Source organism: Homalodisca vitripennis, chromosome 3 (assembly GCF_021130785.1).
Source record: "Homalodisca vitripennis isolate AUS2020 chromosome 3, UT_GWSS_2.1, whole genome shotgun sequence".
NCBI lineage: Eukaryota > Metazoa > Arthropoda > Insecta > Hemiptera > Cicadellidae > Homalodisca > Homalodisca vitripennis.
Window position 1 is genome coordinate 195,114,034 of NC_060209.1, and position 144,179 is coordinate 195,258,212.

Consider the following 144,179-nt stretch of genomic DNA (forward strand, 5'->3'; position numbering starts at 1 on the left):
TATTATTTAACTATTTTGAAGTTTGTAAATATTTAATGATCGATGGTTTTATACTTACTGTTTGATGTTTTTTTTGAAGTGAAAACTTCTATAGGCGCGTTGAGCGTTTTGGTAGAGGGTAAAATCCTCGGTTCGCGTCACCGACATGCTAAAGTGGTTTCCATGGAAACGTTAATAATCTTTGGAAAATTTGTTTATTCTATTTTAGTCACTTTGTGCTATTTATGATATATTAAAGGCCTAATACTAAATCTACGCAATGTAATATGCTAATGATAATAGTATATCTATAGCTATGGAGAGCCAGACTAGCGCACGCGCAGTAGCCTGTGTACACGTATACACTAATACATCGACTATTTCTGACTGTATTATGTGCGCGTTGGACGCTTTTTGGATAAGTATAATTTTGTGAGTCACGTCAACAATACGTTATAGTAGCAGTACATCTGTAATTGTAAATGTGACGCGTTGTACATTAAGTATTAGAGTGTAGAATACATAAGTAAAGTTAAATTGACCACGTGGGAAGTTCAACTTGTGTGTACTGGATTTTGTTTATTTAAGTGAATTTTTAATTTGACTATTATTATAATTATTTAATTGAAGGATTACTGTTTATTTATTGAATTTAAATTCATTGACTTCAGTATAAAAGTGAGTATGAAACATATTAATATTTTTATACAGATAAATGAATAATGAAAACAACGAATATATTTTTAAACATTGATATTAAGCGGAGACTTTAATATTAACTTCGCAGATGACAAAAATTTATCATTAATTGAATTTTTGAATGAAACATTAGGTTTGACTATGTCTAATGATCGAAAAGTCAGTACAACAAAGTATAAAACGACTATCGATGCTGTTTTTATACGATATTTAGATAAATTTCAATCAAACATTTTTATTTCTTATTTCAGTTACCATAAACCTATTGTATCTTTTTTAGAATACAATGAAATGATTGAACGAACAGATAATCTAAGTATTGTCGAAATTAATGATGACAATGATGTAAATAATGAAAATAATGTTCAAACTTGAATTCATTGAAATTCGTGTAAATATAAATACTATGTATAATTAAGATAATTGTATATTAATTATTTTTTCAACCACTTTGTATTTATATTTTGTTCATGATTTGTTTAACCCATCATATGTAACTAATAAATAAAACATAAAAAATTTTTTGTTTGAAGGTTATTTTTGACGATGGAAGGATTGTGAAGGAAACAGGATTTTTCCGGACATTTGCCATCGTTAAGTGAAACAAGAAAACAGTAACGAAAGTGTTACACAAGTGTTACTGTTTTCTTGTTTCACTTAACGATGGCAAATGTCCGGAAAAATCCTGTTTCCTTCATAAAAAATTTCATATAATTTTTTTTTCAACCACTTTGTATTTATATTTTGTTCATGATTTGTTTAACCCATCATATGTAACTAATAAATAAAACATAAAAAATTTCATATAATTTTTGCATATAGTTTTAATTACTCTCAACTTAATAGTTCCGTTTTCACTTCTATCGGCAGTCCCACGACTGCTAACACAACGTCTAAGAGGTTTCAGTATGAGAATAAAATACGCGATGTTGTCCTAGGAGCTTAATTTGAATAAATTAAAGTATTCAAAATTATCAGGTTAGATACTTTAGAACCCTGGTATTTATTTGTTTTAATCTCTTGTAAATTTGGTAAAATCTCAGCGCACTCTTGCGTTGTAGCACCCTCCCTACCACACCGGAACTTTCATTATTTAAACACGGCTATAGAACTTAACTCAATGACCAAAATGCGAATGTATCAGGTAGGAAGATATCTCGAGAAAGGTTTCACCTTGACACTTGAAGTTTTGAAAGGAACTAAGTTCATTTCTACATTGACAAGAATGTGTTCTATGATGGAGCATGTACATACATGGAATTTGGCTGAGCGTTTTTGAAGTTTATCACTCAGCATACACGATTTATGTTTTGTCTAGCGGGGGATGAAAAATGTCTTTTCTGTGTGCTTTCGTCTGTCCACAAAACATCTAGAGATTGGGGTGAGCTACAGATTAGAGATTGTGCCTGCAACCTAAGCGATGTTCATTACTCGAAATATAACAAGGCGTATTTTAACTTTATAACAAAGAAATAAAACTGCAACCAAGCACAAAGATAATGTTTTAACAGCGTCTGGTTATTAAGTATGATATGTATGCATAAGTGGCAACATTAGCCTACGAATTAGTTAACTATTAGCTGTGAATTTGTAATTTTCAATCATTACTCTTTCTGAGTTGCATAAAAATAAGTCCTTGATAGACACCCATTAATTTCCAATGCAATGTTGTCTATCTGTAGAGATGTGTGTATTTTGCAAGTTTGCACACTTCAAATTAGCAACATAATGTTTTAAATTAAACAGATAATCAGCTGAAACTTACGATGCTGATTCTGAAATAAACTTTTTGTTTATATTTCTACATCAGCAAGCACACATACGTAATCACATTTAATATAATACACACTATTACAGTCCAGTCACCTTCTTTTAACATCGACTTTCCACTCTATTATTGTTTACTTTTTACTTTATAAATAAAAATGCCATATGTTAAAATCTCACTGATTGTAATCATTATTTATTTTGCTATTTCCTTGTAAGCTTCATAGTTACTTTTTGAGATCAATGTAAAAAGTTGGCTAACGCTCAGCCAAATCCCATGGAGTGATATGCACCGTCATGGAACTCAGTGTTGTCTATATAGAAATAAAGCTTCATGCAAAATTTTAAACCTCCTGTATAGGTCAGTTCGTTTTCTAGATATCTTTTGGATATACAGACAGATTTTTTCCAGCCTCTCTTCGCTAACGCACAGCCAATTACTGTAGATCTAAACAAATATGTGTATATGAAATTTATGTGTAGCATATAACATTCATGCACTCGTACTATAACACAACGCATTACATAGCCAAGAACGTAGCCAGGAAATAATTTGGGGGGGGGGGGGTTAAGACGAGTGATATTTTTCCGTAGTAAGGCAAGTGCTCATTCCACATATTGTTTCTTACAAAGTTCTTGACCCGTTTCAATGTTGAGAACTATCTTTCAGTAGTACATGACTTCAATAGTGAATTATTTAAATAATATTAATCGTATCCTAAAAAAGTAATGGAAGAAAATTAAAAATTTCGGGGTGGAGGGTCCGGACCCCTAGGATTCCCTTGCTAGCTACGCCCTTGGACATAGTAAAGTTCATACACAGTATCATGTTCTTTCCCTAGCCATCACAGGCAAAACAATAAATTTCACCATAACATTTAAGATAATTTAACAACAGTCTCATAGTCACATGGCATACTCAAAAACTGAACACTAGCTTGTATACAAATTCGGTCTTAAACGGAAAACAAATGTCCAGTTATGACTGTTCAAAGTAACATTTTAGTGGAAAAAACAATGTTTTTTGTAGTAATCAATATTACAACTGGAAGGTATTTTTTATTAATTATTTGCTTTATACGTTTAAACGCGAAATAAAAAACGATGCATTTTAATCTAACTCCCGCGTTTATAGCTCTGCTGGTTAGTTTAATGTTAACGTTCAAACTTCGGTATCTAAACTTTGACCCAAGGGGTGAGGCCAGGGTGACCAGGCGACCGGCTTTAGGAGGACATGTCCTCCTTTTTAATGTCTGCCCTCCTGTTCTCTCGGCTTTTGAAAATTATATAAAATGTGCTTTTTGGCGGACGCTGAAATGTTCTAAAATAGTAGTATCGCATTAAAAATTCAGAATACTAAACTTCCGAAGCTCCGAAGATTAACAATGACAAGTTATTGCAGCGCACACGTAATGCCATGGCATGTGAACTGCTGTTAGATTCAGTTGTATGTTGAGTGTTGTCTATAGTGTCACTGACTCACTGTTGTTTCTATCCGCTCAGCTGCACTGGCGCTAATACCCCTTGATCTCCTATTTATGTATTATGAGTTCATTTTGTTATAATACTTACATAATTTTCTGTTATAGTGATAATGTCTTATATATGTTAGTATAGCTTACTAAACTAATAATATAATTACGGCCAATTGTTTTACAACACTTAATGTTAATATAATTATTCTAAAAATTAAAGAGAAAAATTCTAACAAAAAGTAATTCAATCTTATGCCACATACAAAACAATAGCCTCAAATAATACTTTTACCCATCAATATATTCTTTAATAATATTACAAGTTATACAATTAAAAAATTATACAGTATGTCAAAACAAATCCAATTTATGTTTTTTATTTGCATTATAATACAGTAGTCTACTTATTTAAAACGTACATTTTTGTAAATAAATAAAATGAATGTTTTCGCAAAGTTTATAAAAATATTGAATTTTGTCGTCCTTTTTGTTTTAATTTCCTCCTTTTCAACCCCAAAAGTCCACATTTTAGGAATTTACGTATGGTCACCCTGCTCCCGACAGTTTTTCTATTCAAGTTTCCGACTTGATTTGCGTTCGGTATGGTGACTGAAGAGGTCGTGGTTTTAGCTTGTACCCGCTTTGTCTTCCTAAACCATGGGACAAGTATACCCAGAAAGAGGCGATGGTGGGACCGAAATGTCATTGAAAAAGGTTCACTCTATGGTAAAATCTTTTTTATTTCGATTTCTATGGTGTGGAAGGGTTACATCCCACAATAATGGACGGGAATGGAATTCTTCGATCAGTTCCATCATCAAGTCTTGATTCCACTTGGTCATTCTGACTAATAAAACTAGTAAATTCGACAAAGTCCGATTTCAATGTGAATTACTCACCAGTCAATAGATCACGATGTGTGTCAATACTCAATCAATATTGACAACTGTCATTTGCGATAGCGTTGCGCAGGACAGTTGCGTGTTGTAACCGGTTTCTTACAGACACGTCCTGACATGCAGACTTGAGATAAATACTCGTATGTTGTCTACGTGTTTCCCGTTCGTTTGGAAAACATGAAACATTGTATTTTGTCTCCAGACACACAGACATGTCGGCAGATACAAAAGGAAACACCGTGGAGACGTTCTACCGACAATGTTTCCCAGACAGTCTCTAAGTGTAGACGAGGCTTTACTCTACCTTTCTGTTACCGGCGCTCAGGGACGTAGCCAGCGAGCGGGCCCAAGGGGTGCGGAACCTCCCCCCAATTTTTTTTTATTTTTTCAATCACATTTTTTAGTAAACAATTATTATTATTTAAATAATTCAGTACTGCTGACATGTACTGCTAAAAGTTCGTTCTCAAAAAGAAATAGCTCAAGAGCTTTTTAAGGAACAAAATGGGACCTTACTCACTGTCCACTACAGAAAATATCAATTGTTTGGACCCCTCCCCCTCAACATGTTTTCCTGGCTACGTTCTTGCCAGCGCTATGAGACGCCCATTTTGCCCATCTGGTCAGTGATTGTGGACTAAGTGATGGCGAAAACCCAAAGATGAAAGGAACCAAAATCAGTCTCGCAACAAAAATTACAAATACCCGAATTTTTAATGTCAACCAAAAGCTGACCAGTACAACCACAATAACGAGTGTTAATTAAGGGGAGACGTACGCCCATAAGCCGCCTATGTTAAATTGTATAACTTTATGTTCCTTTTCTGAAGGAACTGCTTTACATATCTCAATGAAACTTTTACCACTTATACAATACATTACTATAAACAACCCCTACCACTTTTAAACTTTTGTATACAAAAATAAATTTTTTATGGCATTTCTAAATTTCTAAATTTTGTAATATATTTTTTTACTATAAAATAATTTTTTTTACCCATTTACAAACTTAGAGTTTCAAATTTGCTAGGGGTTGTGTGTATATGTACATACATCATACATGAAAAATTCCATAAAGACTGGGCAAATGGTTCCTGAGAAAAAGGAACATTTGTATGAAAAATGTCAACTTTCGGGAAATCGCAAAAACATTAGCCTACTATAAAAATTACTTACTCTCAGAACATTCCGGCTTCATAATCTGGCTCTTTTTCATTTTCCTCATCCAGCAGCTTCTTTCTTATCGTTCTAGTCCTCTTCCTGGCTTGTTTTGTCTCTTCTTTAGCTGCTATTTCAGATTTTTGGATTCGGTTTATATCAACAGCGCGGAGAGTTTTTGCACAGTTTTTACCTACTTTGATACCAATGCCCTCCAAAACCTGAAGTCTCCCTTTATTTCCCTCATTGAATTTTACCACAGCATCTAGTGTTCCAAATTTTAAGGAACAATTTCCATACTTTACTAATCACAATTCACAATACTGAGTTGTTTGTAAACAAAACAAAATACAAAAATAACCAAATGAAAACTGTCAAATAAACAAAGTAATAACAGGTTAGCCAACACATCAATATGATAAACATTAGCAGTACAGTTGTGTGTTGTGTGCACTTGCACTAACTGGATTATTCAACCTCACATGGCAACTATTACAGTGCTATTTTATTCCTGCTGACAGCGATCAGTCATTTTATAAAAATTTTTATTGTTACCAAGCAACGCCCAAATATGCATGTATTATATATCACTGGACTTGGAAAACTCCATACTTTAAGAAAAAAATATATACACATTTTAATTTTTTTTACGATTTAGGCGTACATCTCCACTTAAACATTACTTCTTTGTTTCAAGTTTGTTTTTGAAGGTGGATGGATTGTGAAGGAAACAGGATTTTTTTCCGGAAATTTGCCATCGATTACTGAAACAAAAATAAGTAACACCACGTTTCAAGATCTGCAATTTGGTCTCTTCTTCAGGTGAATAACTAGATCCTAGGTTGTTGGTCGGTTAATGCAGATCTATTATGATCTGTATTCTGTACTTCAATTTTAATAATTACTTTTGTTTTTTTTTTATTAATTGCATGTTTTACAGTTGGTGAAGTTGACACACAAGATGGTGGTTGTATGATTCCTGACTTAGGCGTGTCACAACGGTCTGGCATGAATTGTTTTTTTAACATAGGTTGTAATTACGTGTTAGGTTAGTTATATTCACCCGATGAAGAGATCAGATTGCAGATCTCGAAACGTAGTGTTACTGATTTTTTAAAATCACAGAACGTTTTATTTCCTGTTTATTTCATAAAAATTAAGCTTGTTGTCTCCTCTAATTTAGGTGAATAGAGCGAAGTATTTTCAAACAATAACTTCCAGTTTTTATATCAGTAATAACGTAAACGTGGTACCGGTTTTTTACGCTTTTAACCAAACTGTAACATTAAAAATTCATAACTTGAAGACCGGTGATTCGAATAATACAAAATTGTTATGTAAAATACAAAGCGATTGTACTTTAGTAGGAAGATTAAGAATTATATGAAAAATGTTGTTACTAACTTTAATTCTTGACCAGGTGGTTAAAGAATCAGCATTTGTTTTAAAGAGCTAAGTCATTATCTTAGACATGTAATGTTTTTTGTTAGTCACAGTTCAAAATGTTTAATTTTTAACAAAAAATTAATGCAGACTTCCAGGGCGGCTTTTCTTCAACCAAAAAAATCTCAAAACGGGCATTTTTTGTAAATTACAGATGAGTGTCCTAAATCAGTTCTGAAAATTCACGTTAATATCATATCCAAAATTCAAAATTTTCTTTTCAGCTAGAATGTTGAGGATGGTTTGTTTTGTCAAAACACGTACTGTGAGCAAATTATGTATTACTTTAAATTGTAATCTACTGAGCATTTTAACCAAAATCAAATTTCCCGTTTTCGGATCGACGCCACGAACAGTTGCGCTATTTATGTGGCCTTTCACAGACTACTTTTAGAAGGATGTTTTTTATGTTGGGCGTCAAAATGCAAAACTGAAAATTATAGACTTAACAGGCTATAATACCAGATATCAGAAGTATGCGGTAAGCCAATCAATGTGCTTAAAGCTTTTATTTCGTACTTTTATTCCAATTTTAGTCGACCCGCGTCATTCTCTATTGGTCAGGAATCGTCACCGTTTATGTTATCAGACATGACGATCATTGATGTGTAGCATGTCTAATGGAACTTTCTCCCTCTAGGTGAGGTGGCGCGAATATTTTTAGATATCATACTGGTCGACTAAGAGATAACAGGATTATGCCCATTTGCCATCGTTAAGATAATTAAAGAAACGATGGCCCCCTAAATCAGTTTCAAGTCGATAATCAAGGTAACCTTTGAATCGTTATACTATTGCGGTATAATGAGTTCCGAAACACTCCGTACTCCTAAAGAACGTAACACTAGGGCATGGTCACTGCCGGAACCTGAATGGCGCGGCGAGGGGAGGATAGTCTATAGAGAGGTCCATAGTCTGTACCGCGTGGAGGGCGGCTGGGCTGTAGGACAATTTGGCGTCCAGTCTGTCAGGGCAGTGTTTTGATTCAATGTAACCCCTCGGGGGGGGGGGGGCAGGTGTTACCCCACGGGGTCCACACAAAGATTATGCTGATAAGGTCCATTGTAGTTGACTTGTACGCCCATATCCGGATCCACATAATCCCGGTTTGTATTTTTTTACACTAACAAAACATAATTTTATAGGAGTAAATAACTGATATAATGTAGTCACTGCTACCTCCAAAATCAGGTGGATGTTTTAATCTCTCTTAATAACTGATTCTGCGTGACATAAGTATAATATGATAAAAAACTATTAGAGCATAATACGAAAATTGTTTTTAGTATTGTTAATTCATTCGTTGACAAATCCACAATAGCACAGGTGTGTTTCTATTCTGAAATTTTAAATAATAATTTTGCTGCATTATATTTTCTCCAACTTACAGATGGAAGTATTTGTTTTTTCCCCTAATGACCAGTGAATTTCTGGTCATTGCTCTCGGCACTAAAAAGAGTAACAGTAAAAGTTCTCCTTTCTCTTATCGCCTGTAACTTTTAATGACGAATTCGTAAAATTGTTCTCTTTGGCAATTTTTGTTACTCGCCACCAGGGCCTGGGCCCTGACTCGCCACAAGCTCCACCATTCCTTTCCAGTGAACAAAATGTTATCATTTATTCCATAATAACTGATAACATTTATACCCGAAATACATTTATACCCTAGTACTAGATATTTAGACTGGACTAAATTTGTACCCTTTAGGTTATTATACAATTTTACAAAACCCAACAACATTATTGCAATACTACGGGTTTTATTTCTTAGCGTATTATAAAATATTTGATTTCTACTAGCCACAAAAGATAAAAACCTTATTTTCTCAAATTATTTATTGAATTTGATTTATTATAGTGTTTTCTAATTAATCACATTATACCAAATAAAGTTAGGTTAGCAGTTTATAAATATTTTTACAAATTCATGTGTTTTTGATCACAAAAACCAAAACTTCTTGTATGACTTTCAGTTTTTGCTCTAAAACTAATTCATTTAACCAGACTCATACATCATACATTTTCTAAAATTAGATTAAATGTTTTACCTTCAGGCTATCTTGGAATTTGAAATTTATATACAGACCTATTAATCCAGGTTATTTCCCTCCCTTTTTACATGAAAATGCGCCGTAAGTCGGAGGGTTGAGTATCAAGCTAAAAAAATATATAATTTATCGTTTTAAATGTTTAACATTTTTTTACCATTACATCTCACCTGTTCCATTCCTCATACTATGAGGAAAGCTTTTGTTACAATCCTTTACTTCAAGTGGTACTACTAATAGGGTCTAATCTCTGGTACAGGGAGTAGGGACTGAGGAAACTTCTAACACACCTTGTTTGTGTATCAAGCTATACTTAGATAAATTTTCTCAAGTGTATGTTGGTGAATTCTCTCAAATAGTTGTTTAGATGATCTGCAAGAAAGGAATGTTTCGCTTGTATCAGTTTCAAAATGTTAAAAAGCCGGTGTCCCGTTTCAAGAGACATCAGTACAGTCAGTATGTGAGGAGTGCTACAGGGATCTTACTTGAGTACAATGTTATTTCCTGAGGGAAAGCTCTGAGCAACTCACTTTTTAAATTGCAACATTCCACATTTTGTGATGTGTTTTTAAAAATGTGGAAAACAAGAATACTTGTAATTATTTGAATTCGTATACTTTATGCGTTTAAGACGTATTTGAAGTAAAATACTGTATTGGCACAATAAAATAACAATCATGAAACTAAGTAAAAAAAATTAAGGTAACATTATAAGTCCATCCTCTTTATTAGAGGTAAAGTTTATTTTATTGTAAACTACCTACTTTATCTAGATCACCTTTATATAGATATCTTAAAGGAAATTATCTTAGAGGGAATTATCTCAAATACTGGACCAAATTATCTACCTTTATGTCTTCTTTAGCAAGAATATTGATTTGTGGACAACACCAAAATCTCCAATATGTAAAAACTAGGATGAGAGGAACCAGAAATACTCAAGTTTTGTTTGGCTGTAAATCCTCCTCATAAGAGCATTGCTCAACTTTAAACTGTCATTACTTATTTATGAAAAGTTCAGGGTGAGCTCATTATCATATATCTTCACTTTATTTTATCACCAAACTTTCTTGTTCGTTTTAATAAATGTGAATATCAGGGTAGTAACAAGTCAAGAAAAAACAAATAATGGATTTTCCAAATATGCTTTTAATAAAGTAAAAAAGTAGTTAAAAAGTAATACATTTACATAAATACACTTATATACAGTGAACTGTTTCTATGGCTTCATTTAAATAAATGCAATGGTGCTTGGACCACTGACCACAAATCTCCATCGACTAGAACACCTACAGGAAAACTAAAAAGCTATCACAACTAAATAAACTGAATTTATAATGAGGTATAAATGTTTACAAAACACTAGAGACACGTGGCTGAGGTACATGATGTCACAGGTATCAAAACTTTTACAAGTTCCTGAAAGTAACAGGTGTCAACTTTCACAAGTACCGAAAGTAACAGGTATCAAATGTCACAGGTATCAACTTTTAAAATTTCAGTAAGTAACAGGTATCAACTTTCATAAGTACCGAAAGTAACAGGTATCAAATGTCACAGGTATCGACTTTTACAAGTATCGAAAGTAACAGGTATCAAATGTCACAGGTATCAACTTTTACAAGTTCCGAAAGCAACAGGTATCAACTTTCATAAATACCGAAAGTAACAGGTATCGACTTTTACAAGTTCCGAAAGTAACAGGTATCAACTTTTTCAAATACCGAAAGTAACAGGTATCAAATGTCACAGGTATCAACTTTTACAAGTTCCGAAAGTAACAGGTATCAAATGTAACAGGTATCAACTTTCATAAGTACCGAAAGTAACAGGTATCAAATGTCACAGGTATCGACTTTTACAAGTATCGAAAGTAACAGGTATCAACTTTTTCAAATACTGAAAGTAACAGGTATCAAATGTCACAGGTATCAACTTTTACAAGTGCCGAAAGTAACAGGTATCAAATGTCACATGTTTGTAATATCACTGTGCCTCATTAGCCACGGAATCACTCGCTCAGCCTAACTAAAGCAGTGAAATGTCTACAATCTACGTCTGCAAAGTTTAAAAGCTAAAGTCAAAGTCTTTACTGAGATCAACTAGTCTAAAATTGGTCTTGTTTTATAATCAAATGAAAATATTTTCTTCGCTTTTAAAAATTTGAGAATTCCTTGCACACTATATTAACTGATTCGAAGTTAACAATTAACAAGTTATTAAAATACATACAACATTCCAAGATCAAAAAATCTCATTTCAATTCAGCAAACTCCAAGTGTCAGGCAAAATTATTTAAAAAAGCAAAATACTTGATGAAACGGTAAATCGTCGAAAACAAATTCTGTTAAAAACAGTCACTCTTAAAACTTGTGTAAAAATTGCTTATTTTGTATATAAAAATATAAGAGAGTAAAAACCATAAAATATTATATCAATACTTCACTGAGATCAACAATAACAAAAATACATCTTATGAAATAAACTTAAAAATACAACTAACTAACCAAATTATTTGGTTTTTCATTTGGTTTAAATATAACAATCAACTGTCAATTAACATAAATAAAACTATATACATGCGAGCAGGGAGGGCTTTAATGTTAGGACTACTGATGTTAAGAGATAAGAAAAAGTTTTCATAAAAATGAAAAAAATGTTTAAATAAAAATGGACATAACGTCCAGAGGTATATTACTGTAAACATAAAACTACTGTAAATATAAAAAAAAACTATTTAAATTTTAATACTACAAAATGCTGTATTTTTAATGCAAAATTTATTTTAACAAATAACAACATGGCGGACTTGCATATGCTTTTATGCATTTAAGGCGACATTCAACAACATGAGATAGGCTCAGAACAAAACCATATAAGGCACGTAAAATGCTAACATTTTTTATTCGCAAAATGCTAACATTTTTTATTCTACGATTAAGTTACTTTTTTAACTAGGGAACAAAGTAATATGTTTCAACAATATCTCATTGATAAATAACACTCGTAAGAAATACAGGCACTTCAATTTCAAAAGGCACACAATCGAATATACTTTAAAGTTGTTTATAAAACTATCTTTAAAATATTAAAACCCATTCTAGCACACACAACGCAGAATTACTTATTATTTGAACACACCATTGAGCAATGAATTTTAAATGATAACAAGAATCGATAAAATATAACTTTGGTATTGGATTACTGCTTCAAATGAAAATTAAAGTTTTAAATTTTGTTATTTACTATGATTAATAAGCAAAAATGTTTGAGGTACAAAATCTGTTATGTAAATATTATTTATGCCATAGACAAGAACAATGATTTAAAATAACTTTTAATTTAAATATATATAAAATCAACAAAATTACAGTATGTAGTACTAATTAATATATTAGAGCTAGTTATGCTGCTGTTTATCATTTTAAGACAATAAATATATAATATATCATTAATTGGTTTCTAATCTATTGGCAACCAATGGTTTTATCGGTTGCCACTGAATTGAAATTACACAACCACAAACTGAAGAACAAGGTCAAAATGGCACAAATCTTTGTTTATTGACAAAAACACCCAATATCAGAAAATACAGGGAATAACACATTTTTTATTGCGTATTAAATTAGTTAAAAAAACAAAGCATACAGTTTATTTTTTCCATTGCTCATCTATTCACAACAAATGTTATTATTTCATGTATAAAATAAATTAAATTTAATGTTATTAAAATGTTTTATAAATACTGATACATCTGATTTGATGGCATGTCATAGCACATTTCAAAACAAATATAAAACCGTACAAAAAATGTTTTAGTTTGACAGTGAAGATGATTATTTTAGTTCACTGTTTATGCATAAAATGGCGTACTAGAAAAAAGGTTATTACTAATAAAAACACAATTTAGCATACATGAAGCAACTTAACCAGACAATAAAAATACTTAACATCAACACAAAGATAAGAACCATACAGTGATTTAAAATTAAAAATACAGCAGAGAATGACAATGTGTAGTGTGTAAACGGTAAAGTACAGAGGACATGGAAGTCTGCTAGTCTGGATGTGGTGTACAGTCCCCATCGTGTGGTAAGCCCTCCTGCTCTCTTCTTCAGAAGAATATCTCCTGGACATCGGTTGGGGTCTCAGGGTGTCGGGGGTCGTCCTCGGGGGCGGGTGCGTGCTTGGCGGGGGCGGTGGGGGCCGGCGGGGGGCGGGGGGTGGTGGGGACCTGGGCCTCGACGAGGGACTCGATGAAGACAACAGCAGTCTCCACGTCCTCGACCCGACACCGTGTGAGGCCGCAGACCGAGGCCGCCGAGGCCGCACCAACCTTGAGGCCGCGGGCAGCAGCTACCAGACACCCCGAGGCTATCAGGGCCGGGGACTTCCGGAACAGTGCAGGCTCTGGAACACCAGAAACTGGTCAGAGGACACTGGGACAGACCTTACCCATGCAATACTACAACTAATACTCAACTAGAATATAGAACAGGACCTACATTGTAAATGTTTCAAACTTTAAACCAGCATAGCTTTCTAAAGAGTGAACCCTTTGAGGTCGAATTTACGGCATTGTACTCTACCAATAAAGACCTTTAATTTGATGTACTACTCGACCTATGGTCTTATTTAAGATTTCCTTCCGACTCCTTGCGGGCCATCCCTCTAAAATGACAAAAATATGGTAGTTACTTCAAAAAGGGGATTTACAGGTTCAGTAATGATGTACCAAGTTTTATTGCTTCACGTGTAATCATTCGGGAATTATCAAGGCCGTGCAGGACTTTTTTTAAACCTGTATATATAAGCATTGGTGTCGTAAAGAGATCAGCATGGAAGTAATGTAGTTTAATTCTATCGCAAAATTACGATTCACCTGGCGGTACAACAATATGACTGACACCTTTCACAAAAGTCGCAATGCTTCAACCCGTAACCAATGCTACAACAGAATGCGGAGGCTGGCTGACCCTCCCCCCCCCCCCTCGCTAAGGAAGACGCGGTCCCGCTATGAAATATTAATTAATGAGAGCAATCAATATTTGACGAGCGAGTAGTGGAGTGGTGCGTGCCCCCCCCCCCCCCACCAACCCCTCATCTCCGCGGTGCCCAGGTGTGTACCCTACAGGGTGTTCCACTATAGTGCGATGTAGGGTAGCCTGCAGCTGTGTACAGTAGACAATCCAGCACATAACCTACATCTGCCACCCCCTCCCCCCACCAACACACCCTTCCACGCCGTGCCTGTACTAATATCGACTTTAGTTTTCAAATGACGAAATGAAAGGAATGTGTCAGTTCAATAACATTTCGTAATTTTCCCTTGAAATGTTGCCGATGGAAACTCATTTAAAAGTGATACAATAGGATCTGCGTTTGGAAAATTTTTTGCGTTAAATTTGAAGCTCCCTAAGATAACTTTCCTGAATACGGAAAAAAGTAGATAAGTTCTTTTATTACTCCAAGTAAATTACAAGATTTTAAGAAGGAAATTTAGGTTATTTTGTAAAACAGCGTATATACTTATAAAAAGTAATTTTGTTAGGAAACAATATTTAAAAACGTTTCATTTCTTAAATTATATTCCATACAAAAATAATTACATTGGGTCATAAATATATGAAAAAACGCCAACTCATGTAAATATTCTAAAATCTTATCATTTTTATCTTCAGCAGTTTTTATTTGGGCCTGATTACAAAATTAATTGCACCACTTGTCTTAAATTACAATCGATAAACATCTTAAAAACAACGATTACAATAGAGAATACAATAGAATACGTTATACATTACACTGAATTTAACAAATACAGTACACCAGATAGTGACTTAGCTATGTTCTTATTTAAAACCCAATCGAACAAGATCTGTGTTTTTATTGGTAGTATTTTAAGTATTGGTAGGATATAACGAATCACCTTTCTGATGCAGTTAAATTTCAAAATTTATTTTTCAGGTACCATTATTTCTTTTTGATACCATTAAATCCACGTAAATATAGGGTTACAAGTAATGGGCTAGTCTACCATCTATCTACACACTGTACAGCAGTCACCCAGGCTGGATTTTTAATTGCCTCATACGAAGTGAGGAATGGCCCATTAGTATCATTTTCTTGGGCGAGTCTATGAACTCTATAAATAAGACCATTAACGAAGAAGAATACGTCTGTCTGTGTTAATTGATCTAGTGTCGTGGTGACTAATCGGGGAATGCAGTCTTCAGCGCCTTCATTGTAACTCTAGGCAATATGACAACTGGTGTGCGTTGCGGACCTAGTCTGCAGTTTAATTGAAGGCGTTCAGTTAAACAAATAAATAACGTTATATTGTGCAGACTTGTTTTCCTATAAATATTGAGTGTTTAAACTGACAATATACTGAGCAGAAACAATACATTTATTAACTGAATGGAAAAAACACAAACTATGAAAATTAGCAGCATTTCGCAAATTAGTATGGTTTATCATTTTAAAAATTCTGTAAAACTTGTACAATGAATAATGTTCACATCACAAGGGAATTAATCGTATTCTCGTGCAGATGGAATAAGGGAACGAACACATTCCTCTCGCCTTACGAACCATTTATTTCTGAGCACGAAATGGTTCAGTGTTATTTTCTGAAGGGTTGAGATCATTTCAGGTTTGCAACAAAATTGCTGTGTACACCGATCCAAACGTCTTTGTTGTACCAGACCATGGAATGACACACCTACCACCACAAAAACGTTCAGTACAATAGCTACACACCGCACTCCACAATATTAGTATAACCCGATATTTCCTCTCCTTCAGTTCCTTTTCCGGCGAAGTCTCCGCCCTGTAGCGGTTATGAACCCTTCGCCGCCTCGAAGTCTGGAGTAAAAAATGCGGCCCTTGGACCGACTACCTGCCCAGCGCCTGTCAGGGCCCTTTAAACTTTAAAGGGCATTGTTGTGGGTGGGAGGGTCGAGTTCCGAGAAAGGAGCATTACGCAAAGACGCCTGAGCGGCCAGTTTTAAAGAAACCATTTTCTTTAGTTGTCACTGGATTTGACCGAATCTATGCGATCCTTCGTCTTTTGTGCGGGACTGGTGAAGGAGTAGTGGATCTGCAGGTGTCCTCAGTTCAGAATAAACCTGCCCCTATCCTTATACAGTGTAACTTTCCTTTTCTTCAAGGATCACCATTGTTATTAAGTTGTTTCAGTATGCACCTTGGACTCCATAATATGAGTGTTTCAATGTGGATCTTGGATCCCATAATATAAGTGGTCCAATAAGCACCTTATACCCCATAATATAAGTGTTTCAGTATGACCTTGGACTCCATAATATGAGTGTTTCAATATGCACCTTGGACCCTATAATATGAGTGTTTCAATATGACCTTGGACTCCATAATATGAGTGTTTCAATATGCACCTTGGACCCTATAATATGAGTGTTTCAATATGACCTTGGACTCCATAATATGAGTGTTTCAATATGCACCTTGGATCCCATAATATGAGTGGTCCAATAAGCACCTTAGACCCCATAATATGAGTGTTTCAGTATGACCTTGGACCCCATAATATGAGTGTTTCAATATGCATCTTGGATTCCATAATATGAGTGGTCCAATAAGCACCTTAGAACCCATAATATGAGTGTTTCAGTATGACCTTGGACCCCATAAAATGAGTGTTTCAATATGCATCTTGGGTCCCATAATATGAGTGGTCCAATAAGCACCTTAAACCCCAAAATATAAGTGTTTCAGTATGACCTTGGACTCCATAATATGAGTGTTTCAATATGCATCTTGGATCCCATAATATGAGTGGTCCAATAAGCACCTTAGAACCCATAATATGAGTGTTTCAATATGCCCCTTGGACCCCATAATATGAATGTAAAGGAGTCACTGATCAGTAAAAGGCCATGAAAGCAATTGCTCAAAATATCGCTCACTGATGACTAATATAAACTCCAGGGTAATTAATTGTATTAGTTGGGCCCAAAATCGTAAAATTGTAGTCAAAATATAGTGTCTTCGACTAGCTGCACCCCTTCTAGCATTAAGCCTTCATTGTTTATTCTGACCCACCAGACTCAGCTGATAATTTGAATAATGAATATATCACTATTAATAGTTGTGAGCTATTTTACAGTAAATGTATTACTTACAAAAACAACTACATTCAACATTGTGGAAAAAATGTTAAATTCTATTTTAAAATAAAAATATACTTTATAGATCCATTAAAGACTGCTTGTAACCATCCCATTTTCATTCACATGCCCCATTTCTGTCGAAATTTTTCAAAAAGAAGCGTAGATATAACTAAGAACGTGACGTGGGATTCTAAAATTTTACAAAAAGAATCAAAGTGCACGTATATTTCAGACCAGTTTCAAACCTTTTCGAACCCACTGTATTATCCAGTTTTGGACAGTTCCGATACAAAAAACGTGCGTTTTTACAAAAAGCGGGTCGCTATTGTGAGTTGGAGGCAGATGTGAGCGAGCCATTGATCCTGAGATGACCTCCACTCGCCGTAACGGAGACGTAGTACACACCTGCCGGTGCGTCTCGGGCATTTAAAAATGGCCGCCGCCAGGCCGCACCACGTGGTCTTATCGCTCCTTATCACCGCACACCGGACCGCCTGATAACCGGTTCTCACGGGCTAATCTGCTCCTGAGGGTCTTGGCCGCGCATTTCAATCACAGAAAACAGTTAGTTTCTAACTCTCGATACTTTCAGTGTAGTAAACATTCCACAATTCCAACCAATCGAATCCACTATCTCAATAGCAGATAACCGAATAACGGCACCACGTGGTCTTATCGCTCCTTATCACCGCACACCGGACCGCCTGATAACCGGTTCTCACGGGCTAATCTGCTCCTGAGGGTCTTGGCCGCGCATTTCAATCACAGAAAACAGTTAGTTTCTAACTCTCGATACTTTCAGTGTAGTAAACATTCCACAATTCCAACCAATCGAACCCACTATCTCAATAGCAGATAACCGAATAACGGCACCACGTGGTCTTATCGCTCCTTATCACCGCACACCGGACCGCCTGATAACCGGTTCTCACGGGCTAATCTGCTCCTGAGGGTCTTGGCCGCGCATTTCAATCACAGAACACAGTTAGTTTCTAACTCTCGATACTTTCAGTGTAGTAAACATTCCACAATTCCAACCTATCGAACCCACTATCTCAATAGCAGATAACCGAATAACGGCACCACGTGGTCTTATCGCTCCTTATCACCGCACACCGGACCGCCTGATAACCGGTTCTGACGGGCTAATCTGCTCCTGAGGGTCTTGGCCGCGCATTTCAATCACAGAACACAGTTAGTTTCTAACTCTCGATACTTTCAGTGTAGTAAACATTCCACAATTCCAACCAATCGAATCCACTATCTCAATAGCAGATAACCGAATAACGGCACCACGTGGTCTTATCGCTCCTTATCACCGCACACCGGACCGCCTGATAACCGGTTCTCACGGGCTAATCTGCTCCTGAGGGTCTTGGCCGCGCATTTCAATCACAGAACACAGTTAGTTTCTAACTCTCGATACTTTCAGTGTAGTAAACATTCCACAATTCCAACCAATCGAATCCACTATCTCAATAGCAAATAACCGAATAACGGTTAACAGCTATTCGGTTTTTTAATAAGAACGGCTTTAAAGCAAGTCAGCGTCTTTTCAAGCAGATTGGCAGGTTTGTTTGTGCCTTTCGATGTAGGCTATCAATCCACTCAACTTATATAGCCGCAGTTCACACATTGATGGAGGCATGGAATAAATAGACTATCACTAATGGGGCAATAACGATCTTTCAGCAGTTCTACATGTTGAATATTCCAAGTGAATAAGGGTAAAATACTGCTGAAGAAGAAAGTCGAGAATATCACAGTACAATATAGACAATTACTAGGTACATCTACTGTTGTTTTATTACGTAAGTACTTAAGCCATTCAAGATCATTGAAATTGTCCACAATTGATTTCATATTTAGTATAACCGATCTCAAGAGACAAATTTATAATTACTTTGGTGGGACAAAAGAAAGTACGGGACTTTGCAGTTCTATTTTAATGGTATGATTGACAAAATCTCACACCCACAAAATGTTGGTTTCTCTAATAATTTCCCATTCAGCATTCTTTCCACGTCATCCTGCAACCGATCTTCAATTAATATTCCCTTTGGAATTTTTCTTCATTAAATTATCTTCTTTGGCAACCTGCGTTCCTTTCCCCCCTTGTGCCCAAACCACCCCATACCTTCTAAAATCGTTCTTCCCCGAAACAGGGTTTTTACAAAACACCATAATAGATTATTTTCCACAAATCGCAATGCTCAAATGCTCGTGGGGTGTTACACAAGATATAACAGACCAGAGTGTTGACCCGGCACGTGTACTGAGTGGTAGTGGTAGTGGTAGTAGTGGTAGTGTGGGGCGATAATGGAGTATTCAAGGTTAGAACATGAGCGGTGCCTGTACGCTGTGCTGCAGATGTTGCCCCCATGCATTACCATAGAGCAGCTGACAACTACAGTACACCTGGTTGACGTCACTACACTAGCCACTGCCTCTGTATTTCGTCACCGCTCCACACTCTCGTTACTGTATTACATGCTTTATACGCTCTCGCTTTCATTTTGTTTTACGCAGTAAATTGTCATACTTAAATTGCTTTTCCTATCCGATTAGTCCGTTACCATAACGATTTGTCGTGGTTTTCTTTCTAAATTAGTGTTTATTTATTTTAAATAAACTGTACCTAGTTCATAAAACAAATATAACACAGTATTAATTTTTTTTTTAAAAATTACTACGTATTTTCTATCAATAAATATTAATTCCCAAAATTTGCCGGCATACAAATATTTTTAAATTTACCCATTTATTTTTAGATAGTTTTTTTTGTAGTTTCATTACAATTCAAATAAAACAAATTGTATAATTATTAGAATAATGAAACGTGAACTAAAACCTTTTTTTTATTATTTTATTTCAGACACGTGTTTTCGGTATAAGCAATCTTCAGTGTGAACATTAACCTCTAACTAAATAATAAACAAACAACTAAATATACACCTGTGGACCATTTAAACAGATGTTAAATTTATATGACACAGTTGTAATATTGTGATTAGTATTCTGTGTTTAATATTTTTTCAAAGATAGGATTTGTCTTATTTTTTAGATTGCTATTTATTATGTTGTGAAGGTTTTTGTTATAATTTAGATAAATAAGTAATTCTTCTTTCGTGTTTAATTTTTGTCTCTGTAACATAACAGAACAGCTATGTATACTTTTTATAACAACTATTTTTCTTCATCGTAAATTATAAGTTCCTCCTAAAATCGTCAAACAATCTTGTGAAATAAAAATAAAAATATACTATATGAAAAATGAATATAAACATTCTTTTTTTATGTCTCAGTGACATTTTTGAATAGAAAACACACACCAATGTGGGTATTTTACATAACATTACTCAGTACCAAATAAAAAGCTAAAACACGACAGGACCAGGCCAGCCCGTGATACGGCGGCGCGGCGGAGGCAGGTGTGTGCGTAGGGCCGCGAGCAGCTTGCCTTGATTTCATCCAACACCTGGCCAGATTTAAAGGGCTCCCCTCCCGGGACAATATTGTCTACTCACACTCCGTCAGCTCACATCCTGGATATCTGAGGACATCCTGGCTCCACAACACATTGCGCACCGTTCTGACCAACTATCGACCTATCGCATTCATCACGATTTCTATGAAAAAACAAAAAAAAACGTTCCATTTGTCCTAATACATACATGCCCTATATTTTTCGTTATTCTTCCCTAAGGCATACTTCTTCATTTCTCAATTAAAACTGTTAAAACACTTATAATTTAGTAGAAAATTAAAAAAAGTCAATACGGACAAAAACTACATTGGCACATTTAAACTAAAGATATTCTAGATTTACACCCGGATTGCAGTAGCGGCTAAATATGATTGATTGAATTTATTTCCAAAATGTACATACAGAGTAATTAAAATACATTAAAAATATCTTTTAAGGAAATTATCCCCACAGGCTGATTGATGCCAACCTGTGGGGATAATTTGCTAGAAAAATATTTTTTATAAAAAAGTGTTATAATAAAATATTATTTTATAAAAGAGAGGAACCACCAGAGAGGGATGAAGTAAATAAGGAAATGTCACGTAGTGTGCTGTTCAAACAAATTAAAATCTCCATTAGCAAACGTGTCTGCATAATTATTAATATGGAGGCTAATCACATCCGTGGGATAATAACTAGGAATAAAAAATATCAAAAGGCCAACCAATGCCAACAATCCTTTAATACGTAGGGTAAATAATCTCTTGGTACGAAGCGAAGAAGGTGCTACAACAAGGAGTTACTACTAAAACATAAAACTATATCACCTTCAAAACGCAAGATATTGTGAACAATATCAGAAAGAGTTGAGCTATCAGGAGGATTCGGGTATTCAACAATATCCATCTTCGGATTACGATAAAATGTACTGTTCCAACCAATATCGTATAAACGTAACGACGCAGCCCCAAGGATCTAGAACCAGAAGTACAGAACCTGCAACCGCGATAAACGAAAGGAGAAGTCCATGTTTGTCTTGAGGAGGAAAGTAAAAGTGGAACAGTCCGTGGTGTGATCATTTCCAATTTGAGGTTGAGCCGAGATCGAGAGGGCACGCGCACACCGGGTGGGTCTAACTGTTCAACAAACCCAACAGATGCCGCGCTCTGCGTGCCCAGTCTGTTTGACCTACTCTGGTACTACAAGGGTTTACTGAATTCTCCCCCACCCCAACCCCAAGGGATTTTTTGTACGAGGAAATGTTTAAGAGTTCTCCAATTCCAGTATTTTAGCTCACTTTCTTAATTTGGAAACGCAATAATAGTAATAATAGTAGAAATTGTCATCTTTAACAGAAAGAGCGTGTCTGGATCTTATAAAAGTATGCAGATTGTTACAGGATTCCAGATTGGCTTCTCTGCTTTCCTCGAGCATTCTTTGAATCTACTATCTCTTTTTCTGCTTTGTATACTTGATGGAAGTCACCAGGTTTTAATATAAAAAGACAGTCTTTATTCTTCCACATTTTATTTATTACAAAAGCGCTTTCGCCGGTTAAGGCATCATCTATTTACCGTAAAAGTTATCTAACAATAGAGAATTACAAAGAAAATGCTCTTTTAATCTTGCGTGGATTTCCAGTTCAGCAAATTGTTGGAGAGGTTAGTCATTTTGATTTTTCTGAAAACTTTTAAAGTGAATAAATGGAAATAGGTGTATATTATGTAACTCTACTATAAATCAAGCGCTTTTGATAAATAGTCGCTATGAAAACTACTCTGATTCTTTAGTTATGAATAATTGAATAATACTTATGAACGCTATCCGAAAAACACTGAGTTAAAAAGATACGTCAAAATTTAGCTTCTAATTTTAACAGCACATTCCTAGAGCCAAACTTAATCATTACACGAAACATTTTGCACAATACTGGAAATTACAAGCTGTTTGAAGTACTATTAATATTTTGAAGGAAACAGGATTTTCCGGAAATTTGCCATTGTTCAGTGATACAAAAAATCAGTAACACTAAGTTTCGAGATCTGCAATCTGATCTCTTCCTCAGGTAAACAACTAACCCAACACATAATTACAAACTAGATTAAAACAAACTAATCATACCAGAGCGCTGTGTGTTAACTTCACTAACTCTAAAACATGGACTTAATAAAAAACAAAACACAACACTAATTATTAAAACTGAACTACAGAATTAGATAACAATAGGTCTGCATTCGCCGACTAACCACATACAACTGGCCAGATTGAAGAAAGAGATAAGATTGCATATCTCGAAACGTAGTGTTACTGATTTCTTGTATCACTGAACAATGGCAAATTTCCGGAACAATCCTGTTTCCTTCACAATCCTCCCATCGACAAAAACAGAACTTCAAACAAAGAATTTTTATTACTGGATGTGCAAAGGCACATTTTGAAAGCAAAAGAGTAGCAAGAAAGCAGCAGGAAGTTGCAGGCTCCTGGGACCTCTGGGAGACGGAATAATTCCGCCCTTAGGACTTCCTCCAGTACAGGTGACAATAAACCTTTCACTTTATTACTCTAAGGACCGGTCCCTTCGTTTGACACGCCTGATTAAATTATTCGCTGGGCCTGCTGTAATAGGCGTCTTCGCAGACGGGTTTACTGCCCATCCGCAGACTGTGAATAGTGATGTTATGGTCAATTGTGGCAAGGTGTTGAAGCTTGTTCTAATTGAATTGCTCTTGTTATCTGATCTTAACGTGTGACTGTTTTAAAGGCGTCTCCTTGACGTTTTACAACCCTGATGAGAATGGTAATGGCCATTCATACTAATTTGTTTTTTGTTTTTGTTCTTTTTGCTACCACTGTCACAATCTAATTGCCCAAAGCAACATCACAATTATATAAGATAAATTAATTTTCTTCTTTTTCGATGTTACCTTTACCAATAGCCTGTAACCTTATTGCATCATAGTAATTTGCTATAATTGATTCTTTCACTTCCATATTTTATATTAATTTGTCAGTAGATTTATGGTACAAAACACACCACCCATGAACCCCTTATGTGTTATTACAAAATTTTGATCACCATCAGTGACATTTTCTTCTTTTTTATTTCTAGATATTCGCTAGTACTTCACAAACTAAAAATTGTTGAACACTGAGTCTTCATTTATGTACTTTTTCTAACACCATTTGACTCCGAGAGCAAGTCAGCTGCTGGCTCGAACAGTTCCTTCAAAGGCGATCAGATAAATGCATAGGTACTGTCTGAATGTATGAGTGTAGCCTACTTCCCTGGAGGTTTTGCTGCTATGATGACGATCTCGAAGTGGAGATCGCCGCCAATTCTTTCACAGAAATATTAGTACAGAAATGTCTGTACGAATGAAATCTACGATTCTATTCCCAGATTGGACAGTTTTCAAGGACGCTACTTGATGTATTGTATAGTATTTACTCTGCCATCCACAATTCTTTGTGGTACACATTTACAAGTCTACTAGTTTGAGGTTAGATCTCACGTATTGTAAAACGCTGAAACAGGAGCTCACGGAAGGACAGGCGCGTGCAGGAGCTAAGGTGGCGCAAGACCGAGTGAGAGATGAGCAAGGCAAACATCGGTTACAGGTTGGTTACAGGTGCGGTATCAACAGATAAACAAACACGGGTCACGTCAGTTAAGTAGTCAGAAGTCTGACTTATCGTATCTCCAAGGTCGCCGCGCCTTCCCGCGCGCGCGGGCCTCGGGGCGGTGGTCCTCCAAGGATTGGGAATTGCTACAACTTTGCCTCATCGAAGCAATGAGATCACTTTATCTATTCAGCATGTGCAATTAAAGGGTTGAGTTGTAGCGTGGTTTCCACCACAACCTATTACAATTTCCCGTCCCATTTCACTTTTATCCACTCTTGCTGAAGCATTTAAAAAAGTCCAATTTCCAACAAGAAGAATATTCCAGTCTTTGTTTATCCGAATCGTGATAACTGACAGATGCTATTTTGGAAATAGATAACTAATATCAACACAGATATAATTATCAGGAGCCTATCTTTTCTACTGTTCGATTTAAGATAAGAATTGCCAATGGTAGGGGATTTCCCAGTCCAATAATGAGGCAAAATGTGTACGTATCTAAATATAGAAGCACAGTCAAAGGACTAAATATATCTCTTTGTTCTAAAATCAGTTTATCCCTCCATTATCCAGCACAGCCATGCACGTTTCACCCTAATACTTTCTCCCAATCATCAGATTTCTATATACCCCAGGCAGATGACGTGTTGTCCTTGGAAGTTCTGAAAATTACCATGGAAATCGGGCCAATCCTAGGTTTACTGACGGACTGTTTTAGTTTTCAATTCCAAATTTCCAAGATTTCCCGCCCAAGAGTGCTTGAAACAAAGTTCTGCACCACAGGAATTTCAGTGCAGAAGTCGGTGAAACAAAACATCCTATAACACATTTTATCCTCAAAATCCAAACTGACAAATACTAGATCACCACAGCGGGATAAATCTTACTGTAAGTTTGGTTGCAGTGTATTCTGCCACTTATGGAAATCTGGTATATATATATATTATAAGGACCCATCTCCATGGCCCTTTTGCATAATGCAACAGAACCCTATGCTAATTAGTTAGTGAACTTTACCGAATGTCTGCTTTGGCATGATTTTTTGTGTGCTGAGGGGGATAAATTTAAACAAGAAATGCCTATTGAACCGTTTCATAATATAATAAATATATACTTCAGTATCTATACATAGCCTACTTAGGACCTAGACGTGCGGCTATAGTTTTTTTTCCAAAGAACCGTAGAAGGCAATTCGGGTAAAACCTTAATGACGTGTCACTTTCTTGGGAAGTAAAAACTCTACATTGAAACTTTTAGTTTGTTTAAGACAGCAAATGCCGAGCTCAAATGATATGCTGGACACGGAGAAATAGTAGGTGCTGGAGATACTGGCCGCTCTATCCTGAAACTCTCCGACAAATCATATCCATGGATACACAATATGGACATTAGGTGAGAGACCATAACTTCAGCTACTCGGAGAAACCCATTGGTTCTGTTTCACTTCTTGCACTAAGATTGGTGCTGGCGAATAAGAAGACCTGGTTTTCGTTAAAAATGGTAAAGCCTTAATGGAAATTTAGGAGTTAATTTTTATTTATAATTGACTTCCTAATCGTGGCAGCAACGAACACACATTTTTGTAGAATAACCTTGGAGGCGTTGCTCCGAAAGGAAGCATTTCCAGACAAACAATTGCTGGAAAAGTCTTATTTTTAACTCTACTCCTGACCAGAGGCGCTCCTGAGGGGTTTCCCACAAGATTAGGAACACCCTGTGTAGTAAGTCTCCAGCGGTGGAGAGGGGTATGGAAGGGGTAAGACGCCCCCCACCCCTCTACTATCCACACGCACGCAAGATACGCTGAGTACTCCACGTCTACCGTCTACCATATGTCGTCCATTATGAGTAATTGTCTCAGGGGTCTCAAGTTATTCCGGCACCGAGCGGCAGGTGGCAACGGTCGGTAGCCTAGGCCACGGTTCGCGGTCATGGCTGCGGCAGATCTTATCGGTCAACGGTCAGCCGTCAGCCGACAAGGGTTGTAGCACTTCGGGAGGATTGTTATTGTTACACAAACCGGTAACACGTACAATAACCTTTGAAATCTAAAGTGGCCAACAATGGAGTTATTATATAACTCTATTATAGAAGAATTATAGAATTCTGACGTAACCTTCCAATATGCTAATATTCCATCATGTTTTAGTCTTATCGCTGATCATGAGTGAATTTCCTACAATTCATTGTTCTAACGTTCATCATTTGTCAACGCCTTCAAAAATTTTGCGTGTATTAATATTTCAATTTGTGACAACTATATGATAGGATAACAGGATTTCGGACATTTTCAACACTTCCAAACCTTCCATCGCCCCTCCCCCCCCCCCCCAAAAAAAAAACTATATGATATTACATTCTTCCAGCTTCTTCTTATTGGAATCAAATGCTTAATTTATGGACGAACACTCCAATAATTAAAAAATTTTAATTTATTTTTTGAGGCCTTTCGTGTTTAATAATGAATAATGTTTTATTTCAGTTAGCTATATGGGTCTGATGATGTGTTCATTGATGACAAAAAGGTCCACACACAAACATTTCTTAATTATTGGAATGTATGTTCATAAATTAGGTATATGCTATTAGCTATAATTTGTAGAGTGTAGACAAATTAAAATATTTGCGGACACATATTTATGTAATTCCATGAAAACTCTACTGGAATTTAAAGACTATAATCTAATTCAAAATAATACAAAAATTACTACTTCTAGTAAAATAAAATTACACACAATAATTACTTGTACAGTACAAGATTGTCATCACTTTTATAACTGGTAGTCAATTGAGTTTAATAAAGCAATAAACTGGGATGTATATAGCCCCTAGTGCACAACGCCCCAGGGATCGTAAAGGCATAAAAGCATCCCAGATAGGGTCATCTGTCTGGGGTCTCTCAAATGGTACACCGGGCCAAAACTATAAAACATCAGCTGTTTTGTTGCAGTGTGGACTACAAGGAAGAGGAGGGGTTGCCAAATTGAGACAGTGACTGCTTCATTACTACTTATCAAGAATTTTATCTTCCCTCGGACGATTTAGATCTTTTTGTATATTTCTTATATTATAAAATTGCGTCTAATACAGTTAGAGCTACAATGGGGGAAGTCTAAAACGAGAAACATTTTGTTCTGTACGTAATAAAACATTTCGGTAAAGGAAATCGATCAAAACTCGACGTTACGCTCCTAACAACAGGTAGCCCGATGGTTGCCCTTGAATAAACATGGCCCACAGTTGAGCGCTAGCGGGGGAGGGGGGCAACAGGTGGGGGTGGCATGTGTTCCCGCCCCCTCTAATTATTTCAGTTATCTTACGGCATCTTAAGGTCGGCTACCCGCGAGCGTGCGGCGCGTGCCAGTCGTGCTGCCTTGACCCTACCTCCCTCGCTTCGACTCACCAGGGCCAACTGTTCTTCCTCAGTCAGAGACCTCAGTTTCTGGGAGCAACATGGTTTTTTCTGGAGGAAACTGTTCTTCCTCAGTCCGAGAACTAAGTGTTCAGTATCAGTTTCTCGGAACAAAGTAGTTTTTTCTGGAGGAAACTGTTCTTCCTCAGTCCGAGAACTAAGTGTTCAGTATCAGTTTCTCGGAACAAAGTAGTTTTTTCTGGAGGAAACTGTTCTTCCTCAGTCCGAGAACTAAGTGTTCAGTATCAGTTTCTCGGAACAAAGTAGTTTTTTCTGGAGGAAACTGTTCTTCCTCAGTCCGAGAACTAAGTGTTCAGTATCAGTTTCTCGGAACAAAGTAGTTTTTTCTGGAGGAAACTGTTCTTCCTCAGTCCGAGAACTAAGTGTTCAGTATCAGTTTCTCGGAACAAAGTAGTTTTTTCTGGAGGAAACTGTTCTTCCTCAGTCCGAGAACTAAGTGTTCAGTATCAGTTTCTCGGAACAAAGTAGTTTTTTCTGGAGGAAACTGTTCTTCCTCAGTCCGAGAACTAAGTGTTCAGTATCAGTTTCTCGGAGTAACATGGTTTTTCCTGGAAGATAAAAGTATTTATCCATTTAACATTTACGCAGTTCAGAGTCCAAGACACCACAGGAAGCTCTGATAAACTTGTCCAATATACAGTGTAAAAATGTCCGTACGGGCTTGATAATCCCCGAAAGATTACATACAAAACAATAAAACCTGGTACATCATTACTAAACCTATATATCTACGTTTTGAAATAACTACCATCCTTTGTCATATCAGGGAGATGGCTCGCAAGGAGTCAGAAGGAAACCTTAAATGAGAGCATAGGACGAGTAGTACATCAAATTAAAGGTCTTTATTAGTAGAGTACAATGCCGCAAATCCGACCTCAAAAAGTCCACTCATTAAAAAAATTACACTGGTTTAAAGTTTGAAACATTTACAATGAAGGTTCTGTTCTGGATGGTTTAATATTCTTGTCTTAGCTTAAGTTGTGAAAGTTAAGCTTAATACATGAATACTGGACTTAAGAAATTGTTTTCTAGGTAGTACTCTTCACATCCAATGGAGGACGGTCTGTATACAAGGAGTTTGGCAAAAAATTAACGTAACCTTAGCTCAAAATGTACATAATTATACTGGGGTTGTTTAGCAGAGATAAATGATAAAGGGAAAAACCTGGTATCAGTTATTACAATAGAAAGTTTTTATTTTTAGGTTGGGCTTTGGACTTTACTTGATGCACATCTCATATTACACTTTAAAGAATAGCATGTATGTAAATAAAGAATGTTGATATTATACAATAGAGTACGTTTCACCCTCAAACTTTATGCGATGTTGGTGAATTAATTTAGATTTAAAATAATACTAATTATTGTAAGTTTGGCCTTCACACAAAACGGATTTCAATACCCCTACAGAAATAAAACGCCTTTACAACAATATAATACTTTAAACAGTTAATGTGGAATAAACTAACTCCAATCTTTTAATAAGTATTATCTTATTTTATAAAATTCTAACTGAGATAGGTAACGATTATAATAACAAGTGCTACTAAACTTAGTTACCAGTTGCAGGGCGGAGAAGGACATTGTTTATCTGCCAGTGCCGCTACTTATCTTATCTAAGGTGTAGTCTCGATTTATTTTTGCCTTAGATTAATTGTTCAGTGGTCAGTCTACCAAGAGTAACTGTGTAGTTATGTTGGCGAGCGTATTGTGTGTTCCAAACACTATTTCTTGTTAGACTCTATAATTATCGTAAGATTTTTCAAAATTTACAAATTCTTCTTTTGAAAAAGTGGTCACATTTTTATTGAAACTGCATGATGTTATACAACACTAACAAGAATTAGTAGCTGGAAATGTTAATTCTAGATTCACACCACAATTATGAAAACATGTGCTAATCACTCATTAAAAAATGGAGTTGAACAATCGGCCCTACAGGTAAATTGTAATAATTGTGTTATAGTTATGTAATTTATTACATATATTACGTTTCGTCATGTAAAATACAAGTTATTGCTGAGGTGCATTTTCGGTTAACTAACTTCGGCTGCACCCCCGTATACGGTACTGTAGATGACGATATTTCTAAAATTCCAGTTGTGCTTACCATAAGGAACGAGTGAAAATTCTAGCAATAAATAAATTAAATAAGGTAATACAGATTTACAGTAAGATGGGGATTCTGTCACGACATTCATCCCGACACCAGTTCTGCAATAGTCATTCTGAGGATTGTTAATGCTCGTTTTCGCAAAATAAGTTACAATTAAACAAAACAATGCCAGAAATTTCCAAAAATAAAATTTCTAACACAAACCTAAGATACCTGTGAACATTACATATCGATTGCAGTCTCTTTACGAAAGATTTTGGCCGATCAAGAAAAAATAAACTGCTTCATTTGTTTACTTTACCCGAGATCAAACTAATTTTCCTGGTTTAACTAAACTCTGATTGAGCCTCAAAAATTAAATCTCAATCTGAAAGAGGAGAATTCCATTCTGAATACTTAAGTGAAATTACATCGTCAAGTACGTGTAGTAACTTATACACTTGGATTTATTAACGCTCAGAATCGTATTGTTGGAAAACCAACAAACCAGTTCTGAAGGTTATCTATTGATTTTATTCTATTTTTAGCCTGACTACTGTCAGGTCTAATATGACACTGTATATTTGTGTGGAAGAAAGGAAGAAAAAGGAAGCAGGATCTAAAATTGATCCCTGTGGAACACCGTGGTGTCTCTCAAGCATGGAATGGAAAACCAACTAAACAGTTTTAATTGTATTCATTATAAAGCGGAATTCAATTGTAAAGGACTAATTGAAAGCGGGAATTATTGGATTTCAGTATTCCTTTTGTGCTCTAGTCTGATTATCTTAACAATTTTTTAGATAATGTTTCGTTTTTGGCGATTTTGACTGAAAGTTTTCAAATTTTCAATGTAATTAATTTACTGTTGAAACATTGATAATATTCCACGTTAACTCAGTAATACCTCAAACGGAACAACTCGATGACTGTTATCTGTAATTAATAATATTATACATGAGATACTAATAGTAACAACTGATAATAATAACAGAGTATTCTAAATTAAAGATGAGTTTAAAATTTCCGACCGAGAATTACAGTCGCCCTTACTTTTGCACAGGTCTCTCTTTCATTAAAGCAACGAACTTTTCTTCGTCAAGTTGTTCTTTTTCGATTTGGACCAGAAACATCTGAAAGGAAGACATAAAGAAGGACAACTTTCTCCCGAGAATCTGAATAAAACTCTAATAAACCGGCGGGCGGCAATAAAAAATCGGAGGCAGAAAGTCGCGACCAAATTAACATCGGTGTAACGACCATATCGACAATCGGCGGACGCGAAATTCAAATGCGAAATTAATTACAGAGTCCATTAAAACGACACAAATATCCGAGTCGGACATTTGTTATCGGTGTGCCAATTTATCAGAAATGGTTAGTGCCAATTAACTAGCACCCCGTGGACGTGGCTTGGATCTCAACACTGGACCGGACTTGGACCATCTGATAGCAGTAATGGGTAACCCATCACTTCCTGACAGCGGTCCAGCGACGGTGCACCTGACCGCAACGACAGGAAGACTATTGTAAAACTAATTAATATCTGAGTAATTAGTGATACATTCAATTTGTAAGGTTTTGGAAACTGCAGCCACCCTTTGGTCCTGAGGATTTTGGTACTTTAGCAAATAAAATTTATTTATAATTGAATATTAATTTAGATCTTCACTTTATCGGTACATTTTCTGGGTGGAACCCCCTAACACCATAGCCTTATACTTTGGATCCTCGCAGCCGGATATTTGATCATTCGTGCCGGATATTTGATTTGTTAGTCAGTTAGTCACTACAATTAATTGATAATTGAGTATTATTAATTGAGATCTTCACTTTATCGGCACATTTTCCGAGTGGAACCCCTTAACACTATAGCCTTATAGTTTGGTTCTCGCAGCCCGGATATTTGATCATTTCGGGCTGGATATTTGATTTGTTAGTCAGTACAATTAATTGATAATTGAGTATTAATTGTGAACTTCGTGTTATTGACAAAACGATAAGTTTTCAATTTTCGCTCAATGTTGACAGTAATTATGAATTATTTTATTACTTTAAGGGCGAAATACTCTTAGGTTATCATTTCCAGAGATTATGAATTTACTAGTTATTTATAGGAACACTTGTTTTTGTTGCAATACAGAAATCTAAACTAAAATTGAAACGTTTCTCCATTTACGGTCCAGTTCATAACAAGAAGAATATAATTTATTTTACACGGGCGCATGTCTCTACTTTGACATACCATGGAGGGCGGGAATGTAAATTCGCCAGTTTTATTTGTCAAAGTAATATTTGTAACCACCATTGTTAGGTTTGTAACAGAAAGTATAATTTAGTTCTTTTTGTACTAGTGCAGTATTGTTTTAGATTCTTTCTTTAGTAATACTTAAGTTACTGTAGGGTTTCTATCACAATTGGAATTAGAATTGCTGGATGGGCAATGTCTATTCTTATTGACGTTATTCGAACAGATAATTTAATTACACCAAGGAGAGGAAGTACTTTCACCTTAATATTAAAATAAAGTATTCATGGTACTTGAGATTCTTTCAGTACTATTCAGGACGGAAATAAATAAGTCTTAAAGGTTTATTTATGATCGGAATGCATTATCTTTCAGAATCAGCAATAAATAACGAAACTATCATCTCTAACTTTGACAAAAACATACAATTGCTAAAAAAATTCTATTATTTAAAATTATTTATTATACTCTGGAAGCTTTCGGAAGAATATAGTTGGATACGAAGTATTAAAACTTGGGTGTAATTAAAAAGTAATAAATTACTCGGAACGAATAGACACGCCGTTTTGTCTATCTGGACAAGTGATCTAACAAATTAATTACAACTATCCGAAAAATGGCAGCTATCCGTCCGCGTCAGATACTTTACAGCGGGTAACTAATGATTAAACATGGGGTCAAGCCGCGCGCAACTCCTGGGCTAATGAAGACATCTGGACAAATTTACATCCGCGGCTGGACACTGGACAGAGCAGGGAAAGATGTTCATTAATAATTCACAGGCTGTAAGTTAGGATCGGAACACGAGAGAGCGGGGTGTAATACGTGGTCGCTAATCTCGCGAGATACCGCGAGCGGGGTCAAAAGTTAGATAACGCGAGTCAGCTGTGTCGAGATGATCGTATTTCAGAGAAGCCGAGTCACCTGGACAAAGCGCGCCAAGATATTGCTACCAGATAAGGCGGTCCACTCTCCAGGGTGTCCAGGCACTGTAAACTGGTCAGGTTGTTTAGATGGAAGTGGGTCAAAGGAAGGAGGATGCTGAGTCCATAAACCTTGTTTATAACTAGCTGTAACCAGAAGCTTAATCCGCATTCGGCATGAATTTAGTTTTGCAATGGTAATTATGCTACTCAGTTGACGTACTTTGAAAGCACTACAAGTAAGTAAAACGCTATCGACGAAATAAATTGCCGCGAGAGCGCAATGCAACTACGATGGTTTACTCATTTTCTGAAGAGACGTCGACATTTTGGTTTTGTTCGAATGCAACATTTTAGTGTGAAAACCGTTTCACTTGGTGATTTATTTAGTGGAACTGAATGATTACGTGCAGTATTCATGTAAAATTGAATTTGTCCAATTGATTTCAGCTGAATTGGTTCATTTTTACTGAAAAGATATCAGGATTTCGGACATTTACTATCGTTATAGGTTATAAAAGGTATAACACAACGTTTCGAGGATTGGAATCTATCCTCTTCGTCAGGTGGAGAATAGATTGTAGATAGAATGTAGGTACGTTTCCCACTGTAGGTTAGTATCCCACTGTAGCCTGTACTAGTGTGATATGTGATTGTGATCCTCGTACTTGTGATTTGTGCTCGGGACTTGCATCATGTGCAGTGAGAACGCTTGGAGTGGACCCCAAGCAGTTATTGGGTATGTTTGAACCCTTTTCTTTCCCTTATTTTCTACCTTCTGTTCGTTATTTTTTATGTATTAATAGCTCCCCCACCTGACAAAGAGGATAGATTCCAATCCTCGAAACGTTGTGTTACACCTTCTATAACCTACAACGATGGCATATGTCCGAAATCCTGATATCCGATATTCAAACCTTCCATCGTTAATAACAAACATAAAACGAAGAAGTCATTGTTACTGTTAGTTTTAATTATGTGGCCTACAAATCACTGTAATTTTAGTTTTATAATTGCACACACTATAAATATCAATTCAGGTTTGACGTTGAAACAATTTTGTAAAATATGTAATAAAATAATCCTCAACGCCAAATCTGGCACAATATTGGACATTAGTGATATTAAGATCATACTTTAACTCAAAAAAGAGTTGCCAGTAAGCAACTTTTATTAGATGATCAGAGACTTGAAAATTAATGCAAGGAACAAAATACACGACGTATAAATATTTTGGAAAGCTGTTTTATGCAACGAAATCAAATTCTAAGAATTGGATAAGGCATTCTGGGTAGTTGGAATAATTTGGTATAATTTGGGGAAGGTGAGGCTGGATATCAATCATTCCCCAGAGATAAGAGCGTATGGCGATATCTGGGAAATATCACCGGTCCGATGCAGGTGCCTTGCAGGACCCCGTGCCGGGCCTCTGCGATCACTTGCCAACTCTTCTAATAACTTAATTCGGGCAGATTCCACCCAGCTGCTGACCTCGTCCGAGTGAGGATCTCTAATTTCCACTGGTCTAATCGGGAACGATAATTCAGCGATCCTTATTAATTATATCGCCCATTCCCAACGTGTATCCGGCATTTGTCAACAGAGATCTCCAATTAAAATGTTGATTTTATATATTTTTGCGGTATTAAGCCATTATAATTATTATAACCAAAGACCACGTATAAATTAAACTTCGCAGCGGCATTTGGAGATTATCATATTAATTTGAAGTTAAATTAAAACTTGTCATACGGCAATTTCTCAATTCTAGACGGACTTAACTGGCAGATTAAAGATAGATCTGAAACCCCAAATTTGGTACAGGCATCTGCCGGTTTCGGTTTCCTCGTTCGCGGCATTTTGTCGATGCGGTCCCGAACCTGTTTTTACATGCTTATTAATCGTGGTGGCATAATATTGGGGACCACCCGCCGGCTCTTGTCTGTGTCTTGTCCCGCAATTCGGTTTAATGAGCGAGGAAAGTCGGTTGTCGCAATTTTCTGCAACATGTGCAGCGTAATAAAATATAACGAGTGTTGTACATAATGCATGTAGGAGGACGCACGCACGCCATGTGCTAGGTGCGCGTCCCCCTCACAAGTAAATACGGGGAACAAACGAAGAAGAGTCATAAGTTGAGTGTCTTGTCACACAAAGGTATATATAAAGACACAGGACGAAATAATTCATAAAGTTTCAGCAAAATGGATGCTGGTAATGATGTAGCGCCTTTTGTCTATTTATATGCAGACTCTGGTATAAGCCGATGAAGAAATTGTGTCTTGAGCTTATCTTCACAGAACAGGTGTTTAGTACAATTCCTTACGTTTTCTCTGTTGGTACTTGAAATAGACTTGAAAAAATAACGGGACCCCAACTATTTCAATAATTTTAGTCAAATTTCAAAATTTACATAATTTAGGGGATGCATTTAGCAAGTATAAATATTTTTTGTAGCTGCAGATGTGAATACTGTATTAATAAAAGCAAAGCTAATTAAAATACTTTGAATTTCGAACAGAAAAGAAATTGAGAGCTTGAATGAACACAGGATTTCGGACATTTGCCATGGTTATAAAAGGATAACACAACGTTTCGACGATTGGAATTTATCCTCTTCGTCAGGTGGAGGATAGATTGTGGATAGGTGGGGATGGATCCTCGTCTCTCACCTGACGAAGAGGACAGACTCCAATCCTCGAAACGTTGTATTATACCTTTTATAACCTATAGCGGAAGCAAATGTCCGAAATCCTGTTATCCTTTCAAACCTTCCATCGTCAATAACAAACTTTAAACAAAGAATTGAATTACCAATTGAGCTGTAAACGTTGTACTAGTTACTGACTGTGATGTACCTGTGGACGACCTAGTTGTGACGCATTCAAATTATTTGAATTTAAAATTATTTTGTGACGCATTGGGCTATTTTACACTGTGACAAATTATTTTAATGTTAAGTGGGAAATACTATTACACGGTTATGCATACTTTTACAAATACTTCAAGAAAATATTACTTGAAATAGTGACTGAGCAGAGTCAACATTAGATACGTTAGCGACAAAACGGTTAATTGATTTCGGATTAAGCGCGTGGTTGCAGTTGCTCTGCAAGTTGGGCAAGCCTTAAGGTCATCAGCCGTGGATTTTTGGCGTGGCTTAGCGCCGCTTATCTGCCCATAAATCAGTCCTGGCTCCCGGGCAAACAGTGTGCAAGTGTCGCAACTCGCTACCGCAGTCGGGTTCAAGGGCAAGTGCGTCGACACATCTCGCATCGCCCTTGAACCTTGAACTGGATGTAACTACATGTAACTCAATTCATTTATTGTCAAAAAAAAAACAAAATGCATGGACAATCATCAAAATACATGTATATATGATGTGGTATATAAAAGTAATAAATCAATACAGAGTTACCCATGAAATATAAAATTAAAGGTAAACAAATTATGGACTCTCTTCTAGGGTATTCTCGAACACTGTAGTATTATTTTAAAATAAGGAACTTTTAAAGTTTATTCAGGAATTTCAGCAACACTTCAAGTAAAGAGGCAAAGAGTTAAAAAGACGAATGCAGGCATAAAAGCGCTGATTTTCAAATAATTTTCTTTCGTGACGAGGTAAGATAAGGTCATTTCTAATTCTTAAATGGTAATTATAATTGACATTGTTGGTGACTGTGTAATTTTGTGGATACTTGTTTGTGAAAGGAAAAACATTGAAAAATGCAAATAGACGGGAAAGTCTGAATATTGTTTTGGGGAAAGACATTTTTACAGGACTGCGCACGACTTAATTTGAAAATGATCCTTATAGCTTTTTTGCTGGCTATAAAAGCACCCATAATAGGTGAGTGAGTAAAACAATTTTCTCACCAGCTAAACGAGAAAGTCTGTACATTAAAAACAAGCAGCTACTTAATATTTTGAAACTTTGTCAATATGATCAATAAAGTTTAATTTAGGATCAACTAAAATTCTCAGATAATATTCACGTTTTGGAAAGGAAAGATTTCAGAATCACCTATAACAATATTTGAACTTATAAAAGACTTTCTTAAACCAAAATCAAGAAGATTTGTTTTAGTACTATTTACAAACAAAGAAAATTTGTACAAAATGGTCGAATTAGCGCTTGCCATCTGGCGATTGTAGATAAAATAATAAGATGAAAATGACTGTTTCTTGAATTTTCATCTGAATTTCAACACTACCTAGTGACGTGATGCTCGGTAAATTTAGTGGTACTTTTAGTCCCAGGATGATAGGATGTACTTTAATGCAAATCACTATTATGTAAGTTTGAGAGCTGCCTAGTACGACTAAAGAAATCTGCAAAATCTTCGAATTTTAAGTAGTGGGTCTCAGACGAATTGGTTCAACAATTTTCTCAAAATAGATAAACAACGCCTTGGCTTAAATTTTTACCCGCCTCTGAGGACTAAATTCCAAACTATGTGTTTTTACAAAATGGTTTACTTAGAGCTTGCCATCTGGCCAGTGTGGAGAAAATAAAAAGAAAGGTGAGAAAGATTTTTTTCAATTTTCAACAGAACTTCCAGACGGCTTAGTGCCTTGACTGATACGTTTGGTCACGAATATACATTCCTATTCCGAACTTGTGAAATGATTTAAAGCGGTATATGGTGGGATTCCTTTAATGCAAATCACTATGATCTAAGTGTGAGAGCTGCCAAGTACGACTGAAGGAATCTTCAGCTAAATGTTCTCCATTCTCAGACGAGTTTCCCGACCCAGACAGTTACTGTAGTTGCAGCCGCCCGGCAGGTCCGGTGTTGCAACCAGTGCAGACCAGACCAGACGAGCTAAGACAAATAGCTCCTGGCCGCCACCTCGACCCCAACCTTTTCATGTGTGAAAACCAGACCGGGAGGGTAGGAAGTACGAGTAGATCTGCTCTGCTCGCCAAATTATTCTTTTGTGTGAGACCGGTCTAGCTGTCTAGACTCCACGGTGCAGACGGTGTTGCAGCAGGATTACATCTTGAGCACCCCCTTCCCTGTGCTATCGCTTACACCAGACATCTCGCCGTTCACACGTCTGGCGCAACTGTCGGCTCACCGGCGATGAGGAAATCTGAACCTCGAGCAAATTATTTTAATTTAAAGTTCCCCAATACCAAGAATCCGGATATTGCGATCATCCAAAAACTCGAGTTTCAAAGAAATATCAATAACTTTGTGGGGAGGTTGCGTAAACTCAAATTTCTCAACAATCTTCATTATAAAAAAAAAACCAAAACAAAAAAAACGAAAAACGAAACAAAAAAATTTAAAACAAAACAAAAAATGAAAAAAAAACAAAACAAAAAACGGACCGTGTTGAAACCGACAGGTTTCAGTTTACGGAGAAGTAGTGAAAGTTCAATTAAAAAATCTAAACCGCCATAATTACAAAATGACAAGTTTTTAAAGACCTAAAACTGTTGACGTTACCTGCCTCTATATTTTAGAGACCTGTCCTTTTTTTAATCTAAATGCAATGCCTTAAGAGGTAGTGACATACACTCTTATGTAACTAGAGGCAGGAACAACTACCGAACTGGGGCACACAGGACGGTACTGTTTGAACGTTTGCCTTCCCAGGCAGGAGTTCTCTTTCTCGACAGATTACCAAATTCGCTAAAAAAAATGCCCCAATGTCGAAGGCAATTAAAGCTCGTCTGAAGTCAACTTTAGTCGCAAACAGTTTTTACAACACGGACGAGTGGACGAGTTTATGGCGTTCAATTGAGAGACCCTCGATTGGCAGACTGACTAGGGACTAGAGTGGGACAATTCGAATAAGTTGGAGAGAGTGACTGCAAGCAATGTATGTATGAAAGAGACTTTTGTGGTAGAACGAATGGAAAATTTTTGCTTTCTAAATTTGACGATTCCGTTACATTTATTGTAAAAATGTTTTATGGAATAAAAGATTTATTATTATTATGATTAACTCAAAAGTAAGATTTCGTGAAATTTGGCCAAGGTAAGACTCCAAGAGTTCATATCTACCCAAAATCAGTAGTTTAGTTTTCAGTAGTTAAGATTGATTCCACATACATCCAAATCTTTTGGTATGCCCAATATTGCGTTTCCAGAAATCTCTATTCCTCCTCCCAAACTAACTTTCAGAGCTGTTCATTTATCCAGAATAAAGATTCCAGATTTCCAAGAGCCCCGAATTTTTTTCTTTTCGCCTCATCCTGAATGTTTAACTTGGGACACTTTAAGTAAGGCGTGTAGCAAATTCAATCTCATAAAATCCATACTAACAAATTGGTCATTGTAAACCTAGCAGGTATCCTTTACGCTGGTCCTTCTCAGAACAGAACCTTTAAGATAGCGATCAGAATGTACCGATAAGATAATGATGTTCGGTTGAATCATGACGGGTTTGGACTCTTCTAGATAAGAGGAGCTGACATATTCTTAGTATAGATGAAATGCTAACTCGATCTTCAACAAGCATGTTTGATCCGGTTCAAAGGTCGTTTGTAGGTCATTTGCTCTTTTCTATTCCGTCTGCGTTTCTGTCTACCCTGACGCAGAGGTAGGCATTGTTTTCATTAATGAAAATCAACTGACAAGAATTAATAAATCATCTGTAACGGTCCATTCACCCCTAAATCTGTCGAGGAACTTCCACACAATTATTCTCCCCTTCGCCCTTTAACAACCCTTTATTTACGTGGCACACCACGACCAGAGTTCCAGACTTCGTTACGGATCTGGCCGAGAAGAGTTTCCACTCCCCACCGACATAATTCGCCCCAACTAGACCGAACTCGCACGGGATAACGAACGATTGTCGGGGTGATTTCCTTCCGAATCGAGGGATCGTGCCAGGTGGCTCGGCGTCCCCTTTATTTTGACGCCATCTTGGCTAAGACGCAGTCAGCTCCGAGAGGGAGAAGAAATAAAGGCCTAGGATTCAATCACCCCCATTGTTGAGGACGTATTGTGCTCTAGCAGGCCTGGCTGCCGGCGACACAAACAATATGCTAATATTTTCCGGCCTGAGACCCACACTGAGCACATTGGGCAACCCTTGGGATTCCGACACGAATTATGATTCCGTGGCCCATGATTCAAAGTCATTTCTGCTTTAATAATTAACAACGATAGTGTCAAAATAAGTAAAATACGGATTTTGGATCCTGTACATCAGTAAAAATCCCAAAATGTTTTTCCAACTTTTTTTCTAAATTGGAGTTTCTTATCTGGCGATGGTAAGAAAAAGGAAAAAGAGGGAGGACATGTCTTCATCTTGATCATTTATTAGAGAATAAAGGGGTTTCAAAAATAAATATGGAAAAATGCATACAATTTTTAAAATGTGTTGAGATACTTAAATATTATGTAACGTAATTATGTTTGATGAAATACTAGCCAAAATATCAAATACATTTTATTTAGTTTATCATATTTTGTAATTTACGACAAGTTTTATTTATATTTCAGTCCCACTTTGAATCGGTATAATAGTGTAAGGATTTAGATATTTGAAAAATTAAGGGACATTTTGAAATAGAGAGGGGGGGGTAGAAGATGTAAATTTTGCGATTGTTTGTAACAAAATGCTTAATCCGACGTTTCGCGATCTTACATTCGTTATCTTCTTCAGGTTAAACCTTGAACTTAAGATTAAGCATGACAAAGCGGTATGCTTGTCTATCGTTGCATGCTTCTGCGTGAGTTACGCAGTTATGTTAAAGCATCCAACCAATTATGAACTTTAAACAAAGAATGGATATTATGTATTCGGACAAGATACTGACAGAGCGGTTATTTTTATGAAGAAAAAAACGCAATAATAATTAGGTAAACATTTTCGTCAAGAAATTAATTTATTGTAGTCACTCTATGATACGTGTAATGTTCACAGCACAGGAGTTCTGAAGACGTACTTCAGCTAGCTGTACGAAGCATTGGGCAGAAACAATCAGGCCCTGCCAGCATTGCCCTAGTGACAGCCCTTCCTCGTGAACAAGGGCTCGTCACCTGCCCTAGAGCTCCTGATGTGGCATTTACTGCAGTCATGAAGAGGAGATCAGATTGCAGATCTCGAAACGTAGTGTTACTGATTGGTTTGTATCACTGAACGATGGCAAATGTCCGGGAAAATCCTGTTTCCTTCACATTATGTAATACTTAGGTATGTATGGCATATGACATTGTCTGCAGGAGCTGTACTTCTTTTGCACCTCTTCAATACCTAAATACAAACATTTTAATAGCACAATAGGCTAGTACAGAATAAAGTATGATTAAATCATCGTAAACTTTATTTGCACCCCTTCCCCTCAAGTCCTTTCCTCCATCAGATTCAATGAGATGGCAGAATATTTTCATGTTATTCGATACATCCGAGATTTATTCACCGTCTTTAGGATGGCGTGCAGAAAAAATATACACCGAAATATTGGTTAGTAAATCCAGGAAATAATCGAATTTCTAAAGTAAAAAAAAAATAATAAAGAACAAAACCGAAAAAACAATAGCTAAAAGTAAAAAAGTGAAAAAAAAAATAAAAACTAAAACTAAAAATGAAAAAAAAAAAAAAAAAAAAACGGACCGAGTCGAATCCGACAGGCTACAATTTACGGAGAAGTAGTGAAGTTCAATTAAAAAAAAATCTAAGTCACCAGAATAACAACATGACAAATTAAATTGCAAGAAGACAGAAGTTCTAGCACATTGTGTGACCTCGCGGTCAGAGGTCACAGGACATCGACCGAATGGGGAGTGAAAGCATACCGAAACGTCGGCAACAGAAGTCTTGTCCGTTGCTATAAAAACGGTATTTAATTCGTCTGGAGCACTTCCTTTGGCATGGCATATGGCTCGGCCCTGCCACGCGCCTGTCTAGCCTAGGAGGCAGCTGGCCTATTGTTGCCTTGGCACTACTAGGCTGCCATTGTTCCTGACATCAATACACTGTATATCTCGCGTATAAGACGTTATGTCATCACCTTACCTTTACGTCCAGCTGCCAGCAGCGTAAGGCACACCGACCTTCAGCTGCCGGAGTTGCCGATACAGACCATTGTTGGCAAGCCGGCCAGAATTGCCTTTAGGGTCCTTTCTCGGATTGGGCAAACTTCTTGTTTAGATTGGCGAGGATGATCCTGGCTGATTTACTGGCGGAGGCGCAGATGCGGAAACGGGACTCAGATTAGCTAAAGCACGACTGGGGTGACCATTGTGCTTCCGATTTAGACTTTTATCGATAATCAATAATGCAAACTTTACCGGCTATACTACCGTTAGTGCTGCATGTAATAATTACCACCACCTGAACATGGTTGGTGGATGCAAAACAAACAAATGTGACTATTTTTCAAAGCACATCCGCTTCTACTACTTTTCTCAGCACCCTACATCACCCTCTTATTTACTGATTACATTGTACATTAGCCTATAAATTTGATACAGTACCGAAGACAAAATACTTCTTCAGAGCGGACGGGTCTGAACTGTCCATAGTTAGAAACTTCATTTTGCAAGGTAATGAGAAGGAAGTTTGAACAATATTCTTGGCGCGTATTTTCGAAACAACTTCTAATAAATTACTGAGTAATTTTAGTTACTTTAGTATAATTATCAATTTTTATGTATCGGAAAGGGCCCAGGCCTTACTAAACATCTTGATCTACGTCACTTGCATGATCAATGAGAATGCTTGGGGGAAATCGAAGCACCTCTCAAACATTTCGAATGGAATCCCTCATTTTTTGTACATGATTCGAAAGGGAACAAGCTAAAAATAATCTATAATCCTTAAAATGCATCGTTAGTCGTTTTCTAGATGCAAGGGTACACCTTACATTACACGGTTACGTAACAGGCTTCGCTGAGGTTATATGAAAATGTGTAAGTATATAGCTAGCTAAATGTTACTAAGTCACGTGACACTCGGTTTATTTACACATTTATTTATTCTGCGTTTTCCTCGTTGTTGTCGTGGTTACCCAAAAGATGATAATATGTTAACTAACGCTCAGCCCAATCCTGTAAAGCGACATGCACCATCGTCGAATTCGATATTTTTTCTATATAACCTAAAATGCATAGGCCAGTCTGTTTTGTGGATATCGTCCGGACAGACGAAAATTAAATGTTGACATACCTTTAAGTAACAAACTTCGCTACCGCTCAGCCAATAAAAATAAAAAATTTTAATTGATACATCACAAAATCCATTCCTCCGATAATTCATAAATAACAAAACTGCAATTAAACCAAGTACATCGTTGCAAGCACTTTAACGATAAAAACAAGAAAAATACGAGATCGAAAAATACTATGATAAACGGGCATTGACAAAGCATATAGAGGCATTTGCGTACGGCACGGCTAGGAGAAACTCCAGCAATTGGTGTCTGGTGTCTATAAATCTACCACTGAACTGTTCAAACAACAATATTTACTCACGAGTTGTATCAATGCTGGAACAGATATCGTCATTAACCTCATTTTGGAAATGTGTATTGCTCAACAACTCAACTGCAGAGAAAGACTTTTAAATGCTCTATCAATGCTGGAACAGATATCGTCATTAACCTCATTTTGGAAATGTGTGTTGCTCAACAACTCAACTGCAGAGAAAGACTTTTAAATGCTGTATCAATGCTGGAACAGATATCGTCATTAACCTCATTTTGGAAATGTGTATTGCTCAACAACTCAACTGCAGAGAAAGACTTTTAAATGCTCTATCAATGCTGGAACAGATATCGTCATTAACCTCATTTTGGAAATGTGTATTGCTCAACAACTCAACTGCAGAGAAAGACTTTTAAATGCTGTATCAATGCTGGAACAGATATCGTCATTAACCTCATTTTGGAAATGTGTATTGCTCAACAAGCTCAACTGCAGAGAAAGACTTTTAAATGCTCTATCAATGCTGGAACGTGTATTGTCATTAACCTCATTTTGGAAATGTGTATTGCTCAACAGCTCAACTGTAGAGAAAGACTTTTAAATACTCTATCAATGCAGGAACGTGTATTGTTATTAACTTCATTTTGGAAATGTGTGTACCTTAACAGCAAAGAGACTAGTAAATGTTTATATTTCGATTTCCTCCAAAAAGTGAGATAATAAAGAAATCAACAATATCTCGTTAAGCATCTATCAGTGAAAACTAGTCAAAATCAACTGTATTTTAAGAAACTATCGTTTTTTGTGGTAAAACAAAACTATACGTACTTGACAATGTGCTACTAACGGCACAATCCTTAAAATTTTGGTTCGATAGTTATAAAAAAAGCATTATTTTTTAATTTCATGAGGATATTGACATGGATTATACAATATACTTTCTGTAATTAGTGAACAATTGTTAAAATCAAAGTCAACATTTCTGACTTTAACTGTGTATATTTTATGAAATTTCCACTAATTATAGCTCTATTGTTATATTTATACTAATTATAGTTTAAAAAAATGTATTATCCGTATAAATTTGAAAATAATCAAAGAATACGTTGGTATTATAAAATAAAAATGTAGTTTTTAGTCAAAATTAATTTAGTTCACCATTTTGAATGCGAATAGTTTTTCATTTCTTTTGGAATCTAAATCTTCTTTAACCCATACAAACCCAAGACCTACGGGATTTAACAAGCCGTCAGTATTTTTCTCGAATTCTCTGCTGTTCCAATAATGGAACTATGGGCACACATGCGTAAACAAACGTTTCCATGATGTTATTTAATCGGGATGTGCACATTGATCTTGAAACACAGGATATATGATTATAAATGCTGATACATAGAGATCGGACTAATCTCAATTAATCAGTAAGAGAAATAAAATAAAAAAAATTGTAGAAAACAGTTTTCTTCCTGTACGTTTTTTCAGTGCAATATACTTTTTTACGATGGATAATCTCGAATATAACATTATTACGGACATTTACCACTGTAAGAAGAGTAAATAGATCACGACGTTTCGAGAATTGTATCTGTACTCTTCTTCACGGATAAAAATACTAAAATGTAGAGCAACAACTAAACCAAACAAAAAACTAATTTTTATTCGAAAACAATTAAAAATTCAAGAAATTTGGCATTCAAGGTCGAGCCATAGGCAAACTAGGTCTATGACTCCAAACTTCCTCCAAGACTTCAAGAATCTTGGGATATATTCTTTTAAAAATGTGTCCTAGATTTCTAAGTGATTCCTTTACATGTCTAAGAATTAGAGTAAGTAATTGGAATAAAGCTGCGACCCCTCAATATTTGAGTTTATGAATCGATCAAGCACCGAAATTGAATGGTCGAGTGCGCGCTATTCGAGCCGGGTTTTGTGTGGTGCCCCCACCCATCCTCAGCCCAAGGTCTACGCGGACTTTTACACAGGAAACTTACACCGGTTGCAAAAGAGGGAGGCTTGCAGAGCGCATTGCGTTGCACAAACACAAAGATGATTCGGTCGCAATCGGTTCGTGTAATTGCAGTTTAATAGCGAGCGCTCTAGATCCCGACCGAGACCCACTCGAGCGGCATTGTCGTAAACAAAGGCTAATCTACGGGACGAAGGTGGTGAATGGGGGGTTGGGGGGTGAGCCCCCCTGCCCGGCCTGATAACGTTGTTACAGAGTGGCGAAACTCGTTACACCCCTCGCGCAGTTTCGGGGCCAAAAAGAAATTTGTTGTTCCGTCCCCTTCGTATGGTTTCTGCCAGAAAAACGTCCCAAGAAAAAGTCTGTTGGAGGGGCCTGCCGCGAAAGCTGCATAAACACAATGGTGGTAAAATCCTCCCTCTGACTTCGAAACGTTCTACATCACAATGCGCTTCTCGCTGGCCCTTCGAAAAACTGGACTGGTTCGGGGATCGCATGGAAAAACTTATTTTGAATTTTCTGGAAGTCCTGCAGAAAAACCAGTACTATGGGTTGCAATGTGCACTTTGAAGACTACGCCATCCCATTTTCATGGTTATTGTACAAGTACACATTATTACACTAAAACGGAACGTCCACAAAGTTTGGCAGGGAGTTTCAGAATAATCAGTTAAGTTTATTGTATGCTACAACATATTATGAGCCTATATTCTGATAAAATTCATAACCTGATCCTTTGACTACGCATTTGTTATGAAGAAAGTAATACTTGTGGAGAAAAACTGTTGCATCATATCGAAACCAGACTTGCAACAACTACTAAAAAAATACATTTATGATGTTTTCTAAAATTTTTAGTAAAAACCCTTATTTGTCTTTTCTACATAATACGAGAATTATTATTACCAGAGTAAAATACTTTGAGTTGGTTAAAATTACTTACGATGTTTTCATAAAATATAGTGAAGTTGTTCTTTGATCAACATAAATCTAGAAATTCATTTCAAAATTACAAAATCGAGATTAGAATTTATAAGTAAGTAAAAGGGAAAAAATAAACCCAATACTACGAGTATAATTCGAAAGTCAATCGTTAAATAATACTTTTTTGATACCACCTGACTTCGTTAAAGAAGACGTCCAAATTTTGCCTGCATCTGTTATCGGCATTCGATTTTGATTTATTCCCTTTATCTGCAAAGTCGGGGCTAATTGGGGGGTCGCTCTGTTTACAAATAAAAAAGCTATAATTCTGATGTCCATTTAGATACTGGCGGCTGTAGGGGTTGGGGTGGATCTCTCCGTCCCTCCCGGCGCTGCTGCTTCCGGCTCCTAAATAGAAGAATTGACCAATTAAGGCGTAAAACTAATAGGAAAGGAAGATGATTCGGCTAAAGGCGGGCTCTCGGAGGACCCCACGAGATCAGGGTATCTACTTCCTCTGTGTCCCGTCTTCGTAACTGATTTGACCAATTAACGTAAGTAGCACGGAAGCGAGGTATAATCGAAAATGGGTTTGCCACCCCGGGGCAGATGCTCTTCGACTCGATCAGGTCTCAGATACCGTGTTTTTGTCACCTCTGATCTCCGAAGATCCTCGAGCAGACGTCACTACAGACGACCTGCAGGTTGTCCGACTTAATTGTTTTTGATGAATCGATTAGTGCTCACCCACTTCGGGTTTTTGTTAATTGATTGCATTAACAATCCGGTGGGCTCTTAGTGGATGATAAATCGTCTAATTGATGTACGACACGATGAAGGATTGCTCAATTTTCCAGCTGACACTGGAGTGACGCTGCATCAATAAACAACAGGAAACGAAAAGGGAACACAGATAAAGAAGGGAAAAGGAATAAGAGAGCTGATATCCACATTAAAACGATCCCCTTTTATTTATTCACGTTGCAGCTCCAGCAGCTCAGTCAGACCCAACTCTTCGCTCAGAGTCGACCAGATTCTACTCCAAGGTCATATGACCATAAGATGATTTTATTGACCTCAAAGATTTACTCTTGAGACTCAGCAAATCTTCGGTGCGTACAAACTACTAAACGCAATGTCTCTGATCACAAGTTGAGGATCATGAACCTCTTGAGCAAACCACCATTCCAGTGTCGAACTTGAATTTTCCTATGCTTCAGTCAGCGTAGAATAAAGCTACCCCAACAGCAAGGTTTACAAAATGACCCGCGGTGTTTCTTGGTTTCTATGGAGTTTTTGATCACAGTGTGCATAGTTCCTTGTTAAAATCAAGTGCATTGCATAAAGAACTTTTTTGTGACTCACTTACAAGTTGGGACTGATAAAAATAGCATTTTTAGGGATAGATAGAGAAGGAAAAATAATAATACGTGAACTCTCTGAGTAAAACATAAATACTGACCATGCTTGAATGAGATGTCAGGTGTACGAATTAATCTATAATGTTCTTTAGCAAGTTCTATTAATTAATGACAGTCCGTTGACAAATGATCGCCAAGGGCGTCCTGCTGGGTTACATGGAGTTCGAACCCCTGGAAAGGAATATTCATGAAGAACGACGTGTAACAGAAGATGGCCATCGATTTTGCCACTCACAAATTCAACTCACGCTGTTGGATTGCTGTAAAAATGCGATGTATCTCAATTCTGTGAACCATTAAATGGGCTGATTACATGTGAATGCTTGAGTTTAGTCCCATCAACACTTCGTAGTTTAGATGTCTCTGATGTTTTTGACCTTCGTTGCCGATATTGTTTTGGATCTCTAAAAACGAACATGACTCCATATTTCTCCAAGGAGTCAAGTCAGATTTAAGATGCTGCAACTAAGAAAGAGGTAAACTTAAGGTAAACCCAACATTCACATTTTTTAACGCAATTGAAATCTTGATTACGTCTTCAAGATTTTCAATTGAGTTGGAATTATTTGAAGCAGAAACCCTGGATGATAATGTAAAACAGGTCTGTGTGGGAGGGGGGTGGGGAGGGAACATTTAGTATTATAGTACATTTCTGTGTAATAAAGAAAATTGTTACACTACAACTGACGTGTAGCTAGCGCGTCACTCCGGGGTAGCGTATACCGGAACCAGCTGGGCCGGGAGCTGCTTGTTTTACTACCCGGGTCATTGTTGCCGTAATTGCATGACTACGATCATTTTCAACGGGAAAGCCATAAAACAAACCATACCCTGCTCACCGTTATCTTTTTACCACTTTGTTTTTTGCTACCGTTGTTTTTTATGTCAGGTAGCTACGTGTCTTACCCTTCTGTTGAATTTGTTTTTTCACACACGGACTTTTTATGCGTGTCAGTGGAAGAGTTAAGATCATGGGAATGAACTTTTTTTTGTTTCCTTTGAATTGCATTATTGTTTTTACTAGTTTTTTGTGTGGGCAGGTTATGTAGAAATCATGGGTTAGACGAATGATGCAAATTTAGTATTTATGACTCGGTGAGGGTTTTTTCTGCTGCACAAAATCTGTTTAACGAATGCGCGCGGCCGTTGGGTTCGCTTCTGCAGCAACTTTGACCCCAACTCCCAGATACAATCGAGGTACACGGAGTGCTCAAGTTGAATCAGTCTAACAGTCGATAAGACTTGGCCGAAAAAACCTCCGCATAAATGATGACTTTTTTCTCGACGACCTTAATCGGGCGCCCTTTGTCCGGAGTTTCCCTGACGCCGTATCGGTTACCGAGGGCTCTGAAGACCCTCTCGGCCCACATCTCTTGCTCAACTGGTTCCTCTTGTCCCTATTCGGTAACTTTGTGACACATTTTTTCAGTAATCTGTGAAGGAGTTGACAGGCTCGGAACCTTTTAAAGCGAGCTTGTAGGACACAAGTAATCCTCTGTAGTGACCGGCAGATCGGGGGCAGATAGAGCCCCACCCCCGGGGGCGGGATGTGGCGGAGACGGGGGGCGGCCGCGGGCGGACACCCCCTTACAACCACCCTTCATAATTTCAGACGTTTCGACATCGCATATGAAATAAGCCGCTTTACACAAATCCTACCGGTTAGGAAGGAAATGACAAGGAGAGCCTATGCTAGGGTTATTGTGTACAATGCTTGTAAACAGCGTGTTAAACAAGTTCCAAAACCCTTTGAATTATATAGGTCTATAATTGATTCTGCCCCCCCCCCCAAACCCCTTAGAAACCAATTGAAATATGTACGATGAAGACGTTTAGTACACAGAATAACCGTGTACTCATAACCTTCAAAATCAGAAATTATTGCTTTAATGCCATCGAAACAGCATCTTCAATAGTTAATTCTTTAAAGATTAACGATGAATGACTAAAGGATAAAAAGATTACAACAACAAAAATCCATATTCCTGTTATATTTCTAATTAATCGATTGTGTTAGGAAGTTAATTTCCAACAATCTCTACTCACATTTTAAATTTAGCTGCATAAACATACTGGGTGCTAAGAAAAATACCGATCTCGTGGTTGACAGGTGTAATTCACAGAAAACTGACGCATTTCTGGTTCCAAAATAACAATTATACACTACACTTAATGTAGCTATGGTGGGAAGGGTCCACGAATGCAGACATATTGGGACCTGTATTCTGTAGTTCGGTTTCAATGATTAGTGTTGTGTATAGCTTTGATTAAATGGATGATTTAAAGTTAGTGAAGTTGACACACAAAATGGTGGTTGTGATTCCTGACTTAGGCGTGCCACAACGCTTTGGTACGATTTGTTTATTTTAACCTAGTCTGTAATTATGTATTGGGTTAGTTATTTACCTGAGGAAGAGATCAGATCGCAGATCTCGAAACGTAGTGTTACTGATTTTTGTTTCACTGAACGATGGCAAATGTCCGGAAAAATCCTGTTCCTTCACAATCCTTCCATCGTCAAAAATAAACTTCAAACAAAGGTTCCACTAAGTGAGAATACTGAGTTTACCTTCCTCTTACGTGAAGTACCTGAATTCTGATGCTGTCGTGAACCCGACTCCCGAAATCCGGAGTCGTGTCTTTCCGGAGGGATCCAAAGATAGTCGGCTATCATGAACGAAGAAGCTCGAAACGAATTCTTCGCATCGCCTCGACATCGCAAAGAGACTACAAATGTAGTGCAATCTAGGTAAACGATGTTCACCAAGATATGAGATATTTTATATCATTAACTTTCGCCTACAACAACGTTACGTTGCGTGAACCCCTTCCAGAAACCGAAACGAATCTCAAGAACTGCTAATGGGGCTAGCACAACTTCTATTGCTCTCAATCCGACTCGGAGGGTGGGGCGCCACGGTTCCATTGTGGACCGGTCCCTAGGAGGTGGTCCGGCCCGCAACGTAAAATATATCATTAAGCGGGTCAAAGAGAATCCGTTAATTTTTGTTCAAGAAGCTGTGATTAATAATAGGCGACGTGGTGAGAGGCTAGGGGGTGGCGGCGGGACGGGCGAGGGTGACCGCCGTTAGCTGTCACAGGACGTCGTTGTGGAGGACAGGGCAGGGGTCACCGTGGGCAGGACATCTCTAGGTGTCCTGCAGGACCAACGGTCAATCCGGGGATTACATCTGTTAACGAGATTTTTTAATGCGGGTGGTATGTTTTGCGACAACCCCTCCGTTCGTTCTTTCATAGGATAATCCGAGTTCCGAGTATTAAATTGAATATACAGGGTGCGCCAAATCTCAGGATACACCTTAGTATGTTTAAACCATTGCTACACCTTTAGAGAGAAAGTTGGTTTGCCCCAATGGAAGACGTATGCAGGGTCTTGACAATCTCAAAAGTTTTATATATTCTACTTACATAATTTTTATATCTGTTTCTATATTTGACTTGCCTTAAAAATCTAAAATCACAGCGTTTTGACGGTTTTTTATTTCATCTTTTTTATAGTGTGTGTGTGTTATAATGTATGTTATTGTTATTTGGTTCTTAATTATGTAATAAGCATATACAATTTGAAGTTATTCTGAAAAACAGTTATGCAATGAGAAACGCTTAAAAAATAAAGGCATTTTTATTTATTACATGGTATCTTAACAACTTTGTTATACAACTATCTCATGCCTAACTACATTGGGGGTTTGGCCTTTAAAGTTTTAAGGGTCACAATCTTTTTTTAAAGAGTTATAATCTTTTCGGGTGTAATAGAAATCTTAAGCGCAAGCCTAGGTCAATATGCGTATAATTTTATTGGTCTTTATTGTTAAAACATAATGTCGACAGCCACTCTTCACAAGTGGTGTTTATTACAGAATGGTGGCTGTTGCAATAAATAAACATCGAAAAGGATTGCAGTATAAGAAGTTTAAATTTGCACTCCATTCCGCAGCTTGAAGAACAATCAGTTCTCAGAGTGTACATGATATGGATATGACCTTGAGAACCCAAGATATGGATATGACCTTGAGAACCCAAGATATGGATATGACCTTGAGAACCCAAGATATGGATATGACCTTGAGAACCCAAGATATGGATATGACCTTGAGAACCCAAGATATGGATATGACCTTGAGAACCCAAGATATGGATATGACCTTGAGAACCCAAGATATGGATATGACCTTGAGAACCCAAGATATGGATATAACCTTGAGAACCCACTTCAAGTACACAAACATCGACTGCCGTAGTATAAGAAGTTGAAATTTGCACTCAATTTCGCAACTTCAAGAACGATCAGTACTCAGAGCGCGCAGGCTATGGATATGACCTTGAGAACCCACTTCGAGTACACACACACCCCAGTCGGGCAGTGGCGATCGCCGTTATGTCACGAAAGAGGGAAACCAAACGAACAAATTATGCAGATGTCCGACCCTCGGCCTGGGAATAGGCCTACGCGACCAGGAGGAGCCGAAGTGTCGCGACAGTCGCGGTGCTCACGCCTTGTTATTCAAATCGTCCCGAGGACTCGGCCGGTACTGGAATCGGTCGTTAATGACCCCAAAGAGGCCGTTAAGGGCGACCCGACGACCCCAGGACGAGTAGGCAGTGCTCGGACAGATGGGAAAGGGTGCTAATGATGCGTCCTAGCGGTTTGTTCTTGCAGAAGTAATCGTTGAAGTACCCGTTTTACTCGAGGGCTTTGTATTCCTGAACGGACCATGAGAGATTAACTGACCACGTTCGCTTGGACGAATTCACCATTCCTCCACACATATGAGGATGTTATTGAATCAAAAGTTGTATTATACCAGACTCCCATCAGTGATTTTTCAATATTAATTCAACGTGAGTCAAGAAAAAGGCGACTGTCCTGATCGTTGAATAAGCATGAAATACAAGAAATACACTAATTTAAAGTTCATATCTGCATTGAAGATACACGACGATCAACACAAGCGTGTTTAGATCAAACTAAACATGTGCACAGTATGTGAATGGTGTACTGGAGACATCAATGTACGTGCCAGCGATAATGTGATAATAATGAACAATGAACACCCTATGTCTTGTTACAGTCCCCTTAGTTCTACCACGCGCCACGCGAATTTGGCAAATAAAGATATAACAGCAAGAAAGGTTTTGTAGCAGCTGTAAGTTTGATTTCTTTAAAGGGATGTAGGAGAAATACAAAAAAGTAACATAAATGTGTATAGATGTTTTAAAATATAAATGTAGACAATTTGTACACAAGGAAAATATAAGCAATTTTAGTACAATATAATGCTGTGTTTATATAATAAGCCAAAAATATGACCACGAAAATTGTCAGAATATAAAAATGTTCAATGATTTGAACATTTAAACAATTTTGAGTGCGTTTCCTCCATTTTTCAAGTTCATCTCGTTGGGAAGGACAGCATCTTCTTTCTTTGCTCAATCTTAAACCTCTTCAAAGTACTCAAGAAACATCACTTTTTTATTTATAACTTTTTAAAATGTTCATCATTTTCTCTTTTCATCTAATCTTTTGCTGCTCCATCTCCATCTCTACCACGATGTATCCTTTATCTTAATTTCTCAATTACCATGTCAGTTACTCTCCCACTTCAGCGAACTCTCAGGGGCGACTTTATGACATCATTGCGCAGGTCAGTCACAGTCAATACGCCGCACACAAGCTGCGCAATGACGCGCACCACACCGCAGCACATGCCGGCAGCAGTGGGGCGTGAAATCACCCCCTCCCCCCCCCCAGATTTGGCACGTACCCTGTGTCCAATTATTACTCACATTATTCACACCTGTCAGTCAACTCACCCAGTCACAGGACAACAGCTATAGTTTGTGTATAGTTCGGACAATAAAACATTTTTTTTATATATACAAAATATATATTCCTTAAAGTAAGTAGCTTCACCATACTAAAATTTTAATCACTATTTTAAAAAAGTTCAATTAATTTATTGAACATTACTTGAATTGAATTGGTCATTTGAGAAACCCCATAAGTCAATTTTTAGCTAAATTTAGTTTTTTATATTTTTGCAATCAACAGATATAAATACACAGTTCCTCTGAGAAACAACATAAGTCAGACTTTTTTTACCAACTTTATAATGCCACAAAGTTTTTAGTTCACTTGAGAAACACCATAAGTCAGTGACTTATAGTGTTTCTCAAGTGAACAGCAGCAACAGCAGACACCTTGATCATGATCAGCTGTTTACATTGCACTAACAATTCCAGCCCAGGTTTGAGGTTATGGTGGGATATTAAAGAGTAGCCTATTTTCTTTGTTCGTCTAATATCGAAATTGAAACATTTTAAAATCATTATCAGAATGAATGAGCTAGATGTTAATTTAGAGATTCAGAAACGTAAAAGGAAAAAGGGTGTTCTCAATAAATCCGAGTACAAGGGCCGAAATAATTAAAAAAGCCAGAGTTTCAGGAAGCTCATACATAAGTTGGACTGGAAAAGAAGTACCAGAAATAACTCCAGGAGAAGATTGCAAGTAAGTATTTTTCACTTTTATTATGTTCGTTCAAGTACTAAGCTTACATATTTGTACATATTTTTATGTGCATATCTCTTAAATGTCATATAATAGTAGATTATAAAAGATAGAAGTAAAAACATTTATTATTTACTACTGTCCTATTATGGACTACGTCAGTTTTTCTACCTTAGCTGTCATAGTGCTATAGCAATAATTTCTATCATTGTGTTTGTGATAGCCTACTTTTTTAGCTCTTATCCTGTAAACACAATTTTAATATATAATATACACACACACACACACACACATACATGAACGCACCATACGCATACCTATTACTGTTGGAGTAACACTAATAAACTAAAACTTTCTTTAAAAAATCCTTTTCACAATACACTTTGGTATAGACTAAGTTTCTATCTTTATATGAAACCAATAAATTTGATGTGTTAAAGTGAAGAAAAATATTTTAAACACACTCACACAAACAATTGCAACATGGCCTAAATTGATGCAATATAATCTATAACATTGAAGAAACTCTTTAAAAACTTTAAATAAATAGATATATTCCCAGAAATAATTTGTTGTTTTTTCAGGTGTCGGCGGAAGTGCTTCACAAAAGTGGCAGATGAAGAACGGAAACGGATATTTGAGACCTTTAGAAGTTTGGGGTCTAAAAATGAGCAAGACAACTATCTACAATCTTTGATTGCAGCAACTGAAGTTAAACAGAAACGGCGGAGGAAATCAAGTGAAATATCACGTAAGCCAGATAGAGGAAATACATTCATTTACGAAGTATCAACACCATCTGGGAAGCAGGCAGGTATGCAAACTTGCATTCTCTAATATACATGGAATAAGTAGTGACCCGCATCAGGAGATTGACAAAACTACTAACAAAGGGTAAAAATCCTCAGGATATGAGAGGCAAAAGTGTCCCGGGCAATGCAAAACCAACTAATTTTGTCAATAGAGTTTAAAGAACATATCGCTTCCTTTCCTGTGAAAATAACACACTATGGTACAACTGATTATAGCTACTTGAATGAAAAACTTAATGTTCTTGAGATGTATAAACTGTTTAAACAGGCGAATCCAGATATTGATATTGGGTACAAATTTTATCTTAAAATATTTTAAAGAAAATTTTACTCTGCATTTGGTCGTCCACAGGTCGACACTTGCTGTACTTGTGAGGCTCTTGAGATAAAAATTAAAAGTAAATTCTTGAATGATATAGCTAAAAGAGTCCATGTAGCTGAAAAAATAGTCCATAAGCGCAGGGCTAAAAAGTTTTACTATAAAATCAACGAAGTTCAGGAACAGGCTGCTACTAATGAAAATATTGGTGGCATATGTATTGATTATATGCAAAATTTACAGCTACCAACTATCCCAGTCCAAGAAACATTTTATCTCAGACAACTCACTGTTAGTGTTTTCTGTGTCCATAATCTTAAAGACAACAGTGTAGTAATTTTTTATGTATCATGAGGGAATTGGTGGTAAAGGCCCAAATGAAGTCTGTTCATTTCTGTTGAGCTACATTCAAAAATCATTTAATAGAAGGGATTGAACACTTACATATTTTTTCTGACGGATGTGGAGGCCAAAATAAAAACCACTCAGTTCTCAGATTGGCAAATGCCTTGGCCTCCACAGGAAAGTTTAAGACAGTAGAGCAGTATTTTCCTATTAGAGGGCATTCTTTTCTGCCCTGCGATAGGGACTTTTCAGTTATTAAAAGAAAAGTGAGAAGGTGCGACAGAGTGTACACTGTTAAGGAATATGCTGAAATGTTCCTAAGTGCCTCATTAAAAAATGAGTTCTATGTGGTCCTACCTGAGTCAGAAGACATTTTAAATTTCAAGGATTGGTGGCCTGCATTTTTTTAAAAGAATGTAATTTCTCAGGAAACACGAGGCAAAGATGTGCCCAAAGAAAAAAAGGTTTCTTTTAAAATCTCAAATTTCATGCAGTTTTCCCATTCACATGAAAATCCTGGTATAGTAAAAGCAAAAGACTTCATTGATGGTGTAACTGAACACACTTTTTGATATAAAAAAACTCAAACCGTAATAGGTTGAACCTGCCTACACAAAAAGCTTATCAAGAGGATTGTGTACCAATAAACAAGAAAAAAAATGGATGACCTTGAAAAATTAAAGCCTTATTTACCTGACGATGAACAAATAAAGATGTTTCTACGACAAAATATTCTCATGGAAAACTGTCAATAAAGGAGATGTTGAGATAGATTGAGAAAATATTGCTTAAAACTCCAGAACTTTGTTTTATATATTAACATGAAACATAATTATAATGTTAGATTTTACTAATGTAAAATTATAATAAACATTTTTTAGCTGTTTAACTGACTTTATTTTCCTCCATATCAAAATCAAGTGTCTCTATTTTCCTTTCAAACCCTATAAGTCATTGTTTTTGCTCCATTTTCTTTTAAAAGCCCATAAGTCAAAAAATTATTTTTAATATTTCTATGAACTTAAATACTTATAACAGGTAAAATTTGTAAATTCACAATTCTAATAGTGAATTCTATAATTAGATTGTGGTTTTTTATTATTGGTGCAAAATTACCAATCTGAGAGTGATTTTTACATTTACCAAAAGTAGGTTTTTTTTTGACTTAAAGGGTTTCTCAAATGACCAATTCAATTAATAACAGCGTTTTTTCTTTAGTAATTAATTCTGGAACATAATTTGGACAGACGATTTTTTACACTAGGGTCGACCTTTTTTGGCTTCAAACGGGTGCAATTATGGTGAATAATTCATGACCGACCAAGAAGTTGCAGAAATATTAGAAGTCAATCATTCCTTTAGATACCTCCATAAACTGAGAACAGAGTCAGTGACCTTTTTTCCAATTGTGTGAATTAATATAACGCAGTTTCACTCAAAAAGTTACAAATTAATAACCAAATTTAGAAAACTTAACATGTGAATAATAATGAACCCATAGGTACTAATCTCATCAAAATCAAAAAGCTATGTGGATCAGAATAAACGAGCTTTCATGCTTTCATGCCGCAATATACGGGTTTAGGATGAATAGATTCCACACTGAAAAGCGACATTAACAATTGACCTTTCTTGACACAAACTATCCAGCAAAAAGTGCCGTGATCAGGACCCATTCCCCAAGCCAGGGAGTAAATAGCCTCGGGTAACATCTGCGCGCGCAGCTGCCGATAGGGGAGGGGAGAGGGGGTAGAACAGTCGACCTTGGGGTTGGGGCTCTCGGCGCTCAGCTCGTGTTAATTGACTCGGTAAATGACCCAATAAAATGATGCGCGTGAATGGCGTAAATGTTGACTCAGCAAACCGAAGTGGTGCCATTTGTTTCTTCAAATTATATATAGAATGTCATACATTCAGTGCCTAATTGGCAATTAATTAGTACAAGATTTAGTACATCGTGGGCGAAGAGATACACACCTACATCTGAATGTAATTAGTGTTGTTTTCAGTTGAAGATAATCTTAACTTTAATTATCATGCAATCCAGATTTCTGCAATAGATTACATAATGTATGTAAAAGACGAAACTATTATGTTAGAAATGTAACCTCGAAAAGTGTTTGATATAATATACAATGATAGACCTTTTAACACTTTTTGTTTATTTTTTATTGTAAAATGTACATTTTGAATTCAATGAACACATTCAGGTACTTGTAGGTTAAGGTAAATAAAGTAAATAAACAATTGAAAGCAAATACGTCAATGTTTTTAACTACCTTGGTGGCTTCATTTTTGTATTTAATTTTATATGTGATCAGTTTATATAGTTTAAAAGTCTATCTAATAACACATTTTTTGTTAGAAAATCTCTTGTCATTTAATAGTAGATTAGGATTAATTTTGGCACTTTTGAAAATTTCAAAATGTTATAAGTTGACAATAGGTGACTCTTTTTGCATGTGTGTAAAATTTCAAGATTGTTTTCGATGTTTGTGTGTGTACGAGCGGTGTTATTTAAATGGCCAGCATATTTTTATAATTTGATGATGTCTTCAATGCTTTTATATGTTCATTAAATCTACCTTTGAAGGATCGGCCAAAGGATCGGTTTTTTCCAATATAGTAGCTTTGACAATCAATGCAATTTAATTAGTTTACTTCACTATTGTTAAATTTTGAATTTTGATTTTGGTTTGTTGAATTTTTTTGATATGTTTAGAGATTTAGTGGACGTTTCGAATAGGCCCCCAATACAATAGGATACTTGAAATTTCAAGGTAAACGCCTTTAATTTACGTCTGATTTGTTTTGACTTTACAAATGCTCACGGACTATTGTGCAGTGTCACAACGCCCTTGGAACGTGACTGTGACTGAACCTACGTGACAGCAGGAAAGGCCTTGGCAACGTACTGCGTAGTAAGGGTGGAGGGCCAGGACCTGGTAAAGGCCGGTAATAGATGGAAAGACTTTGACCGTATCGGTGAACAACCGAGCCCCCATATCCTGGACACCAGATGGTCATTAGAGGTAAGGAAGGACAAACTCCTTCCCGCATCCTCGGGCCAGACACCTTGCGCCTCACGACAGGGCGTTCACCGGGCTGAGACAAAGACAACACAGAGGTCAGTGACTACTGGGGTTGACCTTTTTTGGCTTCAGACGGGTGCGTTTTTGGCAAAATAGTTCAGCCGCCACCGAACAAGAAGTTGCAGAAATTTTTAGAAGTCAATCATTCCTTTAGATACCTTCATAAAACTGAGAACAGTCAACGACCTTTTTCCAATTGCGTAAAATTCCTGTAACGCCGTTTCACCTAAGAAGTTCAAAATTAATAAGCAAATTTATAAAATTTAATATATGAACCCATAGGTACTATTCCTTTCCTCCAAATCAAAAATGCTCAATGGGTAGACATCTCAAAGTTTTCCAATTATAAATTTACTACTTGAAATAGTCTGGAATGAACAACGAATGTCGTATACCAACTAATTGCAACCGCATAGTAGGCCTAATGCTCTCTTACATTGTGTTGTCAAAAAGGCAACAATGACGAAATAAATTCTTTTGTAACATGATATGACAACCACTGAAACACAAAAGGGTTGCAATAAAAGTTGGCTTCCTGGAAGTCGAAGAATTGTTCATAAAATATTAGAGACTTGGATTTTAGAGTGGCCCTCTTTGTCGGTTCAGAGCTTTTGACATCGCTTTACGTGCTAGAACTAAAAGGGTTCGGAACTGTCAGTTCCTTGTTGCTTTCTCTTCTGATCTGAAAGGCGGAATGAAAGTTCTAAGAAATTATGTGATTCGCCGAATGCTCTCTCTTAAAACATAATTAAATGTTTAATTTTCCTAGTTTTATAAACATAAAAGGGATGTTTGAATTTAAAGATGAAACCTTTGTACTCTGAACATTCCACATTTACATTACGCCACTGCAATGATTCAGCATTATCACCAGTAACACAATCTTTATCGGCCAATATCCGGAATGATCCTTGATTGCGTTTCCGGAAACTATTACCAGCATTTCCAGCAGGCTATCTAGATATCTTGATTAATTTTGTCTAATCCTTGTTCAAATGTTTCTGGAAGCAATCATTACAAAACGTAAGGTTGGATAATGTTTGTTTTTACACCATATCCCGATCACACACTAGGAACAAAGTAGGAATATCTTTTTAAAATCATCTTTATCATTCATCACCTAATCTAAATCATCTTTATCTTATCTAAAGGGCTCCAATGATTTGTCATGGATTATCAGAGTTATTCCTCCTTTTATACTTTATAGAAATAGTTTAACAAATCTATTGCAGCTATAACGTAAATCTTTGGAAAGATAATCTCTAAATCAATTACACTCCAACAAATTTACACTCCAGTGAATAAGTCTGACAAGAACTACAGACATTAGAAAACATCACACTCCCACAACCTGCATGCTTGGCTATGGTACTGACCGGTATAGCAGAGGTCCACCAGGGTACGCGCATGTCGCCGGATCAGGGGTTGTTCTCTTGACCAGGTCACCCGCTCCAGGACATGGTCCACATAGTCGAACCCGGTCACCGTAGCTATGTCCCACTTGAGTCGAGACAGCACCACCAACTCGAATTGCTGAAACAGAAGCCATTTTTACTGAAGAATCTCAAGTAGCAGTCGAATTTCATTGTACAAGGCAGCGACGAGTTGTTTGAGAGAAAGCCAAAATTTAAGATGAAAGCTAAACAGTATAGCTACTGCCAAAATTATAATATAATGAAATGCTCCATGATGTGATTCCTGATTATGGCTTTGCAGTTGAAGAGTTTTATACATTGTATTATATTTATTGAGTTTGTTTAAAGTTTGATTATCCTGTTATTAAATTTAGAAGTTTATTCATTGTTATTATTGTCGTTATGAATTTAGATGTTTCTTGTTAGTTATTGGTGTTCATCTTGTTGTTATTATTGTTGATGAATTTAGATGTTTATTGTTGTTAATTGTTGTTACTATTGTTGTTTATCTTGCTGTTATTGTTGTAATGAATTTAGATGTTTATTGTTGTTATTATTGTTGAGTTATTGTTGTTGATTTAATTAGTTATTGTTACTATTGTTGTTACAATTTACAGGGGAGAGCTTACATGTACTGGGTGTCAGGTAATAGTAGCTTCTAGTCAAAAAATGTGTTTTGTTGGGATGTAGTTTTTTTTAATGGTGTATTTACTAGGGTAAAATTGTTATTGTTACCATTATTAGTTATAAAAAGTAATTTAATTGTAGAGTAGACTTTGTTCTGGGATAACATGGTAGGAGTATTGCGCTGTGTAGTTGTCATATGACAGTATTTGAAAAAGTGTATTAGTAATGTATGTTTTTTTTTCAGAATCCCGCACATGCTTTGTGAGGCACATGGGATCATGTATTAAAAATTGTTTAATATATAAACGTATTTGAACTGTGAAACTCTCGCCGCAAACCCAATACTCATTATGCACAAGAAATACCTGATTATCAGCTACTCTGGAAGGGGCTACTTGTGTATTCCGAGCCTACGCGTAAATAGCGAGGTCACCTCTATTTCTCTCACCCCTAGGCCCACCCTCGAGCACTACTAGGCCCACTTCATCCCGTAATAATTACACATAGAGGACACCCCTCTTGACTACGGCCCCCAACTATTTGCCTAAGGCGTTAATGACGAATTTCGCCATCCTCTCGGCAAGGCTAGATCGGCGAGATTGGGCAACAGGGGCAAAGCTAATGTTAGTTTGAAGGGTCGTAAGGAACAGGAAATGAAAAGGTAAGTCAGTTGAAAAGACATCATCAGGGGCTGATAGTTGCCCAATAGTGGGTGAGAGGGGGTGGTAGTTACTATAGGAGCGGACCCGCTCCCCAACTGCGACCCTCATCAATCTCCCGCCTGGTCTAGCCTAGACAGGCGTGCATCACCTCGGGCTTTCAGCTATTAGCGACACGCCTAGGGTAATTATCGCTTTCACACATAAATTACGGGGAATTGGCCAATGTGTTTGACACTGGCTTTCACAACAAGGTGGGTTATCCGCCTTTGAGTTATCCAATTTCCAAAATGTTCCTTTTCCAAAAGTCAAGACATGGAATGTTTGTTTTCGTATTTAGGATGAGCTAGTTGCAAATTCAAAAAATAGGGTTTGCAAGGAACAGCGTTGAGGTGATTCGAAATGAGGAACGAAGCCTTGAAGACGAGGAGAGCCCACTGCTAGAAGGAACAAGAGACTTGGATCGTTTGGACATATGGAACGAAGGCACACGTGTTGCTAAATAATTAAACCAGAGTGGTAGGGAGGAGACCAAGATCGAGCGATAGCCGAAGGTAGGATTAGGAAGGTGCACAAAAGGACGTGACTGGATAAGAGTTTCTTAAGAGGAACTGATGAGAAGCTTTTGACCCTTACTCAGTTGGCCCAGTTATCTTGGAAAATACGAACGATTGTTACAAAAACAAACTGATACACCCATGAGTAAAACATTATTGTACAGGATCGTAATGTTGTCCGGAAACTACTATTCATTTAGGTATCCTGAGGCAGAAACAAATAAAAAAGAAAACATAACTTTTTTTAGTATGTAACAGAAAATAAAAAATTATTGTTATTATTTCTAAATGTTAATTCAGAATATTTATCAAGCTTTTTACTAAGAATCGATATTTTTATCAAAGTGCGTACTGAAATATTCCATAACCTAAAAAACTTCAACGAGTTACTTAACAACAAGGAAATCGTGTATTAATACTAATTCATGTTGAACATCTACCTCTGAAAGGTAATTGATGAATAAATATCCTATTCGACTCAGTCGAAAGAAAGGTAGATTTCACATGAAGCGCTCATATGGAAATGTTAAACTGGAGATGATATTGATTAGCGGAACACTGATGGGACAATAAATAAATATTCTTTATTGCCTTTAAAACAATATTGTTGGCATCAATCAATGTTACAAACACTTGTAGTTTTGAATTTTCTATAATAGTTAATAATATAGTACTGTAAAAGTAACAAAATAAAGTTTGGTTTCTTGTAGCAATATGGCTTACAGAAGTTTTTTATTAATTAAAATAAAATTGAAGTTGAAGTTTTTAAACAGTCTATAAATTCATCCACATCATAACGCATTATTGGTTAAAGCGGTTTTAATGTTTTAAACAAATCGAGATTTTTTTAAAATTCTCAAACTGTTTTCCGGTACAAAATTAAAAAGACATCCTCCAGAATAAGATTGAAGATTTTCATATAGGTTCAGACTATGCTGATATGGCCTAACATGTCCATAAAATCTAGTATTATATGAATGCACATCCCTGTTGTCTGCGTGCATTTATAACGACAAACCAGAATCGTTTTTAAAATTTGCAAAGAAGGCAGAATCCCTCGATGTTGGAATGTTGATGTAATCGTAACACTTTCAAACTTGTATAAAGTGCATAACCTTTGCAGTACTTTTCGGAACCCGCGAGATACAACGAGAGATCCCAAAGACAGGAAATCTCAATAAGTGCCCACACTCAGAACACAGCGATGGTGGGAAAGGACGGAGTGAGAGCAGAGCGGACTGGCGCGCGTCTATTTATAGCGGACTCGAGACACTGAAGAATGAATGAAGTGATCAGAAGACGACCTTCAGCCTCGGCTAGGCGTGCGAACCGCTCACTCTCTGAGTCATCTCCAATTGTCAAAACCGTCGCGGCGGAGTTGTTTCCTCCCCAGACGGTTTTATCTGCCTCTCAGTCTGAGCTTCTTCTCGTCTGTTGATTTCCACTAGAGTCTTTCTGACAGTACATTCATTATCATTGTTTAGACTGGACTGATTGCCAGCTTTTAACAAACGACGGTCCACCAGAAGGGAGAGATTTTGGGATGCGATAGGCAGGGTGACCAAGACATGTCCTCCTTTTTAATGTTTTTCCCCTCTGCCATCCCGGCTTTTGAAAGTTATATATAATATTTCTTTTTCTGATTTACATATCAAAAAAAATACAATTTCAGTTTTTATTTACATTATAATGTAGGTAGTGCTAATTTATAATGTACGTTTAAAAAAAAAATCAAAGTGATTTTTTCGCAAAATGTATAAGAATATTTAATACTTCCTCCTGTTTGATTTAATGTCCTCATTTTCAGCCCAAAAGTCCTCCTTTTAGGAATTTGAGTCTGTGATGGAGAAATGGTAAATCATTGCGGTTCATTACGTTTGTAATTGACGACGGGTGATTTGAAAAGATAACGTTCTAGAAATGTGTACCGGTAATCATCTTGGACAGCTGTTTGGTATTTGTTTTTTCTCAAATTTGTTTTAGTATTGCAACTAACCATGATGTAAACTGACGTAGGCATATAGCCGTAAATAAATAAATATATAGGATTTCAGAAATTCGCCATAGTTGTATGTTACAAATTATAACACAACGTTTCGAGAACCCACTTCCTCAAGTGTTAGGAAACCTAGGACACAAGGATATACACAGAAGTTGTTATGCCATATATCGCAGTGTTCCATTTCAATAACATATAACGATGGCAAATGTCCAAATAATGAAACCCTTTAGGTGTGTGTTTCAGGATTACCTGTTTGGTTTAATGTCCTCATTTTCAGCCCAAAAGTCCTCCTTTTAGGAATTTGAGTCTGTGATGGAGAAATGGTAAATCATTGCGGTTCATTACGTTTGTAATTGAAGACGGGTGATTTGAAAAGATAACGTTCTAGAAATGTGTACCGGTAATCATCTTGGACAGCTGTTTGGTACTATTTGTTTTTTCTCAAATTTGTTTTAGTATTGCAACTAATCATGATGTAAACTGACGTAGGCATATAGCCGTAAATAAATAAATATATAGGATTTCAGAAATTCGCCATAGTTGAATGTTACAAATTATAACACAACGTTTCGAGAACCCACTTCCTCAAGTGTTAGGAAACCTAGGACACAAGGATATACACAGAAGTTGTTATGCCATATATCGCAGTGTTCCATTTCAATAACATATAACGATGGCAAATGTCCAAATAATGAAACCCCTTTAGGTGTGTGTTTCAGTGAAGAGATTACCTACAGACAATCGGATATTTAAAAAATATAAATACTCGTTAATTTTTATAAGAGGTACGAAAAGGAAAGGAAACAATGTTGCCAACCTTCAGTACCAAAGTGAGAACTGCTCGAGAGCAGGGTCCACACAATAATTGTGTTCGACCCAAGCAAATCCCTTTGTGCACACATCCCATTCAGTAAAAGTCAAAATTCAAAATGTCCCAATTCACGTAAAACACAATCGCGCTGACTTTAGTTCCAGAATTTTTTCACATTCACCGATCTTTCTTGACACAGCATGTGTTCAGGAGGAATTTCGCTCCTGACCTTTCCTTCTGATACAATAATCATACACACAACTCAGTAGGGTCACAACACGATAATAGCCTCACAACATCTGCAAGACGACGAAACCTGTTTTGACGACCATTAAGAACACAATACCTGAATGCTCGGCCGAAATTAATTACACCGACTGCAATTAAACTTCCCGTGAATGCCTCGGAAGCGGTTAACTGCACCACGTTGTTTGCTTGAAGCTTGTCCTTTTGTGTACGGCGGATATAAATTAATTGTTTTTGCTCGATCCCCGGTGTTATTAATTACGTCGGCGTTGTTGTAGTCTTCGGGCGACTTTGTTGTTTATAACCTAACGTCGTAACTGAGTGTGTGTCAAGATCTTTTGTTTTTGGAACGAGCAAGTTTTTGCTAGAGCTCGTATTTCTTCAAGCGGAAGACCGCAGCAAATTGAATTTATTGCGAGCCTTTGTTTAGGTTTAGAAGCGATAATTTTCTGCCCGACTCTAGAGGGGCCACCGGGCTACGAAATGTGCTGAACTTGTGCGGTGACATTGAGCACAAGCACAGGAGCTGTGCTTCTGGACTACGAAGAACATAACGGTGTATAAGCTCCTCGTATGTTGTGCATCCTAATATTATAAATACGGAAATGCCTTTGTTTGTTTGTATTGCTGTCACGCGTTAACTATTCAACAGATTTTACAATTTTACATGGATATTCTTAGGGTCCCTGGGATGAATAAAAGCTTATTATTATAAGTCCCCCTTAGGCTACAATCCATTAGTCAATAAACAGTGAAAATCCCAGTGTGTTCTCTAAAGTCATACGAAATATTAATTGAAAGACCCTTTAAATGTAATCAACTGTTTTGTGTAAACAGTACTTTCATTAATTTAACCACTATTTTCAATTTGTTACACATACAATGTGAAAACAGAATGATTTAGTAGTTATAATTATTGTTACTAATGTGTTGCTGTTTTCTAATAAATAAAAGGTTCTTGACCCGTTTCAATGTCGTTAACGATCTTTGAGGAGCACATGTCAGTAATACTAAATTATGTAAATAACAATAATTTTAAATTATTTTGCTAAAAAAATGTCATTTTAAAATTTCGGGGGGGGGGTCCGGAATCGTTGGACCCCCTCGCTAGCTACGGCCTTGCAGTCAAGCAAGCGTGATATCACTAAAAATATTGTACAAATTATCGCCCGAAAAGAAGGTAGCGGAAGCCTTACACAATTGAAAAGGATCATGTGAGCCATCATCAGCGCCAATGGAGAGTTCACGGTTTTTGTCGAATAAAAGCCAGGATAAGGATGGGGATTATTATTTAATCAATAACGGGGAGGGAAGGAAGAAGGATGTCCCAGAGTCGGTCATGTCACGGTTGGCTGGCAAGTGCGCGCCAAGGCAGCCATCCGTGGTCCAAGAACAACTGTGCTTCCTAGTTCCGGTCCGTGGCTTGGGAACGGAGTCATCTGCCGGCCACACTCACGGACCGTGGACAGGGAACAGCGGTCTGGCGACAATTGGCGGAATCGCAACCGAGTTTGTATAAGAAACAGGGGAAATGAAGAAATTACTCTCATCCCCTTGATGATTTTGTACAAAAGGACGTGGAAGAAGAATCTACAGATAATAATGTGATTAGATAAAACTGATGTGAACTTCATCTGGAGAAATCAGTTTCGCCGAATCTAATATAACCTGCAATAGAAGAATCCATTGCACTATCTCAACTTTCCGTTATCTGTTATTTATCTACCTAAGATAAACCTTGAGAGTACTGTAGCATTGTACACAAAAAATATATGATCAAAATACTATTAATTAATAGGATGACTTTTGAATACATGTCAAAATTACGTAAATGTACTCTTTAGTATTTCTTTTCTTATTTAATGAGTTAAAACAATAATGTCACATACAGTATCGTACTTCGTAAAAGATACTTTTGTTTGTGCATATTCGACTAGGAATACCGTGGATAATCATCAGTTTTATATTTTAGTTTAATCTATACAGTATAGACCAACTCAAATCTTCCTTTGCGGGCTGAAGAAAAATTAGGTGAACAGATACATACAGATTTATTTTCCATGTTACAATAATTACTGGTGGTAAAGTTTGACGAAATCAGCCGAAATCTAAAGAATCCGTTTGTAATTTGAATAACTATACTTCAATTATTATACTTGATTTTAAACAAGCAATCTGCCACGTAGAAGTATATCTAATATCTACGCGTTTTACAAAATGTAATAACTGTGAAATGCATCACTAAAATCAGTACATTGGATTAAGACTTGAAATACCTATACTGTATTAAGTTTCTCACTAATTATGAGCGTGGAAATATTCCCAACATTTGATACATAGACGCGATTCTATTACAACCGGGACGGGACATTCAAGCATCCTATGGAAAGCCAGAAACAATTTTATCCCACAGAAAAACAAGGGGCGCAACACAAAACCTTGTGGTGCACTGATGAGGGTACTCGGACTGATGTCTGAGTCTGGCCCACATATTGGTGGTAAACAGTAGCTGAGAGCCCTGATCATTGCTCACTTCAACCGTGAGTCAGAGAGGGTGTTTTGTCTGTCTGCGTGTCTGTTCTGCCACGTCATACAACATAACCTCAAAAGTGATACGCTCAATTCAGCACAAACAAATCTGGAAATCGCTCGGGAAAACCGGGTTTGCCGTAAACAACTACTGCGCAGGTTCATACAACATAACCTCAAAATTGTCTCAAAGTGATACGCCAATTCCGCACAAACAAACCTAGAAATCACTCGAGAAACCGGGTTTGCCGTAAACAACTACTGCGCAGGTTCATACAACATAACCTCAAAATTGTCTCAAAGTGATACGCCCAATTCCGCACAAACAAACCTAGAAATCACTCGAGAAACCGGGTTTGCCGTAAACAATTACTGCGCAGGTTCATACAACATAACCTCAAAATTGCCTTAAAATGGTACACTCAATTCGGCACAAACAAACCTAGAAATCGCTCGGAGATCCGGATTAGCAGTAAACAACTACTGCGCAGGTTCGAACAGATTGTTTAGCACATTCCTGGCGGAATTTGTGCCGGGTGTAATACAAGTCGGAGTTGCGCGCGCACAGAAACACGATCAGCTGATTGAATTCTAATCGTGAATTGCTGACTGGAGTCTGACCAGCTGACTGTGGTGTCCTGTAGGCCATTGTTCCTCGTGACATTTAACTGACATCCGTCCAGGCAACACTGACTTCTTAACTAAGTAATTGAAGTTGAAAATGTAATTTAAATTTACAATAAAGGTTCTGAATGAAAATTCTTGAAAAATTTTAATACATATAATATAATATAATACATATTCTTGCAAGCCTGTCAAATAAACTGTTCTTTAATGCACTTAGGCCTGAAATATATTGTTTAAACTTTGCACGGTATAGACTAGTTTCTTGCAATAACAATATTAATTAAATCATTAGTTGAGAATTTTTTACGTTACTTATAAATATTAAAGACAATCGGCCAGACTTGCAGTGATGTCTCATGCTATAGTAATTATCTCCCAATTTCCCAATATAATGTTTTATTTTCTGTGAGGTCTTTCAAAACCAACAATTTTATCTTTCAGACAACTTTTCTTTTAAGTTTTTAATTTATGTTTTTGAAACGTTTAGCCCGTATAAGATGTTCTGGTAGAATTACAGTTTTATTTTCTTGTAAACTAAGATAAGAGAAGAGTCGAATTTTGTAAAGGCCCGAATTTTACTTAATTTTTGAAATTGTAAAAAATGTCCAAGTATTCAAGTGTGTTGTATTTGAAACTTAAAAAAAAACCACATGTCCAGATTCAATGCAGTGTTTCGCTGTGACTCCATATATTTGTAGAGTCACCTGATGATTAAATCGATGATTTGGAAAGACCTGTCAGAAAAAAAATATATTATTCAAAAATTGTGTGATCTTTACTAGTTAGTTATACGAATAAAATGTGTTTCTCGTAAGACGTTTGTATCCGTTAGAGCCAACTGTCGGGTAGTTTCTCTTATCTTATCTTATCTGGCCGCGAAGGGTGTGGTGGGGGGAGGGGTGGTTCCCGCGCCGCGGTGCACCTCTGACCGCTGAACCCTGGCCCGGGTATCACAGGGGTTGCGGCAGTGACACACGTCACCAGAAGCTCAAATCTCGAGCTCGAGGGTTGAAGGAAGAAAACGCAGCTGCCGCCCAACCTCTTTTCCTCCTCTTCGATTACCCCATTGTTCCTTCCCCTCCGCCTTCAGCAGCAAACAGTTCGAGAACAAACCTACGCTCACTTACGATTGTACAAGAGGGATTGCACAAAGGGTGAAGGAACATGAATCTCTATAATTCCTCGGTAATTTGTGGAGATCCGTCTGCTCTGCCAGACAGAATGCAATCAAATGAGTAAATGACCTTACAGACAGACGGGATGAGGCTATGAGTGCAGTATGAGGGCGGGGGCAAGTAGTCCGGTGACGAAATAAAACCAATAGAGCTTGGGAGCGGCACTGCCCGGACTGTAAACAAAGGTCTAAGTGCCTGGGGGGCTTTATTAGACTAATTGTACGGGGTAAGATATCATCGGCTGTCATGCCCTTGAGGCTGTTCAAGCGAGGCTTCATTTAAGCCCAATGATGGATCAAATTGCTAGTTAATATCTATAATCGTTTGGGATTTACTTCAAACTTATTGTATTACTGCGAATTTCTACGTTATCTTTGATAAATTTTGATTTGATTCAACGTAGTAAGAACAAATCTGGCAAGCTCCTCGTAATCATCAAACACCAAAAAGATATTCAATTATGAAATTCAACGAGGGTCGGCCACATTATATTATGATGTTACAGAATTTATTGTCCATACCTGCAAATCCTGTTTACTTTAATCTGGTCTCCTATATCTAACAAATCAAGCTTCAGTTTACGTAGTTTGATTTACATCCAAGCACAACTCCAAGTCTATATAGTAAGAAAATACCAACTGTTGTTAGATACGTACATCATCAACGAGACAATTTTTGATCCAGACCCGATTAATTTTTCAATCTGGGTTTAAGTAATGGAATGTTGAATTTTAGTCAAATCCTGATAACTTTAATCCTACTTTCAGTATTGTCAGTCATTTGGAAGAAGGCTGCAATGAACTTTTGGATTGTCGAAAAGATTGATTCAGACCCTGCCCAATTCTTTTATGGAGGTTTCCTCACCATAATGATTTTCATTAATCTCAATACTAGATTGCACAATATGATTGCCCAATTAGACCTCAAATCTATACTTCAAATTTTTTAAAATCTTACGCCGAACTTTTTCCGAAGACTTTCTCTAATCATCACGAAACGCTTAACCCATCCGGAGCCCCTCGCTTAAAGTCAAGACTCCAGACCAGTCGCCTTTGTCGCCCACATTCTTCTTATATCGCTCCAGGAATGCATGTCACTCTGCCATCAGCTGTTCCATTCAGATAACTGGCAATGACTGTGATCCGCAGTTTCATTCATGGTTATGGCGCCGCTACCGCACACGTCGCAGACTACATATGTTAGCATTTCAAGTGACACATTTCCTCTCTCCAAAAGAAAATATCTCCTTGTAAAACGAATTTCTCCTTTCATAATTTAAATTCCACCCACCCGCAACTGAGGATATCACATTTCCCGAATTTGATTAATTTAAAGGTTGAGCCCTTTGGGGTCCAAAACAGGGACTCTCTTGTTAAATAAACCAAAGCACTCAAACATTAGTTTCATTTGGAGACCCGGGTGAGCCTGTTTCGAACCAAATGATCACCGGCCACTGTGTAGTGTGTGACAGAGGAAGGTAGGCTCCGACGGTCGGATATCCCTTCACGAGGGTCAGGGCCTGCATTGTCTTTTAACAATCCAAGGGCACCAAGTCAAGATTTCCCAACTGTACGCTCCCGGTCAAAGGTCAAATTCAATGTTATACTGATTAGTACAGTCTTGGCTATTTAACTGAATAGACCGATCGACTAACATTAAACTATTTTAAGTTATCATTATGTTTACTATTTTTGAATTATCAGGTAAAAACATGAAAAAGGTCCCGAATTGAGACTTGGAAAGGATATGAAATTCCAGGTACCCACAATGCAAGCCGCAAGAACTACAACTCTGGTGGAATCTTGCTCTATAAAATGAAATTAATGTTCTTTTCGGAATTGCTAACCATGATTTTACTGAACGGCCAATATTTGTAGAGATGAACGAAGAGAGACTGGGATAAGCATGCTCACTGTACTTTGTGATAGAACAGGCTCTTTTGACAATTTAATTCTAAATTTTGACGGATTTCCTAACAAAGCCCAAGTAGACACGGTGTCCAAGAAGTCATAGAAGGCCAGCTCAGAAAATTGCTTGTGATCACGAAATTCGGGGAGCCCTTCGAGAGCTACGGAAGGGTGAACTCTCGCGGTCAACATATGAAGCAATTTGTCAACTCCGAAACAGTAAGAAAGTGCCGGGACAGGATGTGCCCGGGGTGCGGAAGTCTTGAGGCCATTAGTTCTGGCAGCTTCTATCACACCAATATCAATATCCGACCGCAGGCACTACGCAGGTCTAACCTAATTGTGAGAAGTACTACGCACGCCATGCACTGCGCATGCGCGGTGCTCATCCGCCTTGGTTCCTTCCCTTGATTGTCGTACTTGCGCTCGTCTTTCTTCCCTTATCTTCAAGGTCACTTCCTGTGATCACAGATAGCTTGACGCGTGTCACGTTCGTGAACGAATTCAAAACGTTCCACAACGAACTGTACCTGTATACCCATGCCGAGGTAATCTTTAAACTCTGGCATACAAATTTGAGATGAAATTCTAAACTTAAACCCACTTATCCATTTGGAAATGTTATTACTATTCATAATAACACAACCTTAAAAATGTCTATAATAACTCAATGCCGCCACATTCATTTATTTCACTTATGACGTCACCATCTTTATTGAGGCACAACGACAATACGTCTCCTTATGTAAATTCAAGTATAAAACTTAATACATAACAAATTATAAAGGCAAATCTGAAAGTTAAAAGGACTCGGAATAATCGGAAATACTTTTTAAACTAGTTGTTATTAATAACAACTACAACTAGTTTAAATCTGGAAGTACTTAAAAAAAGAAAAAGTTACAAAAGATGTGTTCTGGAACTATAGCAGATATAACAAATAAGCAATTATTCCATAATCGGAGTATGTTATAAATTGTAATTATTCTTAAAATAGTCTTAAAATAGAACATGGGCTAGCTCAGTACGAGTTCCAGGAATACTGATAGGAAAACAAAGGAAATAAGAGGTAATGATTAGCTGTTCAAGGTGTCAAAAATTAACTTAAATTAAAGTTGGACAAAAATAACTTTCTGCTTTATCGGATGACTAGATACATACATTCTAGATACATACATTCGTGATTATGGAAAACTGGAATAGTCTTACGACTAATTTAAAAAGTGAATTGATAATGATTACACTTAAATTTTTGTAATTTACAAATGTCCACGAATAACTAGAGATCAAATTTATCTAGATAAAGATTTATTTTAAGAGTGGTGGTCCTAAACTATTGATTATATGATCATATTATAAAGATCTAACAAGACTTGTTGGAATAGATAATATTAAATATTAAAATTTTATTAATTGACTCTTGTTCGTTTGGAAATTTAATTTTCTGTTATTATATTCTGTATATAATTATAGTTGTATTGATTTTACAAATTACACTAATTATTGCAAATTTTTAATCAGTGGGATGTGACCAAAACGCCGATTTTTTTCATTATACACTATTCGTGTTATTGTAGGATCCGTCAAAAAGATCCTATGTTGTGTCTCTGTGCCGAAGTTTAGGCCAATGTTTTTTCTGGAAAGAAGGGCCCTTCTGAGAATTTCGTTATTGTTACAAACTAAAAGTGACAAGCCAAGCGGAATGACTTTTGAAAGGGGAATAAATCTTCCACGACCAGCCAACACTCAGGCGGGGAGAAAACCCTACTAATTAAAACTTCTTCCAAAGCATTTACAGTAAAATATAATGCTAGGTCGAGAAAATCCTAAAAACTCATAATCAACCAATCCTTATAGAAGATCCTACAATCCAGGCTGCTTTGTATGAAAATTTGTAGGTAGTACATCACGTAAAATTTTAATTTTTAGATCCTACAGATGAAACAATAAATTACACAGTTCACCCATATCCACCTTGGTCAGAAATGATGAGTACTCACCCTGATCTCATCTGGAGTGACGCTGTTGTCGGTGAAGTAGACTAGCCTGCCGACGGTCAAGGCATGGCATTGCCGCATCTTGGAGGCCACCAGGAGACAGACACAGGCGATCATCTGGAGTTGGCTCTTGTCGATTCGGCATTCGCAGAGGAAGCGGTCGAGGAGATTGACGGCGGTCGAGAAGACCTGGTCCTCACACCGCTCCTCCTCGCATACCTGAAAATCGACAGACCTGATTGTCAAGTATCTGCAAGAGTAGACCATAGCTGGCCCTTGTCAATTCGATATTCGCAGAGGAAGCGGTCGAGGAGATTGACGGCGGTGGAGAAGACCTGATCCTCACACCGCTCCTCCTCGCATACCTGGAAATCGCCAGACCTGAACTGTCAATTACCTCCAAGAGTCATAGCTGGTTCAGTCACAAAATGATATGTTTCTGAATGGATTAGAGAACGGTCCAACTACCGCTTCTTCTGTCACACAAAATACATCACCAGATCACGTGTCTTCATCAGATCATGTGTCTTCAGCAGATCTCTGCGAGAGATTTGTAACTGGTTCAGTTTGTCCATAAATTAATACGAGCTGTAGAAAACAACTGCAATGCCTGTGCCTAATCAAGGCCTCTATGAGTCATCAGTATTATTATGAATGTGATCGCTCCCAATAGAAATTTAAATTGCCAATTCAATATGCGAAAATCGGTCACATTTTGGGTAGCAAATCCTTAATTGAATCTTGCTGAAATGCATTGATGTAATTATTTGATGTGTTGTATTACATTATTTACGAAGGTGGTGTATTTTGAAACTTCGACCATTTATTGCAAATCAATTTGTAATAAACCTATGCGGAGTCACAGTATGGTTTTGACAAGTTCATCAAGAATGAACCAATAATAAAAATTAAGAAAGGCCCAATCCCGTTTTCTGGTTTTTCGAAATCTTGTTTTTAATGTCACAATCGCCATTTAGTATTAGCATAACAAGTGTATTGACCTCTGATTAGTTTTCAGTGGTAGATCGGTCAGCACAGACCTACTATTATGTAGTCTAGTTCGGTCTTTATAATTAGTGTTTATTTTAACCTGGATTGTAGCTTGTATTAGGTTAGTTATCCACCTGACGAAGATATCAGATTTCAGATCTCGAAACGTAGCCTTACTGAATTGTTTTGTATCACTGAACAAAACAAAACAAATGTTAAATGTTAGAACAATTCTTTCCTTCACAGTTTGTTTTGTTGTTTTGATTTCTTGTTTGTTTTGTTCATCGTCAAAAACAAAGTCTAAGCAATGAATATTAGTAAATTATACAAATAATATTCACCATTACTTCATTATAACAACTTATATCAGATATCTTCGCTACTTTTGGAGAAGTACTTATCCTTGGCGATCTTCTAAATTATTTCAGCTAGAAAATGACAGCCATGTTTGTTTGAACAAACTGGATAGATAATGTTTTCTGTAATTAAATATTCGTACTTCTTTGATGAAAGTCAAGACCAGAAATCGATTCTGTTGGGTAAGTTGTGAACTTTTTTGGGCATGGAAATGTCTAAACAATTTGTTTTAAGATTCTAAAATACATTGTTTTCGCTCGTGAACCGGTCCTGTATTTCATCTCAAGACCCTCAGCGCGAGACCTTTCTTGACAATAATCAGAAACTAATCTGTTCCCAGGAACTTCTAACGATCTTGTCACAGCAATATCACTCTATCTATGCATTAATCTGGGCACTTTATCTTATCTGTGTCCCTCACTACCCTCGGATGACCTTTGACCCAAGATCGGCCGCGTCAGCCAGGGATGACGACTTATTTACTCCTCTAACCTGTTCTTCCGTTTGGAAGCCACGTTAATAAGGGACTGCTCTCCTAATTGGGAGGGGATATGGAGATCTAGCAAGCTACTTTAACGTGTGCTAGCAATAGCGTTCGTTCAAACCCTACCATTGAATAAAGTCCATAAATGCTCACGAGGAGAATCAGGCAAAATAGAGCTAGAACTCAAAAATATCCCTGGATAGACGATAAATTTGGTAAATCAATGAAGCGATGTAACTTTCCACGTTTTGTAAACAATTATTCTATTACTTCTTTTATTTATAGGTATTAAAGCAGCCATCAATGAACGCAAGATAACGATCTTAACGTTATCAACTACCTAACGTCATAAGGCCTATGTATCTTTCAGGTGGGCCAACATGCGTAGATTTCTTGTTCAGTTTGATATATTTTGTCTTTTTTTATAGTTTTATCATATTTCATTCCATTTCACGTTTTCTGTGAAGCAAAAGATAACTTTAATTTTTGACGGACCTGGCAAATCAAAACTTATCTGAAGATGTAGAACAGCTTCCAATCTTCTGAGAAGACTGAAGTGTTCCATATGTTATTATCGAATTACTATCTTACGTATTCCAAGGACTTTGCGAAGGCCGACATGCCTGTTCAATCATAGCATGTAGTTGCACAATGTGGTTAATTAACAATGTTTATTAATTTGCATCGGTGATGTTCTGCGAAGCCTCTCTTACACCACGTCTGAATGGTTTGTTAATTACTTTATCCCTGTAAAGGACACGGGAAAAAGTATTATTCTACGCAAAAAGTAAATTTTTGTGATCGCATTAAGTTAAATATAAAAAAAAATATTCCGAAGAAATTTGAAGTTGTGTAAATGTCAGCAGACCTACACGTTTGATTTCGGGACTACCAATTTTGGAACATTTAGGTGAACTACGAGTAAATACCCACAGAACATTTTTAATTTTTTAAGAATGAGTTTATTAAGTATTTGTATAAAGACAAGAATTTTTTTATAAATGTAAAAAATGTTCTAAAACAGCTCTAATGACATAAATTAAATCCCGTGTCATAATTACGTTTTGAAAAACTGTCCGGAAATAATAAAAAAAGTTTTTTATTCTAAACATTTTCAGTCACTAACAGGGTGAAACTATGATTTAAATCTATAATGGTAATATTTACATTCCAGAAAACTCGTAATTTTGATTGCATCTCCAAAAACAGTTGTTTTTTATTCTTAAATGTTTTATGACCCAAAATATAACTGATATCGCCTAAATAAATGGCTTTATAAACACACAAAAAATGTTTTCTGGAAGAGAGTTGTCACAATTTGGGTTGTAATTACACTTATAAACCTAGAGCCTATCATACTTCAATACATACCATTTGTTTTATAGGGTTATTACAATGCCAATTGGAGTTTAAATTATTCACCAACCGTTTTCAAAGGAAACAAACCAATTTGTAAATTTCAATTGACTTCCCTGGACTCGAACCTGTGACTTATCAGCGAGAGAGCCTTGATAACGGCGAAGGTCAAAATTATTGCATAATTTAAATATGCATGAATTATAAAAAAAAAATTACTTATACACTTGTGCATAATCAAGAAAACAAGTAAAAACGAAAGGTGGTAAGGAAAGAAAACAAGTAATATGACATTTGACCTTGTTCATCATTCACACTTCGTTTATATTTCACAGCAACGAATAAAAAACGTACCAGAGAATTATCAGGTCAAAGAAGAATAACAATTTTCTACCTTCGGCAACCCTAATTTACCAATGCTTCGTAATAACTTCATAATATATTTAATTAGGATAAACAAACGTCCGAAAAACACTTATGAAAATTTAATTTTTAAATCGCTGTTTTAAGAGCACCATGTTGATCAATTGTTTTTGTTGATTTTATTAGTGGTTGAATACATTCCTGCTGTTGGATAAGAATATAATGAAATTTGGCTTCATTTTGCTCTCGTGAGAACAACACTATTCTATATATTCCTGATCACTTTGAACATCGCGCATAGAAGGTCGGTCACGCTCTAGTCGACTCCATTAGGCTACTACTCACTACCAAACACTGGTAGCGACTCGTCTACTCCGACTACGTAGCAATTACGTCCTGGGGTACGCTTACAATGGATGTGGAACACTGCACCTGCTACAGTCTGAGTATGTACGTCACGTGTAGACACTACGCTTGTAGGCTACTACGGGGCCCTACGTCGCTACGCAGTAAACACTACATCGTCACGACTAGGCCCGCTGTAAAGAACAAACTACGTGCTACTTTCAAAACCTACAATTTCACAAAATCCGTTCAATCGGTAGCCAAAGTTATAACACTGCATACTAAGTTAGAAAAGTACTGAGATTAAAAGGTTAATCACAGTTGAATTATTCAGTATAATTTGTTATAGTAAAATTTTATTATGATCGGTTGTGACCTACATTATAAAAAATACGTCTGGAAATCGGATAAGCTCTGCTACGTTTCTTTGAAAAAAATAAACGAATTATTTTGTTGATGTTGAAAAATAGATGCTTGAAAAGAGAATAGAAAAAACAAAACAATAAGGAGTGGAAAGCCCGAGAAAAAAAACTCCTAAAACAAGAACTAGTAAACCGACAAAATAATTTCTCCAGCGAGAACAGCTGTTTTCCGTGTTGCCTTTGCTGATAAGATATCGATGAAAGAAAGAACCCCTCGAGATAGTACGGTAAAATATCGGCATTCAATAATCACGAATTTCTGAATGTTCTATAGATCAATGGACTAACTCATTGGGATAAATCAAAATTTTAAATTGGCATTTTTATTATCTTTTTGAAACATACGTTTTGTGGTCTCCTAAAAATTCGTTTTGGAAATGGAAATATAAAATTAAGTAGTAGTTTTAGATAACTAGGTAAAGTACATATTCAAAATAGTTTGTACAGTTTAGTAAATTTATATATAGGAATGACCTACATTATTTTACTATTTCAATGGTATTTATAAACTACACATGCATTATTTATATTATAATACTGATTTATTCCATACAATACTTTGGTTAAAAGAGAATATAACAGGAAATGTCTGCCAATGGTCTTAGACTTGTACAAAATATAAGACTGTTTCAAAATAATAGTTAAGTAATACAAGGTGTTTTATTTTTAACCTTCAATTAACAATAACTTCAAATCTATATCAAATTATCATTCATAATATATTTTGTAAATTGATCTATAAGAATTCAGACTATCTCTTGAATTGTCCAAACAGGTTATCTTTAAAATTACAGTAACATAATAGTAGCATAACGTAAATACAAAACACAACACCTATGTTTACACAACACCAATGTTAATTTTATTTAAATCGCGATCAGCCACAAGAAACAAATTATTGTAATGATTTAAATTTTAAAACAAATAAAATTATCAGAATCACTATGGATTATAGTAAAATAATAGTAGTCTAATAAAAAAAACGATTAGGCCAATATGGTTTTTATTTCAAGCTCATAGATTTACAGAGATGATTGACCATAACACAAAATGTATTGCGATTAAGTTTAATCTAAATAAAATGGTACAGTAAAATAGCTCATTTTATTATCAATAATGTTTACGTAAATTATTAGAGGAGTCTGTAGACAACCCATGACAGGCTACATTTTTGGCTTTGTATAAATTTTATTCTGGTTTCAAACTTCGAAACTTTATGGTTTTATGGTTAATAAGCTATTTATTATTATTGTCCTATTTTTCATTGATTCGTTCCTTGAAAGGATAAATGGGCTACAAACTTAAAAGTTACAGCATCACACTTAGGTATTTTGCAGGTACAGCATCACATAACAAGTATTTTGGGTTATTTTTATTCCTTACCTCCATCATCCAAGTGGAAACCACTTTGCGCATGAAGGGTTTGAGGTCAGGCTGCACTTCATTGAAGTAATTGCATCGGGGGATGTACCGGGGTTCCGAGTCCAGCAGATTGTCAAGGACACGGAAGTCGCGGAAGAAGACAGGGTCAGCTTCGGCCAGGCGGTCCAGACCTAGCCTCTCGCCACACAACAAATCCGCCATGAACACAAACAACACAGTAGACTACACACTACACTAACATGTGTCGTACGACACGTGTGGCGACACTCGCAGGACGGGCTGGCGCGGACACCACGGACGAGTAGCTGAGAGTGAATGCAGACAGCAGAGCGAGTCCGCAGTCACTCGAGTAGCGACGGTGGCGCTGCGAGCCGTTGTGTCTACAACTGGAACTACCACGTCACGTCGCGTCTGCCTTGCGCGGATGTGATACAACACCTGGCGCTGGCTCGACACAACAATGTGGGGCATTACGATCACGTAGGGCAGCTTTCTTTTGTGTAGATTTTGTGTGAAAAACACCAACAATGGATTTATAACTATGCATAACTTCTCTGTCTAAAGTTTGCTATTTAACATGGCAGGTCTGAAAAAATAATAAAATTTCGGACATTTTCCATCGTTTTCGTTATATATTTCGAAATGTAACATACAACGATGATAAATGTCCGAAATCCTACAATACTTTCAAATAATTTTGTATTAAACCGAGGCCACTCTGTCCCTATCTACGTTTTGTTATTTGGCTACATAAGTAGGTAAATACGTACGTACGTATTATAAATTGAAAACGTTAACATTTATGAGCACTCACTTGATCTGAGCTTGAGTTTAGGTACTATCTCGAGGGATGTATTATTTTTCCTTTTTTCGCTGGGGCATTTCCGATCGGTACTTTTCCGACCTCAGATCACGTTCCAAATCGTCCAACGTGATTGTCGTCGGAAAACTTTGATGATCTGAGGCGTGATAACAGGTCGGGAAAGTATCAGATACCCGTTTTTGGAAATACCCCTAGCGAAAATAAGCAAAAACAATACATACCTCTAGATAGTACCCAAATTCAAGCTCAGATCAAGTCCAAGTGAATGCTCATGAATGTTAACTACTTAGAGTACTACTAGTAACATATTTATGATGACATAGTCTAAACCTACTTGTAACTAAACCTTACTAACCTCATAATAACACGTAGTAGATAGGGACAGGATGGCTTCCGGATAATACCAAAATACCTAATAATATTCCAATATTCCTTCTACTGTATTTACCTACTATTATAACTGTAATCACCCGTAATAATCTAAAAAAATGTGTGCGAGTTTGGCACTAGAGAAATAATAGAACAGAAAATAGTGTCAATTAAATGTTTTATATCTGAAATATATTATCCAATTGAGATTCACATAACTTTCTCGTGGAATATTTCCATAGTTTTATTAAAACACTGTAATAAAACCATGATTTTGGTACCAAATACGCCTTATTACTGTGTCGGTTACAACACATGAGCTATGGTGGTAACAAACAAAATAAACCGTCCCCTGAAATAAAAATTATATTCGACTCATTATCTGAAATATTCCCGCTTACAATTCCTTTCTGACCAAAAAATAATATAAACCTCGTAGAGTAAATATTTGATGTCATATTGCAACGCTGCTGTTACCTGGAGTGGAATATTAATTAGGGTCTTACAAATTTCAATATTCTATTTCAACTCTGAAGTTATCAAACCTCATTGTAAACAAAACGCCACACTTTATAATTTATCCGTTCCGACAGTCGAATCCTTACCCGACTCTTACAACCTAATGGTGAACTGGCCTCATTGTGATGATTACAAGTTCGCGGCATTGCTCTAACGCGTACTCCGTGTTCTTTCTGTTCACTGCCCGCTGCTCGAAAAGCGACCTCAAAAGGACCGAAGTTTTCCCGCAACCCATGCGGACCTTTGTTTACACCCTGTTTGCTTTAAATCATAAATGAATTACAACATGTTACTCCTTGAAGCTGTACTCTTGTATATTCCTGAAAATATTTAAAAATTGTTTTCTTTAGCAGTTTTTATTTGGGCCTGATCACGTAAATTGCCTAAATTTACTTGTGATACCTGTATCTCTTCGCGCAGTCAAAAACTCTCCTGTTTCTGTCTTCTGGGAACTTATCTTAAAGAGCTTTGAATTTTATTAAAAACACACTTTTCCCAACTAAAGATCGACTGTATCGTCTTAAGATTTGTTTACCGGTGTATAATAAACCCGTAAAGTTAAACATTTGCAGCTATGTACAGTTCCTTAGCTTTGTACTGTAGAAAATAGTATTATTATGACGCCAATATGAGGTAAACCCATATATGCCCATCGGGCCGTTAACGGACCCAAGTGCCAAATTTATTTTTATTTCACGTCGATAATGATACATCTTTACTAAAGTATGGTAATTATGTCCCTAGACTTGTTGTTAGATGGAATCACTGATGATAAATTTCCTAAAACCTATTTTGACAGTTGGGATTATTTTATATTTGAGGTTATGTCACTTCTGTTTGTGTAACTGCATGACAGAGCCTTGCGGATATGTAAGCACATATTACAGTTTAGTGTTCTAAAACTAGCTATGCATATACATACTGTCCATAATATGTAGTTTATATACATATACTTGTATTTTATGATACTAGGCTTACAGACCCTACATAGGTTGTGAAATATTGAGTGGGTCGTTTTCGACCCAATGGGCACATGAGACATCAAGTAAACATATTTACATTCCTTACATAACTTGTGGGTAGGACTATACTATGCCAAGATCTGCTAAGATATAATAGCCTATGGTATAATATAGTAAAAATACGAGCATCTTTTTATCTTAAAATAGCTGTTTCCGCGGCTTCGTACGCTTTACGTAAGCCTTGGCCATGCATTTGCACTTCTGGTTCAAGTGCATTATATTTTCTAACACCGATGTAGAGTTTGCCTTGTTGTCACGATCAAGAAAAAATCTGTGTATGCTTATTATACAGCCATTATACAACTACATGTATTTTAGTATAAAGCGGTTTCTAACAGTCAAGCTTTAAGTTCAACCATATATTTATCATAAAGACAAACATATATTCTAACTTATTGTGCCTTCAAATAGTGTTTGGCAAATTAATATACGTAACCGTCTCGTAATTGCAGATTATAATGTGCAGGCGCTTTGAAAATGTTTTATATTTTGCAGCGCCACCATGTGGTGAGTTTTATAAATGAGTATAGCATATAAACCTTCTCCGTCGAAAAGTACATATACATTTAAATTTTCATAATGATCGGTCTAATAGTGTACGATTCCATAAAGGACAAACACACAAACATTCATTTACATATATATATATATATATATACATATATATATATATATATATATATATATATATATATATATATATATATATATATATAGATTAGCTATGCCAAACTAATTAGCTACATTTATTTTGCCTAAGTAGGCGAATAAAAGCTTTTTGGAGACCTATAAAGCTGTTACATAAAATGTATTTTTTCAGGTCACGCCACAGCCTTGTAACCTCATGGAGATTCTTAATGAGTTAGAATCATACATTGACGACGATTTTACGGCAATCGACGCGTTTATCCAGCCACCTCTGCCTGGGTCACGTGAATGAAACCGATGGCGACTCAGGGGATGAAGACTGCAACGATCCCAGCCATCTTAGTCGCCGTCAGCTTGAAGCTCCTGCAGAAATTATAATCATTCAACTCAAGATGAGGAAAGCGCACCGACGGAATCAGTTTCACAAAAATGGAACCTTTCGTGATACTCTACAACTGCATGAAGATAGGAACTTCGGCTACTGGGACTGTTCAGAGTTGACAGGACAGATAATGCCCCACTTCTTGACAAACAATCTCTAAATGCAAAGCCAAGGGGTACTTATGAGTAGACAAAGAAAAGAGAATGTGTGTTGTCCGCTGGAGTGACAACGCTATTGTAACATTAATGTCAACAGAGTACGGAGTCACTCCTTTGAAAGTTGCACAGCGCTACTCAAGGAGTGAACACAAGAAGATCGAAATTCCACAGCCTAATGTCATCCATCATTATAACAAGTATATGGGTGGCGTAGATCAGTTGGACGCGTAGCCTATGTTGCATCATATCGGATCGGGATGAGAGGCAAAAAATGGTATATGCCCATATTCATGTGGCTTTTTGACGTAATGTTAAATAATTCTTTTCTTTTGGCTCCAAGTTGCAATAGAAAATACGGTACCAAGATTGACTTGTTGCATTTTCGACGCTCTGTGGCCATAACTCTACTGATGCAATACGGGGAAGCGAAAAGCACTCCTGGTCCCAGAAGATTCGTAATGCCAACATGCGTGCCAGACTTTGTACGTCTGAAAAACAATGAGCACATAATCCTTACTCAGCAGAGCCGCAGAAGGTGCCATGTGTGCAAGAATAAGACAACAAAAGCTTGCAAAAAAAGTGGAGTTCCACTTCACGACAAGTGCTTACAAGAGTTTCACTCCTAAGGAAAACAAGAAAAGTGCCAAAGTCCTAAATAGTAATGAATAAATTGTATTCAAAAATACTTATTACAGTATTATAGTATTTTTTAAAGAAACAGGAAGTGTATTTTCAGTGTAAGAATTATGTGGTAGTTTTTAAACATTATGGTTTTGTCACATTAAAAAATATTCAAATGCATTGTTTTTTCCTTATTTGACATCCCAAGTGCCCATCGGGTCGAAAACGACCCATGCAAAAAATACAAGTGAGTTAAAAAATTTTAATATTGTTTATAATATGTTCATTGGTATATATAAATAATATCTTAAATTGGTACATTTCTGAGAAAAAAAAGTTCTGGGCATATATGGGTTTTCTGTCTGGATTTTTTTTTTTTTTTTTTTTTTTTGTTAAGCAGAGGGAACCTTCAAAAGGTACCGGCGTCCCGGTTATGTGGGATTCTTACCGCACTAAACCACTCTGCTGCCACGTCCTTCGTGGCCGTACAGCACCTGAACTCTAGGTCCACTGGCTGTAGAATGAAGCGCTGAAACTTAAAAATTTTTTTCTAGAGTCGCCTAATTAAAAATCGCTGTTTCTAAAACAAAGTAATAATTTAAAATAAAAATATTGAATTTTGACAACTGCGTCTCAAGTTGGGATCGCAGGCTCTCTCCTGTAGATGTATTTGCTACGGTGGGTCGTCCAGGATGGTGATGGGGCGCCGCCTGTAGTCGTCTGGACCATCGTACGGCGCTGTGATGGCTGCTACATGCTGATGTTCCGACGCTGCTGCTGTCTCGAAGAACTTGACGGCCGATGTTCTCGCAAACACTTCTAACGTTGGCACTTCTAGGGATTTCCTTATGGTTTCATTCCGTACAAACCATGGTTGCCGGGTGATGGATCGGAGGGCCTTATTTTGGATGGTCTGGAGTGACTTGCGGTTAGATCGGCTGCAGTTGGTCCACCAAGCTGTGGAGGCATACATCATGACCGATCTAACCACAGCGAAGAAAATTGTGGTCTTGACGCTCATAGGGAGGGACGAGCGGCGGTTTATTAGGGGGCCTATTGACCCAGCAATTTTCTTCGCCTCCTCGACTTTTTTCTTAGCGTGGGGTCCGAAGTTTAATTTTGAGTCTAGGATTACTCCTAAATATTTGGCATGTGGTTTCCATGCAATTGGATCGTCATCCAGAGTCACGGGTGGCGGGAGTCTCTTCGGCATTCTTCTGCGCTTTCTGAAGCAGACAGCTGAACTCTTCTCGGTGTTGATGGAAATGCGCCACTTTTCCAGCCACGGTGAGAGAAGGTCCATCTGCTGCTGCATGACGTCAGCGGCTCGTGTCGGCTGAAAGCTTCTGCAGAGGAACATGGCGTCGTCTGCGTACAGGGACAGCGTTACCCTAGGTACCAGTGGCATGTCGTTGGTGTAAACGAGATAAAGCACTGGTCCTAGTACGCTGCCCTGTGGCACGCCCGCCTCGATAGTCCTTTCTGTGGATAATTCGCCGTCCACGCCGATGCGGAAGGTTCTTCCTGTGAGGTAGGAGCGGAGGAGATGTACCATGGTGGGGGGAACTGGTGAATCTGCAAGTTTGTACAGGAGCTCCTCGTGCCAGACTCTGTCAAACGCTCTGCTGACATCTAGAAATACCGCAACTGAGCACAGGTTGTAGTTCATGTTGTCAGCCAGCATGTTCACAACGCGAACTAGTTGTTGTGTCGTCGAATGATCTCTTCTAAATCCGAACTGTTCTGGCCGGATGAAGTCATTTAGGTAGGGAGCTAATCTGGAAAGGAGAAGCTTCTCGAAGAGCTTAGAGATAGTGGGATGGAGTGATATGGGGCGGAAGTTCTGTGGGAACAGGCGGGATTTTCCAGGTTTGGGAATGAGAATGACTTTGGCCACCTTCCAGCTAGCCGGGAAGTGATGCAATCGGACGGCGCTGTTGAACATACTAACCAGGCAAGTCAGCAGTGCTGTAGGGGCAGCTAGTAGGGCTCTGTTACCAATTCCATCCAGTCCGGGAGCTTTTCTCGGTTTGGACTTTTTGATGAGCGCCTGTACTTCCTCCAGGGTGAACTGCTCCAGCTCCTCCTCAGGCTCCATACCAAAGAAGTGTTCAAGAGTTTCCTCCACGTACTCGCAGTGGTCCTCATTGTAGATGTCTGCGTTTGGCCTGAACTGTTCCTCCATGGTGTCAGCAAAGGCCTCTGCTTTGTCCATGGCGGAATAGGCCAGGCCTCGCTGTCCGGGAATTTGGTGCTCAACGCCTACTACAGCGCGCCCATTTATTTGAATCCGCCCGCCCGCCAATGTTGAGTTTGCCTTGTGATCATGACCAAGAAAATATGTCAAAAAATATATATCTATGGTCATTATAATTGACTTAGTTCTTAGTATTCCATAATATTGTACCGATCAACAAAATATGTATCACAGGTCAGAGAGGCCTACTTTTGTCAAACGACAACTAAGATGGGATTTATAACAGTCTAAATTTATTGCTAATGGATTACTTTGTTACAGAGGAATTCTTAGCCATCGGTTCGCTTGGTAAAGTAAGATACTCTTTACTTTTCTTTAATTTACTTGTTTTAATTTTAATGGAACAAATAACAAAAACAATGGTTCAATCAAACACATATTTAAAAATAGCTGATAAGTGCGATTGTCCGTATCACGCACGCTCAATAGAACGGAACATTTTTTATCATCAGTAGTAAATAAATACCCATTGATAACACCTGAAGTTGGTTTTTACTATGGCAATTTGGACTTAACATGAGTATTCTACTCAACAATAATTTATTTGAGTTCTTTAAGCTGTCATTAAATATGACTAAGGCATGAAGTAGAGCATCTTGCGAATATTGAGTTCAGTTCCAGTTCACCTTCCTTTTAGCGTTACGTCTGGAATCAAACGCTGTCACAGACTTGACTCCTGGATTTTGGAGTCATGTTCGTCTGAAGAGATCCAAAAAAAAACAAAACGGCGATGAAGAAGCTCGTTACAACGTTTCGACATCAGAGATTAGAGACACGTAGATTACAAAAATGTAATCTAGGTGAAGAAATATTCTCATTGTCTCATCAGGTGCACAACTGAGTGCACTACGATGTTTCTGACGCGATCTTTAAGCAAAGTAGAGCCGAGTTATCGAATGTTTACACATAGCGTACCTATCGTGGGAAGGGTTGCTTCAATGCTAATGTTGAGTTCAGCTCTAGCTCAACTTTCTCTAAGCGAAGCATCTGGAATCCGACGCTGTCATAGACTTAAAACATACAATCTTGATATACACGTTTGAGTTCAGACTTGGAGATTAACCTTCATTCAAGTGATAAAAACGCAATTTTGCCATTGTGGATGAATCACCGTTTTTTTTTCTGAATTATCCATAAATGGAAGTTTAACGGTATATTTACCTGAAGTAAGATCACGAATATGAGTATTACGAAAACCTGTTTCACAATTCATCTTCAGTCAGTTTAGACGATTCAGTGAGATGTTCTAGCGACCATAATTCAGACATGGGTTTGTGTAAGGGGCATTGTGCATGCAAACAAGTGTAGTACTCGTACAGTTTGTTGCTGCTATCACACAAGACAAGAGCTTTGCCAATTATGACGAAACCAACATAATAATGATGATTTGAGAACATAGAGCATATGTCACCAAAACTGAACTTTTCAGGTACCGGTATTATTATTACCTGCATAAATAAATAGCTCCGAAAGCATTTGAAAACATGTACTAGTTAGTCAGTGGCTATTACGTAGTTGTGAAGCAGATTTTAAAGTAAGGACGTAGACAGAGAGGGGTGCAAGGAGCCCGGACCCCCCACATTTTCAATTTTTAAAAATAATTTGTTAGTAAGCTATTATTATTATTATTTAAATAATTCAGTATTACTGACGTGTACTGCTAAAAGATCGTTCTCAACAAAGAAACGGGTCAAGAACTTTGTAAGGAACAAAATGGGGCCTTACTCTCTGATCACTACGGGAAAATATCAGTTGTCTGGACCCCCCCCCCCAAATTTGATCCAGGCTACGTTCTTGTTTTAAAGGTAAACATTTCAAAGTTCATAAACAATTCATGTCCACAAAGTGAGTACTTGTAAAGTTGTAATTTCAAATTTTAAATAAAAGTTCTGATCAGTAGTTTTGTTGTTACGAATAAAACAATTTTTCTGCTTCTATACATCAAATTCAGTGATCATTTGATTTACAAATACGTTTTCACAATTAAAATCTGTCGAAAAGTAAGGGAAAATCAGAAAAATAAATTTGCTTCCTTTCGGTGCTGCTCCGTCGCGGCTAAGTTAGGAACTAATCCCGGCACGTTTAGCCTTAATTTATTTGTTCCACAAAATTTAAGCTCTTCTAAAAGTGCACTTGGTTATACTTACACCTCAAAACTGTAATTATAAGTCTAACTGTTAGAAGGACGTCAGGTTTAAGTGAGCTGACACCATGTCGATGGTCCACATAGTTGGTCTATTTGTTTATAATTTTTATGCTAGGTTAATATTTTTGTAACTTTTTACATCTGCATTTTATTTCATGAATACAGAGACCAGACACGAAATGCTTACGACATTCCTGACGTATCTACCTATTTTTGTAACTTTTTACATCTGCATTTTATTTCATGAATACAGAGACCAGACACGAAATGCTTACGACATTCCTGACGTATCTACCTATTTTTGTAACTTTTTACATCTGCATTTTATTTCATGAATACAGAGGACCAGACACGAAATGCTTACGACATTCCTGACGTATCTACCTATTTTTGTAACTTTTTACATCTGCATTTTATTTCATGAATACAGAGACCAGACACGAAATGCTTACGACATTCCTGACGTATCTACCTATTTTTGTAACTTTTTACATCTGCATTTTATTTCATGAATACAGAGGACCAGACACGAAATGCTTACGACATTCCTGACGTATCTACCTATTTTTGTAACTTTTTACATCTGCATTTTATTTCATGAATACAGAGGACCAGACACGAAATGCTTACGACATTCCTGACGACTGACGAAATGCTTACGACATTCCTGACGTATCTACCTATTTTTGTAACTTTTTACATCTGCATTTTATTTCATGAATACAGAGACCAGACACGAAATGCTTACCACATTCCTGACGTATCTCAAAAAGAAAAGGGTCAATGATCAATTCAACTTTGTAATATAAGTTATTTAAATTTATTTTATTAAGCACTTGTTAATAAAAAGAAAAACATATTAACGAGACTAGCGTATGGTTAATCTAACAAAGAGGATGGTTAATTTATCTGTTCAAAAAATTTAACATTACAATAATTAAAAATAAATTATTTTATTTATCATTAACAATACGCTAATATCGTTACCGTTTTGTAATTGTGTAATATATATTATTTATTTGCTGTATTAAAAAGTGTTATTACATCTATGTAACTGATATTACAAAGTTGAGTTGATCATTGACCTCTTTATTTCTAAGTTACGCCAGGAATGTCCTAGGCGTTTCGTGTTTAGGCTATATTTTCACGAAATAAAATGCAGAATTAAAATATTACAAGGATATTAACCTAACGTAAAAAGTGTAAAAACTAGCAGTTCTGCAAACTAAAGCCTAGTGTGTGGGTCATCGAAACAAAAGTGACGGCAGGTAGGCCGGGCTGCGCGTGTGACGGTGTGTGCGCGTTGGGGCGTGAGGGTCGCCAAATCTTCAGGGCTCTATCATCATCGAACTAGATGTTGCCTTTGTAGAAAGGAAACTTCACGAAAAATGGCAATTATAGATAAACCAGCTAGACCTTGACCTGATATTGATATTGACCTTGTTACTAGGGAGATAATTTGGCCAAAGAGATAAGCTGACCATAAACATGACGTATTACTTGGATGGAGGGAGCGATGTCCATTAAGGAGGACAACATTACCAGTAAGATCTTCTTTATCGGTTTACCAGTAAGTGTTTTCAGTGATTATGTATTACCAAGGTCAGGTTATGTAAATAATCAGTGGTGTATTTAGCCTAATACTTTTAAAATGTTGATATAAAACGGCGGGGGGTACGTTAACTGAGGGTTAGATTGTGTCCACAAATAAAAGGGATTTAAAGGAACCAATGGTGAAAAATTGCCTCTCTTTGAAATTTCCTATCTTTTACATGGCAGAAGAAGTTTGCGAAATGTAAATAATTGGGACACCTGGAAGTCGGCCATAATGAGTAAACGTGAGTGAGTTACAAAAAAGCTGTTAAAACGATTGTGTTTATGTAATAAATACGGGAATATTATTGATTCAAAATGCTATAAATCCACCCCACTAAGTAGCGATTTAGACCGCACGTATTTTAAAAGGCTAATTAAAGCACTAAAGAAAAAGTGATATTTTTTTAGTTTTCATAATTACATTTGATAACGTAATTAACAAAAATAGTAAGGTGTTTCACAACATTGTACGTTTAGGGTATTTGGTAATAGAGGCTATATTCCAAAAATAGTCTGGGTCTTTTTGCAAAGTTTTCTATTAAAAGTACTTTTGGTTCTAGGGTGATGTATCATAAAAGTGTATTCATAAGAACACATAAGAGACATATATTTTCAATTTTTAAATTTTTTAAAACGCCGTACCGATTGAAATTAATACACAACACACGCTACGAAGTTGTAATTGCCTCTTAAAATATGAAGGCGCTAAAGTATTTATTGAAATTTTATTTTATGAGTATTTATTTATAAACAGATATTATTTGTTGAGTAAATTAACAATAGATTTTCATTTTTAGATCATTCTCAATATTGAAACAGGTCAAGGACTTGTAAGGAAAGAAATTGGGAATGAGCGGTTGACTGGACTTGCCTTACTTTCTGTCCCCTACTGGAAAATACCCGTTTCTGTAGAGCAAGTACTAGATACAATGGTTCAGAGGCCAAAAAGAATTTTTCTTTTGTAAAAGCTCTTGTACGTATTATTATTTCTCAATGTGGATTTGAATACTATGCACGGTACTGTGTTTTTCAGACAACAAAAACATCTTTGTTGTAATTACATTACTACGTAAGTCTAATCTGTTTAAATTAATAATCCTACACAGCATACTAAAGCAGTTCCTCCACAATCATGAATATCAATCGTCAATACAAACCAATCAAAGACGAATAAACTTTGTTCAAAATTCACTATATTTTGCTTTTTACGCAATATCTATAATCAACATATAACTAAACTGAGTTTATAAAGTGGGCCGCACAGAGTGCAACCCTTTCGAGAGAAACTTTTCGTTTACACGTATCTACGACGCAATTAGAAAATCCCAAGATACAACAATATGTAGTGCAGAAAAATACAAACGACGAGCGAGAAGGAAATTTTAATTCTAAGCTTTTAAGGTAAAAGATATATTGAAAACGTAATAATATTTATTTATAATTATACTGTTTTTATTTGTTAATAGAATTAATCAGAACAAGGACATATTTAAAACAGTACAGATAGTTATAAATAATAATATTATGAACTGCCTCGGTAACTTGAATAAAAGTGTAGTTTTCACTGGAACACTAGGAGCGCTAAGTGAGAGCAGTTCATGTTTCAGCCGCAAGGTAGAGCTAGTTACTGAGCACAAAAACAAGAGAAGGAACAACCTTGACCTGATATTGATATTGACCTTGAAGTGATATTAAACGTTTACCAGGGAGATAATTTGGCCAAAGAGATAAGCTTACTATATACATGACGTATTACTTGGATCGATGGAGTTACGTTCATCAAGGAGGACAAAATTACCAGTAATTCTTTATTGGTTCACCAGTAAGGGTTTCCAGAGGTTATGTATTACCAAGGTAAATTATCAATGGTGTATTTACCCTAATATTTTTAAATTTTGATAGAAAATTTAGATTTAAATATGTACACTAAGGGTTAGATCGCTTCCACAATTAAAAAGAATTTTAAGGAACAAATGGTGAGAAATTGAAATTGTCTCTCTCTGAAATTTCTCTCTTTTGGATGAGAAAAGAAGTTTGCGAAATGTAAATTAAATGGGACATCTGGTCATAATGAGTAAACGTAGTGAATTACAAAAAGCTGTTTTTTTGTGTTTATGTCATAAATAATGGTATTTTATTGATTCAAAATAATTAAAATCGCACTGAATAGGAATAAGTCGCGCGTATTTTAAAACAACAATTAAAAAACAAAAAAGTGACATCTTTTTGTTTTTATAATTACATTTAATAAGATAATAACCTAAAACAGTAACGTATTTCACAAAATTGTATTTAGGACATTTTGTAGCGGAGTCTATATTGCAAAAATAGTCTGGGTCTTTTTGCATGGTAAAATTTTCTATTAAAATTACTATTGGTTCAAGGTTGATGTATCTTAAAGAATTACAGAGCCTCTGTAAAAAATCACAGAGACATATAATTTCACTTTTTTTAAATTTCTTAAAACGCCGTTCCGATTGAAAATATTACCCCCAATACGTTACGTTGTTGTAATTGCGTTCTAAAATAAGAAGGCGCTAAAGTATTTATTGAACGTTTTATTTTATGAATATTTATAAACAAGTATTATTTGTTGTGTAAATTAACAATAGATTTAATTTTTCCTTGTAAAGTTAGTATTGAACTTTTGAGTGTGTAATTCTGTAAACCAACATTTTAAAAGATATCCCGCTCAGATTCGAATTTGTTCAAACGTTCAACTATCAATTTCAACAACGTCTGGGAAAGCTAATATAAACAACTACAACTGATACTAACAAAAGGAAAACTGATATTAACTGAAACCCTATGGTTAACACCCGGTATCCAGCTCTTGCCGTGTACAAGGGCGTAGCCAGCGAGGGGGTCCAAGGGGTCCGGACACCTCCCAAATGTTTTCAATTACTTCTTTAGCATACGATTATTATTATTTAAATAATTTTGTAGTACTGACATGTACTGCTGAAAGATCATCTCAACATTGAAACGTGTCAAGAACTTTTAAGAAACAAAATGGGGAATGAAAAGTTGCCTAATTTTCTGTTCACTACGAGAAAACATCAGTTTCTCCAGAGCGAGTACTAGATATAAGTCAAGAAGAGTTTTACTTTTGTAAAAACTCTTTTACTTATTGTTATTTCTCAATGTGGATTTGAATACTTTGCACGGTACTGTGTTTTTCAGACAGTAAAAGTATCTTTTTTGTTATTACGGTGTACTACATACAGTAAGTCTAATCAATTTAAATTATTAATCCTACACAGCCTACAACTAAAGCAGTGCCTCCACAAATATTAACATCAATCGTCGATATAACCTATTCAAAGCCGTAACAAATTTGTGCAAAATTCACTATTCTGCTCATTAAATGTAAATTATTAAAACATTTTAATGTTTCCGTGGAACGCCTCCGCAATTTCGTCTTGGCCCCTCCTGAATATTTTCCTGGCTACATTATTGGCTGTGTATATTATATCAAAGGCAGATCAGGGCATAAAATAAGTTTGAATCATCTGAAATATCGTAATATGTGTCAATACCAGATTGAGTAAAGTTATCAGTTGATGCAGATACTACATTTTTAGATTTGATTGTGACCTATATCTCGACGCAGGAATCTACAGTAATATTCTGTGATTGAATATCACAAAGCTCCTAACTTCACCTGGACATATAAAGAGGAAATTCTCATACAAGCTGTATTAAAGCATATATGTGCAACATCACATGTGTTACGGATGTACTCATAAAGTACACCTGGATGTGTACAAGGGCTATTTCAAAGAGACGAACCCGAATCAACTCTGCTTTTGCAGATATTCTTAGCATTATTTGGGACTTCATGGTATGGTGTTGAAGTCCCAAAATAAGTTATTGAGGAACTGTTTCAAGAATCAAATACAGTTTTTTGTTAAGAACTTCACATTTCATTACTGCACAAACTATATTATGGAGTGAGTTATAATTTTACAATATATGTTATATAATTTGTAGTGTCACGAATAAATTTTAATTCTGTACAGTTCATTCGAAAAATTCTTGTACAGACAAACCTTCGATCTGATTGCATTTCTTAGCGCATTAAAATGTCAAGTACAACGAGGGACTGGCCGACTATAACAATATTAATTAAATTAAAAAAACGAAGAAATTTTTATGGAATTTTAAATCGTATTTTTGTGAATATATTGCACTAATAATAAATTAATGAGTGAGTGGATAAATTAATTGTGCATATCATAAAATATTTTAATAAAATCTACGTTTGAAAACGTATGTTTTTAAGAGGATATTGAGTTTTATATGTGAGTTGTATTTTTGAATTGTTGTACGATGATTGGATGTAGTGAATTATTTCTGCAAATGTTACAATATTGTAAATATATGTACTAAATAATTTACATTATTCAAGGAAATATATTTATGTTAAGTACGATGATGACAAATCGCTGGGAACGATAAAACTAACTTGTTAACTTATGTTGCTGAAATGAATGAAATTTTTGTGATGACTATTGTAAAAAATATTTTAATTTATGTAAAATTGGTCAAAATTGATGTTTTCAACTTAAACTTATAGAATAATTGTATTAGAATAAGTTCACGTATGCAATATAATTGTAAAAAATTGTCTACTGCAATAAAGAAAATTTGAATTGAATTAAATTTGAATGATAGGTCTGTTTATCTTGTTTAATAAAATGTAACCATTAAAACATAGGTTTAGTTAGTATCTAACAATTTTCCATAAGTTTCAAGGTTAACAAAAAGTGAAACGATGAACAAAAACGTAGGGGTTGGCTTTATCAATTAATAGTGCACATTTATATTAGGTGTACCTTTGAGTAATGTGTATAAATTTATAGGTACAAATCTACGATCAACGCTCGACTGTGTAACGATTCCTACACATTGCGTTATCACCATATATCAGGTGCAATTAATTACCATTTAATCAGTTCTTAGATAACAGTCTCAAGTCATACAACAATCTAATGACGTTATGGCAGGAATTATGAACTAATGCGGAGGAACAGATACCGATTCGGGCACTAGAGATGTGTCGTTCGGTCCTGACCCGTTCAATTCGAACAGGACAGTCAGGTGAACGAGTGATCCGTTTCAAAAGACCCGTTCAAACGGTTCGTTCACTTTTTCCCCATCAACTGAGTAAATTTGATATTTTCTTCCAAATCAGATATACTATTTTTAAGAATCGTTAAAATTTATAATATTAAAAATAAGTTTATTTAAAAACCCCATTCCACAGAAAAATAGCTTAACATTATATGCAGCTAAGTAAAACTATAGATTCTACGCGCTATAAGGTAGGCCTACAACAGTAGGTTCTCAAAATTCGTAGTCGTTCTTTTTGTCAAGGAGTTCAGTAATTCTTTCGTTCACTAATGACTGATTAAGAATAAAACCGTAACCTTAATACTGGGACAGGGTAGTAGGTAGCCTGACTATTAAGAAAAGTGGTGGGAATTTAATCGGTTAGATGTCTAAAATATATTGTTATTACAAAAATAAATTATTTTCAAACGATCCATGTGTCTGTTTGATTTTTAGTAATTTATTAAAACATTTGTAAGGGAATAATCCTGACTTACGATAAATCAAAAGCATATCAATTAATCAAGTCCACTGTTCATAAGTATTAACGTTTAAAATATGTAGTAAAGTGGTAACTTACAGTAACATTTTTTTAAATCAGTTTTGATTGATATATTTTCATTTACTAGATTCCGGAAACAATACATTTATTGTTATATATCTATACATTCACTTGTTTGCAAGCGTATCCTTTCAACCACTCTTGTCATTCCATTCGCTCACACAATGACAGATATGGACACGCTCTAGCGGAAAGGTTCAGTAACTGAACTGACCGGGTCGCGGTAGTGAACGAGATGACTGAGTCGGTTCAGTCAGATGAACCGAACGTCACACCACCAATGCAGGCCTAAACAGTCGACTCTTGCCGTCACTATATTATCTCTATTTAATAACTATAATGAGTTGTTAAGTGGGCCGTACAGAGTACAACCCTTTCAAGAGAAACTTTTCGTTTACACGTATCTACAACGCAATTAGACAAAGCTAAGACACAACAATATGTAGTTCAGAAACATACAAACGACGAGCGAGAAGAAAATTTTAGTTCTAAGTTTTTAAGGTAAAAAATATATTGAAAACTTAATAATTATTATTTATCATTATACTACTTTTATTTGTTAATAATATTCATCAAAACAACAACACATTTAAAACAATATAGTTAATTATAAATAATAATATTATGAACTGCCTCGGTAACTTGAATAAAAGTGTAGTTTTCACTGTAACACTAGGAGCGCTAAGTGAGAGCAGTTCATGTTTCAGCCGCGAGGCAGAGCTAGTTACTGAGCACGAAAACAAGAGAAGGAACGAAACAACGGAATGAATTACTAAACTCTGTGGAGTACTAAACAAACATATAGGAACGAAGGAATGGTAACTTTTCTACGTATGATTTGTAGCCGTATAATAGGTTCCACGTTTATAACAATATTGAAACGAACGAATACTTTGTTTTTTCTCAATAAAGTAATTTTTGTAATTAAAAATTATTACTCCATAGCTTGTCATCCTTTAGATAATATGAAATAAAATCCCGTTGTTATCGTATTTTGTTTTCCATTAAAGCATAAAATACGTTAATAATTAAGGCATTAAAATCCGTATTCATACATTTTTCAGTATGCTAATGTATGAAATGACTGCTGCCCGAACTAAATCCAAAAATCTTACCAAGTTAGGAAAACTAATGTTCGTCAATAATATAATATATTCGTTCTTCTGAATTCTCACTAGCTATTGTAATACAGCATACAATTTCCTAGATAACTGAATAACTACTGCATTGTCACAATATTTGAAAATAAATATTGCAATTAATAAGTAATATTTTTAATTTAGTACCTTTATTTCTAAAATACAGGTTTTTTATAATAGTTGACCAGTTCATTTTGAAAGTGTTAGTTTTACGGAGGAAAGTTAATTTTGTTACATTACGTTGATAGTAGGCAACTAACTAAAGGATAAAAAGCTATCACTTATAAAATTGTTGTTTACTGGAACAAATATGTCAAAATATGCATAATGAACAAATTTTGTTAAAACAAATTCTTGTATCAAACCAAACTAATCTTAGTTTATATATATTTAATATGAAAGAAGCAGATTAAGAATAACTACCTATACATTTTTTTTACTCAAATTGGAATTTTAACGTTTCCTCATCCTCTCTCTTTGGGTTAGTTTTCTCTCAAATTAGAACATAACTCTCAATATGAAATAGGCTTCTGTATTACTTCAATAAATTTCGACCGTAACTAATCTTAGCTAACAACTAAAAAAAGGGTTATATTGGTACATAACTCTGTAGACTGTATTCTGATCGAAAACTAAGTATCTTTAATAAGGAGAAGAAATTAAGTTTTAAACTGTTAGAGCCAAGTTTATAGCCTAGTGTTTTATAGCAAGTCTACATTGTTATAGGATTTGCGTGGTCTTTACTGATCACTAAAACCTAAGACCCTGTACAAGATTCGAAATAAACCTAATCATTTATTCTAAAAATATTCATATCTAGTTTTTGAAGCTGTATTTACTATTCTGTTACAGAATATATTTAATTTATATAATTTTGTTTATACAGAAAATGCTTATCATAATTAGATCAGTAATTGTTGTACATACCAAATATAAAATACCTACTGTATTTATTTATTTATTTACATTCCAACGGCAATACACCAATTTACACTTTACAACAAGTTGATGCCTCATGTTAAGAAGAAAAAAAACAGCAAAAAACTTAACGAGTAAAACAAACAATTGGATATAACAATAGCTATGCTACAAGATGCTCAACTGTCAATGCAATGCCTTACAACTAAATCTGACATTGAATACTTAAATACTTACTCAACGAAGATATCCGACAACTCTGCCACGAATGCTAATAATACGGTGACTAGAAAGTACTACAAATCAGTTAACAAAGATAACAGAAAGAACAAAAACAACGGACTTAATAACCATAACAAAGCAAAAATAACAGAGCAATGAATAACAAACAAATAAATAACAATACTATAGAATAACAAAATGATAGAGAATGTGATTAATAACAAAAAAGATATTGCAATAAGACTATGATTATGACTAGAAGAGATGACTAATGCAGGTCTGGGCTGGAGTCCGCAGTAATGCATTTCATGGCTCGAAGGGATGTGGAGAAAAAATCCACAGACGAGCAAATGTCGTTGCCGAGTCGCATCAATCGTGGGATGGGGCTATGTCCGTATTTCTAGTATGTATGTATGTATTGCAACAAATAATTAAAATTTACTTTGTCATATTACATCAGTTACATTATGATTCTTGTGGTTCCTTTTGGATATTTTTGTTAAATAACTGAACTTAGGTACTCTTTTTATATCAATGCAGAAAGGTATTGTGAATATTTTTATAAATATTTTATTATTAATTCAGCAAGCTACATGAGTAGTTAGATCACTAAGTAAATGCTCTTGAATCGCTGATGTATACACAGGGGGTGCCACAGATACCTGCCAATAAGTTGATTTTTTTGTTATATAACTTTGGTGCGAAAATTATACTACTACAGAAGTAAAAGAGTTATGTCATTTGGCTCGCTGTGTTGGGTTTTACATATTATTTATGTTATGTTTGTAATGTGTTGTTCCTCTCTTTCCTATTGCCTCTCCTCACCACCAGCACTCCACAATAGCCCACTGTAAAATAGTGCTGTGGGTTTTAAGAGTTCTATGTGTAAAAACAATGGTCAAAAAGCTTCAAAATGCATAATTTTGAGTACGATTTGCAAACATTTTCCAGGGGTGGCCTAGACCCCTTTTTTATTTGAATACCCCCCTCCAAATCCTCCAGTATGTCAGGCACCTCCAAGTCATGAATCCTGCACGCGCCTATGTCTTGAACGTCATAATATCCAAATTCAAAGAAGTATATATATTTTAAAGCTTGAAGGTGGTAGGTACCACATATACTTTATTATAAGCATTAATGCCTGCATACCCGTAATATATTTTACATCACTAATATTGTATTATGGAGAGAGTCTCTATTTTACTTTGTTGCAAATGTATTAAAATTTCTATTTCTATTGTTTTCAATAATAAAGAACATATCAGATACCACATGCCACATCATAAAGGTCTAGGAAAATCAATACACATTATGTTTATATGTGTTTGTATTTTCACTGACATCCAAAAATTTAAAGCTGCCAGTGCACGATACAATTCGACATTGAGATAATTTTACACCACACATAACGTAACTATGGAAGGAAGGGTTGATTCAATTGAATTTTGAGTTTAGCTCCAGTTCACCTTCCTTTTTATGGCAGCGTCTGGTACCTGACTCTGTCTCCTGGAATCTGGAGTACGTTCGTCTGGAGAGATTCCAAGAAAGTCGATGACAAAGAAGCTCAAGATGAAACATTTACATTGTTTTGACATCAGAGACACCTATAAATACGAAAAAAAGGAAAGTGAACTGGAGCTAAACTCAAAATTCAATTGAATCAACCATTCCTACCATAGCTACATTAGGTGTAGAAAACTCGGTTGTTCCAATGTGCTTAGAGACCGTGTCTATCACATCGTAGTGCACTCAATTGTGTACCTGATGAGACAATGACACTACCACTTCACCTATTTAATAGGTGTCTCTGATGTTGAAATGATGTTAATGTTTCGTTTTGAGCTTCTTCATCGTCGACTTTCTTTGGATCTCTCCAGACGAACATGACTCCAGATTCCAGGAGTCAAGTCTGATACCAGATGCATAAAAGGAAGGTGAATTGGAGCTAAACTCAAAATTCAATTTGACACCAATATTTAATTCTTATTAGTGTTATATTCTCTAAGATACTCTTAGTAGTGTAGGTATTCATTTATCTTTAGCTATAAACAGTTATGAGATACACCCTGCCAATCAAACATCTCTCAATCAATGCTCTCATTGGTGGTCTAAATCACATGATGTGAGAAAACATCAGATTAACTTTTCTGCTTGAATTCTTGCACACTTGCTCCTAAACGTACCAGGCTGGATACATGTAGTGAACTCACCCCTAATGCCACCTTTTCTCACTCTGAATGCATTGCAAAAATTCTCATTACTATAAGTATAAAGTGACCATACTAGTTCACTGTAACCAGTCTTTGTCTTAACTCTAGTATTGTGCTCAACTATCAACAACTTACCTGTTGTAGCATCTCTCAACCATCATATCTTCATTACCTTCCTTAAAACACTTGAACGTTGTTAAGAATAAATGATTAAGATGGCTGACTTGTCGTCTTATCTCGTTAGTCCTAAGTGTGTTCCTCAGGGATCTGTGCTTGGTCCCATTTTGTTCCTTTCATTCATTAACAACCTATTTTTAACAGAACCAACAACAGTACCGTGCCTGTTTGCAAGGACTTAGCCAGCGAGGGGGTCCGGACCCCCCTCTAAATTTTCAATTGTTTCAAATACTTTTTTAGTAAATGATTATTATTATTATTAAAATAATTCCGTACCGTATTACTGACATGTACTGCTGAAAGATTGTTTTCAACACAGATACGAGTCAAGAACTTTTTAAGAAACAAAATGGGGCCTTATTTTCTGTCCACTTTGGACAAATATCAGTTGTTTTGACCCCCTCCAAAATTTTTTCCTGGCTACGTACATTCTTGCCTGTTTGCAGACAGATACCCCCCTTTTGACTCCTCCAAAAAACTGGAGGCTACAGTGGTTCAGCAGGAATGATTGGTTGTAAATTACGACAAAACCCATTTGGTGGAATTCCAGATAAGAAATTGGGAAAAGCCAGACTTATTATCTCTACTGGTTGATAACACTTTGATAAATCCATCTACTAATGTAAAATATTTAGGGATTGAAATTGACAAAAACCTCAAGTTTACCTTACATAGGGATTCTGTCTGTCAAAGGCTTAATTCAGGGCATATGTTTTATTAAATCTTGCTCAATTTTTGGATAATGATGTTCTTTTGGTGGCCTACTATAGTCTGATTTTTCCTCATTTAAACTACACAGTTAAGGTATAGAAAAATGTGAGCTCTGAAGCTGATTTCATATACAAGTTACAAAAAAAGCAATGAGAGTGGTTTTTAAGAAACCTTATATGTCTTCTTGCAAAGTACAGTAGAAAAAAAAAAAAAAAAAAAGTTTTAACTTTTCCTTGTGTATAAATCCTAAAATCTGTTTTATTCCTCTGCATGATCCTTTTTTTCAGAGACAGAGAAATCAACACTTTCCATCTTCAGTTACAGTTACAGAAATCCCAATAAAATATGCAGGAGTTTATTACCCAGTAATAAAATAGATAATTAATAGAAAAGAGCCAACTTGGAAACAAAAAATTTAGTTAAGTTACCGAGATCTATTAATTGCATGACTGAATTGTTTTTTCTGGTTATAAAAAACTTAACAAAGATATTGTAGTTTTAGTCATTATAACTTCCATAATGTATGTTACCAATATTTTCAATACTTTTACAGTAATGTAATTATGCAACATATTCTGTTCCAATAAAGACTTTTCCTTTTTTCCAAGCCAAACAGTGTGGGCCTCATTACTCAACAAGAGATCTTAAACCTCATGACAAGTGAATTTGAGAAATTATTTCTCACATTGTTTAGTACATTTTGTAAGTCAATTTGATTTCCTACAGTTGTGCCACACTCTGGTCTGCTCTTTAAATTGAATACCTATATTTTATTTTTTCTTTACCTTATGCATATAAACATCATTACGATTGGAATATAAAATTAAACTTTGTGAATGTTGAATTTATTTAGCTCCAGTTCACCTTCCACTTAGTGCAACGTCTGAAATCTGACATTGTCACAGACTTGACTCCTGGAGTCTGGAGTCAGGTTCTTCTTGACTCCCACCATAGCTACGTTATGTGTAGAAAATACGATTGCTCCACTATGCAGAGAGGTTGTGTCTACGTCATACAGCTTTCAATTGTGCACCTGATTGGAAAATAAGACTACACCTAGTTTACACTATATTTTTGTAGTTTAGGTGTTCTCATTGTCTAAATGAGTGTAAAGAGCTGCATTTAAGCTTATCATAGCTGAATTTTATTGGATCTCTTCAGACAAATTGATTCCAACCCTTACCACCGTAAGACATATATTAAGATACTGTATCTTTCAGCATCAATTTGAAAGTGTCTTGTAAGAGATAATAAGAAAGAGGGAACACGTAACTGCTGGAGACTCTTCATGTTTAAAACTACATTATAAATAGGAACTCATCTCAAATTTATGTTCACTAGAGAAAATTATATTTTAGTGTCACAGTGCTAATAAGTATGATGAATATCTGGTAATACTAATAGAGTATTATTTATATTCAATATAGAGTTTCTTACGGGAAAATCTCAGGTTATACTATATACCTATTCGAAGATGCTTTAATCTCAGACTCACAATAATAAAAATTTGTGTGATTGTATTTTAATGATATCTTAATTTTTTTTTTAAGGAGAAGCCGATCCCCTTTTAAGCCTTATTCTGCCCGTCCTCATGGGCCACTGACCTGTGCGAGTCGATACAGTACAAGGTCAATGGTACTCATAAAAAGTGCAAGGGTCACAGACAGGATTCGAACCTGCGCTATCTCTAACTCAGTCGGCACTCCCAACATTGCATCATTGCCTCTTTGTATATAACACAAAATTTTAATGTAAATTGTTTTCTAAATTCATTACATTATTTTTATTTAGTACATATCAGCAAACAATAGTGATATAAAAATTATACTCTCAATATTTTAATATAGATACTTTTAAAATAACCTCAGTTTTTCCTTAATTTGTTGAGATAATTTAATCTATACTGATTGAATCAAAGACAGCACTGAACGTCTGGTTATTGAACCACATTTTTCACATCATGCAGAAGTGCTTGTAGAACTGTTAGGTATATATTTTTTAGGTATAAAAATCCAGTTATTATATGTAAAATTATTAGGGACTTCACTCCTACAATAGTTTTAAATCTCAAAGACGTGTTAACTTTAATAGACTGGAGGCAACCATATTCCATGTCTGATGTAGAAGAAGCAAGCGAGGTATTTTATTTCTATTTTGATAAATTCTTTTCGCAAATAGCCTACTGTAAAATTAGACAGGTCAAGGTATACAAATTCTAACAAGCAAAAAATCAAATGGTTTACACCAGAACTGAAAAAGATTAAGGAATTTGTAATTTTCTTTTATGACAAATAAAAAAAATTATGAAGGTACATTAGATGAAAGTAAACACACACACAAAAAAACATATTGAAACAAAAATATATTACAAAAACAAAATAGTTTTAAAAAAAATATGCTAGTGAAAACTTTATTGCCAATGCTTCTAATAAATGTAAAGCCGCATGGAACATTATTAAAACTGAATCAAATAATAATTGCAATGGCTGTATCAAATTCAGTCAAGGTAGTGTTATTGATTCCAATACATTTAATGAGATTTTTGTTAATTCAGTAAGTAAGTTAGATTTAATTAGTTATAATAAAAATGTACTCCAGGATCAAGCTATTATGTAAAAGAATATGTTGTAAACTGTTTTGAGGGTGAAGAACATTTTAACTGGAAAAGAATTAGACAAGCTGATATTATGTAAAGGTGTCCAGAGTCTCAGTTTATCTCATAGTGAGGATTACTAAGGTTTTTCAAACTTTGTTGTTAAAGGAATTATTGAAATGATTTTAGAACTCATAAGTTTTATTTTTAATAGGATTTTAGAGCAAGGGGTATATCCTAGGTCTTTTAAATGAGCTAAAGTGACTCCAATATTTAAAAAAGGAGACAAACATGATCAATCAAGCTACAGACCAATATCTCTGGTTCCAATTTTTAGTAAGGTATTAGAATTTTGTGTTAAGCAACAATTATATTTTTTTTTCTTAAAAATAATCTGTTTTACAACAAACAGTTTGAATTCATGCAGAACCACAATACTGTAAAAGCAGTTGAAAAACTTGTGGCACAAATTACACTGAATTTTGAAAACAAATTATATTCCCTGCCACTCTAGTTGATTTGACAAAAAGTATTTGATTGTATCTCATACAATTTATAAATAAAAATACTAGTACCTAAAGATTTTAAATTAGTGTAATACCTGTTTATTTAATAGTTATTACTGTTCATAATAATTTATTTATTAATCTTAAAAAAATTATTTTTATTATTAAATTTTTGTCGTTTTATGATTTTTGGTTTTACATTTTCGTATTTTAGAATGATGTAAGGGATAATTCGAAGACAAATGGAATGCATTTTTTAATATTGAATGTTGTGTTATTTCCTATATTGATTTATCACACCAGGAAAACAATTCACAATAGGTTAAGTGATTCTTTACTGTAAAAGATGACTGTCGATTGCATGATTCACATTTAAATGCAATAAACTTTCTGATGTATATTTAATTCTCGTGAAAAGATGATCAGTAGTAGTATCCTTGTATCACTGGAAAAAAGGGGATATAATTTGAGGAAACAAATAAAACAGAAGACTTTTTCACAGACCAATTTATTTCATATAATCACTCGTGTACACGATTTAACAAATATTCTCTTTACACTTACGGACTAAATGTATTGTCAAGTTACATTAGGACACACTATATAATACGTTATAAACACACACTAACCGGTTACGTCAGAATCGTCACAATACTCATATAAAATGGTCTATATCGATGACTAGTACAGGCACTCATCTCTAGACCATCCAAATCAGTCAGCTTGAATGTTCAAGTTGATTATAATTTGTAGAAGTACAATTCAATAGATTCTATTTCAAGAATACACATTTTTAAAACAGCCTTGTTTAAAATTTAATATCATGTTACTAAATCAAAATTAAGCTCCGTTTCAAATATAATAACTCAGAGCCTCAATATATTCAGTCTCAGAGTACGTTTGACTTTTATAACATATCGTCAATACTTCAACGAGGGTGGTTTGATAAGTGATTACATACTAGTGTGTATTGAGGTTTGTAGCATCTCTTGGAAGAACCAAATGAATTTTAAACCATATTAGATATTACTGTGTATTTTCATTCATTTCAATATGCGAGTTGGATTATCTCCAAATAATTAAAAAGTTCCAAAAATTCTCTTGGTGTGTTCAAAATTTTGTTTCTGTGGAATCCAGAAGTATCTGCGCCTAAAACTGGAAAACTACTGCTACACACCAAAAACAAACAACGATTACAGAAGTAGAGTTTTAGAGGGCACCGTTACGGAAAAGTTAAAAAAATCCATGGTTAGCCCACAGTATTTTTATCACAAAAACATATTTAACTCAAACATATCCCAATCTCCTCATGTGCTCAACCTTTTGTTCCTTCAGATTTTGTACTTTACTCTCTTTACTAAAATGTTGCCTAGCCAAGGATTCGATCTAAAACTAATGATTAACATAAAATAATAATACAATAATTCAAAAAATTTGATGTGAGCTCTTTCCACAGACAATATAAACTGAAACTAGTCTCCAAACGCAGCAGTCATCACACCTCTACAAATTTGTACCCCGACTTACCAAACCACTCTCGTAAATACATTACAAGCAACAATAAATATACACTATAAAATGTAATATTGTTATTGTCATACACACGATCAATTATAATACAATAAATTAAATCCAACAGACAATAGTATAATATTTAATAAATAAAAATCACATTAGGTAACAGTACGTGTGATTCCTTCCGGAAAGTTCACAAACAAATATAATACCAACACTAGTAAGTACAATTAATTTAAGTACGGCACATTTAAAGCTCACCGAAATAAAATTTGAAATCCAAACATCACAAGCCTATACAAAATTAAGGTAAGGGAGGTTAAGCTACAATTACAGTTTTTAAGGACTAATTCACGTTATAGTTATGTGTTAATATATATTTTCCTATAAAATAATTAAGTACATTAATCTCAACATGAGAAGATATATTACACTGGCTGTAAAACTTCAAGTGTTATCTTTTGATCTCAGACGATTTTAATGGATCAGCTGCTTATTCATCTTTCCATGGATGCATTCAGATATGGCAAAAAAAAAAAAAAAAAACAGGGTGTATAAACGTTCTATTAGATGATGATTTTTACTGTAATTACTGTATGGATTACGACCAACATAACAAGAGTCCGGAGTAAGGGGGGGGGGAGAAGCAGTATCTCTATTACATCTCGTCCCATTGTTTTCAACGGATTTTGTTAGCGAAATTTGGTGCTTTTTTATTCTTTGTACTATTCAACCATAAAAACATTACCTTTAGTCAATTATGGGTTGGCAACACTGCCAGCCTGAAGGTAAACAAGACATTAAATGCTGGTGTATATGATACATTGCCTTCTTTCCCAACACGTGCCTCCTTCTAAGATGGACCACAAGCACAGGTATATAGAGATCTGATTTACTTTACAAAAAGTTTCTGATCTCACGATCGTAAATGTTTCTTTTTAAAACGGTCCCTTACAATATAAAAGGCCTGTACTACCATAAAACTACTCATATATACATTATTCGACAAAAATTGAATTAGTCTGAAGTTTTTATTTATTAGAAAACACCTTCACTTAAAAAGAGTGGTTTAATCAAACTCAACTAGTTAAAATAATACTTCTCGGAAACTACACGGCTCACTAAATGACTAGATATAAAAAATAAATTGCACATATTTTCCTACAAGTATATAAGCATCTTCAATATTGTCTTGGATAATTCCGTTACGTTCTCAACAGAGTTACTAAAACCAAGTTATTGTTATTGTCGGTTCATAAAACATCGTAGTTCCGCATAACTGTGGAGCACCAGACTACATTTATGTACTAAAATTAATCAAAACTAAACTAGCTAAACACAGTAACAGGTAATAAATTAATCAACTTGTATTAATAGATACAAGATAACATTGGTACTATTTTTTGAGACATTATTATAGACAAATATAAACAAAATCACTGCAATGTCTAAGTAACAACAGTGGTATTGAGTACAATCTTAGAATCAATCTGTCCAGTTATTGGCATATTCTAATTCAATACTTGGCATAGAATATGAATTTGGTACACCCTTTAAATACTGCAGCTGAAACTGTGATGCATGTGTATTAGCAGTACAAATCATTAAATACAAATAAATATTATTTTCCAATAAAGTATCAGTTATTTTCACGACCCTTGTAGTCTTTTTCGTAAACCCCTTGTTTAAAGGCTAAGAGAATATTACAAAAAGTATTAAGAATATAATAAAATGTCGAAGGTCAACCTGTCAATAAGAACTATTCATATTTTACATTTAAAATGCAATCTTGGTCTTTATTACATCTAAGATTTATGACTTTGAGATGCATGATCTTCTAGAATACTTTATTATTCATGTTACAAAACTCGTCTGGCAAGTGCTTCAACAAGCAGACATTTTGTAGTCACTTATTGGAAATGCAAAACTATGTTCGGTGTCATTTCCTTAAATATGTGTTCAAAAACTGATTTTTCAATCAGTTTAAGTCTGACTAGAGAACAACAAACTTTACAAGGTGAGTTTGGGGACTGTGAAGCTACCAGTACGTGATCGGCGACAATGAATCTTGCACTAAATCAACTGAATGTGCATCACGAACTAACACGCAAATACATGCTCGTCCAACTCACGCATTTGTCATTTGGAAGGCTGAAACTCAAAATGGATGTTGATGCTGAATTTGGGCTAAGATTTTTATACGGTTATAATACTTTAAATATTTTTATACATACCACAAGAAAGAAATCTTGGAAAAGAATGAATAAAAACTACTAATTAATAACACTTTGTGTCTGGCAGTTTTACAGTTAATGGGTATAAAACTTAAAAATGGCCATGTTATCATCATAGTTTTGAACTGAATTGAACAGAAAAATATATAGTTTTATAAATATCTTACTTTAATGCTCTATAACTTTATTTAGTACAATTTGTAAAAAATAAAAAATGCATAAAACCACAGAAATATTAGCCATATTTCTACCATTACACTTTAGCAATAAAGTGTTTTTGAAGTGATAGTTTTAAAATATTAAATTCTTATCCAGCATTTTACCATTTTTCAGAAGATTTTTATATAAGATTTCAGAACATTATAATTTTCCTAAAGTTAGTTTTACTATTTAATAATTATTTTTATTATTAAGTTCTAAAAAACGCTGATCTGTATTTTTTACAGAATTAACCCTAATTACATTAGGTATGAAGAAACTGTATTATGAAAAATTATATACTTACAAAAAATGGGAACTTCATATATAAATTGTTACTGTATTGTGTTGCACAAAAATAAATGCCTATGTGTGCAATAACGCCTGATATTCTAGAGACTAGAAACTTGGTACATACTTTCCTCTTAATTCAAGAATTAGAATTTTGGGGTCAGTCAGAAATTTCAAAAATTTCTAACATTTTTACATTGGCTTTTTGGGTGACCATGATCGGAATGAGAAAACACAGAATAAAAAATTAGAAAACAGAATATACTTAAAGTTTATATAAAAAAAAAGGAAAGGCCAATCTCCTTTTAAGCTCTATTCTGCCCGTCCTCATGGACCACTGGCCTGTGCGAGGATCTAAAAACTCATCAATTTTTTTATTAAAGGACTAGATGAGAAGCTCTTTCTGGAAGTTGTGATGTGGTGAACATATCAGGAGAAGAAGCTCTGAGCTGTAGCCTTTTTGTTATTCTCTTAGGACAAGAAGCTTATAAATTAAATTGCACCTAGTCCTATAAGAACCTTAGCGCTGCTTCTGGAGTTACAGGATATTCAGGATGGGTAAGGTTAGGGGGTTAGGGTTTTTTCCTATCGAGATCCATGAGGAAAAAAAAATTAGGGCATTAATCTCAAAGTCATGTCCCCCGGAAGAAGGGGAGGCCAGCTCTGAACCAGCCTCTCCAGTCAAAGTAGGCAGGGGGTGGCACACCCTTGTTGATGCTAGTAAGAACCTCTGAGGTTAGGGAACAAACCCCACCAACTCCAATAGTCATCTCCCACAGTAGACTAGACCTATCGAATTGCCCATGAACTCCAGAATCTCGACATTTGCGGTCAGTGATGTGCCGCTCCTCGACAACAATGAGATTGCCCAGATTTAAGTGAAACATTGGTTTTTGCTGTGTCCAGTGGTGGGTTCAACTGGAAGGTATAAACCAGCCAGAAGTGATCCCTGCTGGGTGAGCTGTAGTCTTAGCTAAATGTGATGTAAGAACCACCACCGATGGTCAGGCACACGGATTACTTACAAGTTTACATTAACTTACGTGTCTTAACATTTTAAAATGCCTCATTATAGAGCATTTACTACTATGTACCAGTGTTCAATAGAAGGTGTGGTAAGACCGGAACTGTATTAAGATTAGAAACAACACATACGATAATGTATAAATCTTTAAGAGAATAACATACATTTTAAGTAGATTTAGTTTTTAATTTTAAAATCAGTCTCTTAAATTATCCTCGTGGTAGAACTTATGGAACATTTCTACATAACTTCATCGAATATGACCCCCAGAGCCCAAAACAACCACTCCCTCCGTTGAAAAGTTTATTTATTTATATATATAATATAATAAACCCATAAACAGGGTATCCCACGAAGAGGTTTAAACGTTTGATTTTATATTACTTGCCCATTTATGCACCTAACATTTTCAAACCCTACACAATTCATTAAATAGGTTTTACAAATATTCTGTGAAAATTTCAGCTCTCGAGCAATTATTGAAACAAAATGGTAACATATTGAAAATTTTACCATTTTGCTTCCTATCAAAATTTATTTCTTGAATTACCTAATTTGATTACTGCGTTGCAGTTTTGAAGAACAGCTGTTTAATAACGCTCATTGTTGAAAACAGCTGTTTGATTGAAGAATATTGCTTGTGCCATAAAACATAACCTAACCTCCTCCATTATAGTTTTACTGATATTGAAGTTTGAGAAATGGCTTTTAATGTTGAACAAAAATTGGTGTTGTGCATGGACTATTGTTTTTGCCAACATTACAGAAGTAATTAGACAATTTCAGGTTGCCTACCCAGGAGTTGAACCAGCTAGCAATCCAATAATAACTAAGTGGAAACTTAAAGGAACAAGTTTATACTCGTAGCTTCAATAATGATGAGGAATTAAAACAATCAATTGAAGAGAACTTCTCCGGACACTGTAGAATTTCTTTGTAAGAGCTTACGATTCATTTGTTAAGCGCTGTTATCAGTGTGTCGCTGTGGATGGATTAAAGTTCGAATAATTGTGGACTATAATTGTAGGCTCTGTTCTAATTTTCTGATTGAAATGCTTTATTTCTCTAGAATATGACAATAAATAATTTTACAAAACCAAAAATACTGTTTTTAAAGTATAGTTTTTCAAAATTTGCCACCATTTTGTTTCAACAATTGCTAGAGAGCTGAAATTTTCACAGAATATTTTTAAAACCTATTTAATGAATTGTGCAGAGCTTGAAAATGTTCGGTGCATAAATGGGCAAGTAATATAAAATCAAACGTTTAAACCTCTTCGTGGGACACCCTATATATCTATGTTATATAATGTGACTTGTGGAAAAAATAGCTGTTTTTCCATTCTGGCATTCAAACTTCACAACTCTGTTATTTATGGATCTAGAGAAAAACAAAAAGTGTTGAATGTTTTAACAATTCCTAAACTTTCGTTATAAACCATTTTTGTGTAACTCAAACGGTTTTGGAGATATTGAGTACGTATAATGTAAACCCCATGAGAAATAAATCATTATTGATTTCAGTTGTCAGAAAATCTACTTCTTCCAACTGAGCCGGAAAGACTATTTTTATAATATTAAGATTGCTAAAATAAATTAAATAAGTTTCATAACATTTCCTTGCCTTGTATTTTAAATGTTTCGAATACACCTGGCACTAGGATTATATACATATATTTTTTTTTGTTTTGTTTAAAACATCTGTCTAGTTTTTTACTATTAATTAATAGTATATACTAATACCTTATACAAATGTTTCCCTATACAATTTTGTGACAAAATTTGGCACAATATTTATTTATTGTCAATTTGATACCGCACTACCAGCTTACATATAAAAATGCTTCCATTATTGTTACTGATAAAAATATATTCACAAAAAAACTATAAAAATGTAAAATTTAAATTGTTTTCTTAATATGGGCCATATTAAGGGCCTTAAGTACACCAGATACTTATATATAACTAAGACATGTAAAATTCACATAAAATACAATATGATGAAGTTTTATCAGGATATTTAAAGTTTATGTTTTAAGTTATGTAGGATAATTTAAGTTAAGTAGAACCTTTTGATCGTAAAAATATTAAAGCAATTTTCAAGAAAATCGTACAAACTATTTAATTTGGCACTATGTGCTGAAGTCACAATGCATGTAAAGATATTTATTTGTCCGTACAAAAATTTGTAAACTTTTGACCGAATCTATATAATAAATACAACATTCAATAGTTCCAAACTAGATTATTGTCTTGTTTGTGGTACATGTATAGCAATAAATAAACTCTTTAAAAATCAAATAACAAACATTACAGAAGGGACATTAGCTAACAGACACTTTACTGTGATAAATTATTTAAATATTTTTGTCCCTGCTGATTTAGTACGTTCGATACAATCTATAATCAGTATTGGACTTTACTACTTATTTACAGTATAAAAACTATTTCCACACTAATATAAAACAAACTACCCCATGAGCTTCACAAAACTAGCTTATTCAGTAGGAAAATACTAAGTAATAACTGGTATTGTCAAATGCTTGAAAGTAGAGTTCCAAAATACTAATGTAACAATACTTACATTGTTAATACTTTAACAGGTGTTATGTGAAACAAGTCCTTTTGCTTCAGGTCGGAACATCTCCTGTCTGCGTTTGTTGCCATGAGATGCCATTTGGAATCCGAAGTACTGTTGGATAACGAAGGGCTTGGTAACTTCTCTTCTATTTCTTCCGTTATGATCAACTTATCTTCGTCCTCGTCGTCATCACATTCGTTATTTTCAGCAGGTTTCTCTTTCACATTGTCAATATCCGATTTGTTACTTTGAGTTACAGTGGTATTTTTTGGTATTTCGACCATTTCAGGTTTCCCAGCCGACTCTTTAGGCTTGCACGGGTGGACTTTGGACTGGTGCTTTTGCAGAAGAAAGTTACGTGTAAACGTGGCTTGGCAGTTTTTGCACTTGAAAGGTCTCTCGCCGGTGTGCACCAAGATGTGCCTTTTGAGATCGGTGGACCAACCGAACACTTTGGTGCAAAGATGGCAGGCGTACTTCTTCTTCCCTGGAGACTGCAGGGCGAGGTCTGTGGAGACGGGGTTTTCCGGTTTCGGAGCCAACTTTCTCAGTCCTTCGACCTTTCTCTCGATCTTCTTTGGTAACAACTGTTTACGACTAGCTACTTTTTTTGGACTACTGTTTGGGTTGGACTTGTCATCACTTTCCTCCATGGTGATCATGCAGAATTTTAGAGGACTGTATTCCTCCACTTTGGTGTCCGGTGAGGAGTCGGAGAGCTCATCTTGCTCCTCCTTGACATCGTCCTCTTGCTTGACACAAGATTCGAGTCGCTGTTGTAGATCGAACTTTGCCAACTTGCAGGACTGACTCGACTCGCTGCACGAGTCGGACGCAGACAGAGTGCTCTCATGACGACTCAGGCTTGACTCGGAGCCTGACTCGGCCTGGCTCACCTGTTCCCTGGGGAGGTGACGTTTCTTTTTGTGTCTGTCCTTGGCTTCCTTCTGAACATGATCAGCAAAATGTTGTAGCAACTTGAACGCAGATGTAAAGGTCGACTTACAATCACAGCACTGGAGGTTTAAATCTGAAAAAAGAAAATTAAAACTTACAGATGAGCAGAGGATGGGAAGGGTTAATTCTCTATTATTCTTTTATATACCTTATCCTTTACCCTTTCTCCTTGATACTTACGGTATGTATACTTACTAAGTATATTTACCTGTTCTAATTAAATTTTGTATGTGATTTAGCCATGGGAAACCTTTATAAAGGGACAGTTCAGTACTGTATTCATTTTTAATTCATACACAAAGCGGAAGAAGGAGGAATGGGTTATATTTTTAACAAACCTTTTTATGCAAGCAACGTTTAGTTCCATATTTCTCTATATTACCAAAAATACAAATAATATGCATAATTATGGCAAGCAAAGCCCTCGCCTGAGCGTGGCAGGAAACCATGACTCCAGCAGCACTGCACCTCTGACTAGGAACACTGCATGATAAAACAAAACTATTCTGGTTTGTCATTCAAATAGCGGCAGCCAAAAATGCTGAACATAGGAGCTGTGAGGAGCTTCTTAATCCTTAGTAAAATTTGCAAGGGAAGAAAATAACATAGAGCTTAAAAATTAGGTTAAAATAAAATATAGTATGATAGATATCATATACATATAAAAAAACTGAAATATACAAAGAAAAATTACTTTGACTGTAAAATTAGTAATTTAGAAAATGTTTTGAATACAACCTAAAAAGTTCTTAATAGAGACACCAAAAAGAATACATCATTCACTAATGAATGATCTTTTTTAATATTGACAGTAAATTTTATTTTAAGCACATCCATTGTCATTATTTTTAACAGTTTTTTTTTATACAGGTAATTAATGATCTATTGAGTGAATTTCACTCAACATAGTCAATGTCATCTCTTAGTTTTAATCTAACTTTAAGCTTTGACTGTTCATAATTGAAAAAATAGTTGCAACAACTAAGGATTGTTGGTTCTCTCAATAACAAATGGTCAAGTGGTTATGACGAAGTCCCTGTTGCTTTGTTGACATTTCTTAAGATCCCTTTAATGAAGCCCTTATTACAAGTGGATTAACTCTTTTTTTGTTTCTGGAATATTCTCAGAAAAGCTAAAAATCCCTAAAGTGATTCCAGTAATCAAAACCGTATTACCTACCGCAATTTACAATTCACGGGATTTTCAATTGTGTCATACATTTTAAACTGCTATTGTAAAACAACAAGGCGCAACAGTGACCTCTCACTGGCATGGCTGGATAGCCACTGAATGGAGAAATGCCCTGACATCAAAATGGCTGCGATAGTCCCGCCCCCTAGCGGCTACAGAGCGAAATGTAATCTACTTTCTGGATAGCCCTCATATTATTTTAATATCCCGTATTATAGAATGTGAATTTTGCAATTGGAGATTGACAGCCAAATGGTTGTTGGTCTGCTATTGCCTTCTAATAGCGTACAAGGCAATCATAGACTGCCCTTCTTTCATTTATTAAATTCCAGGCATGAGAAGACTTAGTAAAAACTACTAATAAACAACATTTAAATCCTTATTTATGGTACTGACATAACATTTTAGTTGTGACATAATAACAATGTTTTCAAGACATTTGCAAAAGCACCTGAATCTCTAAAACAGGCTTTGTGTTGCTTGGTCTATCAATCCGCATCACTATTTGGATATATTGTCATTTTTATAAAAACCTATTTTTAATCTAAAAATTACCATCCACCCCTAACCATAATAAAAACTTGAAGATAATAAAGATACATACATTTTAAAGAGGAAATAATATAAAACTACACATAGCGAGAGGTAAAAATCATTGTGCGTTTTTATTTACCACCTCACAGCTGATGTTCGCACATAGACACAGCAGCACATGATCAATAAATAACTTTGGCAATAAATCATAAATTTAACATACAGGGTGATTCATAAGATATCCAGAAACTGTGGGAGTTCATTCTACATGTAAAAATAATTTTAAAAAAGTTTATATATAAACATGGCTCCAGTATGCTTTATTAGCGAGTTCTGACTAGTGAAAGATTTTACCCAGATTTCAGCTCACAATTTCAAATCAGATCTTCATTGAAATTCGGGTAAGGTAGATTGAGGGGAATTCAATCATTTTTTATGTACAGAATATTAAGTAGTTTTTGAGAAATCCAGTGTCAAATACAAAAATGGGAGTAAAAAACACATATTTCATCTTTGAGCAACAACAATTTTGTTATTTCACCAAGAAACAACAGATCAAAATTCTTCAATCCAAAATTTTAGAACAATTTATTTTGAACGAAACGGTGTAAGTAAAATACACAAAAAGAGAGTAGATATTTGATTAAATGAATTTTTTACAATCTATCTAAATATTTTAATAGTATAAGCAAGGTTTTGATTTGGTTCGAGCCAGTAAACTTGTTTTGACATCATCATCACCAGAATTGTTTTAACGCTACAGTACCTCACCCTCTATTGTCCACACTGTTCATTTTTGGAAATAGTTCCAAAGTGACATGTCCTTCAGTTTGAGATAAAACCCATTACGAACACATCATCTGATGAAATTGAAACATTAAATCAAATCTAATTTATAAAATGTAAATACACAAAATAGTAAGTTTCAAAAAACAAAAATATCTGCTATAGGAAATTAGTTACATTTTTTAATCAGTAGTCACATAGGCATATGTAAATAAACAAATCATTTGATTAAACGATGAAACAAAATGTACGGTACAGAATGGGAACATCAGTGTAATTCTAGTTCTCTAAAAGTAATTAATTAGTAGTCAGTTATGTTGTACACTTGCCTGGATAACACTGCATGAGTGGATTCTTATGCAGTCTGGTAGCTTCACAGTTACACTTCTAGTAATTCCTAGAAATGAAACAAATCATCTAAAAAATCATTCTAATAAAAGTATGTTCTGCAGATATAACTATAATCTTTATGTATAAAAATCTCGTGTCACGATGTTTATTTACGCTAATCTATGAAACCTCTGAACCAATTTCAATGACATTTTGTAGATATTAATTATGGTATGGTAAAATTGAAAAGATGTTTTTAAGTTATCTCCATTTATAAATTTTACTTTTTTTATTGTAAATTTAAGATTTTTTTATACATAAAGGGTTGAATTAACTTCTAGAGCCTGTTAAATGTAATCAACTGTTCCATGGAAAATCATTTGACAGTACAACCATAAGTTTAATTAATTTAACCACATGGTCAATTTGTTTACATTTATAGACTTGAAAGCATTGAGTAAACTTGATAGCAACATCACATCTTATATCAACCTTTTCTGCAATACTGTCACAGTATAAGTAAGAAAATATCCTGATAAGAAAATTAAAATTTTATTAAAAATATACTTTTAACTCTGGATTTTAGCAAATGTTAAGTATGCAGTGCTTGGGTAGTAAGTACTGTAATGTTGATATAAAAGAAAAAGTTACTATCTAACTTTTACTGTATACTTAAAGTCTTATAAAACCCATCTTAGTTAACTTTTGACAGAAGTAAGCTCTGATTTGTGATATATTTTGTTCATCAGGAAACTAGGCAAAATCAACTATGGAACAAAAAATGCAAAGAGAGCACTGTAAATTACAATGGCCATAAATATACACTTTTTGACAGATTTTCTTGATTGTGGCAACAATGCAAATTCAACATTGGCGGCAGAAATTTAATTCACTCAAACCAGAAGTGTTCAAAGGCTATGAAATTGCAGACAAAGCCGCAGGTAACCAGATACCACAATATCATTCAAAGGCTTCAACCATTAACAAATCTCAAGGCCAGACCATGTCTGTTTGCAGCTTAGATTTAGAAAATCCATGTTTCACTCTTGGACAATTGTATGTTGCATGCTCATGTGTTGGCAAACCATCTAATTTATTTATATTAGCAAAAGACAGATTAAATAAAGATATTGTGCACCAAATAGCACTTAATTGAATTGAATACTCCTGCAAATGCCCCAAATGTGGGTATCTAGGTGGCGTAATTTTTGGTATAAATTAAATAATGGTTATAAATTAGAAAAACATAATTGTTTGGAGTAAGAATAAACTTTCTTATACCTGATCGATGAAATTTCGTCCATAAACATGTAAGCAACAAAAATTTTAGTATTACTTACTTATTATTTATTTATACTTGAATTTAATACAATATGTAATAATTAATTTGTACATAATCCTATAATAACAAACCACAGCGAAGAGTGGTAATTTTACGTTTAAATCATTACAATGGAACCGGTTTCACTGAAATAAACGGTTAACCGGGTTTTAACTGATCACAGGTCCACATTTAATCTAACCTTAGATCTAGTGTCCTGCCAGAAGTTGAAAATTTGTACTAGGTTTTGAATTGCTTACCCTATTATTTCAAAATGAAGTTACATACTGTTTACCTTCACTGTGAGGAATGTTGGTATATAGTGATTGCACATCAATAGTCACTAACATAACGTCATTTGGAAGTGGTTGTTTAATCTCAGTCTTTCAATGAAATGATACACATTCTTAAAGTAAGAGTTCAAACTTTTAACAAACAGCTGTAAAAGTTCATTTACGTAACTAGAAATTTATTCAATTGGGGATCCATAGCCAGAACAATAGGTCCCCCTGGAAGTGATCTGAAAAGTTTGTCAATGTAATTATTTTTAAGTTGATATGATTGCACCTCTGCGAAGAACAATCATATAATATTACTTAAAATCTGGTATAGCCAAGATACTCTAAATTTAATATACTTTCAGAAAATGTACAGTATAATGTTGTATTATCTTACCGAAGAATTCAATTCAGTTATTTATACTGTGGGACAAAAAAAGTGGGACAAGTTTTTAAATTGTTTTAACTGTGTAATATTTTATTTAAAATTAAATATTTCTACATTTCTCTTATCTGTAGTTGATTCCTCACATAATTGCTTCAAATCTATCCTGAAACATCTTGCTTACTTTATTAATATTGCTAACCTTATCATGAGTCTAAAATAATGTCTTCCTTATCAGCTCAGAAGTGAACTTTCAACCCCTTTGTGATCATTGCCTGCCTCAGTCTGTGTGTCTATCCATTACTGCAGGTCATTCCCAGCTTAGACAACAACAGAAAATGCCTCACCAACAGATTGTGCCAGAGCCGTTGCTCTAGTTGATAGTGGCTTAACATTGCGAGAAGTAGAAAACATCACGGGTTCCCTAGATCCAGCATAAGCAATGATCGTTTTGTTGTGTCAGTAAGTTTGCGAAATCGGTTCCGAACTTCTGTTGAAGTTCGTAATGAGCTTATGAGAGCCCGTGGAGTGAATGTATCCACACGAACAATTAGAAGAAGGTTACAGGAGGTGGGACTTGGAGCTTATCACCCAGCTACAGGTCCTAGGCTGCTCCCGCGCCACCCAAGAGCTCGTTTGGAGTTTGCTTGAACTCACGTAAATTGGACCGCAGAGCAGTGGAGCCTAATGCTGTGGACCGATGAGTCTTGGTTCTCCCTGAGATCACCAGACGGTCGTGAAAGAGTGTGGAGACGGGCTGGAGAGAGGTTTGCTCAATGTACAATATCGCCAAGAGAGTTTTGATGGTGGGTCCATAATGGTTTGGGGAGGAATTTCAAGAGAGGCTCACACTGAGCTTGTAATTGTTAAAAGAGGAACATTAAATGTTGAAAGGTATGTGGAAGAGGTTTTGTTAGAACATGTAGTGGTTTTTGCGGGATTTGTGGGTCCTAGATTCATGCTGATGCAAGATAATGCTCGTCCACACACCGCAAGGGTGGTGCAAAATTACTTACGTGAAGTTGGAATCGAAGTAATGGAATGGCCCGCACACAGCCCGGATCTTAATCCATTAGAACACATCTGGGATGTCATGGGAAGAGCAATTAGAAATCGTCGAGGTGAGTTACACTCTTTGCAACAGCTTGGCCAGGCCCTGCAGGAGGAGTGGAATAACTTGGACCAGGAGGTGATACGGGGCTTTAGGGCTTGATTGACAGCATCGGTCGCAGACTACAGGCAGTCATCAGAGCCCGAGGTGGAAACACAAGATACTAAAACGCCTTTGGACTACTCCAAGTTCAAGAAAAAATCATTCTAACCATTTAATTTCTTTCTCCTTTTTTTGAATTTTAAGTTTTTTTAGGAATTAACTTGTAATTACGAATAAATCTTTGTACATTGTTCTTCGTTTGTTTCAGAAATATGCAAAGAACACTTTTCAATTTGGTTTTTGGTTTTACATCGATAATAACATTAAAAGATTGAAAAATATTGAGTGTCCCACTTTTTTTGTCCCTCAGTGTATAAGGCAAACACCATTTTACAAAACTTGTTCGTGAATTAAATACTAAAATAAAATGTTTATAATAGTTTGCATCAAATTTTGAATATAAATTACTGGTTCAACAGTGAAGAAAAACTTTAATGTTAGATCACAACTTGACTCGAAACAGTACAAAGAAGACAATCGTTACTATGAGTACAACTTTTTCAATCATTCACAACAAATTTAATTTTCACAAGTATCAAAGTTAAATATGAAATTAATTAATGACCAGAGTGGTAAAATACAAGTTTCAAATTATTAACTGATGCTTTTTTGTCCTCTAGAACAAAACAATGCAAGATTTCAAGGGGTGTAAATGACAAAAAACAAAGTTATAGAACTAAAAGTGGAACAATTTTTTTCACACAGAATATATTATTTCTCGCATTGGTCGTTGCTGACATCAGCCGTTGAGCCATCTTTGAATATGTAAATAAAATTATACTGCAATAACAAATTTTGACTCAAATAAACATTTTCTGTACTTTAGAACTTTTGAAAAAAGTTCATATATCATGCTGACACGAGTAGTTTCAGCCAACAGGCTACAGCAGCACCAAAGGTACTGCCCATGCTGATGGTGACAAACGAAAAACAGCCCTCAAGGTGGTACCTATCACAAACAGATCAAATTTTAGAGGGGCTGATCCACAAGTGCTTCCGGCCATTACTGCGAGCTAGGAAACGCAACTTGACAAAACAAACAAATATTGTAAATCCAGCAGAACCATAACTTCCTACTATCTTGTAAGAAAAGTAATTTCACTTTGAATGTTCTACAACTTCATTATTTGTCATTTTCATCCCCTTAAACCCTCTATTATTTGTTCAGGAGGACGATTGCAATAGGTTAATAAAACGAATCAATACTGGTGTGGATAACAAAAATTTGAAAGTAATGCAAACAAATTTAATTAAACTTTCTACAAATGAATAAATTATGTAAAAAAACAAACAATAATGAGCAAAACTATGTAACCATATCTACCTAATTTTGTATGTATGTATAATCTATTTGCGAACAACCTGGTAACTTCTAATCACATAATAATAATGATAACTTTAGTGTTTAGACACTATCTTTTTAACAGTTTTTCGTACTGAGAGCTAAAAAAATCTATATTACTAGAAAGAATAGACTTTATTTAACTCGCTATGAAAATTACATGTTATTATGACAATTGGTTTTTGTTTTTTTCCTCTCGAAAAAAGTGATGTAGACAAGGTGGCAACTCTGTCCCCATCTACTATTTGTTATTAGACTATACATATGTATGTGTTATAAATTTATAAAGTTAAAGTCGACCTTAATGAGTGCTCATGTGATCTGAGCTTGAATTTAGGTACTATTTCGACGGTTTTTTGGGAGGCTGAAAACAAGGACCCAACTATCTTGACGTAATTTTTACAGTACCTAAGTTAAATAGTCTGTTATTTTTAATAATGTAGTCTTTTTAAGGTTCCTCGGTAAGAAAAACTGTTCCTATAGTAGTGGGCTACAGATAATACCAAAAATATATTTTCCTGATTTAAACAACACAAAATTATATGAGGAACTCATACTCTCCACTATGAAAAAACACGATAAGCAATTTAAAGAAAGGATTTATAAATTATCTTCAGAATATTTTAACAGATCAAGTAATCCACACTCAACAAAGGCATTGCAGATTGCACTAGTTTAGATTTACTAACACAAACTAATCATAGATATTTTTGCATTATGTAACAATTTAGGTTTACTGATAAAACACAATTGGCTAATAAACAAGTTAAGCAAATTCCTAAGTAATATTAATTATTATATTTGAAGTTGGATTACGTGTAATGATAAGTTGGCTAAACTAACTTAAGCACTTGTTTCCAACAACACTAGTTTACTGTTGTGAACTAGGCCTATAATACATTTGATGAAATCAGATACAATTTAGAATGTTTTGGCTATTCCAAAATTTAAAGAGCCAATATTATGTGATCAATCAGCTGCAGTATAGTAAGTGGCCACCACCACAATAGAATCAAATTATCATCTAAAATATCTAAACTAGCTCATATCAAAAAAGTATTCTGATTAAATTATAGTTGTTTACGATTAATAATTGCCAGCTCCTTTTAATGTAACTTATCATAAACAATATTGTTGTTCTAAATAAATTCAATAATTTATTGGTATTTGAGTAATGGCCGCAGGTAAAATGGGGGTGTAATGTGTTATTTATGACACAAAGTGTTAGGGACACGTTTATCATTTACAATAGTAAAAAGCAACTAAATGCTATATTTTTTTGGTTTAATTTTATAAATATACATAGCCTAGATAATTGTTTATTCATTATTATTACTATTTTGAAATACCTATAACATAATTTGGTTTGACATTTTGGTTTCAGTAGTTTAGTCATGAACATCGATGGTTTGATTGTGGTGGTGGCCACTTATTATACTGCAGTCAGCCAAATAAAATAAATCACAGAAATACTTATTCTTACTGTAGTCTTGACTAAATGAATTGTCATGGAGTTGTTGATTTTCACTAGTTCAAAACAGGCTAGTGTCAGACTGGCATAATTGTTTTACTCAAAATCAAACTTTTTAAGCTTATGTCAAATGAAAGAAATGGATTCATGGTGGGCTCCTTGGACACTTTTAAATGAACAAATAGGTGTAGGCTTTCATAATAAGTGTCTTACACATGTTATGTAATTGGACAAATAAAGATTGAATTGCACTGTAACACTACCACTTAGTAGTATGCTCAGATCAACATTATTTATGTGATGGCAACTTGAAGGGTTAATGTGCCCAGTAAATCCAAGAACAAATATTTCCCTATGAGGCCTAGGTTATTCTCAACAAATACTGCATGCCTAATCAATAATGACAAGGACATACATCTACAATTTCATAAGACCTAATAAACCACAATAATAAACAATATCATCCTTTGCTTTGGATTTGTATGTAGCTTGGAACATTTTACATACACCAGACTCAATACATAGGTTAATAACTTTTTAATGTACACAGCTAAATAACAATGATTGTTTTGGTTTTATCAGACGTATACTAGCCATAATACTTTTACTGGATTTTTAAAATCTTCATTACATTCTATGACACAGAAGTCAATGTTTTAAAAATCAACTCTATCAATCAGGGAAAGGGCTTTCGGTGTTTTAGGGATTCTCACTAAGGTACTTGTGAACAGGGTCAAATGAAGACTAAATATGTGTAGATTGAAACCCTCAACATACGATTAACCGGTATTATTCTAGAGAAATAACCCTTGATTCTTCCACAAATAACTACTAAACTCACCTTCATCACGTTAAGACTATCTCACCTTCCTCCTACGGTCACTTCACGTTCACTTCATTATTCTGTAGTCTGCTTTTGTTGATTTTTTTAACAAGTTCTGATATTTTAATTGACTGATAAAGCAAAATTCAATGTGGCCAACCGTGCAATACAAATATTATAGTAATTATTTTGCCCCTGTTCTATGCACACGAATCAAGTAACTAGTTCTAATAGAAGTAAATAGTAAAAAGTTTAAAATGTTTGTCATTGAATTGAATTGAAGGCTGCGTTGTATGGCTATGGTGTGACAATAACTAGATGATGAGTAGATAAATTAATAGCAATAAATATTGAAAAAATTAGTGATAAGTAAAATAAAACTACAATGTGTTTAGGCGATATAATTAATTGAAATATGTACGTGTAATTTATTAAGTTGTTACAACGTGCTACACTTTGAACCGAAGTCTATATTATAGGTCTTATTGTAAGAAAATTTAAAAAAAATGAACAAAAAATTTAAAACTGGTTTAATGTACACTGCCTTTCTAAGCCCATATAAGCCAAATAGGTCAATATTTGATAAGTAGTTGTTAGTAGCCAGCCTTAGTTTCAGGTATTTTGTTAAGTACTCTAGTTAGACTGAATGTAAAGAGAAGACACGGTTATTTTTTAATTTAACTGGAAGGCTCTATTCTGTATAAAATATTATTTTAAGACGATCATAAACCATATTTGTTTGTGTATCTAAAAATAATCTCAAGATATTTGATAGGTTTGTCAGGTGAGGTGATCAATTAAATTTATATGCCAAAGGCAATTAATTAGTATGATCTATGATGTGTCTTCTGAGTCTGAATATTTAAATGTAAAGTGTTTCTCAGTTTAATAATGAGACCGTCGAAACCATCCTAAAATACTGTCAAAAATGTATGGACGATACAGTATTTTTTATTCTTTTACCTTTAATTATATTAGTTATACAATAGAAACTCCAAAGTTGATGCAGGACAGAAGTGAACGTTCTAATTGCCATCTGCGGAGAGAGAGGCTAATAATACGATGAATAATTGACTATCAAATCACTGTTTATCTGACATTGCAGATGGCTAGAGTATCACTTTTACTTTGAAGCCATAATGTTGCGACCTATTCGATCATCCACTATCAATAATAATAATAATTGTGTTATATTTTTACACAGTCACATATCCGGTTTCAGTACAATCTCCAAAGGAAACAGTGGCATTACGTGTCCTGCTGTTTTCAAGAAACACTACTTACATTGAGGTTCAAAATTTTTAACTACCTGCTGGATGACCCTCTGATTATGTATCAGTCTATGAGAAGGTATTACATACAATGTTAAAAACTGTCTATCTGAAACGACTTTGTTGTAGAGGTAAACAAAGGAAACAGTGTTTGGAAATATATTACAGAAAACTATTAAGCACATGTTATATTGAGTAAACTCTAACAATAATAATTACCTATCTTTAAGGAGCATAACTAGATAACCAGAACAAAAATTGTCGCACAATACTCATATGGATACAATGTAAATTTTCTGGAAAGTTAAACCCTAACACTTAAATGTACAACGTTTTGATAAAGGCCAGACATCGTACATTGCGGCGACGCAATTACATGACAAGTATATTTGTCCATTCAAATAACTAAACACTGATATAATGCAAAGCAAGTATGTATTTGTATGATGATTAGGTAGATTTGTGAGGATTGTCATGGATGAAGTACTTCTGAAGTTTGAAAAAAATATTTTACAAATAATGAAGATGATTAAACAATACACACACCTTCAACAGAGGCTGATTGACGTATCGATACTATCGATACTGTTATAATAAACATGATATACATGGATTATATTAAATAAGTTGAATAAACTATATAAATATGTTTGTCACAATACATCGATAAGTTCAAGTTGTTTGATATTTCAATAAGAAACATTACCAATGAAAAGGTATTGGGTTGAGTCGAGATAAGTGGTTCAGAACTAATTTTTATCTTCTTTATGCATAAATGTTCGCTATGAATACATTGTAGTGAACTATTGTGCACTAAAATTAATATTTTAGTGATTTCATTAAAGATTGAAGTTTCCGAGATAGAGCCGCAACCTTATCCAGATTAAAAAAAAAACACACAATATACTATAACTAAAGATAACAAAAAAAAAAACAACCTTATACATTTGTCACAATGAAGGGGACCTTGACATAAAAGAACACAATATTTCAACCATAAATAATAAATGTATAATATAGGCATTTTGGCTAAGGTCGTAACAACAATCGATATACTACATACCGAATGTTGTTTATAAATTGAGTGGTATCGATACAGCAATCGATTCGAACCTTGTGAAACTATTGTGTATTGTTTTGCTCAAACAAAGGTTAACAACAAGCCACGTTGATAAGTTAAATAACCAAAGGAGCTACGTTTAAGTCAACATACTGGTATAACTAACTGTATTCGTTCTATTTGCCTATTAGTAATTATCATAATACAATTAATATGATACTGTAACTAGGCAGACTAATAATAATACAGTATATGCTAATTTGACGTTTTAAACTGTTACATATTTCAGTCCATATGTTTCTTTGTATCCACATTGCTATTATTTAATCAGATACTTTTACGAAATGTTTGTATTTTACCACAATACTCTAAACCCTGACAATTTATATTATTAGAACATTATTTCAGTTTATATGGGATAATATATTTACATTCCCCAATGAATGTAAATCAAGTAAATGTATTATTGTGAATCAATATTTTTCATTGCCCTTACTTAAAAAAATCCTAATGTGAGCAGTGGTCACGTGGTTGTTGTGTTGGCAGCTTTGACAGTCGTTGGTGTAAGCTGCTGTTCCTCGTTGACGCCATTTTGTTTATCTTCAGTGTAGTGAAGATTGGAAGTGAGTGTAACAAGTACGGGAAATAGTGATAACGAATGAAGGTAAGTTGATGATGCTTTATTGCAGTGTGCAATACATTGTATTAGGGATACATAAATATACTAGATTCTGTGTTCAATTCTAGTACTTATTTCAGCCAGCGGTAGGTTTTTACCAAGGCCGTTTCCGCTTAGTAAATGATTAGGCACCTGTCAGTTTACATTGTGTTTTATCAATTTTACTGCGGTATATCGTTAGGTTATTAATTAAATGGTTTTAGATAATTGTTGAATTTCTTAGTAAGCCTGTGTTGTGTAGGCCTCTCAACTGTACTGCACTTAATAAACAATTAAGTTTATCGCTACGTTTTCATGCCTTGGTAAAAACAAAATGGCTGCCGAGGGCACATTCCTCCACTTGCCGTGTTTTCTTCAGCGTGTATCTATAAAGTGATATAATTCATAATACATATAATTATTATTTTTATAATGTAAATAGATTTTAAGAGTATTTTTAGAGAAAATACTTAATTCACTTATTTGTTTGAATTGTTTAGCCTACTCCTGTATTAAAATTTAGATGAAAGGAAAAACTGGCTGATAAAATGTTGAAAAGTCAACTGTAATTTAAAGATGGGATGTTATAACAATTAATATTTATCCCAATTAAAAGAACAACTATAGGGTACAACCAAGTCGGACTATGTAGGCTGAAAGCCTGTTTCTCACCAAATCATATTTTATTATGATAACTACAGTTGTAAATGAGGGATGAATTCCTCTCATAAATAAAATTTCAAACTTTATATTGCATACTAACATACTTGGAGTGTATTTTCTTACATATTTATTATATATAGTCTATAGTTCACATGTATAGTAATCTTTTATATATATATATATATATATATATATATATATATATATATATATATATATGTATATATATATATATATATATATATATATATATATATGTATATATATATATATATGTATATATATATGTATATAAACCATATAAAAGATTACTATAGATGTGAACTGTGAACAAGTCTGCACAACCCCTAGACTGGCATTTATACAGATGCTATAAATATGTTAACATCTGTGGCAATTATATCCATTCTTTCAGACATTCATGATAACTTCTGTTCAATGCAAGAAGTAGTGAATACTCACTTACAGCATTACGTGAAGTGAAGGCTGTCTCTTGCACTCTATGTCTATATTAGATCCAAACAAATCATTCTTTATTCATCAACTATACATTTAGTATGTGATACAGAGGAATGTCATCGTAGTAATATTACATAAAGACATAAGGTATAATAAAATATTTATAGTGTTTAGTCCTGTTTGTTAATCTCAATTTAATTAAGAAACTTTACAAGGAAATGTTTCAATTAGTACAGATTGAGGCTTAGGCTGTTATTCAAATGTTTTGTGGTGATTTGTATATTCTGACTGCATACATTGATAGCGAGTGACGTATTCTGTAATTTCTTATGTGAAGTGTCATTATGGCCTTCAGTACATGTAAATATCTATATTGTAAAAATATCTGCCATGGCAAATAAATTAAGAGGTTTCAGTGTATCAACCACAAAGGTATACTTGTTCTGCTTTATGTTTAGTATTTTATCAATATTGAACATTTCATTATGTTGAGTCATTATTAGTTAGTTAGCTCCTAATATTCTCTAAAATTATTCTAATATTATATATAATGTTTAAATATAATTGATTAAGAAGAAATAAAAAACCGCATTGAGAAAAAAGATCATTTAGTAAGTGATATAATTTTTCAGTAATTAAAACACAAGTGGTGTAAAAATAAAATTAGTTCAATTGTATTTTCATAATGTACTAACTTTACCACCAGTAGAATTGTTCATTTTTCTAAACTGACAAACTGCTTTTATAGGTGGTTAATTATTTGTTCTGAAGCTAACAATTAATTTATTTTAGTTTAATCATAACTAATTTAATTGTTTCAGAAATATCTAAATATAGTCTACGTTAAATAAGATTATTGTTTCACATGTAAAAATTAATAAACATTACACGGTTTATATAGAAAGTGTACAAGATCTGGATACTTAATTATGAAACATACATTTCTTTTTTGAGGAATTGAATAGGTATTTAGCAACAAAAGTACAGTACTGTGTGTGAGGAGGTATTTTAATTGAAGAGTACTATATACATTTCAAGAAACATATTTGCTGCATATTTCTGATGTGGGGTGGGTCTCATAAGCTGCATAGTCACAGTCTTAAAATAACTTGTTTGGCCTATGTGAATATACACACCTGATTAATACAAGAGACTTTGTATTTAGACAAAATATACTTGAGTCTGTAGAGTAGGTATTGTTAGGGTTTTATAGTAGATATCATGTCTACACTTACACTGTCTAGTGTAAATATAAACCTCTAAATGTGATGGTTTAGCAGAACACTCTACAACTCAACTCTACATTACAGACCATTTTAAGGGCTTTTTGGCAAGTCCATGGACAATTAGGTTGGGTTTAATAGGTTTAAATGTAAATCTGGAATGTATGTACGGTTTTGATGACAGTGCTTGGGTGGCCTTATGTATAATTTTCCCTTTAGACCAAAGAAGATAAACTTTACTTGTATATTCCTTGAGAGTTATGACTGTGTCAAAACAGTGGTATAATTTAGTTATAATGAATGTCAAGTTTTCATTGAATACTTCCAATTTAAGAATTCGTCAATAAATTGTGCAGCAACCATTTTGTCTTCATGGAATCACAACTGTTCTGAGATTTGATGCATTCAGACAGGGCATCAAAAAGCTTGGATCATAAAGGCGTTTCTACAAGTTTCTCTGTGTGGTAGACCTGCTAAAATGTGGATGCATCTTTTTTGCGGAATAAAGGTTCTTTGTAGATTTGCTTTACTAGAGTTGCCCTATGCTGAAAGTAGCAAAGGTGAGATTCAAAAACTGCATTGTAAGCAGTTGTTGCATTTTAAACTTTTAAAAGACTGCATTTAAAAAGCAGTGCTTTAAAAACACAAAGTGCTGTGGTCAGTTTTTTGTAAAGGTTGTCAAGATGTGTGGTCCATTTGAGACAGCTGTCAATTGTAACACCCAAGGATATGGCTACATCCAATGCTTCAATGTTTGGCAGCAGTTCTACTTCTTGTGTCCCTTGAGTGGCTGCTGGAATTTACCACTAGTTTGTTGTTGTGGCAGTACTGAACAGCCATCTCCGTTGCTATGTGAACCGATACTTCTTGCAGTCACTGAGGAGGAGCACTGTATCATCAAATACCTGGGTGGTCATTAGTAAATAAAATGAAAAAGATTGGTCCTAAGATGCTCCTTGTGATATCCCTCTTCAGACTGGAAATGGTTTGGACCTCACTATTCAAGTACAACCCTTCTCTCTGTGTATGTTAGATCAAGCTGTTGCTTGTTTTCATAGGCATATCTAGGATGACCTAATGAGGGGTTTACCACTAAAGATTTTCTGTACTTCCCAGTCAAGCTGGGGTACTGGAGCAATGGAATATGTTAAATGATAATAATATTAAAAATTGTGTTTTTGACAGCCATCTGAGAGCATTGTTATTATTATTTTATACTCTACAAAAATAGCTATAACATAAGCGAAAATTTACCATTTTGGAGATAGCCCAATAACACAAAAGAATTTCAAGATTCAGATTTAGATTCTTTATTAAACATATTCTTGGAGAATAGAACAAAAGTAAAAAGAATGTTTGTGTTATAAAAGTATGTGAAAGTAAACTTAAGAAATCTTAGTTAAAGTACATATAATTTATTTAGTAGTGTGCTTAACCACTTGCACAGGTAAGGAAATCGTTGATGCAGTAGATGGATTTGTCTATGGGCCATTGTTGCAGTGATATTTTCAGTTTCTTGGTGTTTTGTATTTTTAGCAAGTGCATTGAAGAATATAGCTCTAGCATATCCAGGCTTTTTCTGAAACAGAATTGATCTGTGAGTTGGTAGGTAGAAGTCATTATCTTGTTGGGTGTTTCATCCATGGATGTTCTTTATTGTTTGGAATGTTAAGTCTTGAGGCATGCAGAATCACTTCCAGGATTTATAGAGAAGCCACTGTCATGATCTTAAAATTCTTGAAAGCCTCTCAACAGCTGTCATTTGGCTTCAAATTGGCCATGATCCTAACAGCTTTCTTTGAAGGATCATAATGCATTAGAGGTTGTCTTATGATGAGCCTCCCCTCAGAGTTACATCTAAAACGTGACTCAAATAGAGCACAACAAGTTGTTTTATTTACCTTCACTCTTTTTAAGGCAAAAATGGCTGTGCTGAGTTGAGCATTTAGTTCGTCAACATGGAAATTCCAGCAATACTCCAAGATGTTGGACCACTTGTAGATTTGAAGGGTTAATGATGTCCTTCTTGTGCCTTCCCAACACAAGCAATTTAGTTTTATTTTCATTGAACACAAGGCCATTCTGAACACAGTACTGTTGGGTCATGCTGACTGAGATTGTTGATCTCAAGCTGTTCAATAGATGTATTAGCAGTCATCAGCACTGTTTCATCAGTATACATAATTGGATACCTATGTGGTTTGATTTGGGATGGAAGATCTGCTGTAAACAACAAAAACAACACAGGGCCCATCACTGATCCCTGAGAGACTCCCTTTATTATTGTCTGTGGAGCTGATCTCCCTTCCTTAGACTGTCTATTTAGTTATTGCTTTAATACAACAATTGTTTGACATTCACTTAAATAACTATCAAACCATTTTAGTGCTACATTCTTTATACTGAAGAACTCAGCTTTGTCACAATTAATCTATGGTCTTAAGCAATCAAAATCTTTACTTAGATCAAGAAAAACACTTGTGATTGTATTTCCGGCATCAATATTGTCAATTGTCCAGTCAAAGCAGTTATTGTTGATCTCCCAGCCAGGAAGCTATGATGTCTTTCTGGAAATAGATTATCATTGGAAAGGTGATGTAGCAGCCTAGAAAGCATTATCTTCTTAATTATTTTGGAAACAGAGGGTACCAAAGAGATTGGTCTAATGTTTTGCACTTCATGTCTGCTTCCTTGCTTATGGAGAGGGTAAATCTTTGATATTTTTAGCTTTGATGGAATGATACCTTGAGCCAGTGAATAATTGATTATATCAGCTAAGGGGTGGCAAAGTTCATCTTCACAGAATTTAAGGACTTTGATGATATTTCATCAGTTGAATTAGACAGTTTTAATTTTTGAATGGTCTTGAGGACTTCTTCTGAAGATGTTATGTGAAAATGTGACTTACTGGATCGTATGGAAATTTTAAATGTGGTGTATTCTTTGATTGGGAGTTATTTATTCTTAGGATCTCATCAGCAATATTGATAAAGTGCTCATTAAATATGTCTGCTATTTCATGTAGGCCATCCACTGTATCTTCTCCATGGAAGTTTGCCAGGATGAATGAAGACATTTCTTTTTCGAAGATCTCGCACTATTAATTGTTTGCCAAATGGCTTTTTTTTGTTACAAGCTCATGTCAATATGAGTCTTGTTAAAATTCTTGGGTAATTCTTTAAGCTTGAGGTCGTACATTTTCTTTTTCATATTAATATCTGTTTTGTCCCTGTATCTGTTTTGTCCCTGTCATCGTTGCAAGATAAATCTTGCTTATGCTTCAAGGAAAAATTTCTTTAGATGATCTGCATCGGGATGAAAATGTTCTTGTTTGATTAACTTATTCCTTAGTCTCGTCATTGGGCAAGCTATGTTGAGAGCTGATGTCAGAGTTGAGATAAAGATAGAGTACTCTAACTTAGCTTCCACTGATAGGTACCGGTACTCTTTCCCAACTCTAGATTGAAAGATTTTTTTCAAGCAGAGGTGATTGCCATTGTTGAAATGTCTTTCGAATTGCTATTGTTGTCTTGAGGTGTGAAGAGCGGATGTCCAGTCCCGTAAGTGGGCAGTGTGGTCAGAAAGATCTGTCTGAGTTACTTTGACCAATATGGAACTTAGTTCAAGGTTGGAGCATACTATGTCAATTGATGAAATGGGTGTGCTTGTGATTCTTGTTGGAGGAATATCCAGTCTGTGATGTTATAAGACATTAGCAGCTCATTCAAGGCAGTCTGTTCTCTTCGCTTGAAATCATCAAGACTGTCAATGTTGAGATCACCAACAAGGAGCATCCTGCTGTTTACATGTGGGATTCTCTCCTAAGATATCTGATCAAGAAACTTACGCTGTATTAATGAGAATAATAGAGGCTCAGAAAAATTGCTATATCTTAAGAACTTAAAGACACACCCTCCACTTTTTACCTACAATTTATACATTCTAATATGGGCTCCCAGGATACATATATTTTATGTAAAAATATGGAGGTGTATTTGTATTACAGAATCAAAATCTCTATTTTATAAACATCATGTTTAGAAAGTGTGTCATATTAACTTAAAACAATACAATGTTAAATATTTACAGAGTTTCATAATTTCTGTACAAAAATTCATCAATGGAGTAAAAAGATTTGTTAATGAACCAGTCTTTCAGTTTCTTCTTTTAAGTTATTCTGGAGACTTGTTGGGAGCATTGAAAAACTTTCCTCCGGCATAGGAGGGCTTTCTCTGATGTGCAGGTAGGGTAAACTGTTAGGAATGTCTTGTATGGATGTGGTTAAATCTCTGTAGATTCTCTTGTACAGCATACATAATTACTTCAGTTATATAGGTGGAGGGTACTGTGAGTATTCCCAATTCCCTGAATGCTTCCTTGCATGACTCTCTTGGCTTCAGCCCAGCGAGTATCCTTACAGCACGCTTTTGTACGACTAAAACTCTCTGGAAGATTCCCTCCTGATGTGCCTCCCCAAACCAAAATTCCATATCTTACATGACTTTCAAACAGTGCATAGTATGCGACTTTAACTGCCTCTACAGTGGAAATTGTTCTAGTTCCTCGAATTGCATACAAAGCTGAGCCCAGTTTGCTACATAAAAAATCAACGTGGGTGGTCCACGACAAGCATTCATCTTAATTACACCCAGATGTTTTGTTGTATAGACTTGCTGTAAGTTTGGCAGTGGTGATAGCTTGTCTTTCTTCCCAATATAAGTTGTTTGGTCTTGGTTTCATTGAAAACCAAGTCATTTTTACAACAGTATTCTTGTGCTAAGTTAACAGATATAAAACTTTTGATCTCTAATTGCTCTGTGGCGCTATCACAAGACAGCAAAACTGTGTCATCAGCAAACATTACAGTGTAACTATAGTCTTGAACATATTTTGGAAGGTCAAAGGTGAAGAGCACAAACAGGACTGGTTCTAGGACAGATCCTTGGGGGACACCTCTCTCCATAGGTGCTCTCTCAGATTTAACGGTTCTTGTTTCTTCATTTTTGGTTTCTTTTAGTTCAACGAGTTGGCTTTGGTTAGACAAATAGCTGAAAAACCATTTTGCTGCCACGCCATGCACCTCCAAGGCTTTTAATTTGGATAGAATTAAATCATGTCCAAGACAGTCAAAAGCCTTACTAAGATCTAAAAATACACTTAAAACAGTATTTCCAACATCTAGATTATTCACAATGAATGAACTCTACAAGATCTGCAAGTGCTGTATTTGTAGATCTGACTGATACGAAGCCATGTTGCATTTTGACTAGTAAATCATTTTGTGTTAAGTGCTCTATGAGTCTATTAAGGACTACCCTTTCAAACACCGTAGAAACAGTAGGTAGTAAGGAAATGGGCTGATAGTTTTGGACTATCTCTTTGGAGCTTTGTTTGTGCAATGGATAAACTTTTGCAATCTTTAAACAGGAGGGGAAAATGTCCTCAGCCATATTTCTATTTATTACTTGTATCAGAGGATAAGAAAGTTCTTCTTTGCAATATTTTAGCAGTCGTGATGGAATGTTGATACCTTAAGACAGTGTATGTAGGTTTCATTGAGGTTAAAATGTTGTGTATTTCCTTAAAAGTTGTAGGTGTGAGATTTTCGAGATTACTGCCTACTCTCCATGGGGTATTATTTGACAATATGTTTGAGGTTGAACTTGGATACAGTCCAATCTTTTTGCAAAGCGTTTTCTGCAATGGTAGAAAAGTAATCATTAAAATGATTAGCCAGTTGTAAGGTGTCCTCAACTTTTTTCCATTGATGTTTAGAGAGGAAGGGGTTAAAGAACAAGTTATTGGAGCTCTTTCATTGTTTATGCTTTTTAAAACTGCTTTACTTTTGTTCGATGCTTCAGATATTGATTGTGCATTCAGATTTTTACGGATGCTTATTAATTTTTGGTCATATGTCTTCTTACTTATATTAGCTGCAAGTCTATCTTCTTCCTTACCACTCAGGATGTTCTTTTGCTGGGCATCTAGAAAACGTTTTTTTACGGACAATTGCTTCTGGATCAAAGTATTTCTTTTGATTGTTACTTGGATCTCGAGACTTTTTTCCCGAATAAATTATTTCAATTGCTACCGTAATAGTATTTATAACCTTAGGGCAGGCCTCTTCTACATCTGTTGCATCCCTCACTCTGACCCATGTTTGGATTTCCAATAGATCCTTAAGTTGTTTTAAATTTCGACCGTTGAAGCTCCTGTAAGTTAATGTTGGTATTGCCTTAAGTTTTGAGGAAATTTTTATTTTGCAGTACTGGCAGATCCGAAAATCCAGTATTCATGATCTCAACTGTAGTATGGTCTAAGGGCATGTTACAGCAAAAAAGGTCTATTGATGAGATTGAATTCTTTGTAATTCTTGTTGGTGGAAGAGCCATCCTCTGAATGTTATAAGATAAAATTACTTCATTGAGTTTGTTGTTTTCCCTTTCTTTATCCTGTGTCCTATTCAAGCAGTCAATGTTGAAGTCTCCTAAAATGCAAATTGAGCTGTTGTCAGTTGGTAGAAATTCTAGTAAGTCATTATTTTAATGCTTAAAGCCCTTCATCTGAACAAGCACTTGGAGGTCTGTAAAGAGCAACTATATACAGCCAATTTTTCTTATGAATTTGAACCTTAAGTGCTGCTACTTCAAAAACCAGCCCTTTACTGTGTTCATTTCTTAAAATTTCTTTGGTTGTATTGTCAATAAAACTAGATTTAAATATGGCCACTCCTCCCTTGCTATGATCCTTTCTACCAAATGCAGCTACAAGGTCGTGATTAATTAGTTTCACTGTAGAAATTGTATCTGCATGTATAGTTGTACTACATGTACTGTTTGAATTGGATTTTGGAGTGGAGAATTGATGGATGTATCAAACTGTAAAGATGAGTCATTTTGTTCCAAATTGTCATTTAATTGTTCAGTCATGGTGAGTTTTATCAGTTTTTTTAGACAGGGTTTGGCTGGCTCCCTCAGTAGTGTTTTCATTCAGCTTTTTGACAGGGTTTATCTGATTCCCTCAGTTGTGTTTTCATTCAGTTTTTTTACAGGGTTTGGCTGACTCCCTCAGTTGTGTTTTCATTAAGTTTTTTTGTCAGGGTTTAGCTGACTCCAAAAGTAAATGTTTATGTCTATCTATCTTATTTCCAATTCTTCACATTTTGATGAAAAACAGTTAGGCTGCTTGGGGATTTTGTAATTGCTGGGTGGTACGTGAAAGAGTTTGTTTGACTATCTTCAAGTTTTTTGCCAAGCCTGTCTGTTTTCGTGACAGATTTGGTCTTGGTCAGATTTGAATTGAGGACAGTTCTGGACCAAGTAATCCTCGAATGGCTTATCTCTAAAAAATTTTCAGTCAAATCAGTTTTTTTTTTGACAGGGTTTGGCTGACTCCCTCAGTTGTGTTTTCATTCAGTATTTTGAAAGGGTTTGGCTGACTCCCTTAAGTTGTGTTTTCATTCAGTTTTTTGACAGGGTTTGGCTGACTCCCTTAAATGTGTTTTCATTCAGTTTTTTTGACAGGGTTTGACTGACTCCCTTATTCAAATGGTGATTATTTCATTTCGATGGTGGGCATACATCTTCGAGTAATGTCCGCTGGTTAAAACTCCTGGCTTTTTCAGTAAGTCTGTCAATATTTTTAGTCTCCCCTTTTCTTAGTAACTGAGCAGTATATGGTGGAGAGACTTTTTCCTGTCCTGGGTTTTTGTATCAAGTGAATGAATTTGATCTTCATTTATAGCAGCTGGACACTGTTTTGTGATATTAATGTTCTGCTGAGGAGGATTGTTGGGTAACCTTGTTTTTCCAGAATAAAGTAGCATAGTTAGCTTACTTTTTGCCACTTGTAAAGACTTATCGAGTGTAAGTTCCTCTAGCTGAAGGTTAGAATCTGGCTTGAGGTACTGCTGTAGCTCATCATCACGGAACTCAGCCAACGAGTCAGCTACTACATTGTTGAATAATGAGATAAAACAAAATGAAAAATGCCTTTATTAAAGAGGTGGAGCTAGGGCTGTAAAGCTCTCTCTATCATTCACCCAACCTCAGATAAATACAGGAACTTAACAATAATTGAATACAGACACTGTAACATTTAAACATAATTGTGCTTTATAATGTAAACAAAATTGCTTAGTTTAAATACAATAACTCATGAACATAATAATATACTTCTTAACACAAGATACAGGAAAAGCTAACAATGTAAAAGAGAAATATAAAAAGAACGAAAACACATTCAACCGCTCTAATACTCTGCCTGATCTCACTCCTGCCACAAGCACCACCGCCAGTCACCCCCACAGTCCCTCCCCCCAGTAGCAAGTCTCTGACCCTTCACCCCAAAGCATGCACAATTCTTAATACTTCTAATATCACTAGGAAGAGTGTTCCAAAGGCGGCAAGCCTGAACAGTAAATGAACTATTAAAAGCTGTCAATCTATGAACTGGAATTTATAATAAAGTGACTCCTCTTCTTGTAGGTTGTTCACTGATATCAGAGATAAAATTGAAGTGGTCGAATAGATAAATATGAGTTTTAGTTTTGATAATTGAATGCAGAATGGAAAGAGTATTGAATTGACATAGTCTTGAAGTTTCATGAGTAATAAATACTGAAAGTATTGTGGAAAGTGGTTATAAAATCGTAAGATTAAAAAATAAATTTAATACAGCAATTCTGAGCACACTGCAGTCTGACCGATTGCTTAACAGTCAAATCACTGATCACAACATCACAATTGTTAAAGTGCGGAAATATAAGTGTCTTAGCCAGCATCACTTTAATACTGAATGGCAAGAACAAAGCAAACTGCTTTGAGCTATGGCTGCCAGCAGAGACTGTTACATACAATTTTAACATGGTCAGCCGATGTTGGGCTTGTATTCATAGTCAGTCCAAGGATCTTCAGTTTATTTTGGTAATTTAGGTCACGACTGTCAAGTTTTAGTTTTGCTGTGGTATCAAGGTTAATACGGTTAATCAATCTCGAGTTACTTATTATTATTGCTTGTAAGTTATTTTCATTCAGTTTTAGTTCATGTTGATTAGCCTAATTGTTAATCAAATCAAATCCAATCATGTTTATTGCCGTAAGACTTCTACAAGTATTGACAATGTCTATTTGCCTCCAGATCTGATGGCCAAGTCAAAAGTACCTGTAACAATGTACTATTCTACAAACTAAATAAAATATAAATCATACAGACGTCCAGTAGTAGCATTTACAGCAACTTGATATAAGCTTAGTGGTTTGAGACAGTTTTTCTAGTACTTTTTTTTTAAAGCAGGCTGCATTAAAACTAGTCAGAATAAGGCATAAACAATTGTAAAAAGCAACAAGATTTTAACAAAATGTATACAATTTTACAAAAGTCCCTAACAAATATAAAAATCAACAATAGGTATAAAATTCTATAATAAGTATAAAATACAACAACAAATATATAATTTAACAATAAGTATAAAATTTAACAATTAATATATAACATTATACAAATACAATTACGTATAAAACCTACAACAAATTAGAAACATAAGTGATATGTAGTGAGAAATTACTCAACTGAATAAAATGGAGATGTTAACAACCAATGGTAAAATTTGTGTTTAAATGTTTTTACAGAGTATTTAAGAATGAGACGCTCCAATTTATTGTAAATCTTAAGTGAAAGGACTGAGTGACTACTGATTGACTTAACCGAATCTATGAAAGTTAATTATTGTTTTATTTTTATTATGGGTGTTGTAGCCATGTACATTACTGGCAAGCGTTATTAACTGTGTGTTATTAATCGCTTTATATCCAAGTTCAGAAGTGTCTAATTTGTGAAGTAAACATGAACGTATGTTTGTAAATCATCGGTGTAAAGATGAATATTTGGTCAGAGGCTTTTGGCCCATGTAGACGGTGTAATCCCAACCTTTGTCCATTAAAAAAAGTGTTTGACAGCCAGATATATAGCTACTAACTCCATCGCAGAAGCTTGCGTGTTGAGTAAGATTAAGCTTCTTGAAGAAGAAGGACAATGGCCGTCATGCTCACCTACTTCCTGCTGAAGAACAGTAGCTGTAGGAGTGGTTAGATTCATCACACATGATAGCCAAGAGAGCATCTGGGATAGCATAGGCCAACAATGTTGCCTCACTAAGATTGTGTTTACATGCCTGAAATGCTTCCTCTCCATTCTCTGTTCAGAGAATCTGTCGTTACCTTTTAAGTTACCTTTCATGTAGTAGGCTCTGCAGTGATGTAGCATTGGGCAGGAAACGATGATAGAAATTTAGCATTCCTAGGAAACATTGATATAATCCATTTTTGGTTTGGGGTACGACAGGAAACAAGTAACCCCAGAAAAGTGACACATTTCACACCCAGAATACACTTGCTGGAGTTAACTGAAATAAGAATAAGGAAAATAACAACTGTAAATATGAGAACAACAGCAATTTTTATGTAGAAAGCTCTTAAATTTATTTTATTAACTTATTATTTTTAGTATGAACTTGATGTCTTCTAGTTCTATTAATCACATTTTCAATTTCTTAGCAAACACAATTTTGTTTTTGGCTAATTTTGTATTTTTTGGTATTAAATTAAACATTTTAGGTGTAAAAGAAACGCATTCATAGGCCTTTGAATTTCAAAGTGATTAGCATGTCTATATTATCATTAATAGGACTATTTCCACTTTTAGAGTAAAAAAGCCTTAAAAACAAAAGTATATTTTAAAGGTAAAATTCTACGTATTATAAACAAAGGCCGAGAATGAAAAAGCCTGTTTCTATGTGATATTAGTCTAATTAGTGCTTTTGCTGCATGTTTATTGGATTTAAATAAGATTCATAGGTATTACCCAAAAACACTATAACATATTGTATGGGACTTTGAAGTAGAGAAAAATATAATATGTGCAATACTCTTTCATTACAAAAATCCCTCAAAAAATAAAAATACCAAGAGTATATTTTACTTTTAAGTTTACTGATTTGGACTCTCCAATTTACTTCTTTTTCCAAAAACACCCCTAAATACTTGATTTCATTAGTTTTAATTAAAAGCTTACATTTGCTTTGTTCACAGGATTTGGTTTCCCCTATATAATGCACACATTTATAAAAAATTGGTTCATTAAATGCAATATTTTTAAGACTAAAATTAAAGTAGGTATTTTGCTTTTCAGTACTTAGCAGCATATGATTAACAGTAAACCACCATTGTATTAAATCAAGGTCATTATTCATTGCTACCTGAATTTCTGTCCAATTTCTTTTACAGTAACACAGAGCTGTGTCATCTACAAAATACGATGATACTACCTTGAAATCTAGCATTGCAAATGTCATTTATATAAATAATAAGCAAAACCGCTCCCAAAACTGATCCCTGTGGAACACCGCTTTAATTTCTCCCATTTCACTCACAACTGATTTAATTTTGACACATTGTTTTCTACTGATTAAGTAAGTTTTAAACCAATTATGAATAGTTCTTCTAATACCACTTTTAAATAGTTTTTCTAACAATACTGTAGTTAACAGTATCAAAAGCTTTTTTATGTGTAGAAAAAGCCCTCTAACACAATTACCTTACCACATACCGAAGGAGGAGAGTCATTCAAACAGTAACCGCTATCGAGCGAGATGCTGCTCTTCAAACTTCAAGGTCACAAGAATGTCGATGATGTTGGCATAACCCCTCAAAATATAATCAATGGATCGCTACAAGGTCTATGCTCTACTGCAGAGTCCGATGGTCACATAAGGAAATTCAAAAAATCCAGAGTCCAAGCGGTGTAGTGCAGTCACAGCAGTAAGACAATATTCTTTTTGAGGGATGTCACCGGGAGAAACAGGAATTTGATAATAAATACAGACACGATTAATTGTAGAGAAAATTGTTGGATCGTTTAGAGCAACAAGTTGTACGGCCACTTGCAACCGGTATCACGACTGATCAGAAGATGCAATAAACTAGGGTGATATATTGTTTTTGGTGCATACCTAACTACAAACCCAGCAACATAATATAAAAACCATGTTGTTTTTGTGCAGGTACAGTGCCTGTGACTGATCAGCAAATCCCTCTTGAGGAAGATCAAAAAATTTACAAGAAGTGTATCCAGGTAAGAATATAATGTTATACGTACCTTGCAATAATAATTGCTTTTAAAGTGTTTAATACAATAGCATTACTTTTTCTTACACATTTCTTATTTTAGAACTAATCTAACTAGAAAGAGAAAAATAATTAATTATTTAATAAGGATTTGTAAAAATACTGAATTTAGACTAGTGATATACTACACAGAATAAATAAGCACATGGGTGTACGGGGTTTCTCATCCTAGGATCCAAATTTTGAAGGACACCAAATCAGTGAAAATACACAAATTGGCAACTAAGGGTACGTCCAAGATGCACGCTGGTTTTCTGAGTCAGGCGATCGGCGCCGGTCAGCGCCGAGTCGGCGTGCGTAAAATTCCACGTTGTTAAGCAGGAGTGGCCACACTGCACCTGCGCGCTGACTTTCTGCGCACTGGTAGTCTGACTCCGATTTTTACCGGAATGATTTGTTCATTCTGGTTTCAGACGACCTGCTAGTCGGAAAGTGATTTTCGTGTGTGTATTGAGTGTTGTTGGTTTTTTTTTTTTACGATGGATATCGACGATTTAGTATCAAAAGTGCAACTTAATCCTCCGATATGGGATAAGCGACTTAAAGAACATTCCAATAGGAACATCGTTGATGCCTGTTGGCGGCAGATTTAAAGACATTAAGGTTGTTTTAAAGAGGATCACGAATTATAATAAACGGTACCAAGAACTGGCACATACTTTCTCACAATGTTCTAAAACGTGTTTTATAGGCCATGGTCGATATAGGTAGTTTCATTTGCTGGTGCCCACATAAGGGTTGCTTCAATAAAGCTGCAATAAAGCTGCAGCCTGTTCACTTGTAAGTTCCATTGTACACTGATATCTTTTTGGTGGCAGCTCTTTCTGCGCTGACAACCTGCTTACATAATGGCCACATCAGCCTACGGGTACGTCCAAGATGCACGCTGGTTTTCTGAGTCAGGTGATCGGCGCCGAGAAATCTGACTCTGTTTACCTGCTTTTATCAGCGTGCATCTTGGACGTACCCTACAAGTCTAGTAGAAACTGCACTTTTTATATAACATAATATTTTATATTACGTTGCTGGATTTGTAGTTAGATATACACCAAAAACAGTATTTCGTCCTAGTTGATTGCAGCTTTTGATCAGTCTTGATCTTAATGGTAGCAGGAATTAAAACTGTTGACAGAGATAATCTTACAAAAATAAGGACTTACTATTGATGTTGTAGTAGTTTAGATAACAATTTTATGGTTATCATTTCATTTTCAAAGACACGTATTTGTTAATGATATTGTATTGAGTGTTGTAACACATTAGCAGGTAAGGGTTATACAGGGTGTTCCGTAACTCTCTGGACAAAGGTATACCATGTTACTGCTCAGGTCAAGACAAACATATTTCACCATATGAACATGGGTCTCCATTGCTTAGGTTCCCATCTGTCTGTCTGTATGTGTTTTTTATAAAAAAAGTTAATATCTTAAAAAGTAATAAATTAAGTTCTACCAAATTTAGCTCAAATGTATATGGCCTACATTGATGTTCTCAGCAAATAGCCAACAATACAAAACTGAATAAACGGCAGCTCTCAATGTGGGCCGTGTCTTGTCACAGTAAATCTGCTCTAAATCAATGATTTATTATTCGATTTAAATAATTTTGGTGTCATTAGATTGTGATAAAAACCTTCTAAAAACTGTTCTTGCAATTCTTGAGAAAAATGTTACTTTTAAGATATTCAAAGTTTAAAAGTTTAAATGGCCACCATTTTAAAAATAATAAAGATAATTTCATGATATTCTTTTCAGTAACTGGCCTTGTTACTATAAATATTTGAGCCAAATTTGGCGTAATTAATTTAATTACTTTTTAAGATATTAATTTCTTAATAAAAAACACATACAGACAGACAGATGGGAAACTAAGTATCGGAGACTCATGTTCATATGGTGAAATATGTTTGTCTTAACCTGAGCAATAATGTGGTATACCTTTGTCCAGAGAGTTGCGGGACACCCTGTATAAAATAATCCAATTGTGAATGATTGTTGTGAAGATTTTCATCCATTTAAGTTAATTAATTAAGGTGATACTACGACAAATATCTCTTAAAGTAAGGCTTTTTGATGTAGCAAAAACGGCTAGAAACAGCGCCCATACAACTGCAGAAGTTAGACTAAACAAAGCAACTAAACAAGTTTATTTTGTTCTATCGTATTTATAGTATTGAAAACGTAAAATAATTATTTTTAACAAATATAAATTTGTTATGGTCATCTTATGCAAGTACAAACATATAAGGACAAAGGATAATGATATATAAAGTTTGAAAAGTATTAAATCAAGAATCAAGAAGCTTTATTGTCATTAAATTCACAAGTGTACAATAGGCATTGTGATGAACATAGTAAACATGTACTATAAATAAAACCTATATTACAATACAATTATTTTCCTTTAAGTGGTTCATGTATTTGTGATCTGAAGATAAACATTATTCTAGTGTTAAAAATTAAAAAGTGATTAACTAAAATACACAATTTATCAAATAGAAATACACAAAACAGGAAGAAAACTCTTAAGTACCAACAGTGAGACAAAAGACTTTCAACACTAACGCTTAAAATTGAAACAATTAAAATTACCGCTTACACACGTTTATTAATAAAAAACAAAGTTAAAAACAATTACAATATTTTTTTAATAACAAAATTTACAGTTTATATTAATGTACTTTTATCACAGTTAGACAATCTTTATTTGTCAAAAACATTAATAAAAATGTGTAACAACAATAAAAAAATAAAATAAAATTTTGCTAAGCTACATCATGATTAATTAAAAAAGTTTTCTACATGGTATATACAGTTCTTTATAAAAATTTGTTTTATGTGTTTCTTGAACAAATTGACTGGCATAGTTTGAATGAAATTAGGTAGTACATTATACAATTTAATCCCTCGGTATTGGAAACTTTTCTGAGTTAAACTAAAGATATACATGCTATTAAGCAGCCTCTGATTGTTTCTTGTGTCATGATTGTGAACTGCAGCTAATTCCTTAAATCTATCTAAATTGCTTCTAACAAACATTAAAATGGATCAAATATACATGGACGGCAATGTTAGTACACCAAGTTTCTTAAAAAAAGGTTTACAATGCTCTTGACTAGAAATGTTACTTATAATTCTAATGGCCTGTTTTTTTTTTTTAAACAAAGAGTCTTTTAGCAGATGGAGAATTACCCCATATAGAGATTCAATAGTTTAGGTGACTAAAAATATGGGCATAGTAAACACTTAGCAATACATCACAGGAAACATTATTTCATAGAACTCTTAACAGGAACAAACCCTTAGCTATTTATTCAGGTTGCAACATAATCGGTATGTGTAGACCATTTTAGATTGTCTTGTATATTTATACCCAAGAACTTGGTGGATGTAATATCTTCCCCGTTTTTACCAATGTCAAAAATCAGATAAAAAATCTTATCGGGATTTAAACATAATTTATTTGCAGCACACCAGTTCACTATTCCTCCAGTCAAAATTTAAAAGTTTTGTTTAATTTTGATCAACAAATTTAAAGGAGAAGACTTTGTAAATGTTACCCTTAATCTTACTAAAATGCCAACAGATCTTGCTGAAATTGTAAGTTTATTCTATTGTACAGCAATAATGCGCCCTATATCGTGTGCAAACAAGGCAGTTAGGTTATGTCTCTGAGGAAGAGTAGACTCAATTATCACTATTCGGTTGGCGGTGTTCCTTGACCTACAACTTTCTCTAGAACTGTCCCGATGAAAGTTTGTTTATGAACACAAAATAAGGTAATAAACACACTTAATATTTTTACTTGCAACTGAATTGAAATAAAATATTCCTTAGTAAAAGTGATGGTACAACATTATTCTGTAACATTATTGTGTCAGATTGGGCAGAAAAGATGTGTTTTTTGTTTATTTCGTAATAGGAATTAAATTTGTGCACTTCCATTGTTGGCCATTGCCCTGCCATGTAGAATAGTATTGTTAATATTTATAGCTTATAAGTATTAGTGATCAGCCTTTTGAAGCTTCATATCTT

At 35.3% G+C, this 144,179-nt stretch overlaps 2 protein-coding genes and 1 long non-coding RNA gene across 3 annotated transcripts; 1 reads left to right on the plus strand and 2 right to left on the minus strand.

Moving 5' to 3' along the window:
• The first annotated feature begins 10,899 nt into the window (after positions 1 to 10,899).
• LOC124357974 lies at positions 10,900 to 11,690 on the plus strand. The gene is made up of 3 exons (XR_006922013.1): positions 10,900 to 11,060; positions 11,173 to 11,348; positions 11,381 to 11,690. It is a non-coding gene; the product is annotated as an uncharacterized LOC124357974 (long non-coding RNA).
• Positions 11,691 to 12,787: 1,097 nt separating this feature from the next.
• On the minus strand, positions 12,788 to 79,794 carry LOC124357973 (G1/S-specific cyclin-D2-like). The gene is made up of 4 exons (XM_046810145.1): positions 79,462 to 79,794; positions 73,765 to 73,980; positions 60,586 to 60,742; positions 12,788 to 13,878 (listed from the first exon to the last, which is right to left on the minus strand). The coding sequence occupies exons 1-4, from the start codon at positions 79,660 to 79,662 to the stop codon at positions 13,583 to 13,585; spliced, it is 870 nt and encodes a 289-aa protein (XP_046666101.1). The 5' UTR covers positions 79,663 to 79,794; the 3' UTR covers positions 12,788 to 13,582.
• A 31,731-nt stretch (positions 79,795 to 111,525) lies between these two features.
• LOC124357975 (zinc finger protein Xfin-like) lies at positions 111,526 to 122,892 on the minus strand. Its single transcript, XM_046810146.1, has 3 exons — positions 122,648 to 122,892; positions 115,796 to 115,863; positions 111,526 to 113,028 (listed from the first exon to the last, which is right to left on the minus strand). The coding sequence occupies exons 2-3, from the start codon at positions 115,809 to 115,811 to the stop codon at positions 111,998 to 112,000; spliced, it is 1,047 nt and encodes a 348-aa protein (XP_046666102.1). The 5' UTR covers positions 115,812 to 115,863; positions 122,648 to 122,892; the 3' UTR covers positions 111,526 to 111,997.
• Between the last annotated feature and the right edge of the window lie 21,287 nt (positions 122,893 to 144,179).

Excerpts from the sequence above, each read along its gene's own strand:
- LOC124357973 (XM_046810145.1), bottom strand. The coding sequence starts at position 79,662 with ATGGCGGATTTGTTGTGTGGCGAGAGGCTAGGTCTGGACCGCCTGGCC. Across the intron at positions 60,743-73,764 it reads TCACTCCAGATGAGATCAGG|CAATTCGAGTTGGTGGTGCT; the intron begins GTGAGTACTCAT and ends CTTCTGTTTCAG. Across the intron at positions 13,879-60,585 it reads GGTGGACCTCTGCTATACCG|AGCCTGCACTGTTCCGGAAG; the intron begins GTCAGTACCATA and ends CTGGTGTTCCAG.